The 127,983-nt window shown below is 42.6% G+C and overlaps 1 protein-coding gene across 2 annotated transcripts; it reads right to left on the bottom strand.

Annotated features, from left to right (window-relative positions):
- Positions 1-7,017: 7,017 nt before the first annotated feature.
- Positions 7,018-123,860, bottom strand: FAM124A (family with sequence similarity 124 member A). Of its 2 annotated transcripts, XM_045869386.3 has the most exons (4): positions 123,596-123,859; positions 114,915-114,946; positions 95,995-96,728; positions 7,018-10,417 (listed from the first exon to the last, which is right to left on the bottom strand). In XM_045869386.3, the coding sequence occupies exons 1-4, from the start codon at positions 123,658-123,660 to the stop codon at positions 9,623-9,625; spliced, it is 1,626 nt and encodes a 541-aa protein (XP_045725342.1). In that variant the 5' UTR covers positions 123,661-123,859; the 3' UTR covers positions 7,018-9,622. The 2 variants fall into 2 exon arrangements, with proteins under 2 accessions (XP_045725342.1, XP_064442207.1); XM_064586137.1 differs by lacking the exon at positions 114,915-114,946 and having other exon boundaries at positions 123,596-123,860.
- Positions 123,861-127,983: the final 4,123 nt, after the last annotated feature.

The raw sequence follows: 127,983 nt of genomic DNA, 5'->3' as shown, positions 1-127,983 counted from the left end.
TGGCCTTCCCCTGAAAGGCTCTAATTCTAACCTGACAAACATTAAAGAGAGCAAGTAAGTGCGTTCATGCCATTTCAGTGTTCTTCTTCAAACATGTGGGCTTAAGCCAGTTGGGTTTGAAATCCATTCAGTTCGTGTTTTTGCCAAGAGTTTTGTGGGTGTAAAGTTTAAAAATAACTATGTACACATAGGATGTCTGTAGGGAAATGTGGGTAAATTCTAGGTTGGAAAAAGGTTCTCTGAGCAAGTGCCCTCAGTGTTTAGCCCTCAATGTTTGTAAAGACAAACATATTAGAGGTCAGACTAACAGCTCTTACTCTTGGTCCAAACCAGGGTGTGAATTGGTCCGAATGTGGGTGTGGATAGAGTGACTCAGAAATACGTAATGGGGAGAATGAAGGGCCCAGAAAAAAATAATTAAAATTGAAAAAGAGGTGAGGGGGGAAACAGAGAATTCCATACAACAGATAGAAAAGTCAGGAGTTTTTAGTCTGGAGGCATAAAGGCAGATGGGATTGAAAACAAAAACAAAGTAAATGGCTGAGGTTCTGGTAGATCTGGATTTGTTCAGCATGGCCTCTTCAGTTTTCCTCGCTGCATACAATTTCTCCTTCTTGACCCTCCAGGACATTAGGGTTGAATAGTCATGATCAGGGTCAGGAGCCTTGGCTTGGGAATGCGAGCATGGGGATTTATCATGAAAGGAGCACCTGCTGGGCCGCTGCAGAACTGTGCCAAACGTGAATACGTCACTCACGTGCTCACTGATTTGAACCTTATTTACTGAGGTACTGCTTTGAACCAAAGACTAGTATATAATTTGCCTGGGTAATCAGCTTTGTGCCTAAACAACTGCAAGACTGAGTACCCTGTGATTTGTCCGGAGTTAGGGACAACTGAGTACTTGTACAACATGGCACCAGGCAGTGTGTTCTGACAGATCCAGACAGGCTTCCTGAAGGAGGCGCCGTTTGCACTGGGCTTTGGTGGATGGTAGGATTTGGATGGATGGAGTTGGAGGAATAACCTATTTTGGCATGTGGGTAGGAAAGCACAGGATATATTTAGTGGAGAGTTAAGAGCCTGATTGGTTGGAGCATAGAATAGCGAGCACTAGTATGGAAAAGGTGATGGGAGCTGAGTGGTGAAAGTTTGAGGGTGTATCTGGGGAGCGGGTACTTTTGCTTGGTTGGCAAGAAGGTGCCATGGCAGGGTTTTGAGCAGGAGAATGTGCAAAGCACTTAAAAAAAATTGGCAAGAGTGGGCAGATGTTGGAACCACAGGAACCAGTTGGGAGGCTATGGCCATAGCCTAGGATGGTGATAACACCGTTTATAAAGACACTGGATAGTGGGCATGGCTCTCAGGCAACAAAATCGGGGATGCAGAAATATTACTTTTTCTTTATTTTTTTTTTAAAGATTTTATTTATTTATTCATGAGAGACAGAGAGAGAGAGGCAGAGGGAGAAGCAGGCTCCCAAGGAGCAGGAAGCCCGATGCGGGACTCGATCCCAGGACCCTGAGATCATGACCTGAGCCGAAGCCAGATGCTTAACCATCTGAGCCACCCAGGCGCCCTACTTCTTTTTCTTTAAATCAAACTAATTTGGACTTCAAGCCATCATCCTGTATGTGCTAGGGAAATTCCATTATAGTTATAATTGAGGGCTGCCCTCCCCCAAATGGGGACCTATCAGAGTCCAGGAGGATTATATGGTAGGTGAAATGGGGAAGGGCCTCTAGTCTCTTGTGGTCCTCATGCCAACCTTGCCATCATTGCTGACCCCCCGGGGGGGGGGGTGTTGGTCCATGAAGCTGATTTCTGTATCATACAAATTTCCTGAGAGGTGAAGTATTTGAATGCCCTCACTTTACAGATGAGGCAACGGAGTCACAGAAGATCATAGAACTTGTCCAAGGTTTCACAGCTAGTAAGGAAGGAGCCAGGAGTGGAAGACCCTTGCTCTAATCATGAGTCTACCACCACCTGTGTAGCTGGGGCTGGAGGGAAAGGAACAGAAGTCCGTCAAACCTGGAGAATATGAAGAAGCAGGAATGGGGACAGATTTGATGTGAACATTGAGAACATTCAAAGGTGGCTGGGTTCTTGTTTTATTACCCTTATTTTTAAATTATATAATTGATACATTTTCTATAATAAGCATTTATTAAGTGCAAAAAGGAAAATGAAACAGAAAAAAATACCACCCGTGATTATACTACCTGGAAGCAAAAGCTGTTATATTTTGACCTACTCCCTTATAGTCTGTTTTTCTCTGCACTGTTTTATGTGGTCAAGGGCAATATATACATGTATTCAGGTTGTTTCCTAGTGGTTTACTATTCTAAATTGTACTGCGACAAACAGACCCATAAGGCTTTACCTCTGTTTTGGATAATTTTCTCATCTGTCCAGGGATGGAGTCCTGGAAGTTGAATTACAAGGTGTAAGTATTTGATCTATCGCCACACTTCTCTCTCAAAAGGTGGTGCCAGTGACTGCTGAGAGCCATGTGTGACTTAAACTGAGTGTTATCTTAAGGACCTTTGCTAACTTGAAAGGTGGAAATGACCTCTCGCTGTGCCAGACTTTGCCACTTGATGCCATTTGTTCCTTAGAATGGCCCTATGAAGAAGGCCTCCTTTCTTAAAATATTATTAACCTTGCTGCCTATTTCGGTATCCTCTTCACTTTTGCCCCTGAGGCCACCGCCCTGCACCCAGCTCTGATTTACTCCACTTTGCCAATGAAGAAACCAAGGGTGGGAAATGAGGTATTTTGATGAGGGTCACACAGCCAGGAAGTCTCAGGGATGACATTCAGATCTGGGTTTTTGAGTGTGAGTGATGAGGAGAGAGAAGAAGCCATTAACAGAACTGAAGAACCCCAGGGCGGAAGGAGCTGGTCTTGCCCGGTGTGTCCGTGTGGTGCTCGTTTGGTGTGGGTCATACTGATTTGGGAACCGGCCGCATGCATGTGGGGTATGCAGCAGGCAGCCGAAGGTTCAGGAAAGCGGGTGACGGAATGAGTGAGAGAGCAAGTTTTGGCAGAGCAGGACTGTGGCCAGGCAGGGATCCTGGCGCTGATCACATGTGGTTGGGTCACACTGCCAGGTGCCCCGGGTGCCCGCCTCCATAGCCGCGGCCAGTTCGCTGCATCCAGCAAATGCACAAACGCACAGCTGGACAGGAAATCCCTCCTGGGCCGTCTGGGGCAGGGCTGTGCCCTCGGACGCTGACCAGAGGAGCACAGGGGTCCCTGCACAGCCAGCTCAGGTGATAACACTAGGGCCCAGACTGCCGCTGAGCTTTACGGCCAAGGAGAGTTCCAGAGCCGCCGGTGTGGGGTCATTTACTTGTACTGGGCACAGGAGGCTCATTTTGCAGGAAGTGGAACATAACTCTTGGAGTGGAAATAGGATGAGGACTCTCCCTGCTGTCCAGATCAACTTCCTCTGTCGAGCTGGGTTGTGTTTCCAGTCCGCAGACAACGTCCAAGGGCAGAGGACCTGGCAGTCGATCCATTCTACCTGTTAGTGTCATCTTGTGTCTTCCCTCCTTGGAGTCGGACACATCTTATGTGATAGGGAGGGAGGCTGAGGGGGTGGCGGGCGGTTCTGGTCCTGGCTGGAGGGCGGGGGGCAGTCAGAGCAGGTGTGGACTGTTGGGGCCTGTAAGTTGCATGGAGGTTGGCCAAGCAGTGAGGAAGGTGGAGTGGACGGGGGGAGCCACCACAGAGTGGTCCGGCAGCAAGGGGCTGGGAGGCAGCAACTGCGGGGTGGCTAGGACTGCGGTGAGGGGCGGGGAGCGTGTAGACGCTACACAGTGGTCCGCTGTGGGCCAGCCAGTCTGGAACCCCAAGGAGAGAGGCGGCGGGAAGGCAGAACAGGTTTCACAGGCTTGAGGGGTGGGGTGCGTGTTCGGGAAGGGAGTGGTAAGGCACAAGGTCTGGCTTTGCGGCTGTGGCTTGAAATGGAGGAAAGAGAAGAGCCAGGAGCTGAGCACGGGGCGATGGGAAGACGCCTTCCTGTCGGGTGGAATTCTGTCCAGAGAGACGGTGTCCAGAGACACAAGTAGAACCTGTGTTGTAAGAAGCATTTGGAAGCCAGCCCTTGTCTGTGCTCCCTGCACCAAGGAGTGTGGGGAGCCTGGAACCTGGCAGGCAGGGCAGGTGCCGCTCTGTGGCCCGAGGGAAGGAAGAGAACCTCAGCCTTCGTTCCATCCCAGCTGTGTTGTAGGCAGCACAGGGGCTTTTGTGCAGAGGACGCGATTTATGTCTCCTCATTATTCTCCAAGGTAGGTATTCTTGTCCATCTCTTATAGATGGTCAAATGGGGGCTCAGGAAAGTGAAAACAACTTGCCGTCAGCTCACATAGCGAGTGAACCCGTTCAGCAGCCCTAGGTCCCCAGCACGAGCCTGACACAGAGTGGGACTCAGGAAATGCTTGCTGCATGATAAGCAAATCCACGCAGAGCCATGAAGAAGGAGGTGCGGGGAACCTGAATCCCTATGGATTCTCAGGAAGCTCAGGGAGGGGTGCTAAGGGGATTTATAACTTATCTGGAAGGGCTTCTCAGTGTCAGAAGCCTCTCTCAACAGGGAGAGGTTAGAGAATGGAGAGGACTTTGGAACCACGGGGCAAGGGTGAGGTTGCAGAGGGGGCTCAGTAGATGGGGAGACTCTCTGCATGCAGGCTGAAACTGTGGCTAGTAGCCTCTGGTTTCTCAGGAGGATGTCGGCCTCACCCCCTGCCCTCCACTCGCCAAACTACAGATTGGGTCTCAAGAGCCTGGAGGAAGCCAGCCTTTAGACTTTCTGCTGAGGGCCAAGTTTCCCTCTCCCCACAGTGTGGCCGGAGAGGTCTAGGGAGGCTCAGCTAAAGCCTGTGGCCATGTCTGCCCCTCTAGGTCTTGTACATTCCATCCCTCAATCAAGAAAGCTACCAACTTGGACCAAACCTAGTAACTTTTGAGACAAAATCCCTCACGGAAATCCCCTTCAGAGAAAGTGATTTTAGAAATCTGTGCGAAGAAAAACTTGTTTTTTGTTGAGGAATAACCTTGAGACAACGTAAGTTACAACGAGGATAAGACCGTGTCACTAGATTTTCAAATTCCACATGAGAACTAAGCTATTCATGTTTCCCTTTTTGCTTTGGCTCCTGGGAAATTCATCCACAGCAGTTATGTTTTTCTTTATGGTTGGCACATTTATGGCCTCTTTTACCTTAGCCCTGATTTTCTACTTCTGCCTGCACTGTCTTAAGTCTTGGCGATTTCAGTTGTCCCAATACGTCGTAGAAATAAAATAATGAAATGCAGAGTCATAAATGGAAGAGAAATGCTTCCTTCTTGTTCATCTGGGTGGAGCAAGGGTGGCTGCTTGACCCTCCTGGGTACGGCAGCCACCAGGTGGCACCAAAGCTTTCCCACGGCCAGCTAGCGAGGTGACTTGGCCTGAAAGTATTGCTGTTCATTAGGCCCTTTTTTGGACTGTGCCACAAACATGTGAAGTTGCTCCTGTCCGAGAGGCTCTGGGTTTTGTTCTAGAGATTGGGCAGGGCTGACCTAAGGGAGCCTGGCTGGCTTCTTTCAGATGTGCAACTTACAAGACCAATGTGTCACATGGGGTGGGTGCGAAGATTCTCAACCGGACCAGGCCGGTGGGGGACGTTCCCCATCCGTGGAAACACTTTTTCTATACCATCGTAGGCAACTGGAGGTGGGACCCTCATGACAAATAGAGAGTTTAGGGAGCATGTCGTAGGGGCACAGAGAAGGAGCCTCTTCAGCTTCACCAAATACTCTGGTGACGTTTGTCTTAAATAGATCCATTGATCCTAATTTTGGGCACATAATTGGATAATAGTGATCACATCTCTAAAATAGAAGTTGTTAAAAAGACCCAAGTGTGCCGACATTACCATTAATGTTTGCTTCCGTTATTCAAATTATGGGATTTAAAGACATTTTGTGTTTAGACTTCTGTTCCCAAAGATTAGAGAAAAGCCTTCAGGAAAAGTTGGAAGAGTGTGATTATATAAACTTTAAATTCAGGTTCTTTACCCCTCATGAAGCCATTTTTATAATGTAATGTCAATTTCTCATGTTATTTTCTCAAACCTCTGCTGTATCTGATCAATTGTATTTCCAGAGAATTAAAGAGCAACAGATTCCTATAAATCCTAAGAGACATTTATTTCAGACCAGGAACATGAAGCAATGTGGTGGTGGGGAAGAGGACTATTCGGCTCTTCCCACTGTTCTCCTGAAATGCAGACATGAGATCACTGACCATAACTGCTCATTGATACCATTCTGAGGGTTTGGGAGGGAGAAGCTCTCCAGTTTTATCTGCCCTTAAAAATCTCTTCCAGGAATTTTGAGTCTACTTAGGTGTTTCTTACCTGATGAATAGGAGAATTCATTCATCTACAGAAAGCCCAGGAGGAGGATAGATTTCTCCTGATTTACATGGGGCTGAAGAGATCAGCTAAGGATTCAAAGATCTTCCCAGTGAAAGTAAACATTTGGTCTCACCTGGGACAATGAGACCGTGCAGTCCAACTGACTTCCATGTGATTATTCCCCTGTCCTCGGGTCACAGGGCTCAAGGAACACCCAGTACTATAACCCATTTTGTACAACTACATATCAGCTCTCCCATCACAAAAGTATCTTTTGGTAGCTCACCATTCCAGCCCCGCGGGTGACCCAAGATGATTTCTGCAGGGCTTGGCAGTTCAGTTAGGAACTAAGAAACATTTGGTCTTAATAGTGGATCCTCGGTGGTCGTTAGGTGCCATGGTGGGACTGTGAGCAGTAATTTGGGGAGTCTTTTTAGAAAAGGCACAAGCGTGGGATGGGTTGGTGTAATAGACTAGGACACTTAGTAGCACCCCCACCCCCATCCTGGGCAATGCTGGGGGGAGGTCTGAGGTCAAGCAAATAAGAGACTGGGTTCCATTAAGTGACGACCAAAAAAAAAAATAGGGCTAAAATCTAGATTTCCTATACCTTAGAACCTAATCCAGGAGAGAAATAATTTGAGATAGCCTCATGTTTTTTTTAATTGAACAAATTTATTGAGCATTTACAGTATGCCAGCCTCTATTTTAACAGCAGTAATCCAAGAGTCCGGATCCCCCAGGGGGTGTCAGGAGCCTTCCTGGATGAGGAAAATGCTAGTGCGTGGCTGGAGCTGGGAGCTAGGCTTTTGTCAGTATGTGTCTGTGGCATTCTTCTGCACAGACGGCGGCCACTGCCGACCACAGCCTGGGAGGGAAGTGGGGTGGGGGGAAATGCCTGAATGTGGTCTGTGGTGAGTTTCCCTCCATTCTCCCCTCGTGTTATGGGGGCATCTTGCATTTCCTGCCTTTGAATGGTGTCGCTGACATCCTTTGGGGTCCCTCAGTTTGGTAGACTGGACTGTGCTGGGGGGGGTTACTAAGAAGGGGTGGGACCGGAGAACATCAGCGTTGGGCTCCAAAGCAATCCTAGGGGTGCATGCAAGTATATTAAACTAAACTAAGGGCATGGATGGGGTGAAGCCAGGAGGAGCCATCACCCGACAGGTGGTCCACTTGTTTATGCCTCACTGACCTTTGCTACTCATGAGCTTGCGTCAACACCTCTGAGTTATTTTACTCCTTCCTAACATTAACCTGTTGTTTTTCATCCTCCGCGGCCATGAGTCACATTTCTGGATAGGAGGTGGACGGCTAGTGGCTTTCTAGGAACCATCTCTGCAGAAAGAGGTCCCTCAGGACTCAGAGGGCTGCAGATTTTCTTTATTGCTGACTGTGCCCAAGGTCTTAAATCAACCTCCATCTAGCACAAGGGTTAGGCCTGTTCTTGTAAATAAAGTTTTATTGGAACTCGGCCTCTCCCGTTCCCATACACATCTTCCCTGGCTGTTTCCACGCTCTGATGAGAGTGGAGTAGTCCCAACGGAAACCAGATGGCTGGCAAAACCTACCGTATTTATTATCTAGCCTTTTTTAGAAAATGTTTTCTCCCTCCTGGCCTAGAACTATAAGAGACCATGTCTTTATCAACATGGAGAATATTATCATTTGGATGTTCGGGACAGGATTTAAGGTTCTCATTACAGGGATGGCAAACGCTCCACGGCTGCTTGGGAAAGGACCCTGAGGCTGTGTCCAGACTGGTGTCGGCGCTTTCAGAGACGGGAAAGCTGGGCCAGGAGTCCTGGAGGCAAGGAGCACCAGACTAGGAAATGAGCAAGGCCAGTAAGTCCATGCTCCTCTTTCCCAAAGGTAGGTGGGTAGCCAGGCACGGCTCGGCATCGCCCCCCACGCCAGCGCTTGGCACTGCTGAGGTTGGAATTGTAAACATACCCTCACTGAGTGGGGGAGAGGTGCTGTTTAAATCTCATTCATGCTTCCAAAGAAGCAGACACCGGGCAGAAAAGGTTAAGGTTGGGCTAGAGCTCCAGCTTTAATTAAGGCTTCTAGGCACTCGTGGAAGCCTGGCGATGAAACAGTGTTTGTCCAGGACAGTTTCATATAAAGCTTCCCATTTGGAGAAGATGGGGGCATTTATTACTCTGTGCCATCGAAGTGCCACTTACAAAGCTTACAAATTATTTAAAAATGGGAATATCAGGGTGACAATGCATGTTTACTGGAGAAAGTAGTATAAAGTGTGGCTCCTGTCATTTATATAGATACATATATACATAGCCCTTAGACGGTGGTTTTTATAAAATGGAAGAACCTTAAGACTAGCTACCTCTATGACCAATATCCTATTATTCTGTAACTCCAATGAGCGGTTCTTCAGTGATCCAAATAAATCCCGGGAGTGGAGTGGTCTTCTGTAGACTCCACTTGTTACAGTGAGGTGTTGTTGAAAAGTGGATGCAAATCTGGTTTTTGGAACTCAGATCATATTTTGATTCCACCAAGAGTCTGTTATTCAAGATAAGTCCTTATAAAGTATCTTAGCTACGTTTGCATAAATCCAGATTTTCAGATGTGCATGGCATCACAGCGAGGCATTACTGTAGTCTGATATATGTTTACTGTTTTATCAAGTGGACTTTTTTTCACTCTAAGCACTACCTGGAAATTTTTGGGCCACTGTTGCCTGGTAATGCAAATATGTATGCAGAATCCAGTAAGCCATGTACATTACATTATTGTGCACTAATCTCTCCTACAGGTCACTTAGTATCTTTCCCACATTCAACATTTTGGCTTTAATTGTTTTTCCTTCACAGCACGAAAAATTGCCAAATCAGCTCTGGCTGACTAGGTTTTCTTTTCATTTCAAATAATTATATGAGGCATTTAAATCGTATTAAGTGCACTAAACCATATCTCAAAAGGAATTGGGTATTCAAAAAAAATTTTACAACTTAAGCTGGAGAATTTATTTGCATAAAAATGCAAGTATTTTTCCAGCAAGTCTCTAAAATATGCCACCTCTCAGGTAAGAACGGGTAGTGTGGCAAATGTGCTAACAAACCCATGAGACAGACAGATTCCCGACAGACCTGGGGGAGCGGGCTGAGAGCATGCACGGGTGGTGTTCAGACCCCAGAGGGGCAGTAGGACCTGAGCCTGTGTGTCTGGAATGCCAGAGTAGAGGGTATTCAGATGTAGAATTCCTCCATGTCATTGTCCACAGGACCGGCCAGCACTGGGGGTGGCGGGGCGTCTCTGCCCGCGGTCTGCTCAGCGCTGGGAGCATCCCAGGGAGGCTCTGGGGAGGACCCTGTGAGTGAGGAGGTGCCAGCAGCAGCTGTGGCTGAGGAGCTGGAAGGCCCTTTGGTGAAGAAAGGGAGGGAAGCCCAGGCGGTCTCTGTGGTCACCCCACTCCCAGTGGGCAGCAGTCCTTCTCTGAAACCCTTGGGCTTTGCCCAGTGGCTGCTGCATCTTTCAGGGGGGAGGGTTGCCTCCACGCTGCTGCAGAACCTACTGGGCGCCGAATAGGCAGAGACCACAGAGAGGTCCGAGGAGGACAGCCGGAGGCCCGTGTCCACGTCGGTCTCCTGGGTCCCCTCCAAGTCATCGATGGAGAGGAGGTGGCTGTGCCTCCCCTCCGAAGCCCTGTGCCCTGGGGCATCTGTGCTTGAAAACCACTGTGGTAGAGCTGAGGATCCCGGGGAGGGGTCTCCTGTGGGCAAACAAAACAAGGACTTGCTTCTCTGGAAGGACCAGGGGAGGCTGGGAGGGCTGCTGGCTCGTCTGGCAGATTCCTGCTGGTGCCCAGTCGGCTGGCCTGTCTGGCCGGGCCCTGGATGTGTGCTGTCCAGTAGGGGCTGCTGGCTGCCTCCAAGCATCCAGCTCGGTGCGGTGGTGCTCGGGGAAGGCATGGAAGGAGGTTTGTGCTCTGACGAGTGGTGGCTTCTGCCGGCCTTCGGGAACCTCTTGTGCACTCTTTGCGCCTGTAGGGAGGAGGGCACATCGCATTAGTGTAGGGCTGGGGTCATCTGGGGAGGAGGATGTTAAGTACATCCAGAAACACAGTCACCAATAACTCGAAACTTCCAGCAGGGTTGTGGCCATAAAACATTACCAGACATCTCATTCTCCAAACTCGAAAGCAAAGACAGAGGTAGCAGAGCTTGGGGGAGTGTGGATCAGACTTCTCAGCCTGAGGAGACCTCTCTGAACCTAGAAGGAGATGCAGCCCCTGGTCGCCATAGGGACTACTACTATTTCTAGGACACAGGGAGGGGTGCTTGCTCCATGGATTCGCCACAAGAATGAGGGCCTGGCTGAGCATGACAAGGGAGATAAAGATTACCAGTAAACACAAAAAGAACACTTGAACGGTGTGTTTCTTTCCAACCAAAGCACCACTGTTTGAATGTAACTGATGGGAAGATGGCGGTGGGGTATCAGTCTCAGATCAGATCAAAATGGGACTTGATTCCAGTATTTGTGTGATTGCCAGGATATATCCTAGGGGTGCGGTGGCCCATGGCTCAGGGCGGTAAATCTTTGATGAGTGAGGGGCTATCAGGAAATGAGCATTTACTTACTTGCTATCTGGAACCAGACTCCTCCATACATGCTGCCCTGCAGGGACTGGACAGGAAGGGGGGCTGCTGCCTACTGCCGGACCCCACGGATGCCCCATAGGGCTCAGATAAGCAGTCTTTCCCTCTAACGCCTCACCCTGTTCTGCTATTTCCCCGCCCCCCGCCCCTGTGGTGCATCAGGAGCCTGCTTCTGTTATATGGAACTGGGGACCCCTATACAATGCACTGTCCCACCTGGGGCTGCTCTGAGTCTCCCTCTGGTCTAGCTCAGTGCCCAGGCCTTGAAGCCAACCTTACTATGCAAAGTTTCCATTAAATAATGGATTTGGGGACCGTGGATCTGGCTCTATTTAGTATAGGATCATCCAATTTATGAATCCTTGAAATAAGGGTTCTGAGTGTGGTTTACTATCAGGGATCTTTCCTGGCACCCAACAGGCCCTTCCCTATAAAACAGACACCCTTGCTTCCCTATAAACGGGACCCCGGTTTTCCCACAGCCACTTGGGAGACCTAGATGAATGTAAGATACATTTATTGTGTATCTATTACAGGTGAAGGAGGGGAAACTACAATGAGACTCAGTCTTGGACCACATGAAGCTTACATTTCATTGAAAGGATAGGGGATAGAAAGAAATTGCTCAGACAAGAGCCTGATGACAGGCACAGCAACAGGGCTGTGAAGGAGAGACCACGCATGCCTGCCCAGTGGGAGCAGAGGCGTCTCCAGTGGAGGTGGCCCTACAGGCGAGCCTTTGAGATGGGCAGCTGTCCTCCCGCTGGATGACATGGGTGGAGAGGAGGCTGTGCTGGAGAGAGGCCAACCCAAACAGAGGCTGACTGCTGGCAGGTAGGCAAAGAACATGCGGGAGGTGGGGGTGGGGGTAGTGAGCAGTTGGCTTGATTAGAGTCGAGGTGCATGCATGAAGAAAAGCACTGATGAAGTTGCCATTGGGAATGGAGTCTAGTGCTGTTCTGGCCAAGGAGACCCTGACTAGGTAAGAAATCTGCACACTCACCCTTATGTTGGAGTCTTAATTCTGTTTTTTATGTATGACCATTCCTTTCATTGATTTCTAGGGTTTTTGCCTAATTGCAGATCTCTCCTAATCTTATGAACAGTCTGACTGATTCATCCTTTCAACCAACACTAACTGAGGGTCTTTTTGGCAGAACTTCTCCACGGGTGTGTTTAAATTTTGAATGGGTTATTAAAGATAGTGATCTCTTTTACCAGCAGCCTCTTGCACCACAAAAATACTCTATCATTTTCTAAGTGCTCTTTGATGTGAAGAAGGTCTGGAAGGCCAGGCACAGATAATTTTGAATAAGACATAATCTTAGCCCCTAACAATGAACAATACAGTGTTCAAGTGTAATAAAGTGAGCCGTGATGAGAAAGTGAGTGGCAATATATGGGCCATGTTAGGGCACAAAGGAGGGAGAGGTTGATTTTGCAGAGAGGTGAGGCAGCATGGGGAGAGGGTAGAAAAAGCCTGCCTTGGGCAGTCATACTTGGACAAAATCTTGGAGGTGCAAGAGGTGTTTGCCAACTGGAGGGCAACAGGTTGGCATGGCAGCACACTTAGGCACATAAGCAGCCTGATCAGAGGCTGGAGGCATGAACCAAAGCAGGAGGTGAGCCCTGAGAGATGAGAGGAGTCTCGTCAGGGCAGGGCCCAAATGACGTGTCCATATAAGGGGACATCTTTGGAGCCTTATTCGAGGAGCATGCTCTTGGTGAGCATTTTTGCATTCTGAATCTGCCTGAAAAAGGAAGCCTCTGTGAGTAATGCTTCATGAGAAGCAAAAGGCCAAGGATGCCATGAAAGAAACCGCTAGGGGTCATCTAAATCTTCCCACTCTCAGGGGTAGAGTGGTGTTAAATTTGACTTAAAACCAGGAACGACTGGCAGAGGATGAACACTTGGTGGTTTCACAGAGATGTTCATCACTGTGCTTGTTTAACGGAAACCTACCTGTGCTCTCTTATTTTGACTCCATCATGAAGGCAGGAGTTCAGATAAACCCTAAATTATGCTGCTTTGAATAGAGGGGGCACCCGGGGTTGGTCACCAGAGGGGGGCCAGGTGCACCATGGAAGTGCCAGGTGGGCAGGTGGGGATCCAGCTGGACCAGCGCTGGCTGGTGGTAATGGCAGGGTCTGGGGGCAGGGAGTTGCAGGAGGGTGGCCACGAGCCTCCACCACCCCCCGCCCCAGCTCCCACGTTGAGTGCATGGGGGATGTGTTTGCAGCAGATCTGGTAGTATTCTCCAGCTCTGCACAGAGAAGTCAGCTTCAAAAAGCAGGGTCTGGTCTGTCTTAAAGACAACTCGTGTAGACAATGGATGGAGCTTCTTTCTGTACCCTTCTGCTGGCGGTGGCTCTGTTTCAGGCCTCTCTTGTCTGCTTGTCTAACTTGACCAGCAACATTGCAGGCTGAGAATGAATCATTGTAGATGTTTCAGGAAACTCTTACCCAGGTGACCTTTTACCAGAGTAAAACATCACCCTATGGGCCCTCCTTCCATGGAAGCCTTTCTCCTTCTGTGACAGCAGGCCATGTACCTTGGGGTCACCTTCCTTTCTCTTTGTAGCAGTGCAGGCTTGCTGACTCACTGGAAGCCAGTGGTTCCCCCCTTTGCTATTTATGGAACAGAACAGCATTAGATAAATGAATCTGCTTAAGGCAACTAGCCAGGAAGATCTGATTATGGCTCTGAAATCACCAAAACAGTGAAATGTGGTGATGATTCCCAGAAGCTTCTCCTGCAACTTTGAGCATAGGCAGTTTGCAGTTAGGGAAGTAAAGTCTGAGCTGGAGCATCTTGTTCAATGATCTTGGTGTCAGTAGGCTCATTTGCTGGCACATGGGTAGAATCCCCAGTGAAGGAGACTCTGCCCTGACCCAGTAACCCTTGGGCAATGTCATACTGGAATTCTCTCTCATCCTCACAGCCCCCCTTTCTGAGAAGGGTCATTTCCTGTTGTGTCCTTGGCACAAACACCACCAGTGTGGCACTGTGTAATGAGACAGCAATAGAACTTTTAATCCAGGGACTAATAAAAAAATTAGGGGCAACTCAAGGAAATTGGGCAATGGGCTCACATGAGAAATCAGATTTTTGTTCTAAAGAAAAACACATCTTCTCATTTCACTGTCCTCTGGGAAGGTTTCATATAGCCTATGTTGTCTTTGAAATTATTTTTAAAATTTAAAATTGTTTAAAAACTATTACTTTTAAATTTTATTTTATTATGTTAGTCACCATATATCATTAGTTTTTGATGTAGTGATCCATGATTCATTGTTTTCATATAACATCCAGTGCTCCATGCAGTACGTGCCCTCCTTAATACCCACCACCGAGCTAACACATCCCCCCACCCCCCTCCCCTCTAAGACCTTCACTTTGTTTCTCAGAGTCCATAGTCTCTCATGGTTCATCTCTCCCTTTGATTTCCCCCCCCTTCATTTTTCCCTTTCTTCTCCTGATGTCCTCCATGCTATTCCTTATGTTCCACAAATAAGTGAAACCATATGATAATTGTCTTTCTCTGCTTGACTTATTTCACTTAGCATTATCTCCTCCAGTCCCATCCATGTTGATGTAGAAGTTGGGTATTCATCCTTTCTGATGGCTGAGTAATATTCCATTGTATATATGGACCACATCTTCTTTATCCATTCATCTGTTAAAGGGCATCTCGGCTCTTTCCACAGTTTGGCTATTGTGGACATTGCTGCTATGAATGTCGGGGTGCATAAAGCCCTTCTTTTCACTACATCTGTGCCTTTGGGGTAAATACCCAGGAGTGAGATTGCTGGGTCATAGGGTAGCTCTATTTTTAATTTTTTGAAGCACCCCCAGACTGGTTTCCAAAGTGGCTGTACCAACTTGCATTCCCACCAACAGTGTAAGAGGGTTCCCCTTTCTCCACAACTCTCCAACATTTGTTGTTTCTTGCCTTGTCAATTTTTGCCATTCTAACTGATATAAGGTGATATCTCAATGTGGTTTTGATTTGGATTTCCCTGATGACTAATGATGATGAACATTTTTTCACGTGTCTGTTAGCCATTTGTATGTCTGCTTTGGAGAAGTGTCTGTTCATGTCTTCTGCCCATTTTTTGACTTGATTATTTGTTTTTTGGGTGTTGAGTTTGAGAAGTTCTTTATAGATTTTGGATACCATCCCTTTTTCTGTAGTGTCATTTGCAAATATCTTCTCCCATGCTGTGGGTTGCCTCTTTGTTTTGTTGACTGTTTCCTTTGCTGTGCAGAAGCTTTTTATCTTGATGAAGTCCCAAAAGTTCATTTTTGCTTTTGTTTCACTAGCCTTTGGAGATGTATCTTGAAAGAAGTTGCTGTGGCTGATGTCAAAGAGGTTACTGCCTATGTTCTCCTCTAGGATTTTGATGGATTCCTGTCTCACATTGAGGTCTTTCATCCATTTTGAGTTTATCTTTGTGTATGGTGTTAGAGAATGGTCAAGTTTCATTCTTCTGCATGTGGCTGTCCAATTTTCCCAGCACCATTTATTGAAGAGACCGTCTTTTTTCCATTGCATATTTTTTCCTGCTTTGTCAAAGATTATTTGACCATAGAGTTGAGGGTCCATATCTGGGCTCTCTATTCTGTTCCATTGATCTATATGTCTTTTTGTGCCAGTACCATGCTGTCTTGGTGATCACAGCTTTGTAATATAGCTTGAAATTGGGCAACGTGATGCCCCCAGCTTTTTCTTTTTCAACATTTCCTTGGCGATTTGTGGTCTTTTTTGATTCCATACAAATTTTAGGATTGTTTGTTCCAGCACTTTGAAAAATATCATTGGAATTTTGATCGGGATGGCATTGAAGGTATAGATTGCTCTGGGTAGCATAGACATTTTAACAATGTTTATTCTTCCGATCCGTGAGCATGGAATGTTTTTCCATCTTTTTGTGTCTTCAATTTCTTTCATAAGTGTTCTGGAGTTCGTAGAGTATAGATCCTTTACCTCTTTGGTTAGGTTTATTCCGAGGTATCTTAGATGGTTTTTGGTGCTATTGTAAATGGAATCATTTCTCTAATTTCTCTTTCTACAGTTGCATTGTTAGTGTATAAGAAAGAAACTGATTTCTGTGCATTGATTTTGTATCCTGCCACATTACTGAATTGCTGGATGAGTTCTAGTAATTTGGGGGTGGAGTCTTTTGGGTTTTCCACTTAAAGTATCATGTCCTCTGCAAAACGAGAGAGTTTGACTTCTTCTTTGCCAATGTGAATATGTTTTATTTCTTTTTGTTGTCTGATTGCTGTTGCTAGGACTTCTAGTACTACATTGAACAGTAGTGGCGAGAGTGGACATCCTTGACGTGTTCCTAATCTTAAGGGAAAGGCTCTCAGCTTTTCCCCATTGAGGATGATATTCGCTGTGGGTTTTTCATAGATGGATTTTATGAACTTGAGGAATATTCCCTCTATCCCTATACTCTGAAGAGTTTTAATCAGGAAAGGATGCTGTATTTTGTCAAATGATTTTTCTGTATCAATTGAGAGGACCATATGGTTCTTCTCTCTCCTCTTATTAACGTGTTCTATTACAGTGATTGATTTGCGAATGTTGAACCTCCCTTGCAGCCCAGGCATAAATCCCACTTGGTTGTGGTGGATGATCCTTTTAATGTCTTGTTGGATCCTATTAGCTAGGATTTTGTTGAGGATTTTGGAAGCCATAATCATCAGGGATAGTGGTCTGAAAATCTCCTTTTTGATGGGGTCTTTGCCTGGTTTGGGAATTAAGGTAATGCTGGCCTCATAGAATGAGTCTGGAAGCTTTCCTTTTTCTATTTTTTAAAACAGCTTCAGGAGAATAGGTATTATTTCTTCTTTGAATGTTTGGTAGAATTCCCCAGGGAATCCATCAGGTCCTGGACTCTTGTTTTTTGGGAGGTTTTTGATCACTGCTTCAATCTCGTTACTGGTTATTGGCCTGTTCAGGTTGTCAATTTCTTCCTGTTTCAGTCTTGGGAGTTTATAGGTTTCCAGAAAGGCATCCATTTTATCCAGGTTGCTCAGCTTACTGGTATATAGTTGTTGATAATAATTTCTAATAATTGTTTCTATTTCCTTGGTGTTAGTCATGATCTCTCCCCTTTCATTCATAATTTTATTAATTTGGGTCCTTTTTCTTTTGGATAAGTCTGGCAAGTGGTTTATTGATCTTATTCTTTCAAAGAACCAGTTTCTAGTTTCATTGATCTGATCTACTGTGTTTCTGGTTTCTAATTCATTGATCTCTGCTCTAATCTTAATTATTTCTCTTCTAATGCGTGGCTTAGGCATCATTTGTTGCCTTTTCTCTAGTTCCTTAAAGTGTAGAGTTAGTTGGTGAATTCGGGATTTTTCTTTTCTTTTTTTTTTTTTTGAGTGAGGCTTAGATGGCTATGATGGTCCCTTAGGACCGCCTTTGCAGTATCCCATAGGTTTTGGACTGATGTGTTTTTGTTCTCATTGGTTTCCATGAATTGTTTAAGTTCTTCTTTGATTTCCTGGTTGACCCAAACATTCTTGAGCAGAGTGGTCTTTAGCTTCCAAGTGTTTGAATTTCTGCCAAATTTTTTCTTGTGATTGAGTTCCAGTTTTAAAGCATTATGGTCTGAGAATATGCAGGGCATAATCTCAATCTTTTGGTATCGGTTGAGACCTGATTTGTGACCCAGTATGTGGTCTATTCTGGAGAAAGTTCCATGTGCTCTTGAGAAGAATGAGTATTCTGTTGTTTTAGGGTAGAATGTTCTGTATATATCTATGAGGTCCATATGGTCCAGTGTGTCATTCAAAGCTCTTGTTTCTTTGTTGATTTTCTACTTAGATGATCTGTCCATTGCTGAGGGTGGAGTATTGAGGTCTCCTACAATTAACGTATTGTTATCAATATGACTATATTTTGGTTAACAGTTGGCTTATGTAGATGGCTGCTCCCATGTTGGGGGCATAGATATTTACAATTGTCTCTAACTACAGTCTTTAGTTTAAAATCTAATTTGTCTGATATAAGAATTGCTACCCCAGCTTTCTTTTGAGGTCTGTTGGCATGGAATATGGATCTCCATCCCTTCACTTTCAGTCTGGATGTGTCTTTAGGTTCAAAATGAGTCTCTTGTTGATGGCATATGGATGGGTTCTGTCTTTTTTATCTAATCTGCAACCCTGTGCCATTTTATGGGAGCATTTAGGCCGTTCACGTTGAGAGTGATTATTGAAAGATATGAATTAATTGTCATCATGTTGCCTGTGAAGACGTTGTTTTTATAGATTGTCCTGTAAATTTCTTTTCTATATCACTCTTGGGATCTTTCTCCTTTTATAGAACCCCCCCCCCCCCTTAATATTTCTTGCAGGGCTGGCTTAGTGGTCACATATTCTTTCAGTTTCTGTGGGTCTTGGAAGCTCTGCATCTATCCAGCCATTCTAAATGACAGCCTTGCTGGATAAAGTATTCTTGGCTGCATGTTCTTCTAATTTAGTACCCTGAATATGTCTTGCCAGGCCTTTCTGGCTTGCCAGGTCTCTCTGGATAGGTCTGACGTTATTCTGATGTTCCTCCCTCTGTATGTAAGGAATCTCTTCCCCCCTAACTGCCCTTAAGATGGTTTCCTTGGTTCTAAGATTTGCGAGTTTTACTATTACATGCCGGGTGTTGGCCTGTTTTCCTTGATCTTGGGAGGGGTCCTCTCTGCCTCTAGGACATGCAAGTTTGTTTCAATCCCCAGATTAGGGAAGTTCTCAGCTACGATTTGCTCAAATACATTTTCTAGTCCTCTCTCTCTCTCCATCCCCTTAGGGATTCCAATAATTCTGACATTGGAATGTTCCATGGTGTCACTTATTTCTCTGATTCTATTTTCATGGCTTCTGAGTTGTTTTTCTCTGGCCTCCTCTTTTCCCTTTTTATCTACTAATTGGTTTTGTAGGGTCACTAATTCGTTCTTCTTCCTCGCTTACCCTAGCTGTTAGATTATCTAGATTAGATTGGATCTCATTGATAGCATTTTTAAGGTCTGCCAATTCAGCTTTCGTTTCTGCCCTTAGAGACTCTATGTTGCCATTAATCGATTTCTCCATTCTAGCTATTGTCTTCACAACTGCTAGCCTGAATTCCATCTCTGACATCTTGGTTATATCTGAAGCCATTTGTAAATCTGTGGCATAAGTCATAGTCTCTGAGTCTTTCCTATTTTGGAGGTTCCTCCTCCTAGTCATTCTGTTGAGGGGTGGTTGAGGGAATGTATAGAGTCCAAATTATTGGCCACAACCCAAGCTAGATGCACCTGTTTTCCAGGGACCTTAGGGCTGCTGGCCTCTTGTTTTCCCAGCCTGTCTTCTGGGGGAGGGGCCTGCCACACTGTTACTCAGGCAACACTGTTTGGGCAGAGTTGCCCTGCCCCCTGTGGTGGGGGATGGGCTCAGTGAAAACTGGTTTTGGGGGGCTTTTGTTCTCTGGCGGGTTTCTGCGTCTCTTCCGAGAGTCAGAGCAGAAGAGACAATTTCCAACCCTCTGCCTCAGAGCAGAGAGATCGCAGTCTGTTCTTCAGTGAGCTCTCCAGACCACACATCTCTGTTTCTGTCCATGCTGCTATAAACTGCAGCATCCTGGGTTATTCGCCCCTCCTCAGCGCTCCCAGTCCTTGCCGCCAGGTTGGGGCACGTCTCTGGCCTTTGTGCTTCTAAAACCACCAGCCCCTCCAGTTTGTAGGCATGGCCCCACTACCCCGGTTTCCATTTGGGGGCTGCCCTAAAGCCCTTTGCCTGTCGCTACCAGTCTTCCGAGTCTGTGTCCTGTCCCCAGTGCGGGAGGCTATTGCTCACCAGCGATGTAGGATCCCCATGGCCAGGCTCCCTCCCACTTCCATTTATCCTCAGGTATCTGCCCACGGAATCACGGCTCCCTGCTTCATACCTCAAAACCAACCAAACGCCTGTAATAGTCTGTTTGTAGAGATCCAGATCTATCTTCTTACATCTCAGGCTGATTTTTATGGGTGTTCAGAGTAGTCTGGTAGATATCCAGCTCAATTCTGGGGACCGGTTGGAATAGGTCCCCTACTCCTCCACCATCTTTTCCCCCCAGGAGACCAAAAATTATTTTTAAAGATTTTATTAGCATGGCGGGGGGGTGGGGGCAGGAAAAGGGAGAAGCAGGCTCCCTGCTGAGCAGGGGGCCCAACTCAGGGCTCAATCCCAGGATGCTGAGATCATGACCTGAGCCAAAGGCAGACAGTTAACTGACTGAGCTACCCAGGCACTCCTAAAAATTATTTTAAATAAAAATGTTAAAATAATTCTTATTGAAATATAGTTGATATATAAAAAAGTAGAATAATAATGTACTAATATTATATATTGTGAAATGATCACCATAATAAACCTAGTTAATCAACAGTGCTCAACGTGGGAGCTGGGCGGGGGGTGGTGGAGGCTCGTGGCCACCCTCCTGCAACTCCCTGCCCCCAGACCCTGTCATTACCATCAGCCAGCACTGGTCCAGCTGGAACCCCACCTGCCCACCTGGCACTTCCATGGTGCACCTGGCTCCCCCTCTGGTGACCAACCCCGGGTGCCCCCTCTATTCAAAGCAGCATAATTTAGGGTTTATCTGAACTCCTGCCTTCATGATGGAGTCAAAATAAGAGCACAGGTAGGTTTCCGTTAAACAAGCACAGTGGTGAAAATCTCTGTGAAACCACCAAGTGTTCATCCTCTGCCAGTCATTCCTGGTTTTAAGCTAAAAATTTTTTTTTTTCTTGTAATGCGAACTCTTAATCTGCTCTCTTAGCAGCTTTCAATATACAACCTGGTATTGCTAACCAGTCATTAAGCTGTGTCACAGCCCCAGGGCTTATTTATTTTATAATTGAAAGTACACCTTTTGAACAGCTTCACTCCCCATCCCTCAACTCTGGCAACCACCAATCTGTTCTTTGTATCTGTGAGTTTATTTTAATTCCACATCTAAGTAAGATCATATGGTACCTTTCTCTGACTTGTTTTGCTTAGCATACTGCCTTTGAAGTCTATCTATGTTGTTGCAAATGGTGGGATTTCCTTTTTTATGGCTGAAAAAAAATTTTTTCTTTATACATTCATCCACTGATGGGCACACAGGTGGCTTCCATATCTTGGCTATTGTAAATAATGCTGCAATATACATGGGGGGTGCACATATCTTTTTGGGTTAGTGTTTTCATTTTCTTTGGATGAATACTCAGAAGTAGACTTGCTGGATCGTATGGGAATTCTATTTTTAGTTTTTGAGGAACCTTCATTGTGTTCTCCACAGTGGCTATAGCAATTTCCATACCCGCTACCAGCCTTTACTCCACATCCTTGACAGCATGGTATTTCTTGTCTGTTTGATACTAGCTGCTCTGAAGGGTGTGAGGTGGTATAACATCTGTAGTTTAGATTTGCATTTCCCTGATGATTAGTGATGTTGGGCACCCTTTTATGTACCTGCTGGACATGTGAAGGTCTTCTACAGAAAAATCTCTCCAGATTTCCTGCCCATTTTTTAATCACGTTTTTTGTTATTGAGTTATGTGAATTCTTTATATATTTGGATATTAACCCCTTACCAGATAAATATTTGCAAATATTTTCTCCCACTCAGGTTGCCTTTTCATTTTGTTGGTTTCTTTTGCTGTGCAGAAGCCTTCTAGTTTGATGCAGACCCACTATTTATTTTTGCTTTTGTTGCTTTTCCTTTTGCTGTCAAATTGAAAAAATCATCACCAAGGCCGATGTCACGCAGCTTACCTGTTTTCTTCTAGGGATTTCAACATTTCAGTTCTTATGTTCAAGTGTTTAATCCACTTTAAGTTCGTTTTTGTGTATGGTATAAAACAGTGGTCCAGTTTTATTCTTTTGTATGTGGCTATCCAGTTTTCCCAATACCATTTACTGAAGAAACTGTCCTTTCCACATTGTATATTCTTGGCTCCACTGTTGTAAATTAACCAACCATATATGTGTGAGTTTATTTATGGACTCTCTATTCTGTTCATGGGTCTGTGTATCTGTTTTTATGCCAACATCATTTTTATGGCTAGAGCTTTGTAATGTAGTTTGAAATCAAGAAGTGTGATGCCTCCAGCTTTGTTGTTCTTAATTAAGATTGCTTTGGCTATTCAGAATCTTCTGTGGTTGGATACCAATTTTAGGATTATTTGTTCTAGGTCTATAAAAAATACCATTGAGATGATAAGGATTCCATTGAATATGTAGATTGTTTTAGACTGTATGGACATTTTTATAATATTGATCCTTCCAATCCATCAGCATGGAATACCTTTCCATTATTTGTAACTTCTTGAGTTTCCTTCATCAGTGTCTTACAGTTTTCAATGTACAGGCCTTTCACCTTGGTTAAATTCATTCTTAGGTATTTTATTCTTTTGAGAAAATTATAAATGGGATTGTTTTCTTAATTTCTCTTATGGTTGTTAGTGTATAGAAATGCAACTAATTTTTATATATTGATATTACATCCTGCAACATTACTGAATTCATTTATTAGTTTTGACAGTTTTTTGTTTTAGTATAGGCTTAAGGATTTTCTCTATATAGTATCATGTCATCTGCCAATAGTGACAGTTTTACTTCTTCCTTTCCAATTTGGGTACCTTTTATTTCTCTTTCTTGTCTAATTGCTTTAAGACTTGCAATATTATGTTGAATAAAAGTGGCAAGGGTGGGAATCTTTGTCTTGTTTCTGGTCTTAGAGTAAAAGTTTTCTGCTTTTTCACAATTGGGTATGATGTTAGCTGTGGACCTGTTATATATGCCTTTATTATGTTGAGGTATGTTCCTTCTATACCCAAACTATCCAGAGTTTTAATTGTAAATGTTGAATTTTGTCAAATGATTTTTCTGCATCTATTTAGATGATCATACAATTTTTATCCTTCCTTTGATAATGTGTGTAACACTAATATACGGATGTTGAATCATCCTTGCATCCTGGAATAAATCCCACTTGATCATGGTATCATCCTTTTGAAATTCTCGGGACTTCTTGGATCTGCATGTCTGTTTCCTTCCCCAGGTTAGGAGTGTTTTCATCCATTATTTTGTCAAATAAGTTTTCTACTCCTTTCTCTCTCTCTCCTCCTTCTGGGGACCCTTATAATATGAATGTTAGTCTGCTTGGTGTTGTCCCATAGGTTCCTGAAGCTATATTCACTCTTGTTCTTTTTTCTTTTTGCTGGTCTAATTGGAGGAGTTCTGATGCCTTGTCTTGGAGTTTACTGATCCTTTCTTTTGCTTCATCCAGTCTGTTGTTGAACCCCTCCAGTGCATTTTTTCAGCTCAATTACTGTTTCTTCAGCTCTATGTGGTACTTATATTTTTTTTGTTGAAGTTCACTTTGTTCATCCATTTTCTCCTGAGTTTAGTGAGCATCTTTATCAGGTAAATCACTTACCTCTGTTTCATTAAGGTCTTTTTCCGAGATTTTATCTTGTTCTTTCAGTTTCTGCATTTTCTTTCATTCTCTGTGTTGGTTGCTATGCACAAGAGAAAACAGCCAAATCTCCCAGCCTGAAGGAGTAGGATCATGTGGGAGATGAAACTATTATTCAATCTTGCTCTAGCTCTTCATTGTATCTCAGAACTTTGTGTTTGTCCAAACAGTCTATTTTATTCCAAGTGGCTCCAGACCTGTGAGTGTCCCAAAGGGAGGATCTCAGTCAGCACCTAGATTCAGGCTGATTGAAAGCAAGAACCTCAGGCAGCAGAGTTTAAAATATGCAAATACCCCTCTTTCAGGGGAAGACTGGGAGACAGGTGTTGTCTGCTCCCTCTGCACTGAGCCCTGGGATGACAGCCAATTAAAACCCTTTCTTTGTTTGCTACCATCCCATTGAATTTGTGAACACAGGCCCTACTGGACACCTGGGCCACACTATCAAGGAATGTTTTGTCCGGTGGCAGTCAAAAAAGGTGGGACACCAAAAAAGCATATAAGCAGCTCCTGTCTTGCAATCTGGGGCTAGGAAAAGGAAAAGCGTGAAGATAGCATAAGGATGGTGCCCACCAGCCTTCCCAGTCTCTGGAGAGGATTATAGTCAGCCCTGACACAAGTGTTCAACTAAAAGCATGCCCCATAGGCCACAGCTATAAAGATACGTTAATAAGCGCTTTTATAGAGAGAGTGGGTATTTCAGTCTGCTGCCTCTTTGCTGGGCCCTGTGGTATAGCTGGTTAAGAATTCTTTTTCAGGGGCGCCTGGGTGGCTCAGTTGTTGGGTGTCTGCCTTCGGCTCAGGTCATGATCCCAGGGTCCTGGGATCGAGCCCCACATCGGGCTCTGTGCTCGGCGGGGGGCCTGCTTCTCCCTCTCCCACTCCCCCTGCCTGTGTTCCCTCTCTCGCTGTGTCTCTCTCAGTCAAATAAATAAATAAAAAAGAATTCTTTTTCAATTTGTGATAGTCCTGTGGAGCCTGCAAAACTTAAGGCCTGCTGGCCACCAGAGCCAAGCAGCCTCCCCTGGATGGCAGCTGCAAAAATAAGGCACAAGACAGATGCACAAACCTTTCTTGTAGATACTGGTGACCTGGAATGAGGCAGAGGGAAGAGCACAAAAATCGCACCCCCCTGCATCTGTTCTGTAAAGTATTTCAGTAGGTTCCTGGATGTGTGTGAAATTAGATGCCTGCCCCTCAGGTGAAGTTTTAAGATAGGCAAACAGCCCCCACCCCCGAAAAACTCGGTGCTTTTTAGTTCGCTGTCTCTATGCTGGGCCCTGAGGGTGGATAATTCTGGATAGCCCTTTAAGAACTATTTCTCAGGTCTTGATAGCCTTGTGGGGCTCTTGGACATGAGCCCCATGGGTTTTCAAAGCTAGATGTCTTGGGGACTTCTCTCTCAGGTACAGGCCTTAAACAGTTGCAGGACTACAAGAGGAGTTCAAACCCTTTACTCCCCAGGGAGAGATCCAAGTTGTGAGATCCCTCTTGATGGTGGGTTACTTTGCCAGGGCTGAGATTCATCGTGAGAATGTGTCTCAGCCTCTCCTACCGATTTTTTTAATTGAAGTAGAGTTGACACACAGTGTTACATTAGTTACAGGTGTACAACATAGTGATTCAACAGGTCTAAATGTTACGCTATGCTCACCACAAATGGAGCTACCATCTGTCACCATACAACACTATTACAACCACACTGACTTTATTCCCTATGCTGTACCTTTCATACACATGACTTACTCATTCCATAACAGGAAGCCTGTATCTCCCACTCCCTTTCCCTCTGGCAACCATCAATTTGTTCTATTAATGTGTCTGTTTCTGGTTTTTCTTCCTTTTATTTCACTTAGCATAACACCCCCTAGATCTATCTATGTTGTTGCAAATGAAAATATCTTATCCTTTCTTATGGCTAATATTCCATTGTATATATGTATGTATGTGTGTACACACACCTTTATCCATCCATCTCTCAATGGACACTTGGGTGGCTTCCATATCTTGGCTAATGCTACACTAAACATAGGGGTATGTTTGAATTTGTGTTTTTGTTTTCCTTGGCTAAATACCTAGTAGTGGAATTACTGGATCATATGGTATTTTTTTTTAAATTTTGAGGCACTCCCATACTGTTTTCCACAGTGTCTGTACCAATTTACATTCCCAACAACAGTACAGAAAGGGTTCATTTATTTTTTTGATACTAGCCATTTTGATAGGTGTTAATATCTCCTTGTAGTTTTGATTTACATTTTCCTGATGATGAGTGATGTTGAACATCTTTTCATGTGTCTATTGGCCATCTTTATGTTTTCTTTGGAGAAATGTCTATTCAGATCCTCTGCCCATTTTAAAATTAGAGTATTTGTAAGTTCTTTATGTATTTTGGATATTAATTCCTTATCAGATATATCGTTTGCAAATATCTTCTCTCCTTCAGTACGTTGCCTTTTCGTTTTGTTGATAGTTTCATTTGCTGTGCAAAAGTCTTTATTTTTTGGTGTAGTCCCAATAGTTTATTTTTGCTTTTGTTGCCCTTGCCTTAGGAGACATATCTAGAAAAATGTTGCTAAGGCCCATGTTCAAGAGATTACTATGTTTTCTTCCAGAAGTTTTATGGTTTCAGGTCTCACACAGGCTCCTTTTTAAAAAAAAAATATTTTTTAGAGTTGGGAGGAGAGAGAGAACACGAATGAGCTGGGGCAGAGGGAGAGGGAGAGAATCTCAAGCAGACTCCCTGCTGAGCATGGAGCTCAATATGTGGCTAATCTCATTACCCTGAGATCATGACCTGAGCCAAAATCAAGAGTCAGATGCTCAACCAAATGAACCACCCAGATGCCTCCTTACATTTAGCTTCATAATCCATTTTGAGTTTATTTTTGTGTATGGTCTAAAAAAGTGGTCCAGTTTCATTCTTTTACATGTAGCTGTCCAGTCTCCCTAGCACCATTTGTTGAAGAGACTGTCTTTCCCCTGTTGTATATTCTTGCCTTTCTTGTTGAGATTAATTGACCATATATGCATGGGCTTATTTCTGGGCTCTCTATTCTGTTCCACTGATCTATTTTTTGTTGCCAGTACCATCCTGTTTTGATCACTATAGCTTTGTAGTATATCTTGAAATCAAGGATTGTGAAAGTTTCAGCTTTGTTCTTTATCAAGATTGCTTTGGCTATTGAGGGTCTTTTGTGATTGCATACAAATTTTAGGATCATTTCTTCTGGTTCTGTGAAAAATGCTATTGGTATTGATTGCACTGAATCTGTAGATATGTAGACATTTTAACAACATTGTTCCAATCCAGCAGCATGGAATGTCTTTCCATTTGTTCATGTCATCTTCAACTTCTTTCAGTGTGTTATAGTTTTTAAAATATAGGACTTTCACCTCCTTGGGTAAGTTTATTCCTAGGTATTCTTTTTTTGGTGAAGTTATAAATAAAATTTTTTTTTATTATTATGTTCAGTTAGCCACTGTATAGTACATCATTAGTTTTTGATGTAGTGTTCAAGGATTCATTAGTTATGTATAACACCCAGTGCTCATCACAACATGTGCCCTCCTCAATACCCATCACCCTGTTACCCCCTCCCCCCACCCCTTTCCTCTCTGAAACCGTTTTTTTCCCGTGGTCCATAGTCTCTCATGGTTCATCTCCCTCTCTGATTTCTCCCCCTTCAGATTTCCCTCCCTTCCCCTATGGTTCTCTGTGCTATTGCCTATGTTCCACATAGGAGTGAAACCATATGATAATTGTCTTTCTCTGCTTGACTTACTTCACTTAGCATAATCCTCTCCAGTTCCATCCACGGCTATGCAAATAGTGGATATTCATCCTTTCTGATGGCTGAATAATATTCCCTTTATATATGTACCACATCTTCTTTATCCATTCATCTGTTAAAGGGCATCTCGGCTCCTTCCACAGTTTGGCTATTGTGGACATTGCTGCTATGAACATTGGAGTGCATGTGCCCCTTATTTTCACTACATCTGTATACCAAGTAGTGCAATTGCTGGGTCATAGGGTAGTTCTATTTTTAACATCTTGAGGAACCTCCATACTGTTTTCCAGAGTGGCTGTACCAGCCTGCATTCCCACCAACAGTGTAAGAGGGTTCCCCTTTCTCCACATCCTCGCCAACATCTGTTGTTTCCTGTTTTGTTAATTTTTGCCATTCTAACTGGTGTAAGGTGGTATCTCATTGTGGTTTTGATTTGTATTTCCCTGATGGCTAGTGATGTTGAACACTTTTTTCATGTGTCTGTTAGCCATTTGTATGTCTTCCTTGGAGAAGTGTCTGTTCATGTCTTCTGCCCATTTTTCGACTGGGTTATTTGGAGAACATAGGCAGTAACCTCTTTGACATCGGCCACAGTAACTTCTTTCAAGACATGTCTCCAGAGGCAAGTGAAACAAAAGCAAAGATGAACTTTCGGGACTTCATCAAGATAAAAAGCTTCTGCACAGCAAAGGAAACAGTCAACAAAACTAAGAGGCAGCCCACTGAATGGGAGAAGATATTTGCAAATGACATTACAAACTCAACACTAAAATTTTCCTAATTTCTCTTTCTGCTACTTTGTTATTAGTGTATAGAAACACAACCAGTTTCTGTGTATTTTATATTTCACAACTTCACTGAATTTATTTATTCTAATAGTTTTTTTTGGTGGAGTCTTTAGGGTTTTCTATGTATAGTATCGTGTCATCTGCAAATAGTGACAGTTTAACTTCTTCCTTACTAGTTTGGATGCCCTTTATTTCTTATTGCTGTGGCTAGGACTTCTAGTACTATGATGAGTAAGTGGCAAAAGTGGACATCCTCGTCTCCCCCACCACCAATCTCAGAGGAGAAGCTCTCAGGTTTTCACCATTGAGTATGATGTTAGCTGTGGGTTTGTCATATGTGGCCAGTATTATACTGAGGTATGTTCACTCTAAACCCACTTTGTTGAATTTTTATCATGAATGAATGTTGACTTTTGCCAAAGGCCTTTTCTGCATCTATTGAGATGATCATATGATTTTTATCCTTAGTTTTGTTAATGTGGTGTACCACATTGTTTGATATGTGAATATCAAACCACCCATGCATCCTGGAATGAGTCCTACTTGATTGAGGTGAATGATCCCTTCTAATGTACTACTGAATGCAGTGTGCTGGTATTTTGTTGAGGATTTTTACATCTATGCTTATCAGAGATATTGGCCTGTAGTTTTTTTGTTTTGTTTTGTTTTGTTTTGCAGTGTCTTTGGTTTTGGTACTGGCCTTGTAGAACATATTTGGAAATTTTCTTTCCTCTTCAATTTTTTGGAATAGCTTGAGAATAGGTATTAATGCTTCTTTAAGTGTTTGCTAGATTCACCTGTGAATCCATCTGGTACTAGACTTTTGTTTGTTCGGAGTTTTTTCATCAACACTTTTGTTACTATTAATTGGTTTATTCAGATTTCCTGATTTTCCTAATTCAGTTTTGGAAGATAGTAGGTTTCCAGAAATTTATCCATTTCTCCTGGGTTGTCCAATTTGTTGGCATATAATTTTTTTTGTGGTAGCCTCATAATAACCTTTTGTATTTCTGTGGTGTTGATTTTTACTTCTCTTTTGTTTCTGATTTTATTTGGGACCCCTCACTTTTTTTGAGTCAGGGTAAAGGCTTATCAATTTTATTCATATTTTATTTCTGCTCTGCTCTTTATTATTTCCTTCTGCATTTGTTTCCATGAATTAGGTAGGACAGCTACTTCAATTGAAGGAATGGTCTTGTATACAATCCCCTGTGTAGACTGTGTGGGCCTGGTAACTTTTGCTGGCTGGAGGTGTGGGCTGGGTTCCCAGGGTAGTCTGTGATGGTGCTGCCCTGGTGGAATGGTTGAAGGTGAAGTGGGTGCAAACCTGGGTGTCCTGAGGCTCTCCACATGGAGGGCCCTTGCTCTGGATTTGAGGCATGGTACAGGCTGGGGGATCCTGGGGTGCTCTGGCAGTGTGGCTAGGACTGAGGCAATCATGAGATGTTCCAGAGCACTCTGTGCTGGGGGTACCTTAGCAAGTCATCTGAAGTGGTATGAGTCTGGGGTATTCCAGGTTGCTTGTGTCACCTTCATGCAATGACTGGGGATGTAGTGAGGGCTGAACTGGGGTGTCCTGGTGTGAGCAGTCCTGTGATGACACCACCTTGGGACAGCTGGGTGCAGTGTGGGATAGGGGCCTGGAGGTCACTGAGGAGGTAGGCTGGCTAGGGCACCTGAACCCTGTTTCCATCCACATGGTCAAGCTTGGGGGTGGGGAACTGAAAACATGGTGCTTGCCTCTCCTTGGACCCAGGGAGAGTTCCAGTAGCTCCCCTGCCTTCTGGCTGGGTTCTAGGGCTAGTCCCTTTATATTCTAGTTGCTCTGTTAATCTGTAGTATTTTTTCTTCCTGTGCCCTAGAACAGGAGAATCTGCTCATAGCCTCTTTATGAACTCAAGTGGGAGAGGTAGTACAGTGTCAAGGGTGGGGACTCCCTTCATGCCTCCATCTCTCTTGATGTTCTCTGTCTTTTGTACAGAAGCTGTTCATTCAGTCCTCAGTTGTTCAGAAGGAACTGCTCTATAAATAGGTGCAGATTTGGTGTGCCCATGGAGGATGGTGATTTCAGGGTCTTCCTACATTGCCATCTTGGATCAGACCCCCCTCTCCCACTTTGATGTGGATATTTTTCTCATTTGCCTGATTTGTGGGACTAGCTTAACTAGAGTTTGGGTTTCCTTCAGAAGAAATTGTTTTTTTTGTATGTAGCTGTCGATTCAGTGTGTCCATGGAAGGAAGTGAATTTTAATCCATGTCACCATCTCAAACTGAAACTCTGGTCATTAGAAATGAGGATGATTTAGAGGGAAAAAATGCAAGTTTTGTTGTAAAGGTAAATAAAACCTGTGCACATTTGGTGAAATCAAGGACATTTCTAGATAATGGTTTAAGCAAATCTTTGCTAGATGTGGTATGAACCTGGGGTATTCCAGGTTTGCAAAGATTTGCTTAACCATTCATTTGTTCATTTCTTACAGAATGACACACATGATAATGCAGAATATAAGAAAAGTACTTATTCTCCAGAATTGGCAAAATGGCAGCAAAGTGATAACCATCCATCTGACCTCCTGCTAACAGTTACATAGCCTCCCTAACTTCACTCTAACACACTGATCTGAGTGATCTTGATAAGTACAAATCTGACCATGTCCCTGGGCAGAACAGACTCAGCAGCAAGCTCTACAACACTCTACTCATTCAGCCTTGTATCTTTCTGGAATTGTAATCTATGTGGTGCAGCTGTTTGGAACTAACATTGTTCCCCAACACAACAGGTTGGCTTACATCTCCGTGACTTCATGTTCTTCTAAATGCTTGTCAAGGTGATGCCACCTCCCCTCTTTTGTGAACAATGTGCACTCAAGAGTGGAATTGCTGGGGCACAAGGTTTTTTAAACTTTAGAAGGTTCTGGAAGTCAAATGTCCAAATTGATTGTATCAATGTATAATTCTACCAGGAATTTGTGTTTTTGTTGCTTCACATCCTCACCAACATTTGGTGTTACTGTTCTTTAAAATCATCCTGGTATGAATTGGCATTTCCCAGATGACTGATGATATCAAGTATCTTCTTATATTTTTAATGGCCATTTGTGAAGTGCCTGTTCTTTTTATATATATATATATATACTGGATTCAATTCTCTTCAGATGTATACATTAAGGCTGGTACTTTGCTGTGTTTTAAGAAATTGTTGCCTAAATCACAGGGTGGGGGACCAAACAGAAAAAAAGCTTGGAACCCTGAGGACTGTGGGCTGCCCTATATGAGAGAGAACTAAGCATGTATCTAATAAAGCCACTATTTGTCTTTTCATGAACCTGACCTTACAGATCACCAAAACAGATATTTTGTAGAAATGTACATTAAATAGAAGAATTGGGTTAACTATAAAATCTTTACTTGCTGCTGTAAGGCTTTTAGCACCCTGGTTGAATGATTCTAATACCTGCACAAATATCTGTAAACCACAAATGGCTTTTATAGGAGAAAAATCACAAGGACTCTGGTATTATGAGAAAGTGGCAGCAACATCTATGTTAAAAAGAAAATTTCCAAGTTAAGAAATGCCTTAGGGACCAACTTTAATATCAGTAGCAGCTCTTGGGAAAGTGTGACAAGTATCACAGAAGCTACATAGAAAGGGACTATGAACACCTGGAACTGTTAGTTCTGATTGATGTATATTTAAGAAGAACAGACAAAATCAAGGTCATAGATCTGAGGATGGAGAGCTAAGGCTGATAACTTTAATGACAGAATCTGTAAATCTAAAGGACCATATCATGCCCAAATGTAAATTTTTCTCTGATTATTTTTCAGTATGACTTATGTATTACTGTACCCTTGGCTATAAAAGGACTGTTACAACTTAAGTATCTTCACAAGAAAAATATTCTGTCATAGTTCAATGAACAGACCTTAGAAGTAGCTGGCTAAAATGATTAGTAACAACTTAAGCAAAAATCCCATTTTTGAAATTAAAGAGTGAACTTGAACTACGGAGCATGATAAAAAATCTTTCTGGGACTTCCAAAATAAGGATAAGGGCTGAAACTCCATATGGTCATCCAAGCATAGGACGCTCAAAGATCAGTCTTCACCAGGACACATTATAATCAACCTCTGAAAAATCAAAGACAAACTTGAAACCAGCAAGAGGAAAAAGAATCATTACAAAGAAATCCCAGTAAGGCTTTTAGCAGAAACCTTACAGGTGAGGAGAGAGGGGGGGTGATATATACAAAGTGCTCAAAGGAAAAAAACTCATCAAAGAATACCCAGCAAAGCTGTCATTCAGAAATGAAGGAGAGATAGACATTCTCAAACAAAACTTGAGGGAATTTATCACCCCCAGACCTGCCCCACAAGTAATACTAAATGAGTCTTCAAACTGGAACAAAAGGATGCTAGTTAGTAACATGAAAATATATTAAAGTTTACTGGTAAAGGTGAATATATATAAAAATTCAAAATACTCTAATACAATGGTGGTTTGAAAATCCCTTTGAAATTTAGCATATAGGTTAGAGACAGAAGTGTTAAAAATAACCATAGCTACATTATTGTGTTAATGGACACAATATAAAAAGATAAATTGGAACATCAACATAAACGGGGGGGGGGGCAAGTAAATGGGTAGAACTTTCTCATGCAATTGAAGTTATCAGCTTAAAATAGATGGTTATAACATATTAATGTTTATGGTAACTGTAGAGCAAAAGCCTATAATAGATACACACAAATGATAGCAAGAACTAAAAGACACATCCATAATTATTTTAAATGGACAAAATTCTCCAATTAAGTGACAGACTGGCTGAATGGGGGAAAAAAAGACCCATCTGTGTGCTGTCTACATAGGACTCACTTAAGCAGTAAGGACACTTACAGGCTGAATGTAAAGGGATGGAAAAAGATATTTCAAGCAAATGGAAACCAAAAGAGAGCAGTTATATGAGATAAACATTGTCAAAAATTGTAACAAGACACAATGTCATTATATAATGATAAAGGGGTCAATTCATTAGGAAGATATAACAATTCTAAATGTATATGCACCCAGTATGGGAGCACCTAAAGAACCAAATGTTAACAGATCTGAAGGGAGAAATATACAGCAATGCAATAATAGTAGAGGACTTCATTATGCCACTTTCAACAATGGACAGATCACCCAGACAAAAAATAAGTGGATTATAATAGACATATACAGAACATTCCACCCAACAGCAGTGGAATACACATTCTTAAGGATAGGTCACAAAAAATGTCTTAGCAAATTTAAGGGTGAATGATACCAAGTATCTTTTCTGACCATAAAACTAGAAAACAGTAATAGGAGGGAAGATGGAAAATTCACAATTGTGGAGATTAACATACTCCTGAAAAACCAATTGTTTAAAGAAGATAACTGAAAATGGAACTACAACATATCAAAACTTACAGGATGCAGCAAAAGCAATACTAAAAGTTCAGAGCAATAAATGCCTACATCAAGAAACAAAGATCTCAACCAATCTCCCTTTAACCTCAAGAACTGGAAAAACAAGATAACAAAGTTAGCAGAAGGAAAGATCAATGAAACCAAGAGTAGTTTTGGTAAGATAAAACTGACAAACCTTTGGCTAGACTCACCCCAGAAAAGACTCAAAATCAGAAATGAAAGATGTTAAAATGGATACCGCAGAAATATAGAGTAACGTAAGAGACGACTATGAACGATTATATGCCAACAAACTTGGACAACCTAGAAAAAAATGGATACATTCCTAAAAATATCCAATCTACCAAGATTGAATCACAAATAAAAAAAAAATCTGAAAAGACTGATTACTGATTAAAGTCCAGGACCAGATGGCTTCACTAGTAAATTCTACAGAACATTTAAGGAAGATTTAATATCAAGCTATCTTAAAGTCTTTCAGAAAAGAGGAGAGGCGGGAACACTTTCAAACTCATTTTATGAGGCCAGCATTATCCTGATACCAAACCAGGTAAGGGCACTAGAAGAATCCCTAATGAACATGGATGGAATATTGCTCAAAACTGAATTCAGCAATACATTGAAAGATTCATACACCACGATCAAATGGGATTTATTACAGAATTGCAAGGATGGGTCAACATTCACCAATGACACACCACATTAACAAAATAAGAATAAAATTATATAATCATCTTATTAGATGCAAAAACCATTTAACAAAATACGATATCTATTTGTGATAATAACTCTCAGTAAGGGTGGGTATAGAGGGAACGTACCTTGAAATAATAAAGGCCATATATAAAAAGACCACAGCTAACATTATACTCCATGGTTAAAAGCTGAATATATTTCCTCTAAGACTGGGGACAAGACAAAAATCTACTCTCCCCACTTCTGTTCAACATAGTATTGAAAGTCCTAGCCAGAGCAATTAGGCAAGAAAAAGAAAGAAAGGGCATCCAAATCAGAAAGAAAGAAGCCAAACTGTCACACTATGCAGATATAATGAAAACCCTAAAGACTCTACCAAAAAACTATTAAACAAATTTAGTAAAGTTGCAAGATACAAAAATTGTTTCATTTGAATAACAACCTATTAGAAAAATTAAGGAAACAATCCCATTTGTAAGTGCATCCAAAAGATAAAATACCTACAAATAAATTTAGCCAAGGAGGTGAAAGATCTGTACAATGAAAACTATAAGACATTGATGAAAGATAATGAAAAGATATTCTGTGCTCATGGATTGGAAAAGTATTGTTCAAATGTTCATACTATGCGAAGCAATCTACAGATCCAATGCAATCCCCATCAAACCTCCAATGGCATTTTTCACCAAAATGAACTAATTCTAAAATTAGTATGGAATCCTAGAAGACCCTGAATACTTGAGGAAGAACAAAGCTGGAAGGATATGCTTCCTGATTTCCAACTACATTACAAAGCTACAGTAACCACAACAGTATGAGATGGCATAAAGACATGTAGATCAATGGAAAGGAATAGTCCAGAAATAGACCCATGCATATAAGGTCAATTTATGACAAAGCAGCCAAGAATATACAATGGGGAAAGGACAGTCTCTTCAATAAATAGTGCTGGGAAACTGGATAGCCACATGCAAAGAATTAAACTGGACCACTACCTTACATCATCCATGCACAAAAATAAGCTCAAATGCATTAAAGACTTGTAGAGAAAACACAGGAGGTAAGCTCCTTAATATCGGTCTTGGAGATAATCTTTTGAATTTGACATCAAAAAAATAAACAAGAACACATCAAACCAAAAGGCTTCTACACAGCAAAATATATTTAAAAAAATAAAAGGTGACCTATGAAATGAGAGAAAATATTCATAAATATTTGTAAATCATATATCTGAGAAAGGGTGTTAGAAACCCGGTAGCCCATATTCCTGAAGCCAGTCAGGGAGAGTGTTGGGCTGGTGGTATGGGCTGTTAAGGATACAGAATTGCACTTCTTTTTTCTGGGTTCAGTGTAGCACTCCTACCCTCAACTATGTTTGGTATTCTCACATTGAGGTTTGCTGGTCCAACTTTCCAGACAATAAACTTCAACATTCTGATGGAATGAGGAAGAGGTGGCTGATTTGGGGTTCAAATGCTGTATGTGTGTGTGTTGAAATAAAACTTTATTTACAAAAATAGGCAGCAGGCCAGATTTGGCCTATGGTGCTGCTTTGTTGAATCCTGTCAACAAAGCATTTCATACAAACTTTTAAACCAATTATCCAATCTTACGAGCCCTTCACCAAGGCCAGAAACACTGCATGCACTCTGGTTCATCTCCCTTGGTCATCGTCCTGCCTCCTTCCTCAGGGTCCTGGCAACCCTGGGCCTGAAACATCAAGTCTTGGCCCTTCAGTGGCTCAGAATGATAGACAGGAGACCATGAATAGTCCACTAGGCAGGTAGGGAGTATGGTTTGGGGACCCTTGATCTTGTAGGGAACAGAGGGGATGTGTTGTCCCCTATTGACCTGACATGCCCCCAGTGCTCCTGTATGGCAATGGGGGTGGAAGGAATTCCAGTTCTGCTGAACTGGGCCACCCAGCATGCCTTGAAGAGGGAACTGGCTGGTCTCACAGTTGGAGTTTCTCTGAACTTAAAGTGTGGGGTACTTATCACCTTTGTTTTTGGCCTGGACTCCAATCACTAATTCATTGATAACTGTGTGCTCCTCACCACTTTCTAACATAAATCAATAAGAATGAATTATCAAAACTCAAAGGCAGTGGTATTTCAAGTCTGAGTTAGCTGCCCATATCTGACAAGGAACCACACCTAAAATAAGGCAACATGGAGTCATGTCTACAAACCATCTTCAAAACCTTCCAGTGGATTTGGCCAATATACATTTTTGCCAGACTACTGCTGGTCATGATGGTCCCCTCCTGGCCATTCTCAACGTTGCACCTCCCCACCCCCAACCACCACCATCAGGATCACTGAATACATGCGTTTTCCAGTACAGATTTTTTTTTTTTAATACACTTATTTGCCAGAATAGTTAGCCAGAACGGAGTCCTCAAAACCCAGGCTGTCTTGAAATCATGCTGAGAGCACCAGAAATGTATTACATAGGCCAGTTTATAATCCTGGCTGCACATAAGAATTACCTGGGAAGCTTTAAAAAAAAAATTCCCACTCCAAGAGCAGTTGAAACAATCTCTGGGGTGGGTATCAGTTGAAAAACTTCCTAGGTGATTTTGGTGTGAACTCAGAACAGGGAATACTGTTTTAGGCAAACTTCCAACTTTACTCTTGGGCCTAGCTTTATGTTTCTTATGCTTTGGACCCATACGTATTTTTATGGCTACTGACAGTATATATTTTCAGGATTCTGTACTTTTCAAAACTTTAAAAACATTTTTTCTATTGCTGGACAGTTGGCAGAGTAGGAGGACCCTAAGCTCACCTTGTCCACGTACACAGTTACATAACACATCAGTGTAAGTAATCCAGAAAATGACCTGAAGACTGGCAGAACAAACTCCACAACTAAATGTAGAGAAGAGGTCACATTGAAGAGGGTAGGAGACACACTGGGGAGCTAAATGAACTATACGGTCTATGAGAGGGAGGGTCCCATGGCCTCAAATTGGAGAGAGAAACTGACTATCACACCAGTGAGCCTGTGCCGGGAGGAGGAAGACCCATAACATTTGGCTTTGAAAACCAGAAGGGCTGAATTTCATGAGTTCTTACAATCAGCAAGACTTAAAAACTAGAATTTTCAAAATCTGCGGGCTTAGTTCTGGGAGAGCTGGTAAGGCAAGAGGAAACAGAGCACAAAAAACAGGCTGTGGAGATACGGCTTAGAAGTAGCAGTTTGAAAAACACCTGGGGCCTACGAGAGGGAGAGTAGTTTACTAATTTCAGACCTGTCCTGGGGGGCCAGAGATCACTGGGAGACTCTCCCAAAAAACAAAGGAGCTGGCAGGTGCCATTTTCCTCCTCAGCCCCCCAGCATAAACAAATGGCCACCTGCAGGAACCAACGTGACACTGACACTTGCTACCTAACTTGCTAATACCACACATCCTGCTTTACTCCCTTCACTTCAGCGGATCTGCCCCCTCTAGCCAGGCCTGCTTCAGTCCTAGTGCTTCAGGTTTCCCTCCCCCAGAAGACCAGTGTAAACCTTGCTCACTCTGTGTATCCTGCCCTCGTGCATGTTGAAGATCTGTCCTCTTCCATAGACTCCTGGCCGGAGCCCATCAAAAGCAATGCCACAAGCTTAGCAGTGTGCAAGCAGCCCCGACAGAGGCTAGCACCACTCCCAAGTGACTCCTACCCCAGGGAGAGGGAAAGATTATCACACACACCAGTCAGACTGTGGCCCCAGCAGTGAGTGGAGGGCAGACAGCTGGTCTGACTGTAGGCCCCACTCACCAACAAAAGCTTCTTAAGGGACAACACAAGGAAAGTGCCCTGCAGTTTTGTGCTACTGCATCTCTGGCAAATGCCTGGCCGGACTCAAGCCAAAGGTGGCCCCAGACTTGCCCACTAACAACACAGAGATCAAACCCTACCCCCAACAAGCAAAGAGCCATTACAGATGATTGGACATAAGGCTAAAGTGTCTCAGCCACAACAGCAGGGCACATGCAACACACAGAGGGGACACCCCTGAAGCACCAGGTTCAGGGGAACAGAGGACACTACACCGCAGGGCACTGCAGGACCTCTTCTTCATAAGGCCACTACTTTCAAGAGTAGGAGATGTAGCTGACTTTACTAACACACAGAAACAGACACAGAGTTAGACAAAATGAGGAGACAGAGGATTGTCCCCCAAATGAAAGAATAGGACAAAACCACAGCAAGAGACCTAAATAAAATGAAGATAAGTAATATTCCTGACAGAGAATTTAAAGTAATGATCATAAAGATATTCACTGGACTTGAGAAAAGTGGAGGAGATCAGTGAGACCCTTGACAAAGACATAAAAAACACACTAGATGGGATAAACAGATGAAAGGAAGCAGGAGAATGAATCAGTGACCTGGAGGACAGAGTATCTGAAAGTCACCAAGCTGAGCAGATGAGGAAAAAAAAAATTATGCAAAATGAGAATGGATTTTAGGAACTCAAACCATCAAGTGTAATAACATTCACATTATAGGGATTTCAGAAGGAGAAGAGAGAAAAGGGGGCAGAAAATTTACTTGAAGAAATCATAGCTGAACACTTCCTGAATCTGGGGAAGGAAAGAGAAATCCAGATCCAGGAGGCACAGAGCTCCTCCAACAAAATCAATCCATGGAGGTCTATGCCAAGACAAAAACTAATTAAAATGGCAAAAATTTGTGATAAAGAAGGAATTTTAAAAGCAGCAAAAGAAGACAGTTACACACAAGGGAAACCCCATAGGGCTATCATTGGAGTTTTCAGCAGAAACTATGCAGGCCAGAAGGGAGTGGCATGATATAATCAAAGTGCTAGAAGGAAAAAATCTGTAGCCAAGAATATTCCATTCAGCAAGGCTATAATTCAGAAGGAGAAAGAGTTTCCCAAACAGAAGTTAAAGGAATTCATGACCACCAAACCACTCCTACAAAAAATGTTAAAGGGGACTCTTTGAGCGGAAAGGAAAAACCACAAATAAGAGTAAGAAAAGTAGGAAGCACACAAGCAGTAAAAATAAGTATATCTGTAAAAATAAGTCAAGGGACTCACAAAATAAAAAGATGTAGTATGATACCATATACCTAAAAGGGGGGGTGGGGGAGAGAGATAAAGAATGGGTTGAAATTTAAATAACCATTAACTTCTGCTATATGCAGATGTTATACACAAACCTAATGGTAACCACAAATCAAAAACCAGTAATAGATATGAAAAAAATAAAGAGAAAGGAATCCAAATATGTCACTAAAAAGCCAACTAATCAAGAGAGAGGAAAGGAACAAAGAACTACAAAATCAACCATAAAACAAGTAACAAAATGGTAATAAATACATACCTATCAATAATTACTTTGAATGTAAATGGACTAAACACTCTAATCAAAAGACACAGGGTGACAAAATGGATTAAAAAAAACCAAGACTCATCTGTATGCTGCCTGCAAGAGACTCATTTCAGACCTAAATACTCCTGCAGGTTGAAAGGGAGGGGATGGAGAAGCATTTATCTTGCAAATGGATGTGAAAAGAAAGCCAGGGTATCAATACTTATATTGAACAAAATAGACTGCAAAACAAAGACTGTAACAAGAGACAAAGAAGGATATTATATTATCATAAAGGGAACAATCCAACAAGAAGATATAACAATTGTAAAAATTTATGCACCAACATGAGAACACCCAAAAACATAAAGCAGTTAATAACAAACATAAAGGAAGTAATCCATGGTAATACAATAATAGTAGTGGACTTTAACACCCCCCTTACATCAATGGGCAGATCATCCAAATAGAAAACCAACAAGGAAACAGGGGCACTGAATGACATTGTTGGACCAAATGGATCTAAGAGATATACTCAGAACATTCCATCCTAAAACAGCAAAACACACATTCTTTTCAAGTACATATGGAACATTCTCCAGAACAGATCACATATTAGGCCACAAAGCAAGTCTCAACAAATTAAAAAAGACTGAAGTCATACCATGTATCTTCTCTGACCACAATGCTATGAAACCAGAAATCAACCACAAGAATAAATCTGGAAGGAGCACAAATACATGGAAGTTAAATAACATGCTGTTAAACAATGAATGGATCAACCAAGTATTCAAAGAAGAAATAAAAAAATACATGGAAACAAATGAAAATGAAAACACAATGGTCCTAAATCTTTGGGATGCAGCAAAAGCTATTCTAAGAGGGAAGTTTATAGCAATACAGGCCTACCTCAAGAAGCAAGAAAAATCTCAAATAACCTAAACTTACACGTAAAGGAGCTAGAAAAAGAACAAATAAAACTGCAAACCAGTAGAAAGAAGGAAATAAAAAGAATTAGATATTGGCTGAGACCTGATCTGTGACCCAGTGTGTGGTCTATTTTGTAGAATATTCCATGTGCACTAGAGAAGAATGTGCATTCTGTTGCTTTAAAATGAAATGCTCTGAATATATCTGTGAAGTCCATCTGGTCCAGTGTGTCATTCAAAGCCCCTGTTTCCTTGTTGATCTTCTGCTTAGATGATCTATCCATTACTGTGAGTGGGGTGTTAAAATCCCCTACTATTATTATATTATTATCAGTGTTTCTTTAATTTTGTTATTAATTGGTTTATATAATTGGCTGCTCCCAAGTTAGGGGAAAAAATATTTACAATTGTTGTTAGATCTTCTTGTTGGATACACCCTTTAATTATGATTTGGTGTCCCTCTTCATCTCTTATTACAGTCTTTGGTTTAAAATCTAATTTGTCTAATATAAGGATTGCTACCTCAGCTTTCTTTTGATGTCCATTAGCATGATAAATGGTTTTCGACACCCTCACTTTCAATCTGGAGGTGTCTTTGGGTCTAAAATGAGTCTCTTGTAGACAGCATATTGATGGGTCTTGTTTTATTATCCAATCTGATAACCTGTGTCTTTTGATTGGAGCACTTAGTCCATTTACATTCAGAGTAATTACTGAAATATATGAATTTAGGAACATGGCAGGGATGTCCACTCTCACCAGTATTGTTCAACAAAGTACTAGAAGTCCAAGCCTCAGCAATCTCAGCAACAAAAAGAAATGAAAGGCATCTGAATTGGCAAAAAAAGAAGTCAAACTCTTACCTCTCACTCTTTGGAGATGACATGTTACTCTATGTGGAAAACCCCAAAAGATTCCACCCCAAAATTGCTAGAACCATAATAGGATTTCAGCAAAGTGGCAGGATATAAAATCAATGCACAGAAATCAGTTGCATTTCTATACACTAACAGTGAGACAGAAGAAAAGAGAAATTAAGGAATTGATCCCATTTACAATTGCACCCAAAACCATAAGATACCTAGGAATAAACCTAACCAAAGAGATAAAGGATCTGTACTCTGAAAACTATAGAACACTCATGAAAGAAACTGAGGAAGACACATTGAAATGGAAAAACAGTCCATGCTCATGGATTGGAAGAACAAATATTGTTAAAATGTCTACACTACCCAAGGCAATCTACACATTCAATGCAATCCCTATCAGAATACCATTGACATTTTTCACAGAGCTGGAACAAATAATCCTAAAATTTGTATGAAACCAGAAAAGACCCTGAATAGCCAGAGGAATGTTGAAAAAGAAAACCAAAGCTGGTAGCATCACAATTGCGGATTCAAGCTCTATTACAAAGCTGTAATCAAGACAGTATGGTACTGGTGCAAAAACAGACACATAGATCAATGGAACAGAATAGAGAGCCCAGCAATGGACCCTCAACTCTATGGTCAACTAATCAGGACTAATCCTAACAAAGCAGGAAAGAATATCCAATGGAAAAAAGACAGTCTCTTCAACAAATGGTGTTGGGAAATTTGGACAGCATGTAAAAGAATGAAACTGGACCATTTTCTTACACCATACACAAAAAAACCCCTCAAAATGGATGAAAGACCTAAATGTGAGACATAAATCTATCAAAATCCTAGAGGAGAACACAGGCAACAACCTCTTTGACCTTGGCCACAGCAACTTCTTGCTAGATACGTCTCCAAAGGCAAGGGAAACAAAAGCAAAAATGAACTTTTGGGACTTCATCAAGATAAAAAGCTTTTGCACAGCAAAGGAAACTGACAAAACCAAAAGACTACCTATAGAATGGGGAAGATATTTGCAAATGTTTTATCAGATAAAGGGCTAGTATCCAAGATCTATAAAGAACTTATCAAACTCAACACCCAAAAACCAAATAATCCAGTCAAGAAATAGGCAGAAGACATGAACAGACATTTCTCCAAAGACATAAAAATGGCTCACAGACACATGAAAAAATGCACAACATCACTTGGCAAAACTGATGAATGAAGTCAGTAAGGTCACAGGATACAAAATCAATGTACAGAAATCTGTTGCATTTCTATACACTATAATGCAGCAGCAGAAAGAGAAATCAAGAAAACAATGCCATTTACAATTGCACCAAAACAAAACAAAACAAAAAAACCCTAGGAGTGGGCGCCTGGGTGGCTCAGATGGTTAGGCGTCTGCCTTCGGCTCAGGTCATGATCCCAGGGTCCTGGGATCGAGTCCCGCATAGGGCTCCCTGCTCCTTGGGAGCCTGCTTCTCCCTCTGCCTCTCTCTCTCTGTCTCTCTGTCTCTCATGAATAAATAAATAAAATCTTAAAAAAAAAAAAAAAAACCCTAGGAGTAAACTTAACCAAGGAGGCGAAACACCTGTACTCTGAAAACTTTTATAAAATACCGATGAAAGAAATTGAAGATGACACAAATGGAAAGATATTCCATGCTCATGGATTAAAAGAATAAATATTGTTAAAATGTCCATATTACCCAAATCAATCTACAGATTTAATGCAATCCCTATCAAAATACCAACAGCATTTTTCACAGAACTAGAATAAGCAATCCTAAAATTTGTATGTAACCACAAAAGATCCCGAAGAGCCAAAGCAGTCTTGAAAAAGAAAAACAAAGATGGAGGTATCAAAATTCTCAATTTTAAGATACTACAAAGCTGTAGTAATCAAAACAGTATGGTACTGGCACAAAAATAGATAGATAGATAGATAGATAGATAGATAGATAGATAGATAGATAGATAGATAGATAGATAGATATTAGAACAGAATAGAAAGCCCAGAGCTAAACCCATGATTATATGGTCAATTAATCTTTGACAATGGAGGTAAGAATGTGCAATGGGAAAAAGTCTCTTCAACAAATGATGTTGGGAAAACTGGACAGCTACATGCAAAAGAATGAAACTGGACCACTTTCTTATACTATGCACAAAAAAGAAACTCAAAATGGACTTAGGACCTAAATGTGACACCTGAAACCATAAAAATCCTAGAAGAGAACACAGGCAGTAACTTCTTTGACATCAGCCGAAGCAACTACTTTCTAGATCTGTCTCCTAAGGCAAGAAAACAAAAACAAAAATAAACTATTGGGATTACATCAAATAAAAACTTCTGTACAGTGAAAGAAACTATCAACAAAACTAAAAGACAACCTGCTAAATGGGAGAAGATATCTGCAAATTACATATCTGACAAAGGGTTAGTATTCAAAATATATAAAGAACTTACACAACTCAACACCAAAACCCCAAATAATCCAATTTAAAAAGAAGCAGAAGTGAACAGACATTTCTCCAAAGAAGACATATAGATGGCCAAAAGACACATGAAAAGATGCTCAACATCACTCATCATCAGGGAAATGCAAATCAGAATCACAATGAGATATCACCTTACACCTGTCAGAATGGCTAAAATCAACAACACAAGAAACAGCAAGTGTTGGGAGAATGTAGGGATAAAGGAACCCTCTTGCACTGTTGGTGGGAATGCAAACTGGTGCACCACTGTGGAAAATAATATGGAGTTTTCTCAGAAAGTTAAAAATAGTACAACCGTATGATCCAGTAATCACACTTCTGGGTATTTACCTAAAGAATATGAAAACACTAATTCAAAAGGGTATAAGCACCCTATGTTTATTACAGCATTATTTTCAATAGCCATATTATGGAAGCAGCCCAAATGTCCATCAGAAGATAAATGGACAAAGAGGTGGCATATACATACAATGGAAGATTATTCAGCCATGACAAAGAATGAAATCTTGCCATTTGTAACAACAGTGATGGATCTAGAGGTTATAATGCTAGGAGAAATAACTCAATCAGAGTAAATAAATACCATATGATTTCACATGGGGAATTTAAGAAACATAGCAAGGGAAACAAACAAAGGAAAACAGACAACCCCCCAAACAGACTCTTAACTATAGAGAACAAACTGATGGTTACCAGAGGGGAGGTGCAGAAAATAGGTGAAAGGGATTAAGGGTACACTCATTGTGATGAGCACTGAGGAATGTGTAGAACTGCTGAATCACTATATTGTAAACCTGAAACTAACATCACACTGAATGTTAACTATACTGGAATTTTAAAAAACCCCAAAACTCTCCTTTGTACTCTTACAAACTTCCAGCCCCCCAAATCTATGATTCTAAACAACCATGGAAACCAAGACCCAGAAAATTGGGCCTCGTAGAATTTGCACTGAGAAAGCTAGTGGGAGAGGCAGAGTTAGCAAAAAGGAATAGTCTTTTCTCTTTGTTTTATCCCCCCCATATTAATAATTAGAATAGCATTCACTTTTTCCCCATTTTATACAATTATTTTGGCTAAAGTATACTGAATGTGTCCTCTCAATTAACCTTTGTCTGGAAAATGATATGAATAATGGAAATCCTGAGGAATAACTTTCCACTGTCATGTTCCCCTCTCAATAATTTTTTACTTTGTTATCTTAAAATCTGTTTTAATAACAAAATGTGCTTTGAATCCTCATAAATTCCAATCATTGCTGTGACTCACATAAGTTTCTTCTTTCAGTATTATCTGTTAACTCACTTAAAACAGAACTCTTGAATGCATCTGTAATGCTTACGCCAGAAACACAAGGCTGCCTACATCAGAAGAGATCAACTAACTGCCTCACAGAACAAAGACTGAGGCTGAACAAAAGATCCATCAAGCTTCCCCAGAACACACAGACGTCATTGTCATTGTACATTCTAAAGCACAAAGATGGATCTAATCTTTTCCATAAATCTGCCTTACTGGGGACTGGGGAAAAATGTTGATTTTGAGTACTCTTGTAATTACAATGCTCCCACTTAGCAAACAGAATTTAGGACAGTACCTAAAAGTTTCGTGCATTAGTAATATGTCAAGAACTCACTATTATTTGAAAAGCAGCAGTACTCATTATGTCCTTAGGTACTCTCCTGGCTAGAATGGTGTGTGGGCTTTCCTGGGCGATGAAAAGCAAGTAAAAATATTAACTTAAAAAAAAAAATCCTGTCTTTGAAGAGCTTACTATTCAAGACACAGACGCAGAAACAGAAGGACCTAAAGATGGAACAACTTCATAGATATGTAACAAATACATCAATTAAATAACCATTTTTACTGAAGATAAGATGGGATACAAGTATCTTTGTATGTTGTAAATGATGAGTCATTTCAGGCTTATTTTCAGATATGGCAACAACCTGACATGTATTCAGTTGGCTATTTGCCTGAAGAAGTACCAGCCATTTTAACCTGCTGAAACATCACAGCTGGAGGACAAATATGGGTCTGGGGTCATTGCTCCAGGTTGGGCCCACCCTGGAGCTGAAGAGGATCATCAAGGGGATGGGCCAGATCCCAATTTCCATGGGATCTTGGAGAACCCTAAGTAAACAGAACCTCTCCCAGAATGCCATGATTGGGAGTGGGTCCCCAGAACTGTCTCATTGATCCTAAACTCACCCCGTTCAGTAGCTGGGTCCTTGGATGTTCTACAGTCTTGGGGACCAACCCCAGCTATACATGGACTAGTTCTTGCTGGGATTAAACTAATTTTCCAGTAGTTATTCACTTAAAATTCTGAAATTTCAACAAAGGTTTTCTTATCTGCTTTTGTGTACTGAAAAATAACCAAAAACTACTTTTGAATAATATCCAATTAAAATTACTAATTTCAAGCCCATTTTTTCCTTAAACTTATTGAGTTCAACTCCCAATACATTATTCTAGTCTATCAAATGTTAACAATTAACACTTATTTTTAAAAGGGCTCTTGCAGCTTAATTTCCTTTAACATCTTAAACTGCATTTATACCTTTAACATAATGATTTTCTAAATAGTTCAGTGACTGCTGACTTGATTAACAAAACCTTTAAAATACTTTAAGTTCTTATAAATCTGATCAATTAAACATAGTGAATATTAAATTCTCTTAGGTTTCAATTTTACAGATTCACTAAAACTTCACCCAATACCCCTCAAAACTTAAAACTGCAAATATAAATCAGTTCTAAACTACATTTTATTTTATTTTTTAGAGATTTATTTTAGAGAAAGTGCGCATGGGCATGTGCACATGGTGGGGGAGTGGTAGAGGGGGAAGGAGAAAGAATCCCAAGCAGACTCCCCGCTGAGCATGGAGCCAGACTCTGGGCTTGATCTCAAGACCCTGAGATCATGACCTGAGCCAAAATCAAGACTTGGATGCTTAACCAACTGAGCAACTCAGGCGCCCCTCTAAGCTACATTTTAAATTGGAATCACAAAGTTGATCTCTTCTAATAGACCAAATTCTCTAAAACACAATTAATTCTTAAAATGTCAAACATGAACAAATTATTTCTGAACCTAAAACAGAAATTTTAATATTATAGGTTTTATTATTTCTGTACATAAATCTAATTTTTTTCTGGGATTAAAACATAAGTATCCTCTAAAGGGATAACTATGTTATTCCAAATGATTTGGGGTAGCTTTTCTAGCTGACTGAGGTTACACATGGATAGCTACTTGGCCAGGAGGTGTCCCAACAAGAAGGGACAAGTAGGACCCTCTTTTATGGTTGCAATAACAGGGATTCCAGGACTTAAAGGGCCCATCTCCCAGGCTAAGTCAAATCATTATGTAAATCCTCTCCACTAACAGACTTCTGCAACCTTCTCTCAGATTGTGGCTAACCTCTATCACTACTTCATTAGGTCTGCATGTCTTTGTTTCTCCGAGGATATTTACATGTTATCCCATTGGAGTCTATATTTCTCAAGGCTTTGCTGCCTCTACAATCCTCTGATAACCAAATGTTCTTGGGTTCATGGAGTAGAAGAGCCAGTTGAGCCTGGAAGGCCCAGTTATTCAAAATGTCCCATGTGAATCTGGTATTAAAGGGATGACCCCAAAGCAGCTGGGAACTGAAGAGAGAGGATCAGAAAAGAAAGGTGCTAAGCTGCTCATAACGATCAACATCATAAAAACTTAAGGGGATCATGGAAAGCAATGTGACGCACTGGCTTCCAGGGCCCTAAAACATGGCATCCTCTTGCAGCCATTTGTGGGCCCATAGGCTTCTAGAGTCTGCCTCCTCCCGAGGTCCCACTAGGGCATGTTCGGACCACATGATCCTGTTCCCACTACCTTGGTGACAGAGCCAAGAGTGAACACCTGACCTAAGGGAAAGGAAAACACTGGGTTGAGCAACTGGATTCACTCCTGAACAAAGACACACAGACTAGGATGGTCACACCAATGGCATAGCAGGAGTCTGAAGCTATGTCTAACAGAAAAAGTATTAGTTTTGACCTCACCCCATTTATTCTGGTGAAAAGGAGATTAAAGACCTGCTTATTGTAACACTGGAGAAGGTTATAAAATTGTTTCTTTACTTAACAATGACCAAGCTCTGAAAGCTTCCTCCACGATCCTGTTTACTATTTTTTTATAACAGTTTTCATTGATCCTTTCTACAGCCCTTTCAAAAGAGGGTCATCAAAATTGAATTTTGTCCTCTAAGACTGAATGTATTACTTTTTCAGTTGTCAGGGACAGAAACTCATCTCACAGTTTTTAATAAAGAAAAATTTAAGAATACTGGAGACGCTCAAAGTGCAGAAGTGCAGTGAGTCACAGGAATAAGTGGAGTCACACACAGTAAGGACTATTCTCTTCTCTTCTCTGGCCTTTTCCTGTAGGTCAGTACCATTCTTTTCTCTCATGGCAGTGTGGCTTTCTCTTTGTGGTGGAAAACAGGCTGCTAACTGCGCCCAAGCTTTACATGTTAGAGCTTCACCACCTGGAGGGAGACTAACTTTTCTTTCCCGACCAATACTAGTTCCCAGATGCCAAAATGAGATCAGTGCACAGATAGTCTAAATACACCGACTACAGCTGGGAGGCAGGATTTGGTTATCCTAACATGGTGCTTTGGATGTACCTGTGTGAAGGGGGGAGGAGGCTCTCAACAATGGAGTACTAGGAAGGGAATACCTTACTTGGCCACAATATGGAGATGACTACTGCCAAACACTACTAGAAGGACATCTTAATCCCTTATACTTCATATCATTACTTAGATGGTTCAACATTAGGCTTTCTCTGAAATAAATTACATTTCTCATTTATATTGTTTGAATGTCTTTTGAATCAGAAAGGGAGAACATTAAAAAAAATCTTATTTATATTAAACTTAGGTGACAAACTGCAAAACCTAATTTGCTGGAAATTTCTCGTGAGTGAACAGGTAGTCAATAACCTAATGATTTAGCTGTGATTTCAGCCTTGCAGTATTAGGTACTTTTTTTTACTTCTCTTTTTTAGGAAGATAACCTTCTCTTTTGAGGTCCAAGGGAGAAAAATCTATTTGTAGTTTCTGACAACAAATATTATAGATAAGCAGTACATTGGGATCAGATTAAAATGATATATATTTTGGAATTCAAAGTTATATACATATATTGTCAAGTACACCGGGAAGATTCTCCGGGATAGGTCATATGTTAAGCCACAAGTCTTAATAGATTTAAACAGTTTGAAATCAAACTTCTTACTCTCTCCTTTCACAGATGACATGATACTTTATATGGAAAACCCAAAAGACTCCACCCCCAAATTACTAGAACTCATCCAGCAATTCAGTAATGTGGCAGGATACAAAATCAATGCACAGAAATCAGTTGCTTTCTTATACACTAACAATGCAACTGTAGAAAGAGAAATTAGAGAAATGATTCCATTTACAAAGCACCAAAAACCATCTAAGATACCTCCGAATAAACCTAACCAAAGAGGTAAAGGATCTATACCCTACGAACTCCAGAACACTTATGAAAGAAATTGAAGACGACACAAAAAGATGGAAAAACATTCCATGCTCACGGATCGGAAGAATAAACATTGTTAAAATGTCTATGCTACCCAGAGCAATCTATACCTTCAATGCCATCCTGATCAAAATTCCAATGACATTTTTCAAAGTGCTGGAACAAACAATCCTAAAATTTGTATGGAATCAGAAAAGACCCTGAATCACCAAGGAAATGTTGAAAAAGAAAAACAAAGCTGGAGGCATCACGTTGCCCGGTTTCAAGCTATATTACAAAGCAGTGATCACCAAGACAGCATGGTACTGGCACAAAAACAGACATATAGGCCAATGGAACAGAATAGAGAGCCCAGATATGGACCCTCAACTCTATGGTCAAATAATCTTGGACAAAGCAGGAAAAAATATGCAATGGAAAAAAGACAGTCTCTTCAACAAATGGTGCTGGGAAAATTGGACAGCCACATGCAGAAGAATGAAACTTGACCATTCTCTAACACCATACACAAAGATAAACTCAAAATGGATGAGAGACCTCAATGTGAGACAGGAATCCATCAAAATCCTAGAGGAGAACATAGGCAGTAACCTCTTTGACATCGGCCACAGCAACTTCTTTCAAGATACATCTCCAAAGGCTAGTGAAACAAAAGCAAAAATGAACTTTGGGACTTCATCAAGATAAAAAGCTTCTGCACAGCAAAGGAAACAGTCAACAAAACAAAGAGGCAACCCACAGCATGGGAGAAGATATTTGCAAATGACACTACAGATAAAGGGCTGGTATTCAGATCCATAAAGAACTTCTCAAACTCAACACCCAAAAAACAAATAATCAAGTCAAAAAATGGGCAGAAGACATGAACAGACACTTCTCCAAAGCAGACATACAAATGGCTAACAGACACATGAAAGAACGTTCATCATCATTAGCCATCAGGGAAGTTCAAATCAAAACCACACTGAGATACCATCTTACACCAGTTAGAATGGCAAAAATTGACAAGGCAAGAAACAACAGATGTTGGAGAGTTGTGGAGAAAGGGGAATCCTCTTACACTGTTGGTGGGAATGCAAGCTGGTACAGCCACTTTGGAAAACAGTGTGGAGGTTCCTCAAAAAATTAAAAATAGAGCTACCCTAAGACCCAGCAATTGCACTCCTGGGTATTTACCCCAAAGACACAGATGTAGTGAAAAGAAGGGCCATATGCACCCCAATGTTCATAGCAGCAATGTCCGCAATAGCAAAACTGTGGGAAGAGCTGAGATGCCCTTCAACAGATGAATGGATAAAGAAGATGTGGTCCATATATACAATGGAATATTACTCAGCCATCAGAAAGGATGAATACCCAACTTTTACAACAACATGGATGGGACTGGAGGAGATTATGCTAAGTGAAATAAGTCAAGCAGAGAAAGACAATTATCATATGATCTCACTTAGGAATAACATGGAGGACATTAGGAGAAGGAAGGGAAACATGGCGGGGGGAATTGGAGGGAGAGATGAACCATGAGAGACTATGGACTGTGAGAAACAAACAGGGGAGGGGGGTGGGGGGATGGGTTAACCTGGTGATGGGTATTAAGGAGGGCACGTACTGCATGGAGCACTGGGTGTTATATGAAAACAATGGATCGTGGATCACCACATCAAAAACTAATGATGTATTGTACGGTGACTAACATAACATAATAAAATTAAAAAGGAAAAAGAAGTTTGAAATCATATCAACCATCTTTCTGGCCACAATGATATGAAACTAAAAATCAATTACAAGAAAAAAATTGGCAAATTCACACATATGTGGAGATTAAACATGGTATTGAACAACCAAGGGGTCAAGTAAGAAATCAAAAGAGAATTGAAAAATTACCTTGAGAAAATTGAAAATGTAAAAACAACATAACCAAACTTATGGGATGTAGCAGAAGCCATTCTAAGAGAGAACTTTATAACAATAAATGCCTGTATCAAGAAACAAGAAAGATCTCAAATAAATAGCCTCACTTTATACCTCAGTGAAGTAGGAAAACAACAAACAAAACCCAAAGTTAGTAGAGGAAGAAAATAACAAAGACCAGAGCAGAAATACGTGAAACAGAGACTAAAAAGACAATAAAGAAGATCTGTGAAACTAAGATGTGTTATTTGTTTAAATTTTAATTCCAGTGTAGTTAATATACAATGTTATATTCATTTCAGGTGTACAATATAGCAATTTAACAATTAAGAGGTGGTTTTTTGAAAGAGAAACAAAATCGACAATCTTAGAGAGACCCACCAGTAAAAAAAGAGAGGACTCAAAATCAGAAATGAAAGCAATGTTACAACTGATAGCACAGAAATACAAAGGATCATAGATACTAGGATGAAAAATGATATGGCAATAAATAGAACAGCCTAGAAGAAATGGATAAATTCCTAGAAACATACAACCTACCAAGACTAAATCATGAGGAAACAGAAAATCTGAACAGATCAATGACTAGGAAGGAGATTGAATCAGTAATCAAAACCTCCCAATCAACAAAAAGTCCAGGACCAGATGGCTTCACTGGTGAAATCTACAAAACATTTAAAGAATTTATGCCAATTCCTTCTCACACTCTTCCAAAAAATAGAAGAGGAGGGAACACTTCCAAACATTTTATGAGTTCAGCATTGCCCTGATACCAGAACCAGAGTAGGGTGCCACAAGAAAAAGAAATTACAGGCTAATATCCCTGGTGAACACAGATACAAAAATGCTCAACAATATATTAGCAAACTGAATTCACAAGATATTAAAAAGATCATACTTGGCCGCCCGGGTGGCTCAGTTGGTTAAGCGACTGCCTTCGGCTCAGGTCATGATCCTGGAGTCCCGGGATCGAGTCCCACATCGGGCTCCCTGCTCAGCAGGGAGTCTGCTTCTCCCTCTGACCCTCCTCCCTCTCATGCTGTCTCTCATTCTCTCTCTTGCAATAAAATCTTTAAAAAATAAAAAATAAAAAGATCATACACCATGTTCAAGTGGGATTTATTCCAGGATTACAATGGTTAAACATTAATCAATGCAATATACTACGTCAACAAAATGAGGATAAAAACTCTCAACATACTAGGTATTGAGGGAATGTACCTCAACATAATAAAGGCCGTATGTGAAAAGCCAACAGCTAAATCTTACCCAATGGTGAAAAACTGAAAGCTTTTCCTCTAAGATCAGGAACAAGACAAGAATGGCCTCTCTCACTACTTTAATTCAACATCATATTGGAAGTCTTAGAGTCATTAGACAAGAAAAAGAGATAAAAAGCATCCAAATGAAAAGGAAGAAGTCAAACTGTGCCCTATTTGCAGATGACATATTATATATAAAAAAGCCTGAAGAGTTCACCAAAAAGTTAGAACTAATAACTAAGTTCAGTAAAGCTGCAAGATACAAAATCAATATATAAAAATCTGTTGCATTTATATACACAAATAGCTATCAGAGAAATTAAGAAAAATCCCATTTACTATTGCATCAAAAAAACAGGATTAAATTTAAGCAAGGAGATGACAAACTTGTACACTGAAAATTATGAGACACTGATGAAAGAAACTGAAGATGACATAAATAAATGGAAAAGTATTCCACGCTAATGGATTGGAAGAATTAATATTGTTAAAATGTCCATACTATCCAAGGCAATCTACAGATTCAATACACTCCCTATCAAAACTCCAAAGGTATTTTTCATAGAAATAGAACAATTGTCCTAAAATTTGTATGGAATCACAAAAGACCCCAAATAGCTAAAGCAATCTGGAGAAAGAAGAATAAAGCTAGAGGCACCACACTTCCTGATTTCAAACTATATTTACGAAGCTATAGTAATCAAAACAGTGGTATTGGCATAAAAACAGACATATGGATCAACTGAAACAGAATAGAGGGCCCAGAAATAAAGACACACATACATGGTCAATTTATGACAAAGGAGCAAAAAACCCCCAAAAACAATGGGTGATAGTCTCTTTAATAAATGATGTTGAAAAACAGGACAGCTACATGCAAAAGAATGAAACTGGACCGCTATCTTATACCACTCACAAAAATTAACATGAAATAGAGTAAAGATTTAAATGTAAGATTTGAAGCCATAAAACTCCCAGAAGAAAACATAGGGAGAAAGATCTTTGACATTATCTTAGCGATAATTTCTTGGATAGTCACCATAAAAGTACAGGCAACAAAAGTTAAAATAAACAAATGGACATAAATGAGAATTAACTCAAAATGCATTAAAGACTTGAATGTAAGACCTGAAACTTAAAACTCCTAGAAGAAAACATGGGTGGTAAGCTCTTGACATCAGTCTTGGTGATGACTTTTTGGATTTGATACTAAATACAAAAGTGACAAAGGCAAAAATAAACAAGTAGGACTAAATCAAACGAAAAAGCTTCTGCACAGCAAAGGAAACCATCAACATAATAAAAAGGCAACCTACTGCATGGGAGAAAATACTTGTAAATCATTTATCTGATAAAATATCCAAAATATATAAAGAAATTTACAACTCAACAGCAAAAAAACCAACCTGATCTAAAAGTGAGCAGAGACCTAAATAAACATTTTTTCCAAAGACATATAGGTGTGCCAACAGACATAAGATGCTCAACATCACTCATTGTCAGGGAAAATGCAAATCAAAGCCACAATGAAATATCACCTTATACCAGTCAGAATGGCTATTTTCAAAAAGACAAGAAATAACAAGTGTTGGTGAGAAAGGACATGGAGAAGAGGAAACTCTTTTGCACTGTTGGTGGTAATGTAGACTGGTGCAGCCACTATGGAAAACAGTATAAAGGTTCCTCAAAAAGTTAAAAACAGAATTACCCTACCATCCAGAAATTCCTTCTGGGTATTTATCTGAAGGAAACAAAAATACTAACTCAAAAAAATACCTGCACTCCCATGTTCTTTGCAGCATTATTTATAATAGCCAAGAAATGCACACAACCTAAGTGCCCAGTGATGAATGAACGGATAAAGAAAAGTCACACATACACAGGAATATTACTCAGCCATAAAAAAGAAGAAAATAATTTGCAACAACATGGATGGGCCTTGAGGGCATTATGCTAAGTGAAATTAAGTCAGACAGGGAAAGACAAATGCTGTATGATCTCTCTTCTATGTGGAATCTAATAGATACAGAGATCACACTGGTAATTGCCAGTGGCGGGAAGTTGTGTGTGTGGGGGTGAAATGGGTGAAACTGGTCAAAAGGTATAAACTTCCAGTCAGAAAATAAGTAAGTCATGGGGATATAACGTACAGCATGGTGACTACAGCTACATAAGCCTCTACTGCATATTTGGGGGGCGCCTGGGTGGCTCAGTCAGTGTCTAACTTCAGCTCAGGTCATGATCTTGGGGGTCCTGAGATCGAGCCCTGTGTTGGGCTCCCCATTCAGCAGGGAGTCTGCTTGTCCCTCTCCTTCTGCCCCTCCTCCCACTCGTGCTCTCTCTCTCAAATAAATAAATCTTAAAAAAAACTCTATTGCATATTTGAAAGTTTCTGAGAGTAGATCTTAAAAGTTCTGGTGATGGATGTTAACTAGACATAATTGTGATCATTTTTCAATGTATCAAATCATTATGTTGTACATCTGAAACTAATACAATTTTGTTAATTATATCTCAATTAACAAATACCAAGGAAACAAATCAACATCAAAGTTCCTGAAGTAGGGGTGCCTGGGTGGCTCAGTGAGTTAAGTATCTGCCTTCGGCATAGGTCATGATCCCATAGTCCTGGGATCGAGCCTGATGTTAGACTCTGCCCTGCTGGGAGTCTGCTTGTCCCTCTCCCTCTGCCCTGTTCGTGCATTCTGTCCATCTCTCTCTCTCAAATAATAAATAAAAAATAAATAAAAAATATGAATCAGTAGTCTGGGGGGATATGCATTTTTAATCAAACACTCTAGGTGACCTTGGTGCAGGTGGTTTAGAAAAATAACTTCTATATATATTATGCAAAAGCAGAAAAGGGCATTTGAAAGCTAATATGGTCATTTCTTCAAAGGAAGTTTATCTATGTGTTTCTAGAAGTTTTGGGTCTGTATTACAATGAAACGTAGCATGTGTGAGGACAAGTACTGCTTGACTAAAGTAATTAAAAATTCTTAGGCTTTGAAGGTTTTTAATAAACAGTATTTTGATAAACAGAATCAGCCTTGTGTTACAGGTTTTACAAAGCATAAATCCATTTCTCCCCTCAAAGTACCTCCTAACATACTACATAACTTTTGTTACATTTATTTTTATTTTTTTAAGATTTTATTTATTTATTTGAGAGAGAGAGAAAGAGCGCAAGCGGGGGGAAAGGGCAGAGGGAAAGGGACAAGCAGACTCCCTGTTCAGTGGGGAGTGAGATGCGGGGCTTGATCCCAGGGCCCCAAAATCACAACCTGAGCCAAAGTCATATGCTTAACCAACTGAGCCACCCAGATGCCCCTAATTTTTGTTCCATTTATTATCTGTGTCTTCCTGCTAGTATATAAATTTCACAAGGGCAGGGATCTCTGCATTGTTTACTGCTGTATTCTGAGCTCACAGTGCCTGGCACAGAGTAGGTACTCTGTAAATTAAATAAACTGAATGAGCAACTGGTTAAATTTAGGCATGATGTAAGTTCCCTGTGACCTCAAGATTACAGGTCTGTGTTGATGCCAAAGACTGCCATAAGGGTTAATTATGGTGGCAGATGCTGTTGCAAGACTGTTTCTTATTCCCAAGTGCCAGTATGAGAGCAGCAGGGCCCGGTAGAAGCCAGAGGGCCATGTGTAAGCAGAGATCAAGGAACAGGGCCACACAGGCAGCAGGCCATACTCTTCCTAGGTAGGTGGCCTTGTCTCTTAGTGTGATGATACTCAAGCCGCTGCCCTTGCTAGTTCCATTCCTTATGGACATTTTTACAACGGCTATAACTGTACAATTGTAAATCATTAATCTATGTCACCCATAATAGGCTTCATCACCCTCTTTCTATTTAAGTTGCCAGGTTCTGCCATAAGCAAACTGTAGGTGCTTACTAAGCGTTACTGAGCCCCACGAGCTCAACTGGCTTTGGGGTCAGACAAGAGGATGGTGCTAATGCACATTAAAATGCTGCTTTAGCTATCCAATTCAAGAGGAAAGAAGCACTGTATTTGTATTTTTTTTTTTTATTTTACCTAATACATCATGGCTTTTATGTATTCTAAATACAAATCTTACAATGTCTATGCAGTGGGCTCTAATGAAAGGCCCCCCCAAACTATCCCCTAAAAATGGCTGAAAATATGAGTATTTTTCTCCAATGTTTATTACTTCTTTTTAAATATACAAAAAATTTTGAAGGAATAGTACAAGGGACACCCTACCTACAACAGTTATTTTGTCTTATTTTCTTTACCTACATGTGTACGGATATATTTTATACATCTATATTTTATCCTTCAATTTGTCTATATGTATATACATATTTATGAGAATATGTAGATGTGGTAGAATCTATATATAGCTTTTTGCTGAGCCCCCTGAAAGCAATTTGTGGCTCTCACAACATTTTACTCCTACATATTTCATTCAGCCTGCATCTCCTAAGAATAATTTAGGCATACCCCATTTATGTGGCTGAGATGAGCACACGTTCATATGTACCAGACAAGCATCGTGAATTCTTGTCTCAGGCGGAAAGGTGCTTTGTTATAGTCTGGAGAGAGGCCCCCGAAGTTGGGAGGTCCTGGCAGGCACCAATTCAGCTACTGGCAGAGCCCCCTCTGTGCATGTGAACCCTGAGTGAGTGAGCCGCTTGTTAGCTCTGTGGCCCAGGGCAAGTGGCTTACCAGCTCGGATGATGATAGCACTGGTGGCGATAATGATAATAGTAGCCCAGCAAACACTTACTAGACCTTACCATGTGACAGGACTTATTACTCTAGAGCTTCTTCCTAGGAGGGACGTCACCAAGACGGTGACACCAGTTGTTCCTGCCTTTGTTCCCCTTCGCAACAACAACTAACAACTATTCATGAACAAGACATTACTGAGAAAATACTAGACCTGGGGGGTAAGGCTGAAGCACCCTCTGTACCACAGAAAGCAAGACAGATTCATTAGAAGGGTAAGAGAAACAACTACACCTTCACCGCTTTGCCCCACCCCCAGGAGAGCATAGCGCCATACAGAGAGGTCTCCCCTGGGCCTCCAGTGGGAAAAGAGAGCCTCGGATGGACATCCAGCTCCCACAGCATTGCGGGTTGCTTGTTGGGAGCCCCCACTCCTGTCTCACCTCATGAGGATCATGAAGGACTCTGTAAAGCTTGACTGGAACTATGATTGTGATGGAGAAGTTGGGAGGGGCTTGCAACAACCAGCACTTGGATCTTGGCACACTGAGTTTCTACTTGCAGCACCCAAGCAGTAGTCCCAACCAACTTTGCTTATCTGCAGAGCCAAAATGGTGGCACAATCTGACCAGGGAACTAGAATAAAGGTCTGCCTGATTCAGGACTTCAAATGAAATAAGCCTTCACAGCTCTGGAGCCTGGTCTATCCCCTCACCCAGGCAGGGAGCTGAGTCATAGTCCTGCCTACTACCAAGTATAGCTCCTGGCCCTGCCTAACCAGGAAGCCAGGCTGGAAAACCTGAAAGCTGCATAGCCCAGCAACCCTTAAGTGGAGTTCGAAAGGCAGAACCAAGCCAGTGGCACCATTTAGCCAGGGTACTTGAGGTGTGGGTTGACTTGAGTCAAGACCACAAAGAGCCTTGCCAGGCTTGGAGCCAGTTCTCTGTTCCACCCAGGCAACAGAGTTAATTCATAGTTCCATCCACTGGTGAGTAGAGCTCCCAGCCCCACCCAGCCAAAGAGCTTTCCAGAACACCTGGGAAGTTAGATGAAGTTATCTCTCCTGCTCTGTCTGGAAGGGGAGCTAATTCATAGCTTCACTCACTGCTGAGGGTAGCTTTGGGCCCTGCCTGACAGGGAAGCCTGGCCTGAGCACCTGGGTAATAGTTTGGCCCAGTAGCACTAGAGCAGAAATCCCAGCCAGTAGCTCTGCCTGTCTTCAGAGGCAAGCCGGTGACACAGTGTAGAAAGAGGTGGGTGCACAAATCTGCCTGATTAGCTCTCCAAACAAGAGTCTTGTCAGCCTTGGAGTGTGCTCTGTATGCAACCTACCCCCTTACCCCTCCGGGACAGGGAAGCTTACCTGCAGCCCTGCCCAGTGCTGAATACAGCCTCCAACCATGCTAACCAGGAAACCTAACCAGAGCTCCTGGGAATCTCAGCAGCTCACCCTGCAGCCCTGATTACTGTGATATTTGAACAGAAAATCCAACTAGTGGCTTTGTACCCACAGAGTCAAGATGGTGACCCCATCTGTCCAGGGAGCTTAGCATGTAGGTCTGTGTGATTTGATTCCCAAAGAGCCTTGCCAGACTTGGGGACTGTTCTCCAGCCCCAACCATGCAGGAAGGTAATTTATTGCCACACCCAAAGCAGGAAAGAATCTCCAACCTCACCTGACCTGGAAACCTAACCAGAGCTCCCAGGAATCTGTATGGCCTATTTTGCAATTCCTATTATAGAAGTACTGAATGGAGAACCCAGCCAGTAGACCACCCATCTAAAGAGCTAGGATAGTGCTAGGGAACTTGTCAGGCCAGGGAACGTGGTGCAAGTTTATTCTGACTAATTTGATCCCCAAACAATAGCCTTGCCAGCTTTGGGGTCTGTATGGGGCCATGCCTGGGTAGAGAAACTAATTTGTAGCCCCATCCACTGCTGAATACAGTTTTCAGCCCACCCAACTAGGGGACCTAATGGGAGCACATGAGAAGCTGTATAGTCCACCCTACAGCCCTGCTTACAGTGGCACATGAATGGAGAGCACAGCACAGGGCTTCCCCCATCTGCAGAGCAAAACTGGTAGCCCTCTCTGACCAGGATATTCAGTGCAAAGTCTATCCTGATTCAGTCCTCAAATAATGAGCAGTGCAGGCCTTGAAGCCTATTCTGCTACCCACTAGGACAGGGAAGCTAATTAATAGCCCTGCCTATTGCAGAGTATAGTATCCAGTCACAACTATCTGGGAAGCCTGACCAGAGAACTCAGGCATTCATGGAGCCCATCCTACAACCTTGCTTGAACAGGGAACCAAGAACAGTCCTATCCAGCATTATCAGCCAGTAGCAGCCCTCCCCAACCCCCATCATGACCTCAGAGCCTGGTCAGTGGCCTCATCCAAAAATGGACCCTGGTAGCAAGCTCCACCTGCTCAAGTATGTTATCAGCTGACATGTCCTGAACCCCAAGCTGAGCAGACTGGTGAAGGACTGCCTGCCAAAGTGAACCTACAAAGTCTGGAAAAGGAAATAGCTTACTCAAATGCACAGATACTGATATAAGGAACCAAGGATCATGAAAAATCTGGTAAACATGACAGCACCAAAGGAAATTAATAAAGCTCCAATAACTGATTTAAAGAAATGGAGATCTATGAAATCTATGAACCATCAGAAAAAGCATTCAGAATATTCCTCTTAAAGATGCTTAATGAACTATAGTGCACAGACAACTAAATGAAATTAGGAAAACAATTCATGAACAAAATGAGTTCAATAAAGAAATAGAAGCCATAAAAAAAAATCAACAAAATGAATAGAAATCCTAAAGCTAAAAAAAATACAATGAATGAAATAGAGAGCTTCAAAAGCAAACTCGACCATGCTGAAGAAAGAATCAATGACCTAGCAGATAAACACTGGAAATTATCCAGTCAGAGGAGCAAAAAGAAAAAAGAATGAAAAATAGTGAAGAAAGCCTACAGGATATAAGTGACACAATCAAAAGAAACAATATCCACATTATGGGAATTCCAGAAGATAAAGAGAAAAGGACAGAAAGTAGATTTAGAGCAATAATAGCTGAAAACTTCCCAAACCTGTGGAGAGAAATGGACATCCAGAAACATGAAGCCTAAAGGACCTCAGATAGGTTGGACCTAAATAGGACTCTACCACCATGCATTATAATTAAAATTTCAAAAGTTGAAGACAAAGAATTCTGAAAACAGCAAGAGAGAAGAGACACGTTCTATGCAAAGTCACTCCCATCACACTATTGGTAGGTTTCTCAACAGAAATTTTTCAGGCCAGGAGTGAATGGGACTATATATACAAAATATTAAGAGGAAAAACTCTCAACCAAGAATTGTATACCCAGCAAAGTTGCCCTTCAGAAATGGAGAGAGAGATTTTCACAAACAAACAAAAGCTGAGGGAGTTCATCACCACTAGACCTGTTTTACAAGAAGCTAAAGGGAGTTATTTGAGTGGAGTTAAAGGACACAATTAAACATCATAAAAACATAAGATATATGAAATTCACTGGTAATGGTAAATATATGATCAAAGTTAGAGTCTGTAATATGTTCATGATGGTGTGTAATTCACTTACAACTTTAGTTTAAAAGTTAAAAAAACAAGCATAGTAAAAATAACCACAGATGCAATAATCTGTTATGGGATAAAAGTATAAAAATATATAAAGTGTAACATCAAAAATATAAATGTGAGTGGGAAGAGAAGTAAAAGTGTAAAGTTTAGGAATGCTATGGAAGTTGTTATCAGTTTAAAATAGGGCATCACAGGGGTGTCTGGCTGGCTCAGTTGGTGGAGCATGTAACCTTGATCTCAGGGTCATGGGCTTGAGCCCCTTCATGGGGGTAGAGATTACTTAAAAAAATAAATAAAATAGGGTGTTATAATTGTAAGATATTTTATGTATGCTTCATGGTAATTGTAAGGGAAAAACCTACAGTAATTAAAAGAACATGATACAGAAGTCAAGGCAAATTGATTCTGAAAGATATCAATATATTTAAATACATATATATATATACATATAAAAATATATAAAATAGGTACATAAAACATATATAAAATACATACATAAAATATACATAAAAGCATAAGAAACAAGGAACAATAGGTCTACAAAACAGCCAGAAAACAATGAACAAAATGGAAATATTAAGTACCTATCAGTAATTATTGTAAATGTAAATGGATTAATTTCTCTAATCAAAAGATAGAGAATGGCTGATTGTATTAAGAAAAACACCAAACTCTAATGATATGTTGCCTACAAGAGATTGACTTTAGCCTTAAAGATACATGTAGACTGAGAGTAAAAGAATGGAAGAAGATATTCAAGCACATGTTAATCAAAAAAAAAAAAAAAAAAAAAAGGACATCTATATTTATATCAAACAAGACAGACTTTAAACAAATAATGGAAAGACGATACAAAATGGCCATTATATAATGATAAAGGGGTCAATCTTTCAAGAAAATACATCAATTTTGAATATTTATACCCCAACATTGGTCCACTTAAATATATAAAGCAAAACCTAACAGAAATAAACACCAATAAATAATAGTTGGGGTCTTTGTAAAACACTCTTAACAATGGATTAGTCATCTACACAGAGAATAAGGAAATGGCACTTTTGAGCAATATTATAGACCAAATGAACCTAACAGACATGTACAGAACAACCTATCCAACAAAGCAGAATACATACTCTTCTCAAGCACACATGAAAAATTTTCTAGGATAGACCATAATCTAGGTCACTAAACAAGTCTTAGCAAATTCCAGAAGACTGAAATCCTACCAATATCTTCTCTGAACACAATGGTATGAAACTAAAAAATCAATAATGAGGAAAACTATTAAACTCACTAATACATGGAAATCACACAATGCTCTCTTGAACAACCAATGGATCAAAGAATAAATTAGAGAAGAAATTTATAAGTATCTTTAGACAAATGAAAATGAAGACATACCAAAACTTATGGGATGAAAATGAAAAAGTACCAAAACTTATGGGATGCAACCAAAGCAGTTGTAAGAGTGAAGTTCATAGCAATAAATACCTACATAAGCAACAAGAAAGATATCAAGTAAACTTAACTTTGTCTCAAAGAAGAGCAAACTAAGCCCTTTAGCTGAAGGAAGGCAATATTAAAGACTAGAACAGAAATATATGAAATAGAAGGAAAGCAATAGGAATGATTTTAAAAATTAGTGTTGGTTCTTTAAAAACACAAAACAGACAAAAATTTAGCTAGACACACCAAGAAAAAAAGAGCAAGGATCCAAATAAACAAAATTATAAATGAAAGAGGAGACATTACAACTGATATTATAGAAATTTAAAGATAAGAAGCTACTATGAACACTACAAACTGGACAATCTAGAAGAAACAAAAATAAACTTAGAAACATCCAACCTACTGCATCATTAAGAAATAGAAAATCTAAAAAGACCAATTACTACTAAGGATACCGAATCAGTAACCAAAAATCTCCCAACAAAGAAAACCCAAGGACCATATGGTTTCACAGGTGAATCTTACCAAATATTTACAGAATAATTAACATGAATCCTTAATGCTTCCAAAACATCGAAGAGAAAGGAATACTCCCAAACTCATTTTACAAGGACAGTATTACCCAGATACAAAGCCAGAAAAGGACACTACAAAAAAACTACAGGCCCATCCGTGATAAATATAGATGCAAAAATTCTCAATAAAATAGTAGCAAACCAAATTCAGTGGCACATTAAAAGGATCATTTGCCATGATCAAGTGAGATTTAGCCTTGGGGTGCAAGATGTTTCAATATATGCAAATCAATAAATGTGATAAATTAATAGAATGAAAGAAAAATCATATGATCATCTCAATAGATGCAGAAGCATATGACAAAACTCAACGTCCTTTCATGATAAAAATTCTTAAATTAGGTACAGAGGGACCATATCTCAACATGATAAAGGCCTTCTATGACAAGCCCATAGTGAACATCACACTCAATGGTGAAAAATTGAAAGCTTTTCCTCTAAAATCAGGAACAAGACCATGGTGCCCACTCTCATTACTCCTATTCAACATTGTACTGGAAGTCTGAGCCAGAATAATCAGGCAAAAAATAAATAAATAAAATAAATAATTTTTTAAAAAACTTAAAAAAGATAGGGAGGAGCAAGATGGCGGAGGAGTAGGAGACCTAAATTTCGTCTGGTCCCAGGAATTCAGCTAGATAGGGATCAAACCATACTGAACACCTACGAACTCAACAAGAGATCAAAGAAAAGAATAGCAGCAACTCTCTGAACAGAAAAGCAACCACTTTCTGGAAGGTAGGGTGTGTGGAGAAGTGAATCCGAGGTGACATTTGGGAGGATAGATGGCGGGGGAGGGGGCCTCCGTCGGCCACTTCTGGCAAGTGATAGAGCAGCAAAATCAGAACTTTTAGAAGTTGGCTACGCCGAGGGACATCGCTCCAGTGGCTAAGCAGGGGGTGGAACCCTCATGGGACAGTGTGGTCTCAGGACTGTCGGGGTCACAGAAAGACCAGGGGTGCCCGAGTGCAGCAGAGCTCCCAGGTGTCGGAGCGGGGAAGCCGGCTGCAGAGACGGAGCCGAGGAGTGGGCTCTCACCTCGGGGTTGCCATAAACCATGATCCACGGCACAGTCGGGCCACTGCTCTTCCAGCAGGGACCCAACAAGCAGTAGATCCGGGGAGACTCCACACAAGGTCGGGTGCCAGAGACAGAAAAGCTTCGTCACAGGCCGGGTGAGCATGGAGTGTGGCCGGAGACCGGGGAGATGGGAGTGATTGACTGCTTTTCTCTGGGGGCTCACTGAGGAGTGGGGGCCCGAGCTCTCAGCTCCTCCAGGGCGGAGATTCGGAGGCCGCCATTTTCACTCTCGGCCTCCAAAACTGTACGGAAAGCTTGCAGAGAACAAAAGCTACCGAGAGCAAACCCGAGCAGATTACTTAGCCTGGACCAGGCAGGGGAGGGGCAATTCCTCCACTGGCAAAGACATTTGGGAACCACGGCAACAGGCCCCTCCCCCAGAAGGTCAGCAAGAACAGCCAGCCAAGACCAAGTTTACCAATCAATGAGAATGGCAGAACTCCAGTGCTAGGGGAATACAGCACATAGAATTCATGGCTTTTTTCCCATGATTCTTTAATCTTTCAAAGTTAATTTTTTAACTTTTTTTTTTGAATTTTTCTTTTTCCCTTTCTCAACCAACATCTTATCAATCCCTTTTTTAAAAACTGTTTTTACTTTTCATTTTTAGAGTCATATTCTATCCCTTCATAGTAGTTACCCTTATTTTTGGTGTGTGTGTATATATATATATATATATATATATATATATGTTGTTCTCTCTTTAAAATTTTGGGATACAGTTTCTTCTAACAGACCAAAATATACCCTAAATCTCTAGTGTATGGCTTTGTTCTAGTCTCCTGCCTGATCACATTCTCTCCCTTTTTTTTTTTAAATCCTCTTCTTTCTTTTTTCAACCAACTTCTTATCTTATCAATTCCTTTTATAAAATCTTTTATAATTTTCATCTTTACAGTCATATTCCATCCCTTCATCGTATTTACCCTTATTTTTGTACATATATAAGTTTTTCTTTCTTTAAAATTTTGGGAAGCACTTTCTTCTAACAGACCAAAATACGCCCAAAATCTAGTGCGTGGCACTGATCTATGCACCAGCCTGATCACATTTGATCATATTCTGTTTTTTGTTTGTTTGTTTTGTTTTATTTTTTCTTTTTTCTTTCTTTCCCTTTCTTTTCTTCCGGTTTCAGGTCTCCTCTGATTTGTTTAGTGTATATTTTTCTGGGGTCGTTGTTACCCTGTTAGCATTTTGTTCTCTCATTCTTCTAGTCCCCTTTGGACAAAATGACAAGACGGAAAAAGTCACCTCAAGAAAAAGCACAAGAGACAGTACCGACTGCCAGGGACCTAATCAATATGGACATTAGTAAGATGTCAGAACTAGAGTTCAGAATGACGATTTTAAAGATACTAGCTGGGCTTGAAAAAAGCATGGAAGATATCAGAGAAACCCTCTCTGGAGAAATAAAAGAACTAAAATCTAACCAAGTCAAAATAAAAAAGGCTATTAATGAGGTGTAATCCAACATGGAGGCTCTAACTGCTGGGATAAATGAGGCAGAAGAGAGAATCAGTGATATAGAAGACCAAATGATGGAAAATGAAGAAGCTGAGAAAAAGAGAGATAAACAACTTCTGGACCACGAGAACAGAATTCGAGAGATAAGTGATACCATAAGATGAAACATTAGAATAATCGGGATCCCAGAAGAAGAAGAAAGAGAGAGGGGCAGAAGGTATATTGGAGCAAATTATAGCAGAGAACTTCCCTAATTTGGGGAAGGAAACAGGCATCAAAATCCAGGAGGCACAGAGAACCCCCCCAGAAAATCAATAAAAATAGGTCAACACCCCGACGTCTAATAGTAAAACTTACAAGTCTCAGAGACAAAGAGAAAATCCTGAAAGCAGCTCAGGAGAAGAGATCTTTAACCTACAATGGTAAAAACATTAGATTGGCAACAGACGACCTGGCAGGCCAGAAAGGACTGGCAATGATATATTCAGAGCACTAAATGAGAAAAATGTGCAGCCAAGAATACTATATCCAGCTAGGCTGTCACTGAAAATAGAAGGAGCGATAAAAAGCTTCCAGGATAAACAAAAACTGAAGGAATTTGCAAACACGAAACCAGCCCTACAAGAAATATTGAAAGGGGTCCACTAAGCAAAGAGAGAGCCCAAAAGTAACATAGACCAGAAAGGAACACAGACAATATACAGTAACAGTGACCTTACAGGCAATACAATGGCACTAAATTCATGTCTTTCAATAGTTACCCTGAATGTAAATGGGCTAAATGCCCCAATCAAAAGGCACAGGCTATCAGATTGGATAAAAAAACAAGACCCATCAATATGCTGTCTGCAAGAGACTCATTTTAGATCCAAAGACACCCCCAGATTGAAAGTGAGGGGGTGGAAAACCATTTACCATGCTAATGGACACCAAAAGAAAGCTGGAGTGGCAATCCTTATATCAGACAAATTAGATTTTAAACCAAAGACTACAATAAGAGATGAGGAAGGACACTATGTCATACTTAAAGGATCTATCCAATAAGAAGATCTAACAACTGTAAATATCTATGCCCCTAACATGGGAGCAGCCAATTATATAAGCCAATTAATAACAAAAGCAAAGAAACACATGGACAACAATACAATAATAGTGGGGGACTTTAACAGCCCCCTTGCTGAAATGGACAGATCATCTAAGCAAAAGATCAACAAGGAAATAAAGACTTTAAATGACACACTGGACCAAATGGACTTCACAGATATATTCAGAACATTCCATCCCAAAGCAATAGAATACACATTCTTCTCTAGTGCCCATGGAAGATTCTTCAGAATAGATCACATCCTAGGTCACAAATCAGGTCTCAACCAGTACCAAAAGACTGGGATCATTCCCTGCATATTTTCAGACCACAATGCTTTGAAACTAGAACTCAATCACAAGAGGAAAGTCGGAAAGAACTCAAATACATGGAGGCTAAAGAGCATCCTACTAAAGAATGAATGGGTCAACCCGGAAATTAAAGAAGAATTGAAAATATTCATGGAAACAAATGAAAATGAAAACACAACTGTTCAAAATCTTTGGGATGCAGCAAAGGCGGATCTAAGAGGAAAGCATATAGCAATACAAGCCTTTCTCAAGAAACAAGAAAGGTCTCAAATACACAACCTAATCCTACACCTAAAGGAGCTGGAGAAAGAACAGCAAATAAAGCCTAAACCCAGCAGGAGAAGAGAAATAATAAAGATCAGAGCAGAAATCAATGAAATAGAAACCAAAAGAACAGAACAGATCAACGAAACTAGGAGCTGGTTCTTTGAAAATTAATAAGATTGACAAACCCCTGGCCAGACTTATCAAAAAGAAAAGAGAAAGGACCCAAATAAATAAAATCATGAATGAAAGAGGAGAGATCACAACCAACACCAAAGAAATAGAAACAATTCTAAGAACATATTATGAGCCGCGATATGCCAGCAAATTAGATAATCTGGAAGAAATGGATACATTCCTAGAGATGTATCAACCAGCAAAACTGAACCAAGAAGAAATAGAAAACCTGAACAGAACTATAACCATTAAGGACACTGAAGCAGTAATCAAAAATCTCCTAACAAACAAAAGCCCAGGGCCAGATGGCTTCCCAGGGGAATTCTACCAAACATTTAAAGAAGAATTAATACCTATTCTTCTGAAACTGTTCCAAAAAATAGAAATGGAAGGAAAACTTCCAAACTTGTTTTATGAGGCCGCCATTACCTTGATCCCCAAACCAGAAAAAGACCCCATCAAAAAGGAGAATTACAGACCAATATCCTTGATGAAAATGGATGCAAAAATTCTCACCAAAATACTAGCCAATAGGATCCAACAGTACATTAAAAGGATTATTCACCATGACCAAGTGGGATTTATCCCTGGGCTGCAAGGTTGGTTCAATATCCGCAAATCAATCAATGTGAAACAATACATTAATAAAAGAAAGAACAAGAACCATATGATCCTCTCAACAGATGCAGAAAAAGCATCTGACAAAGTACAGCATCCTTTCTTGATAAAAACTCTTCAGAGTATAGGGACAGAGGGTACATACCTCAATATCATAAAAGCCATCTATGAAAAACCCACAGCGAATATCATTCTCAATGGGGAAAAACTGAGAGCTTTCCCCCTAAGGTCAGGAACACGGCAGGGATGTCCACTATCACCACTGCTATTCAACATAGTACTAGAAGTCCTAGCCATAGCAATCAGACAACAAAAAGAAATCAAAGGCATCCGAATCAGCAAAGAAGAAGTCAAACTCTCACTCTTTGCAGATGATATGATACTTTATGTGGGAAACTCAAAAGACTCCACCCCAAAACTCCTAGAACTCATAGAGGAATTCAGTAAAGTGGCAGGATATAAAATCAGTGCACAGAAATCAGTGGCATTCCTATACACCAACAACAAGACAAAAGAAAGAGAAATTAAGGAGTCGATCCCATTTACAATTGCACCCAAAACCATAAGATGCCTAGGAATAAATCTAACCAGAGGCAAAGAATCTGTACTCAGAAAACTATAAAATACTCATGAAAGAAATTGAGGAAGACACGACACAAAGAAATGGAAAAACGTTCCATGCTCATGGATTGGAAGAACAAATATTGTGAAGATGTCAATGCTACCTAGAGCAATTCAATGCAATCCCTATCAAAATACCATCAACTTTTTTCAAAGCAATGGAACACACAATCCTAAAATTTGTATGGAATCAGAAAAGACCCCGAATAGCCAGAGGAATGTTGAAGAAGAAAACCAAAGCTGGTAGCATCACAATTCCGACTTAAAGCTCTATTACAAAGCTGTAATCATCAAGACAGTATGGTACTGGCACAAAAACAGACGCATAGATCAATGGAACAGAATAGAGTGCCCAGAAATGGACCCTCAACTCCATGGTCAACTAATCTTCGACAAAGCAGGAGAGAATGTCCAGTGGAAAAAAGACAGTCTCTTCAACCAATGGTGTTGGGATAATTGGACAGCCACATACAGAAGAATGAAACTGGACCATTTCCTTACACCACACACAAAAACAAACTCAAAATGGTTGAAAGACCTAAATGTGAGACAGAAGTCCATCAAAATCCTAATGGAGAACACAGGTAGCAACCTCTTCGACCTCAGCCGCAGCAACTTCTTCCTAGAAACATCGCCAAAGGCAAGGGAAGCAAAGGCAAAAATGAACTATTGGGTCTTCATCAAGATAAAAAGCTTTTGCACATCAAAAGAAATAGTCAACAAAACCAAAAGACAACCGACAGAATGGGAGAAGATATTTGCAAATGACATATCAGATAAAGGGCTAGTATCCAAAATCTATTAAGAACTTATTAAACTCAACACCCAAGGAACAAATGATCCAATCAAGAAATGGGCAGAAGACAGGAACAGACGTTTTTTCAAAGAAGACATCCAAATGGCCAATAGACCACTAAAAAGTGCTCAACATTGCTCGGCATCAGGGAAGTCCAAATCAAAACCTTAATGAGATACCATCTCACACCAGTCAGAATGGCTAAAATTAACAAGTCAGGAAATGACAGATGTTGGCGGGGATGCGGAAAAAGGGCAACCCTCCTACACTGTTGGTGGGAATGCAAGCTGGTGCAGCCACTCTGGAAAACAGTATGGAGGTTCCTCAAAAAGTTGAAAATAGAGCTACTCTACAACCCAGCAATGGCAGTACTGGGTATTTACCCCAAAGATACAAATGTAGGGATCCAAAGGGGTACGTGTGCCCCGATGTTTATAGCAGCAATGTCCACAATAGCAAAACTATGGAAAGATCCAAGATGTCCATCAACAGATGAATGGATAAAGAAGATGTGGTATATATATATATAATGGAATATTATGCAGCCATCAAAAGGAATAAAATCTTGCCATTTGCAACAACTTGGATGGAACTGGAGGGTATTATGCTGAGCGAAATAAGTCAATCAGAGAAAGACAGGTATCATATGATCTCACTGATATGAGGAATTCTTAATTTCTGGAAACAAACTGAGGGTTGCTGGAGTGGTGGGGGGTGGGAGGGATGGGGTGGCTAGGTGATAGACATTGGGGAGGGTATGTGCTATGGTGAGTGCTGTGTATTGTGTAAGACTGTTGAATCACAGACCTGTACCTCTGAAACAAATAATACATTATATGTTAAAAAAAAAAAAAAAAGAAGATAGCAGGAAGGGAAAAATGAAGGGGGGAAATCAGATGGGGAGACGAACCATGAGAGACCCTGGACTCTGAGAAACAAACTGAGGGTTCTAGTGGGGAGAGTGGTGTGGGGATGTGTTAGTCTGGTGATGGGTATTAAGGAGGGCACGTATTGAATGGAGCAATGGGTGTTATATGCACACAATGAATCATGGAACACTACATCAAAAACTAATGATGTCATGTATGGTGATCAAGATAACACAATAAAAAAAATTTTTTTAAGATAAAAAGCATCAGCACTGTAAAGGAAGAAGTAAAATGGCCTCTATTCTCAGACGACACGATTTTATATATAAAAATCCTCAAAACACCACCAAAACCTGTTAGATCTAATCAATGAATTCAGTAAAGTTGCAGGATACAAAATTAATACACAAAAATCAGTATCATTTCTGTAATAGCAAATTACCTGAAAAAGACATAAAGAAAACAATGCCATTTTACAATAGCATCAAAACCAGTGAAATAATTAGGAATAAATTTAACCAAAGAAGTTAAAGTTCTCTACACTGAAAAGTATAAGACAATGATGAAAGAATCTGATGAAGACACTAATAGAGAGGAGTTCACTGTGCATGGATGACAAGAACTAATATTAAAATGTCCACAGCACTCAAAGACTTGTGCAGATTTAATGCAATCCCTATGAAGATTCTGATGGCATTTATTACAGAAGTAGGAAAAACAATCCTAAAGTTTACATGGAACTACGAAAGACCCCGAATATCCAAAGCAATCTTGAAAAAGAGGAACAAAGTTACAGACATCACACTTCTAGATATGAAGCTATTTTATAAAGTGTGATAATCAAAACAGTATGATACTGGCATAAAAACAGACACACAGACCAACAGAACACACCTGAGAGATCAGAAATAAACCCATACATGGTCAATTAGTTTACAAGGGGGCCAAGAATACTCAATGGAGAAAAGACAGTTTCTTCAATTAATGCTGCTTGAGAAACTGGATATTCACATGTTAAAAGAAAGACATTAGACCCTTATCTTACCACTCACAAAAGTAACTCAAAATGGATCAAAGACTTAAATGTAAAATTAGAAACCATAAAACTCCTAGATGAAAACATAGGAAAACAAAACTCCTTGACATGGGTTTTGGCCCTGAACTTTTGGATATGATCCCTAAAGCCAAGCAACAAAATAAAAAATAAGCAAATGGGATTATATCAAACTAAAAAGCTTCTTTGCAAAAAGAAAACCAACAAAATGAAAAGAACACCTATGGAGTAGAAAAAAAATTGAAAACCATATATCTGACTACTTATATATTACGTATACTATGTTTATGTTTATTTTTATTTTTTAAAAATACTTTATTTATTTATTTGACAGAGAGACAGAGCACAAGCAAGGGGAACAGCAGGCAGAGGGAGAGGGAGAGGGAGAAGTAGGCTCCCCGCTGAGCGGGAAACCTGATGCGGGGCTCGATCTCAGGAGCCTGGAATCACAAAGGCAGAATCACCGACTGAGCCACCCAGGCACCCCTATGTATACTGTTTTTATATAGAATATAAAGTATTTATACATTATATAAAATATTGCATAGATATATAAAGAACTCATTACTAAATAGCAAAAAAACAAATAATCCAATTTAAAAATGGGTAAAGGGGGCGCCTGGGTGGCTCAAACAGTTAAGCATCTGACTTTTGATTTCGGCTTAGCTCATGACCTCAGGGTTGTGCGATCGAGCCCCCTGTGGGGTTCTATGCTCAGTGAGGAGTCTGTTTGCCTCCCTCTACTCCTCCTCCTGCTTGTGCTCCCCCTCTCTCAAATAAATAAGTAAAATCTTTAAAAAATCTTTAAAAAAATGCATAAAGGATCTGAACAGTAATTTTTCCAAGAAGGTATACAAATGGCTAATAGGTACATGAAAAGGTACTCAATATCACTAATCAATGGGGAAATGCAAATCAAAACCACAATGAGGTATTGTCTTATACCTGTGAGAATGCCCATCATCAAAAAGACAAGAGATAACAAATGCTGGCAAGGATGTGGAGAAAAGGAAACCTTATGCACTGTTGGCAGGATTGTGAATTGGTGCAGCCACTATGGAAAATAGTCTGGTGGTTCCCCCAAAAATTAAGAATAGAATTACCATATGATCCAACAACTCCACTTCTGGATATATATCCAAAGGAAACAAAAAAATTTCTATGTCAAAGAGGTATGTGAACCCCCATGTTCATAGCTGTATTATTTACAACAGCTGAGACATGGAAACAACCTAAGTGTCCACCAGTGTTTGAGTAAAGAACCTGTGGTATACGTACACAGTGGAATATTACTGAGTCATTAACAAGAAGGAAATCCTGCCATTTGCAATGACATTGATAAATCTTGAGGGCACTATGCTATGTGAAGTGAATCAGACAGAGAAAGACAAATACCATGTGATCTCACCTATATGTGGAATCTACGAAAAAGCAAGCTCATAGAGAACAAGATCAGATTTGTGGTTACCAGAGGTTGGGTGGGAGGTGTGGGAATTCAATGAAACTGGTCAAAAAGTACTAACCTGCAGTTATAAGATAAATAAGTACTAAGGATATAACATACAACATGATGACTATAGTTAACATTGCTATATGGTATGTTTGAAAGTCGCTAAGTGTAAATCCAAAGAATTCTCATCATAAGGAAAAACTTTTTTTATTTTTGGTAACTATATGAAATGACTGGTGGTCACTAAACTTCCTGTGGCAATCATTTCACAATACATGTAGGTCGGATATTTATGCAACTGTGCATACACCTTAACTTTAAGGTGTAATTAAAGTTACGCAGGGCTGTCAATTATATCAATAAAACTAGAAAAAAAATTAAAAACAAATCCTTTCCCCATATTTTATTGACATCATCCCATAATCAACCATCAGGGCTTTGCATTGTGTCAACTTAGCTACACCGAAACTACGTTTCCCAGAATTCCCTTCTTGGTATGACTCTGTTTAAGGTTGGTCACAAGAGAAATGTGCTTGGGATGTGAAGTGGAAAGGAAGGAGCGGCCATTTCTCATGCTCTCCAGCTTGGAGCAGGGTGCCAGGCGCTGTGGCAGTGGGCACGTGCAGCGCCCAGCTGCTGGCTCACCTGGTGGGCATGCTGCTGCCCCCAGGCCCGCAGCCTCCGGCTCCCACTGGTTCTCCATTTTCAGCTGCTGCTGGCCCTGGTCAGGTGCATCTTAGGTCCATCCTGCCACACCCTTGATCTCCTTGACTTCCCATCAGCTTCTCCTCCTAACTACTGATCAGATCTGGGATCTCAGGTCCCACACTGGGGGCACAGCCTTCTCTCCCAGCTCCCATGATGATGTACAGTCCTTACTCTAGATCACGCATAAGCCCCCGTGAGCCCTGGCTGATACAGCAGTCCTATGAAGTACTTATTTTTATTACCCTCCTTTGACAGAGAAACTGAGGCACAGAGAGGGGACATAACTTGCCCAGGGTCATAGAGCTAAGTATCTGGAAGAGACGGAATACAAATGCAAACCCTGGCTCAGAGGCCAAACTTGTGATCATCATTTTTGTAATATGCAAAATGGTAAAAAATGATTCTCAGCTTTTGGGGATTAAAGGTTATATATATATATAAAATGTCTGGACCATGAGAGACACAGATACATGCTTAAGAAGTGGAAGCGATTGATATGGAAGATGACATGGTATATGTAATTCTCAAGCTCTATTCAGTTGCAGTTGAGAGACATCTCAAAGCATGAGCCACCAAGCCCAGTGACACAGGGGTACTGATATGCAGGAGCCGGGGGTGCTGGGTGCTGGGTAGGAGTGAAGATTGAGTCCCTAAGGATACAGCAGCAGGAGTCGGCTTGGCTCTTAAGGGACCCTATGAGAACAGGAGCGAGGCCAATTGGCAGGGGGAGAAGGTGCTTCATGGGTCCCCCAAGTGGTTGCTCCCCTCCTGCCACTATAAGGTTTTATTTATGCCATTTCTAATTTATTTCCTCTTCCTAAGTCTTTGACAAATAACAATCACAGGCATTAGAATGTTGTTCCAGAGCAAACAGGACAGCATCTCTCGCTTAAATACATTAGTGGTTATAGCTATTAAAGTCATCAGTCACCCGTAACTTTATCCATGGCTGCACAAAAACATTTCTGCGTCTTCCAAAAGTCATAGTTGAAGGCCATCCACTGTTACCTGGAGTGATTCTTATAAAAGGAACCTACTGAGATTTAGCACCCAGAAACATCTGTGGTTTTGGATCTGGATTATTTCTTTAATATAACAATGAAAATTGTGTTTCTCTTCCTGTTTTGGCTTCAAGGAAGCTCAACACTCAATACTTAATTCCCAACTCCTTGTCGGTCCTTCACTATCTCTATCCTTTCTGTCTCTACTCAAGACAACTATTCTGCGATTTTATACACACACATATACATATACATACATTTACACATATAAAATATATATATACACACATACATATATTTTACTTAAACTATTTCTAGAAGGCAGTACATAATTTAAAAATGCCAAATATGGACATTAAGCAGTATTGAAGAAATAAAAAATAAAACTAAACAGCATTATACAACATTCTCAATAAGCAGAAGTGAAATGAGGGATACTGTTGACTTGCCTCCTTCCCAAAGAGGATTGGAGAGATTTGTGTGCCCTGGCTTTAACCAGGTTCCCCCCAACCTACATGGACTTACAAGTCACTGAGCCTGAAGCCCATTTAGAAAAGGCTCACTTGGCTGAGCAAGAGCCTTACCGCGAGACCCTGTGGAGATGTGGCTCTATCACTTGTTAGTCACAGTGATTCTGCAGCCAGGGGATGCGTGATGCTCTCATATTTGGCAGGGCAAGGGCTCGGGGAAGAGGCCTCTTCAGGGATACACTGAGATCCAGAGGGCAGGGAGGTGGGCAAAGAGGCCGGGAAACATTCAGATTCCGTTTGGGCAGAGCAGGACTGTCCAACGCAGGCATTCCCTTCCTGCACTGCAGAGAAAGCACTCTACCCCATCTGGAGTCACATTCGGTCTCCTGGGAGCAGGGTTGGCATTGTGGCACACAGGCTAGAAGCTTTCAGCAGCAGATGGACAGAGAGCCTCGCGGCCAGGACTGGAGGTTGTCCAGGTTCTGGGCCTCCCACTGCCACTGCCCCTCCCCATGACCAAAACCCTTTGCCCCTTCCTGCCTCCCTTCACGGCCTACTGTTTACCCTGCCCCGCCCCCCCCACCTTGGTCCACACAGTAGAGGGAGAGGTCACTCAGTGGGAAAGGTGAGGGCTCCCGTCTGAGGGCCTACAGACTGACAACAGCAGGGGCTCCGGTGGGTCTGGGAGCCCTCTCTACCTTCCCGTGGCCTGGGTGGGTGATTCTAGACTTCAGAGGCCAGCTGGTGCTGGTGATGTGGGACTATTTTTTAAAAGCAGGTGTTGACTGAGAGCCTGCTGTAAGTGGAGCTGTAACAGCTCAACTGGTCCCTCCCAGAATCCCCTTCCAGAGCACCCCAGGAAGGAAGGGACGCCTCTGAGGTGACAAATAGCCAAACTAGTGGAATCAAGACATCTTGGGTGGCAGAGCTGCATATGAGTACAAAGACAGGGACAGAATTCCCCGCGCATAAAGCTTCAGAGGGCCCAGGGGCTCATTCTCTTGGCTGAGGCCAAGAATCAGGGAGAAAGTTCCTAAACGTAATGTTTGAAATTTCCATTTTGTGGATAAAAGGCTGGAGGTGAGAAAGAGGAAACTAACCAAAAGGTCTGAAGCCTTTTAGCAAAAGGTTCCTTTCTGACATTTTTTGGGGGATAGGTGAGAAAGAAAAAGTAAACAGAACATGTTTTTAAAGAAAACTGACATATACTGCTTACATGACCAAAGAACAAAACAAAACAGAAACCAAAAACTGAAAGAAAATGTACTAAAATGCTCTGTTATGGTAGCATTAACAGGGTTGTTAAAAAAAATTCTCACTTCTGTATCCAAAATCTATAAAGAACTTATCAAACTCAACACCCAAAAAACCCCAAATGATCCAGTTAAGAAATGGGCAGAAGACATGAATAGACACTTTTCCAAAGACATCCAGATGGCTGACAGACACATGAAAAGATGCTCAACATCACCCATCCTCAGGGAAATGCAAATCAAAACCACAGTGAGATATCACCTCACACCTGTGAGAGTGGTTAAAATTAACAGCAAAGAAATAACAGGTGTTGGTGAGGATGCAGAGAAAGGGGAACCCTCTTAGACTGCTGGTGGGAATGCAAGCTGGTGCAGCCACTCTGGAAAACAGTATGGAGATTCCTCAAAAAGTTAAAAATAGAACTACCCTATGGTCCAGCAACTGCACTAGTAGGTATTTACCCAAAGAATACAAATGTATAGATTTGAAGGGGTACATGCACCCTGATGTTTATGGCAGCATTATCTACAATAGCCAAACTATGGAGAGAGCCCAAATGTTCATCAACAGATGAATGGATAAAGATGTGGTATATATACACAATGGATTATTACTCAGCCATCAAAAAGAATGAAATCTTGCCATTTGCAATGATGTGGATGGAACTAGAGTGTATTATGCTAAGTGAACTAAGTCAGTCAGAGAAAGACAAATACCATATGATCTCACTCATATGTGGAATTTAAGAAACAAAACAGATGAACATATGGGAAGGGGAAAAGAAAAAAAGAGAGGATACAAGCCATAAGAGACTCTTAACAACAGAGAACAAACTGAGGGTTGATGGAGGGAGGTGGGTGGGGGAGGCGCTAGATGGGGGATGGGCATTAAGGAGGGCATTTGTTGTGATGAGCACTGGGTGTTGTATGTAAGTGATGAATTACTGAACTGTACTCCAAAAACCAATATTGCACCGCATGTTCACTAACTAAAATTTAAATTAAAAATTCTAATTTCCAAAACAAAATTTGGGTAATTTGGTTTCATTGCTTTCCAATAAAAATTACAAAATATGAAAACATCAAAGAACGGCTAATTGGAAGGTAACAAGAAGTATATTAACACAGGAGGAAAATTCAGTGGAGACTAAAGTAGGTGTTTTAAGGTTAGGCCAACCCAGCAGAGCTGTCAGATCACCAGGCAAACAGGATTTGCTCTAGATCTGTGAGATCTACAGCTCAGACGCCTAGCTGCTGGCTCCCAGAAGGCATTGGCTAGGGTCCTGTTGTGCCTGGCCCCGGAGGGAGGTGCTGCTCTGGAGCACACCCACCACACCCCACTTGGCTGCACCATGCTTGCACACATCATACTCCATGGAATGGTCTGGACCAGCTGTGAACTTGGGGCACAGGGACTCTCCTGGTCATCTTGCCCATCTCCAGTATCGTATGTAGTTGAGAGGAGACATTCAAAGCGTTTGCTAACTCAAACAGCTCCTGAGAGTGAGGGACTGTCCACTTCTCTTGCAGTTTACTTCCAGACACAATGTGGTTGACCTGCAGGGGACCAGCCCTGCCTACCGGGAGCTGTTTGTCACATGTGGAAACAGCAGCACTTTCTTGCATATCTACCACCAAACCCGACTCCTTTGGTAGCAGAGCCCTGGGCAGACCATTACATAAATTGAGTGAGACAGGGAGGCCAAGGGGAAAGCTGCTCTGAGATTAAGAGCAGAAAACATTCTTAAGATTCCTCATTTTCCTTCCTCTGCCTCCGAGATCTGCTTCTAAGTCTTGCCAAGGCCTATAATCACAGTTTGCTTCCCCCGCCCCCCCCCCCCCCCAAAAAATTACTCTTCCTTCCAGGCCTGAAAGAGCTATGATGTCACTTACACATTCTGCAGGAATGCCAAACCCAGACGATGCTCTGGGAAAGGATTTTCTGGGGAGACTTTCAACCACTCTGGGTAGTCTGTACAGATAAGATAATCCAGGATAGGCACTGTGGTTGTTGGAAAACAGCAATTTTCTTCAGAGCCCGGACTAGGAGCCACAAACCTTGCAAGTATAGCAAATTGGCAAGCCCAATGGCCTCCTGTTTACATGGTGTCTTCCCACTTCCATAAGTGGAAGCCTTGCCCCCTGGGTCACTGCTCCTCTACCCTGAAAATATTAGAGACCAAGGGGGAGGAGGGACAAACTAATGTCTACTGAGTAGGTGCTGTGCAATGGACATCAGGCTTAGCGCTCGGAACAGGATAAAAAGTTTTAGGTTTTGCACAGTGGAGGAAACCCATCCACAAAACGAAAAGGCAACCTACTAAATGGGAGATGATCTTTCAAATCATAGGTCTGACAAAGGATTAATACCCCAAATATATAAATAACTCATACAACTCAGCATCAAAACAACAAACAATCCAATTTAAAAAATGGGCAAAGGACCCGAATAAACACTTCTCCAAAGGCGGCGTCCAGATGGCCAACAGACACATGAAAAGATGCTCGACATCACTCATCATCAGGGAAATGCAAATCAAAACCACAATTAGAGATCACCTCATACCTGTCAGAATGGCTATTTTCAAAAAGACAAGAAATAACAAGTGTTAATGAGGATGTGGAGAAAGGGAAACCCTTGTGCACTCTTGGTGGGAATGCAAACTGGTGCAGCCACCACAGAAAACAGGATGAAGATTCCTCAAATAATTAAAAATAGAACTACCCTATGATCTAGCAATTCCACTTCTGGGTGTTCATCTGAAGAAAGCAAAAACACTAATTCCAAAAGATATATTCATGGCTATATTTATAGCAACAGTTTTTACAGTAGCCAAGATATGGAAGCAGCCCACGTGTTCATCAATAGATGAATGGATATAGATGTGATGTGTACGTACACACACACACACACATTGAAATATTACCCAGCCATAGATAAATAATGCAGTCTTGCCATTTGCAACAACACGGATGGACATAGAGGGTATTATGGTAAATAAGTCAAACAAAGAAAGACAAGTACTGTATGATTTCACTTAGATGTGGAATCTAATAAAACAAAACAGAAATGGACTCATAGATGCAGAAAACAATCTGGTGGTTGCCAGAGGGAAGGAAAGTAGGGAATGGATGAAATCGCAGAAGAGGATTCAAAGGCACAAGCTTCCAATTATAAAATAAATAAAACATGGACATGCACAGGGAATATAGTTAATAATATTATAACAACTCTGTATGGTGATAGATTGTAGCTAGATATATCATGGGGATCACTCCATAATACGTATAAATGTTGAATCATTATGTTGTACACCTGAAACTAATATGTCAACTGTATTTCAATAAAACAAAATAAAAAAGGAAATACCTTCAACAAACAAATGGACTCCAGTGGGTTTCTGGTCACTGGTGGGGAGTAAAAAAATCACTTTTCTTTAAAGAGGCAAAAAGTGAGGGGGAGGAGCAAGATGGTGGAGGAGTAGGAGACCTAAATTTCGTCTGGTCCCAGGAATTCAGCTGGATAGGGATCAAACCATTCTGAACACCTACGCACTCAACAGGAAATCGTAGAAAAGAATAGCAGCAACTCTCTGAACAGAAAAGCGACCACTTTCTGGAAGGTAGAATGTGCAGAGAAGGGAATCTGAGGCAATATTCGGGAAGATAGACGGTGGGGAGGGGGCCTCCGTTGGCTGCTACTGGCAAGTGATAGAACCGCGGAGCACAAAATCGAACTTTTAGAAGTCGGCTCCGCCAAGGGACGTCGCTCCAGTGGCTAAGCTGGGGGGTGGAACCCTTGCTGGGACAGTGTGGTCTCAGGACCGTTGGGGCACAGAAAGACCGGGGGTGCCTGAGTGCGGCAGAGCTCCAGGTATCAGAGCGGGGAAGCTAGCTGCAGAGACGGAGCCGAGGAGCGGGCTCTCTGCTCGGGGTTGCCATAAACCGTGATCCAGGGCACAGTTGGGCCACTGCTCCTCCAGCAGGGACCCAACAAGCAGCAGATCCGGGGAGACTCCCCTTCCTCCTCCTGGGAGGAGCGGCGTGGGAGTGCACCGCAGGGATCTGTTGGGTTTGGAGATTCCACACGGGGTCGGGTACCAGACATAGAAATGCTCAGTCACAGGCCAGGTGAGCATGGAGTGCGGCTGGAGAACAGGGAGACGGGAGTGATTGACTGCTTTTCTCTGGGGGTGCACTGAGGAGCTGGGCCCCGCGTTCTCTGCTTCTCCGGGATGGAGATAGGGAGGCCGCCATTTTCACTCTCGGCCTCCAAAGCTGTAGGGAAAGCTTGCAGGGAACAAAAGCTCCCGAGAGCAAACCCGAACAGATTACTTAGCCCAGACGGCAAGGGTGGGGCAATTCTGCCTCCCGCAAAGACATTTGGGGGCACCTGGGTGGCTCAGTTGGTTAAGCGACTACCTTCGGCTCAGGTCATGATGCTGGAGTCCCAGGATCGAGTCCCAAATCAGGATCCCTGCTCGAAGGGGAGTCTGCTTCTCCCTCTGACCCTCCCCCTCTTGCACTCTCTCATTCTCTCTCTCTCTCTTAAATAAATCTTAAAAAAAAAAAAAAAAAAAAGACATTTGGGAACCACGGCAACAGGCCCCTCCCCCAGAAGATCAGCAAGAACAGCCAGCCAAGACCAAGTTTACTGATCAGTGAGAACAGCAGAACTCTAGCACTAGGGGAATACTGCACATAGAATCCATGGCTTTTTTACCATGATTCTTTAGTCTTTCAAAGTTAATTTTTTTAATTTTCCTTTTTTTGAATTTTTCTTTTTCCCTTTTTCAACCAACATCTTATCAATCCCCTTTTTAAAAAATCTTTTTTATTTTTCATTTTTAGAATCATAATCTATCCTTTCATAGTAGTTAACCTCATAAAACACATAACCTCATTTATGGTATATATATATATATAAGTTGTTCTCTCTTTAAAATTTTGGTTTACAGTTTCTTCTAATAGACCAAAATATACCCTAAATCTCTAGTGTATGGCTTTGTTCTAGTCTCCTGCCTGATCACATTCTCTCCCTTTTTTTTTTTAAATCCTCTTTCTTCTTTCAACCAACTTATCAATTCCTTTTATAAAATCTTTTATAATTTTCATCTTTACAGTCATATTCCATCCCTTCATCGTATTTACCCTTATTGTACATATATAAGTTTTTCTTTCTTTAAAATTTTGGGAAGCACTTTCTTCTAACAGACCAAAATATGCCCAAACCTAGTGTGTGGCACTGATCTATGCACCAGCCTGATCATATTTGAACATACTGTTTTTTGTTTGTTTTTGTTTTTTTTTATCTTTTTTCTTTCTTTCCCGTTCTTTTCCCCCGGTTTCAGGTCTCCTCTGATTTGTTTAGTGTATATTTTTCTGGGGTCGTTGTTACCCTGTTAGCATTTTGTTCTCTCATTCTTCTAGTCCCCTCTGGACAAAATGACAAGACGGAAAAAATCACCTCAAAAAAAAAGCACAAGAGACAGTACCGACTGCCAGGGACCTAATCAATACGGACATTAGTAAGATGTCGGAACTGGAGTTCAAAATGACGATTTTAAAGATACTACCTGGGCTTGAAAAAAGCATGGAAGATATCAGAGAAACCCTCTCTGGAGAAATAAAAGAACTAAAATCTAACCAAGTCAAAATAAAAAAGGCTATTAATGAGGTGCAATCCAACATGGAGGCTCTAACTGCTGGGATAAATGAGGCAGAAGAGAGAATCAGTGATATAGAAGACCAAATGATGGAAAATAAAGAAGCTGAGAAAAAGAGAGATAAACAACTACTGGATCACGAGGGCAGAATTCGAGAGGTAAGTGATACCATTAGATGAAACAGCATTAGAATAATTAGGATCCAAGAAGAAGAAGAAAGAGAGAGGGACAGAAGGTATATTGGAGCAAATTATAGCAGACAACTTCCCTAATTTGGGGAAGGAAACAGGCATCAAAATCCAGGAGGCACAGAGAACCCCCCCAGAAAATCAATAAAAATAGATTAACACCCCAACATCTAATAGTAAAACTTACAAGTCTCAGAGACAAAGAGAAAATCCTGAAAGCAGCTCAGGAGAAGAGATCTGTAACCTACAATGGTAGAAACATTAGATTGGCAACAGACCTATCCACAGAGACCTGGCAGACCAGAAAGGACTGGCGTGATATATTCAGAGCACTAAATGAGAAAAATATGCAGCCAAGAATACTATATCCAGCTAGGCTGTCACTGAAAATAGAAGGAGCGATAAAAAGCTTCCAGGACAAACAAAAACTAAAGGAATCTGTAAACACGAAACCAGCCCCACAAGAAATATTGAAAAGGGTCCACTAAGCAAAGAGAGAGCCTAAAAGTAACATAGACCAGAAAGGAACACAGACAATATACAGTAACAGTGACCTTACAGGCAATACAATGGCACTAAATTCATGTCTTTCAATAGTTACCCTGAATGTAAATGGGCTAAATGCCCCAATCAAAAGGCACAGGCTATCAGATTGGATAAAAAAACAAGACCCATCAATATGCTGTCTGCAAGAGACTCATTTTAGATCCAAAGACACCCCCAGATTGAAAGTGAGGGGGTGGAAAACCATTTACCATGCTAATGGACACCAAAAGAAAGCTGGGGTGGAAATCCTTATATCAGACAAATTAGATTTTAAACCAAAGACTATAATAAGAGATGAGGAAGGACACTATGTCATACTTAAAGGGTCTATCCAACAAGAAGATCTAACAACTGTAAATATCTATGCCCCTAACATGGGAGCAGCCAATTATATAAGCCAATTAATAACAAAAGCAAAGAAACACATGGACAACAATACAATAATAGTGGGGGACTTTAACAGCCCCCTTGCTGAAATGGACAGATCATCTAAGCAAAAGATCAACAAGGAAATAAAGACTTTAAATGACACACTGGACCAAATGGACTTCACAGATATATTCAGAACATTCCATCCCAAAGCAACAGAATACACATTCTTCTCTAGTGCCCATGGAACATTCTCCAGAATAGATCACATCCTAGGTCACAAATCAGGTCTCAACCGGTACCAAAAGATTGGGATCATTCCCTGCATATTTTCAGACCACAATGCTTTGAGACTAGAACTCAATCACAAGAGGAAAGTCGGAAAGAACTCAAATACATGGAGGCTAAAGAGCATCCTACTAAAGAATGAATGGGTCAACCCGGAAATTAAAGAAGAATTGAAAAAATTCATGGAAACAAATGAAAATGAAAACACAACTGTTCAAAATCTTTGGGATGCAGTAAAGGCAGTTCTAAGAGGACAGTATATAGCAATACAAGCCTTTCTCAAGAAACAAGAAAGGTTCTCAAGTACACAACCTAACCCTACACCTAAAGGAGCTGGAGAAAGAACAGCAAATAAAGCCTAAATCCAGCAGGAGAAGAGAAATAATAAAGATCAGAGCAGAAATCAATGAAATAGAAACCAAAAGAACAGTAGAACAGATCAATGAAACTAGGAGCTGGTTCTTTGAAAGAATTAACAAGATTGATAAACCCCTGGTCAGACTTACCAAAAAGAAAAGAGAAAGGACCCAAATAAATAAAATCATGAATGAAAGAGATCACAACCAACACCAAAGAAATAGAAACAATTCTAAGAACATATTATGAGCAGCGATATGCCAGCAAATTAGATAATCTGGAAGAAATGGATACATTCCTAGAGATGTATAAACTACCAAAACTGAACCAGGAAGAAACAGAAAAGCTGAACAGACCTATAACCACTAAGGAAATTGAAGCAGTAATCAAAAGTCTCCCAACAAACAAGAGCCCAGGGCCAGATGGCTTCCCAGGGGAATTCAACCAAACATTTAAAGAAGAATTAATACCTATTCTTCTGAAACTGTTCCAAAAAACAGAAACGGAATGAAAACTTCCAAAGTCGTTTTATGAGGCCACCATTACCTTGATCAAAACCAGAAAAAGACCCCATCAAAAAGGAGAATTACAGACCAATATCCTTGATGAACATGGATGCAAAAATTCTCACCAAAATACTAGCCAAGAGGATACAACAGTACATTAAAATGATTATTCACCACAACCAAGTGGGATTTATCCCTGGGCTGCAAGTTTGTTTCAACATCTGCAAATCAATTAATAAATAAAATTAATAAAAGAAAGAACAAGAACCATATGATCCTCTCAATAGATGCAGAAAAAGCATTTGACAAAGTATAGCATCCTTTCTTGATCAAAACTCCTCAGAGTATAGGGATAGAGGGTACATACCTCAATATCATAAAAGCCATCTATGAAAAACCTACAGCGAATATTATTCTCAATGGGGAAAAACTGAGAGCTTTCCCCCTAAGGTCAGGAACATGGCAGGGATGTCCACTATCACCACTGCTATTCAACATAGTACTAGAAGTCCTAGCCATAGCAATCAGACAACAAAAAGAAATCAAAGGCATCCGAATCGGCAAAGAAGAAGTCAAACTCTCACTCTTTGCAGATGATATGATACTTTATGTGGAAAACTCAAAAGACTCCACCCCAAAACTCCTAGAACTCATAGAGGAATTCAGTAAAGTGGCAGGATATAAAATCAATGCACAGAAATCAGTGGCATTCCTATACACCAACAAGACAGAAGAAAGAGAAATTAAGGAGTCGATCCCATTTACAATTGCACCCAAAACCATAAGATATCTAGGAATAAATCTAACCAAAGAGGCAAAGAATCTGTACTCAGAAAACTGTAAAATACTCATGAAAGAAATTGAGGAAGACACAATGAAATGGAAATGGAAATTGGAAATGGAAAAACGTTCCATGCTCATGGATTGGAAGAACAAATATTGTGAAGATGTCAATGTTACCTAGAGAATCTACACATTCAATGCAATCCCTATCAAAATACCATCAACTTTTTTCAAAGCAATGGAAGAAATAATCCTAAAATTTGTATGGAATCAGAAAAGACCCCGAATAGCCAGAGGAATGTTGAAAAAGAAAACCAAAGCTGGTGGCATCACAATTCCGGACTTCAAGCTCTATTACAAAGCTGTAATCATCAAGACAGTACGATACTGGTGCAAAAACAGACACATAGATCAATGGAACAGAATAGAGTGCCCAGAAATGGACCCTCAACTCTATGGTCAACTAATCTTTGACAAATCAGGAAAGAATGTCCAGTGGAAAAAAGACAGTCTCTTCAACAAATGGTGTTGGGAAAATTGGACAGCCACATGCAGAAGAATGAAACTGGACCATTTCCTTACACCACACACAAAAATAGACTCAAAATGGTTGAAAGACCTCAATGTGAGACAGGAGTCCATCAAAATCCTAATGGAGAACAAAGGCAGCAACCTCTTCGACCTCAGCCGCAGCAACTTCTTCCTAGAAACATCGCCAAAGGCAAGGGAAGCAAAGGCAAAAATGAACTATTGGGTCTCATCAAGATAAAAAGCTTTTGCACATCAAAAGAAATAGTCAACAAAACCAAAAGACAACCGACAGAATGGGAGAAGATATTTGCAAATGATATATCAGATAAAGGGCTAGTATCCAAAATCTATTAAGAACTTATTAAACTCAACACCCAAGGAACAAATGATCCAATCAAGAAATGGGCAGAAGACATGAACAGACGTTTTTTCAAAGAAGACATCCAAATGGCCAATAGACACACTAAAAAGTGCTCAACATCGCTCAGCATCAGGGAAATCCAAATCAAAACCTCAATGAGATACCACCTCACACCAGTCAGAATGGCTAAAATTAACAAGTCAGGAAATGACAGATGTTGGTGGGGATGCGGAAAAAGGGCAACCCTCCTACACTGTTGGTGGGAATGTAAGCTGGTGCAGCCATTCTGGAAAACAGTATGGAGGTTCCTCAAAAAGTTGAAAATAGAGCTACCCTACGACCCAGCAATTACACTACTGGGTATTTACCCCAAGGATACAAATGTAGGGATCCAAAGGGGTACGTGTGCCCCGATGTTTATAGCAGCAATGTCCACAATAGCAAAACTATGGAAAGATCCAAGATGTCCATCAACAGATGAATGGATAAAGAAGATGTGGTATATATATACAATGGAATATTATGCAGCCATCAAAAGGAATAAAATCTTGCCATTTGCAACAACTTGGATGGAACTGGAGGGTATTATGCTGAGCGAAATAAGTCAATCAGAGAAAGACATGTGTCATATGATCTCACTGATATGAGGAATTCTTAATTTCAGGAAACAAACTGAGGGTTGCTGGAGTGGTGGGGGGGTGGGAGGGATGGGGTGGCTGGGTGATTGACACTGGGGAGGGTATGTGCTATGGTGAGCACTGTGTATTGTGTAAGACTGTTGAATCACAGACCTGTACCTCTGAAACAAATAATACATTATATGTTAAAAAAAAAAAAAAGAAGATAGCAGGAAGGGAAAAATGAAGGGGGGAAATTGGATGGGGAGACGAACCATGAGAGACTATGGACTCTGAGAAACAAACTTAGGGTTCTAGGGGGGAGGGGGGGAGGATGGGTTAGCCTGGTGATGGGTATTAAAGAGGGCACATACTGAATGGCGCACTGGGTGTTATACGCAAACAATGAATCATGGAACACCACATCAAAAACTAATCATGTAATGTATGGTGATTAACATAACAATAAAATTTAAAAAAAAATAAAGAGGCAAAAAGTACAATAGCAATTCCATTCAGATGAATACAAAACAAAACAAAAACAGTTTTAGGAAGCTCTGTTCACCTTCTAGACACTTCCTGTAACTTGACTTTTTTCCCCTTTTTTAAAAAAATTGATATATAGCTGACATGTAATGTTATATTAATTTCAGTTGTACGACATAATGAATGATTCAATACATGTATACTGGGAAATGATCACCACCAACTTGTAACTTGTGCTCTTGATGTTCTATCCCAAGCCTGCTCTTAAGTATAATTATAATACACTTTAAAAGGTGAACGTGCCCCGGGCAGCGGTAATCAAATGTGAAGCAACAACTGGGTAGTCCCACCTGAGAATATACTGTGCCTGGTGAAGGTGCAGAGAGAGTGACCGGCAGCAGCACTGGGAGCTGGCCAGAAATGCAGGATCCAGGCCCCGCCCTGCACCTCCTGGACCAGCATCTCTGCAGGCGGGCCCCAGAAATCTGCGATTTTCATGCCTGCTGAAGTTTGAGAAGCACTGGCAGAGGGAATGTCTAGGCCCCTACCGGGTCCCTCAGAAAAGGACAGGGGACAGCACAACCAACATGCACTCATGAGTGAGATGTGTCTAGGATCATTGCCAGCCCCTGACCCAACTCCCACCCCCCCATCTGTTGCTGGTAATAACTGGGAGTGGCAGTTACCAGATCTAAATCTCAGGTGTGCATCTGCAGCGTCAGGATACATATGGTCCCCTTTGGTAGAGATGCCAAGAGGGTAAAGTAAGGTACTGGAGTGCAGTTAGCCCCAGTAGCACCTTCTAAGCGAGCAATTAATATTTATGATCACATCATGATTACTTCTTGGCTAAATTCTTCCCTGTCAGCTCATACCCAGGCAAAAAGCTGACCAACTGGAGATGGTCTGCCCATTTCTGGGAGCTAGGAGCAGAGGCACCATACTACTGCTGTGTGTGTCTTTGGCTTTCCCAGAGACGTTGGCTGGCCCCTCCCTTCCTCTTCCAGGCTCCCCTCAGAGAAGGCCGCTCCCATGGCCTGATGGAGGGGCAGCGGGGCTCCTGTCAGCATGACTGCTGTTCTCTGTATGGAAGAGAAACGGGCCCTGGCATGAGGGGCAGGGAGAGGCCAGGGGAGGCCATCCACACTTCCTCTTTGCCCTCTGCCCAGTGTTCCATGGCTCAAGTCCCACTGGAGTAGGCCGGCATATACCACGGCCCAGCGAGTGCTCCCCTCTGCGCCTCCCGGCCCAATCTCCTCCTCTGGGTCCTGTTCACTCTGCATCCCTCCTTGTCCTCCGTCTCCTCCTAGCAGCCGTGCCCAGGCTTTCTGCTGTTCAGTCTGCCTCCACTGGGCAGGCCCGAAACCATCCCAAGTCTCCCCCTTCTCCCCCCTTCCGTCTTTCCTTCTTTTATGCATTCGAACACCAAGTGTTGGATCTATGCCAGACACTATTCGGGGCATGAGGGATACACCAGTGGGCAAATCAGATAGAGTTTCTGCCCTCAAGGTGCTTACGTTGAGTCAACATAGAGCATTCTAAAAGGAGGAAGAGCAAGCAGGGCCGGGAGCAGGGCTGCTGGTGCGTCTGCGCTTGAGAGCACAGGGGACAGGGTGGCCGGGCAGGCTTGCTCGTGAGGGCACATGGAGTGGAGACCCGAGGGGCCTGCGGGGGCAGCCACGTGGCCACTGGGGTCGGGGTGGGGAAGGGCGGTGGTGGCCCAGGCAGAGGGGACAGAGAAGCCCAGGGCATTCTGAAGGGTGGACAGCGAGGCAGGGGGCTGGGCAGAGTGAGGCGGGAGAGGCGAGAACAGCGCAGCACTGGGCCTGCTGGCCACCCGGGGAAGCAGCTCATATTGCACGTGGGACGGGACGGGCAGCCCCCCAGGCTCTGGGCTGAGGAGGTGCAGGTCTCACTTATGCTTTGAAGGGCCCTCCAGCTGTGCAGTGGAGAATGGGCTGCAGAAATAAAGAGCCGCTCAGGGGCTCCTGGGGCAACGCCAGTGGCCAGTGGCGGAGGCGGCGGTGGCGAGAAGCGTGCAGATTCTGTGTGCATTCTGCAAGTGGAATAAACACAGGAAAACCTCAAAATGACTCTGGCATTTTTGTCCTAAGCATCCGAAGAATGGTCTTTCTTTTTTTTTTCTTTTTTTTTATGATTTTATCTATTTATTTGAGAGAGAGCAAGAGTGAGAGAGAGAGACAGCACAAGTGTGGTGAAGGGGAGAGGGAGAAGCAGGCTTCCCGCTGAACAGGGAGCCCAATGTGGGGCTCGATCCCGGGACCCTGGGATCATGACCTGAGCCGAAGGCAGACGCTTAACCAACTGAGCTACCCAGGCGCCCCTAGTTTGCCTTTTCTTGTGTTGGTTTCTCCCCAGATGCCCCCCTGCCCTCTGATGACAGCGCAGAACCCTGACCGCTGCCCCAGGGTCCAGCAGCTCTGCCTGGGCCTTTGTGCCTGTTGCTGTCCTGGGGCTCCCCTGGATATCCCAGACCCATGGCCACCCTCAGCTCAGCTCAGGCATCTGTTCTGCTAAGAAGCCTCTCGTGACCCTGTGGCCCCTGGCCAGCATCAACCAACCCACCCTTTGTGTAACGACAGCTACCGTTCCCTGGTTCATGGGTGCTGGGTGGCACCTCAAAGGCATTCTTTCTATGTGTCTGAGTAACTCTGCAAGGCAAGAATTAGCATCCTAACTGTTCAGATTAGAAAACAGTCTCAGCAATGTAATGTCACATGCCTGGTGACACTCAGCTAGTAAGTAAGAGAGTTAGGGTCCAACCCCAATACATCTGACTGCAAAGCCTGTGCCACGCACTGCCCTGTAGGAGTACTTTAAATCACAGCACCTGGAACATTCTGCTGGATTTTTTGGTTTGCATGACTGCTGCCTCCACTGGATGGTGAGCTGCTGAAGGGAGTAGGGAGGGACAGTGTTGGTACAGAGGGGTTGTCCAGTAAATGTTGGCCAAAGTTTCTTCCTTCAACATGGGATCACAACCCAGACATAAGAGGTTATAGGGTGGTTATGCACCCATTTGAGATTCAAAGAGGGCTCTAGGCCCTCTTCCCTAACCTCAAATTCATTCATTCATTCATTTGACAATCTAGTAGTAGAGACAGATAATATACAAGAAAACAGATACATGTACAAAATAATTTTGGATAGTAGTAAGTGAAAAAAAAAAAAGATAATACAATAGGGAGTGCCGGGTCAGAGAAAGGGAGCTACTTTAAGTGGGGCAGACAGAGAAGGCGTCTGTGAAACCTGAATGATGAGAAGGAACTTGCCATGTGACGATCTTGGAGGAGATCATTCCAGGTGGACAGAACAGTAGGTGCAAAGGTCCTGAGGCAGGAGTGAGCTTGCTACATCTGAGGAACAGAAAGTAGGCCAATGTGGAAGGCATAAGGAGCAAGACGGGAGGGAAGTGGGAGATAAAGGTTGAGAGGTTAAGTAGTGGCCAGCTAATATAAAGCCTTAGGCCTTGGTGAAGATCTGGAAGGAACTGCAAGAGCCACGAGAAGCCTCTGGAGAGTCTTAATCTTGAAAGAGATCTGATGCACATAAACACATGCACACAAACTGTGCTTGGGGTCCAAGGACGGCAGGTTCAAAATTTCTGCTGTAGAGTCTAGTTCTGGAGTGCATGGGGTGAATCATAATAAAACAAGCCTCACTTCAACGTTTGCTCTGTTCTTTCCAACCTCATAGAGTAGAAGAATGATGTGCCATAGCCTCACAAAGAGCAAGCCTTTCTCTGCTTTCTTAAAAAATGAGTCTCACCCTGTGCATTGTTGGCAGAAGGAGAAAACGGTACAGTCGCTACGGAAAACAGTATGGTAGTTCCTCCCCACAAAAAATCAAACACAAAATTACCATCGGACCTGGCAATTGCACTTCTGGGTACATGCCTGAAAGAAATAAAAGCAGGAACTCCAACAGATATTTGTACACCCATATTCATAGCAGCATTATTCACAATAGCCCAAAGGGGGACGCAACTCCAGTGTCCATCAACAGATGAGTGGATAAACCTAATGCGGTATATTCTTAAATGGAATATTAGATTTAGGAAGGAAGGAAATCCTGACCTGTGCTAACACATGGATGAACCTTGAGGACATTATGCTGAGTGAAATAAGACAGTTATGGAAAGACAAATACTGTATGATTCCACTTATGTGAGCTACCTAGAGCAGTCAAATTCATTTGAGACAAAAAGCGGAGTGCTGGTTGCCAGGGGCTGGGGGTGGGAGAAGTGGGGGTTGTTTAACGGGTAGAGTTTCAGTTTTGCAAGATGGAAAGAGTGCTGGAGCTTGGAGATGGTGGTGGTGATGTTTGCCCAAGAGTGTGAATGTACTTAACTGAACTGCACACTTAAAGATGGTTAGGATGGTTAAGTTTTATTGTTATGTGTATTTTACCCCAGTGGAACATTTTTACGAAGTCTCTGGAGCCCACTCAGTCCCTCAATTGCATCCCCATCAGCATCTGTCTCCCTGCCCTCAACAGCGTTGGTGTTCCGGGTATCCCGAGATGGACTGTCTAGTCAAGCCCCTCGCGCTATGTGAAGAAGACAAACTAGTTGGTGTGGATGAGACCTTAAAATCTCTCCAGCGAAGAAAGTCCCAGATGTTGAGCCTGGCAACCCTTAACAATTCTGTGTCAGATTTCTTGCCTTTTAAATCTTACTTAAATCTGTTTGTTTTAAACTAATTTCCTCTTTTGCCTTATGCAGACACAAAGAACAGCTGGTGACCATCCTCTATGGAAAGAGACGTCCAAAGACTTAGACGCCATTGTTAAATTACCTTGTTTCTCTGACGATGCAGAGCCACCCGCTTTCAACATCTCCCAGCCTACAGCTGCAGTCACATTCTCGTTGTGGGACTGAGCTTTGGGCCCTCAGCTGTGCTTTTGTCTGTGTGTCTGGGGGGACCCCGAATCATTTCTTAAGGAAAGCTTTGGCCCGGCCCACGGCATTCCCGTGGCAGGCCTCCAAAGGAGGCAGGTAGCCTTCCACTGAGGCCTGGGCCCTTATCAGGTTCCTGGGAACTCTCTAAGATGATGTCAGCACACGACTCCGATTGGCTGAGGTGCAGGACCTGTGACTCGCTTGACCAGCTCCAGGGCACAGGTGGATTACAGGCACTTGGCAGGGAACAAGAAAGCCGAGCTCACCGTTCCTCACTAGGTACCAAAAGCCTGCCTAAGAGAAAGCAGATCTGGGGAGATTCTCTGAGGATGTATCCCTCCCTCTGGGATGAAGCCCAGTCCTTGGGAGCGGTGGGGACCGCTTTGTTTTGCCCACCCTTCCTCTGTGCAGTGGTTTTGCTGCACCACGCTTGGCCAGGCAGCCCGGCCCACTCAGCAGGCACCATATAAGAAAGAGGCTGAGAGGCCTTGGTGCAGTTATTCTAGAGGGACTGTTGAAGGTGGGCTGTTGACTCCACTGTGGACACGGGAAAGTGGGGGCACTGCTCCCAGGACTCAGAACCAGGAGTACTTGTGCATCTTAAACATGGTGTATTTTTACCTCATGGACCCTAAATCCTATCGCTGATGATTTTACACTTTGTTTCTGCTGCTAGAGAACTTCAAGTCAAATATGGGGACTATTGCTGGGAAGAATGTTGTCCAACAGAACTTTCTGTAATGGAAATTTTCTATATCTGTGCTACCCATTATGGTAGCCACTAGCCACATGTGGTTTAGTAGGACAGAGAAAATGTCTTAGAAATGGATTTAGTAAGACAGGGCAACTGAATTTTCCATTTTAATTAATTCAAATTTTAAATTTAAATGGCCACACGTGGCTAGTGGCTACCAATTAGCTCTAGACACCATATAGGAAATGCATGTGTTTTGGATGTCACTTTTGGTTCATCCGACTTTCCTATCAATATATTCCATCTACTTCAAGTCCCTTTGCTGTCTAATTATTTTTATTAAACTTTTTGTCAGCTATTTTCAATCTTTTTAAAATGTGAGATCTACTTATAAGTACAAAAAAAAGATAACATACACACATTCCCAATTTCTTTGACTAGGTACTTCTTCCCCCTTTTGTGCAAAATAGAGTAATTAATATGTTCGTTTAAGTGAAGGGTGTCATTTACAGGAAGGGCGTCCCCAACAGAAGTTGGGGAGAGGCCTTCTCTTCTGTTTCTTTAGCTGGGTGCTTACACAAATGTTCAATTTGTATAAATTCATTGAGCTGTGTATTTATGATGTATGCACTTTTCCATATATTATTTATACTATTCTTCAATAAAAAGTAAAGGGAAACATATAAAGAGAACCTGTTGGGTCCAAGGCACAATGTTAGTTTAGCTCTACGGGATATGGAAAGATTCACAGAACATGGACCATGACTCCAAAAAGCTGCACTTTAGCATCATCGAGCATTAATGCAAATTTCTGGGATGCATTTTTCCAGAGGGATCTTGGGCAACTTCTGATGCTAGCAACTCCCCACCCTCCTCTTCCTTGCTTTCCTCCCCGGATCAGACAGTGCCAAGAAAGAGTTTTAGGAGGAGGAAGTCTTTCTTTCCATCTTAACAGATCTTAGTCAAAAACATTCCAAATTCTTATAAAAGGCTGAGTAGCCCCCAGAAAAAACCTTTAATCTTTATTGTCTTCCAGAGGAATTAAATCAGAGGAGGAGGTGGCTGGAATATGGAATGTTCATGGGGCAGGATGAGGAAATAAAATTCAATCTATATTTTAAGCAAGCAACTAAAAACTACCAACCAAGATGTGTTCCAGTGTATAACTCTGCTCAACTGAACAAAAACATTTATATTAAAAATTATAATTGAAAATATAACTCGGGAAACATACACTGCTAAGGACGATGTGGTTAAAAGGCATTCTCTCAATGGGGTCCCTCTCCATGACTTAAATATCTTAATTTTTTTTTAAAAGATTTTATTTATTTATTCATGAGAGACAGAGAGAGAGACAGAGGCAGAGCGAGAAGCAGGCTCCCTGCGGAGCAGGGAGCCTGATGCGGGACTCGATCCAAGGACCCTGGGATCATGACCTGAGCCGAAGGCAGACGCTTAACCGACTGAGCCACCCAGGCGTCCCTTAAATATCTTAATTTTGCTAAAGACTGAGACATAAGTTTTTATACTTAAAAGTAAGTTAAAGAGCCAGGCAGGTGCATATTTCATGCTAGAGCAGAAGGTTGCTCTCTGCAGTGATTCAGTCCCAGTAACCTGTATAAATGGCCATCATCAAGAATTACGGGGGGGCTATTAGTCATTTCTGTCTACATTAATTTACCTCCTCGACATATTACTATATTGAACAAAGGCCTGCATTCTTGAGACCCAAGATACAAATCTTTTTTCTTACTCTTTTCACACTTTAATGCTCGAACTTCAAAAGCCTCCACCTGTACAGATTTTATAACCATTTAAATGTGTGAATCTTCTTTGAAATATTCTTTCACTGGTTCCTTTGAGCACAGCCCAGGCCAAGCTTTTATACTTTGTTCTTTCACTTACATTATTACAGGCATCGAGCGAAAAAGTATTCTAATTACTGCCAAAAAAGAAGAAGTGCCTTCAAAACAATCACATTCATTTTGGTCTTTTAGTATAAACAAAATCCTTCCATTTACTTTTACTTATTCAACTGCATTATATTTTGCGTACGGCATTGGGAGTCTTCAAACACAGAAGAATTTTGTTATCACATTTCAAAACAGACTATAGAGCAAATGCAAGCTAGCATTCAGTTCACTGAATAAACTGATATTTAGTTTCTTATCCTTATAGCTCAAAGGAAAATCAGAAAATTATCTGTGTCCTATAAACAGTAAATGTCTCAGAGGAGATCTTTCTGACTTGAGCAAAGTGGCCCGGCTGTAGTTTTAACCAGTTTTTTGACATGTGCCAAGTTCTCACTTCATTTTGTGATGTGTGGATTACAGTTCTGATGTTTGATGCCAAAATCAAGAAAAATTACGAAGCTGTGGTTTGAGTGATTTGAGTAACTACCTGTGATTTCAGTAACAACGATCAGCACCTTTCAAGATAATGGCCCTTAATGCACTATCAACCTTCTCCTTCCAGGTAGCCAAATGGGAAAACGGAGATGCCCAAGCCAGATGTTTAAAAAAAACAAAAAAAACAAAAAACCCGAAGTCCTATATGCTTGGAACTGTTTTACATGCTAATTCCAGAAAGCCTGGGTTTAGAAAGCATTTATTAGGTCGGGCCAGGTGTGGGACATTCTTAAGTCTATGTGCTGAATTTTGAATTCTCGAATATGGTAATTAATGATCCTGAAAGAGTGTGAGGCAACCACTGGAAGGATGGGAGGAGAAAGGGGTCCAGGAACTGAGTGAAGGATTAACCACAGAGTAACAGGGCAGTCTACTACATCCATTCCCTTAAAATGTGCTCATTCACCTCTTCCCAAGCTTACTGAAACCAAAAACTCCAAAGGCATCGCTTACTTCTTAGAATATTTATGAGAAAGTAATTTTTTAAGTGATCACTGGATTTTAACAACCTACTTACTGCCTAGCAGTAGAAGGGTGGACGGGTGGATGGTGGGGAGGCACGAGAGGGAAGAAGGAGACATCTATCTTCTCTCAATATATTCTACAGTTTTCTAAGAGCTGGGTTTTCCTGAAGGTCCTTTGTGGAAGTGAAGAATACACTGGTAAAAACTCCCTAAGTGTGAGGGAGTAGATTCAGGAATCTTAAATAACAAGGTCCCTGGGTTACAAGCTCATCTGCAGTCCCCGGGGGGGCACAAGCATTCATGGCGGCTCAAACAGCAGGTGAAGAGGCGCGCAGAGGACCTGGCAGTTGCTTGCTGAGGCATACAGCCAAGGCAGCAAAGTGAAAACAACCAACGCAAAGAGCCCTTGATGCCTCTTCTGTTTAGGCAGCGTTGGGACACCTTGACTTTGTCTAAGAGCCAGACAGGGGGCAACGGATCCCTCCTTTTTCTTAACTCATTGCTCTTTACCAGGTACTGGGGTAACTGGGGTTTCTGGCACAGCCAACCCGCTTGTTTCTCTGTTCCCCAACCCCCAAGAGACAGGGAGGTAGACACAGACAGACAGACAGACTTCCCCCAGGTACCTGCAGGAGGATCTTGTTCCCATCGAGGTCCTCCGTCTGCCATCGGCCCTCACTGATGGGGCTGCAGGGGTTGGGCAAGAGAGGCACGAGCTCACCGATGTCCTTGACCCGGAACTCCAGCACCGAGGAATCGGTGGGGACGGGGTTCTGGTCACAGGGCAGCCTTTTCAGGGAGAACTGGATGTCCACATCCAGACTGGAGAAGATGGGGAAGATGCAGAAGTCCGTCTTCCTCTGGCTGGGGCTGCGCCGGAGGATCAGCTCGTAGAACTTGAGGATGTCGGCGTAGTTGTCGTGGCGACAGTAGATGGTGAAGCGCACGATTTCCTTGCCGTAGTGCACGGGCCGGATGGCCCACAGCGGGGTCCCGGGGGCCAGCGTGAAGAAGTCCTGGCTGCAGGGCAGGTAGGGCAGGAACCTGCCAGGCACGCGCTCCGTGTGGTGGTGGCGCCAGGGCGGCCGCTGCAGCGTGCGGTGCAGTTGCAGGATCTGCTCCTCACCGTACTCCTCCTGAAGGAAAAGAACCACGGCCAGCGCCGGCTGCGCCACCTTCCAGGGCTTCCGCCGCCGCCGGGATGCCCGCCTTTCCGAGACCCGGAACAGCTGCAGGTCTGGGTGGATCCAAGCCAAGACCTTGTCGATGGCCTCCTGCAGGGGTTGGGATTCCCCCGGGTCTGCAATGATGTGGATGCTAACCAGGAAAGGGTCCTGCGCCTCCTCCACCGAAAGCTCACCTGGGGGCACAACAAGAAAAACAAACAAATGGTGACTGTCATTAAAAATGTCCTGTGATGACAAGCAAGGCGGTGACAGGAAGAGAAGCTAAGGGCTAACTGAACTGACTCCGCGATCATTAGGATTTTCGGATCCCAAGTTTGCCCACAAAAACGCTGGCAGCCCAAACACGAGAGAAGTATTATTGCTAGGAATAGTCCCCAAACTGGGCAGGGCTAGGAGAACCCCCCGTACTGCACCAGGTTGAGTGCACTTCCTGTTATGCAGCAGAAAGTCAAATCTCCACTGATCTGGAAGGGATAACACGGCCAATAGAGAAGATGCTGTCGCATTCAGGGTATACCATTTAATATTTCCCAAAGCAACTGCCGTGCCTTACCCCCCAAATGGTCCCTCTACCACTGCATTCCTCGGATTTGCTTATTGCATTGGTTTTTCTTGTTCATTCACTTCACAAACATTTATGGAATCCTTTCTTCACGCCTCATCCTAGGTGCCGTGCGGACAGATAAAGCCCTGGCTGGGGAGGCATACGGCCAACGGGGGACTGATGCTGGGGTGATCTGGTCGTGACCATCTTGCTGCTGGAAAGAACGACACGGAGGAACATGGGGCTGAGGCGGGGCGGGAGGCCCAGTGTTTTTGCTGAGGCCGCTTACTGGGGCTGTGGTTAGGGCTGGGGGAGCATGGTGGGACCACTGCTGCCTGTGGAATGCTGTCTTTGGGCTTCTCCTCAGGCCACGTCCACTCAGAAGCCCACACATCTTGAGTGGGTTGTTTACCCTCCCAATGTCTCTGGCAGAAAGAACATCTGGAAGCACTGAATTCCAAGGGTGAAGTTGACCATTTAACTTGGCAACACTATCCCACAGGGTGAACGGTCTGCTGGCCACACTGGCGTATTTCTAATTCAGAAATATTCAGCCTATTTTCTCAGATAACATGATCAGAGGCTTGTTCTTTTAAAAGATGGCTCTATTTGCATCTTTACAGGCTTTACGACTCATCCAAGCGAAATCAAGAAATCTTTAAGTCTACTGTGACTTGGGGGGCTAGATTCACCTAGAATGTAGATCTGCCATCACACACATGCCTCACAATGTCCACTAGGGTATCAGGTAGAAGTCACTCACGCAGTCAATAATGTTTGAGAAGTGTGATGTGCTTTTAGGAACAATAACCTCAATCAATTTACAGGATAAATAATTTCTTTTTCTAGCTTTGCAAGACATGCCAAATGAGCTTGCAGGTATATTTCATCATATTCATCTGTGATAACATAGTTTCAATTTTGTTGGATCAAAACCTGTCTGAATTGTCATCTCAACTCTGTTAAATTATTTCACTTGGGAATAGTTAATTCAGTTTGTTGTTGCCTTTCTTATGTACTCATTTATTTACACATTTGTTGAGCAATCAATATGTATCAGGCACTGGAGAGACAAGGCAGCTCGTATCATTGAGTCTTATGGGAGTCTGTTTACATAGACTCTGGTGTGAATCGTGCTGCTCCCTTAGAGTTGTGCAGTGTACAACCTGCACACCCACAGCAGTAGCCCTCTGAAGAACCATAAGCCACAAATAACTTCATAAACACAGTCATAAAAAATTAAAATTCAATCTGATATGTGCCTATAGGAAATACAGTAGAGTAGCATTTTAGGCAGGGGTTGGATTCTAAAGTCACCCTGAAGTAAAAATTACCTAGAGACAATATTACCCCTGAAAGTCCCTTGAATTTCCAATATAGTATTGAAGGTCCTACTTGCAGCAAGACAATGCAGCCAGATAGGTGTTCCTCTGGCTGAACACCAGATGAAACAGCAGGCTTGCTGCATGGCTTGTGTTATAAAAGAACAGTCTTGCATCAGTAAGCACTAGACCCCCACTCAGCAGGCTGTGCCTTTCACCCTACAAGAGGCTTCCGAAACATAAGGATGACCAAGGTAACAGCAAAGTCAAATCTCAGTACTTCCATGATCATGGACTAGAATGGTAGGTGGCATTGTTCAACCCCTGCCCCCTCTGGCTGAGCATGTAGTCTTGAATTTGTACGAGTTAAATATGAGCATGATGTAATTCCAATTTACTACCATGGGACAAAGGAAGGAGCAACGTTTCCTCCAGAGTGCTTCTGGGGAGGTTTTTCTGGAGGAGGCACCACGTGAACTGGGCCTGGAAGGGTAAACAACATCTCACTCATAATAACCTTCAAACGTGGGGGAGACCACTGCAGGAAGAGGGAAGATGGTTTACGAAGGCACAGAACTGTGCAAAAAAACAAGCACATTTGGAAGGGGGTGGTGAGTAATTCTGAAACATGGCAACAGATGCAGTGGGAAAAATGGACTAGCACCAAGTTATACGGGGCTTCAGCTCAATTTGGTAGTGATAAGGGGCAGTGGAAAGTTTCAATAAAGGGACGTGGGGCGCTAGTCGGGGGAGCAAAGGAAGAAGTCAGAAGATGAGTAAACAGTCTAGACAAGAGATCACCAGGACTTGGCAGTGGAGGAGATTGCATTATTGGCCCTCATTCTTTATCTTGCCCTGTCTCCTTGCTCTCTGCCATGGGACTTTATAGTTCCTCCCATTACTGGGTGAAGTGCATTTCCCCACCCTTTGACTTCGGACACCGTCGACCATATGCCTAACTGTGGCCAACAGAAAGACACAGTGGTGACGTGTGTTTGGGCCTGCCTTCTTGTGCTTTTGACATGTCCATGAGGAGCTAGCCCATTGGTGCCAGAAAGCAGGAGGAGATATACATGGATCACAGCCGCCCGAGCTGAGCCCAGCCTGGATCAGCCAATCTCAGACACCCACAGAAACGTGGTAAGAGCCACCTAGCTGTGCCTGGTCTAGAGCAGCTGACCCAAGACATGTGAGGAATAAGAAATGACTGTTGTTTAAGCCACTGTTTGGGGGTGGCTGTTATACAGCAATACTCACAGGTACAGGAGGAGTCGGTGGGTGTACAGAAAAGGCACAGATTCACAGGCTAATTAGGTGGCACAGGTGACTTGGCTTGGAGCCCACAGTCCTGGGGTGGGGAGCAGGAAAAGCAGGAGAGGAGCATACCTTGATGTTTCTGGTTGGATCCTGATGCGTAAGTAAGAGATACAGAAGAGAGGAAGCAGGGCAGATTTGTGGGTAAAGATAAGGAGTTCCACTTTGGCCATGTTGGCATGAGATGCCGGAACGACTTCCAGGAGGGATGTCCTGTTAGCAGTGGGACCTGTGCACTGCTGAGCTCGTGGGCTGAATTTTAAGGATGCATCAGTTACTTTAGACTGTATTCTTACTTTTATGTGGTTATCTAATACATGTGTGCCCCCATATAAATCTTAATCAATGAAAATTCGTTGTGATGGTTTAAAAAACAATCAGAATTCCTGGACTCTTGTGGTCCTTCTCTTTGTTTGCTCTTCTGCTCACCTGACTACTTCCTGTTTCATTGAACATTAGCACCATTATCAGCAGGAGGTGCGGTTGAAACAAAAATAGTGACAAGGCAAACCAATGCGATTTTCCACCAGTCAGTAACTCCAGGAAAGGTAAGAAAAAGTACCACAATCAAATGAAATGCATATTTTGCTTTTTCATGGTGGCCTGATCTCCCAACAGTGGGGACATGTGATTTTGCTAAACATTAATGAAAGCTCAGTTCAAATGGAAAGAGGTGGAAAGGCTCTGAAGGATTTGGGGGATGAAGAAATTTATTTGAGAAAATTGGAGATGATTTCTGTGAGAGGAAAAAAGGACATACGGAGTCGAAAGAATGTTTGGGAAAAGACATTGTCAGAGCAGTGAGGCAGCCCCATTAAGACCTTGCGCCCGTTCTCAGGGTGTGCGCGTGGCCACGTACACGGAGAGACGTTAGCTTAACACATGCATGATGTTCACTGTGGTCCAGCACTTTCTCCATGTTCTACATATATGAACTCATTGAATCCTTAGAACAACCCTGGGGGGGGTGCTATTATTGTTCCCATTTTAGAGAGCAGAAAATCGAGGCACAGAGAGGTGAAGTAATCTGCCAAGGTCACACGGCATCTGAGGTCTGCGTGCACAATCACAACGGTTCTGTAGAGAAGTGTGCTTACCCTCTCATCTGTATTTATTTCATAGCAGAATGAGCAGCTGCCCCTCCCCATCATTTCTGGCCACGTTGCTACGGCCTCACCCCTCTCTACTGCACTCCTGCCTCCTCCTGCCTGGCTGGCTTCTCAGCCACCAGCCAATAGCTTCCTGTCTTGGACACCCATTTACATCTCTTTCGTCTGGCCCTGGGTGTCTAAGGAAGCATAACCCGGAAACTGCCTCCCCAGTGGTACACACCCAGGTCTTTTTATGAGCACTGCCCTCTCAGGCTCGCAGACAAGCGTGAGAAGCCTGCGTGTGGAGAGGCCCCGGGTGAGGTAGCTTCTGAGTCTCCAAGACAGAGTTGTCGGGGTGCTCGGTGTCAGGACACCTCTATCAGCCACACAGAGGTTTCCCAGAGAGCAGTAACAAAGGCCATGCTGAAGCCTGTGTGGATCAGTGAATGTTGACAGCTTTGCAGAAAGGCAAGATGCCCAGCCTCGGGGCAGGGTGGGGACACGGAGAAAGGCGTCTGACCAAGCACCAGCTCGCCTGGGCAGCTTGGGATGCATCCAAGAACAAGCAAGGAAGGAAGGGAGATGAAGACCTGACCCCTGAGCTCCGTTTGCACTGCATGAACCAGGGTGATCAAAGTGGCTAAAATCCTACCCCAAGAAGAATAAAGAGAATGAGTGGTGGCATTAATATACTCCAGCCATCACCAGCATGTGCCCACTGCACGAGGCCCTAAAATAAACAGGCTCAAAGAGCCCTCGTGCAGCTCCAAACCGTCACTGGGTGCTAGGGTTATATACACCCCAAAGAAAACGTGCCTCCTGGAGCTAGATAGGAAAGCAAGTATTTGAGGGGAAGGAGAGAAAATGTGAATAATTAATTGTCATGGAAAGCCTCTCCGCCTCCCTGGAGAAGCAGAGACACTGTGACAGTGGGATATGCTCTGCCTTTATCATATCTATTACACGTCTTCTTGAAGGACCTCAGAGAGCACCTGTTCACTTAGGGCAAGACACAGACCAAAAATGAACCAGGCAACAGACTTCCCCAGGGCTGGTTAGAAGAGGGGAGCTGTTCACAAATTTGCAAGTATTAACAAAGCTTTCGAGATTACTTTGTGCTTCCTGAGCAGAGAAGGAAGATTCTTTCCCATGGGATTAGAGACAATTAGATTTTTCCTTTGATAATGTGAAACAAAAACCAACTTAAAGTAAAGTAGCTGCATGAGTCAGGCCTTCAATGAGACAGGTATACTGTGAACCTGAATATTTGTTACATTTCTCCCCAATGTGTCACATCTCCTGTATATCCCTTTTGTGGTCTCTTAAGCTTAAAAGAAAACAATTTAAACAATAATAATCATGTGTTAAATTCTTATTATTTGCCAGATGCTGTCCTAAAGGCTTGACAGATATTACCTCATTTAATTTAAAGCAACACTGTGTTTTCGCCCCATGTTGCAGGGGAAATACTAACAGATCCGACAAGGGCCATCCAGCTAGAGGAGAGTGGGGTCTCCGCAGTCTGCCTGTGTGCCTTCTCTGCTCTCTGGCCTGCCATCCTTGGTTTGTGTGGCTGGGCTCTGAAACCGTGGCTTAGCTCCTTCAGGCCATGTGGACAGGAGAGTCTACGGTGAGTGGATGACCATTATGCGGGGGCAGTTTCTGGCAACCCCTGAGCTGCAGGGACATCCTAAGCTCCCGTCTGGTAAAGGTGTGGGTGGGGACTGAGGTGCTTCCGCCTGTGGACAGACATCCCGATGCCAGACCTCCCACTCGACTGCCTAAGCCAGGACTCCTCACCATCATTCTCCGCACCCCCGGGCTTCACACCAGCCTTCCCATGCGGTCTCCCACTGCTTGGTGCCTGCCAGGTTGGCCCTCCTCCCGGAACTGGCAAACTAGCGCGTGTCCCCAGAGCACTTGCTTCTGAGCAGCAGGTATGTCTGCTTGAAAGTCCAGATCTCTCATTCCAAATGGAATGCCTGGCCAACTCTTAGGATACAACAAGTTCAGAGACCTCTTTCTAGAAGTTCTGGGCAATGGTTGATGTCTCTGCCATCTTATCCACGATGTATCACGGTCAATTTGCAATTCAACTGCAATCATTTTTTTGATCAAGCAGTGTTTATTGAACACCTACTATGTGCTGGGCCCTGTAGGATACAGTGGGGAATAAAAGAATCTCTGCCTTCCTAGAACTTATAATCTAGTGGGGTGGGGGGGAGTCAGAGGATAAGCAAATACATAAGATGAAGTCAGGTAGCTCAGTGCAAGATACTTCATTGAACAAACCTGTAATGAATATGGTATATTGTAAGAGATTTCCAAGGTGGCAGCCATAACCATTTACCATCAGCTGAATAAACTGCCAGCACCAGTGCCCCATAAGCCCCCAGGAGGCTAAGGGAGTCAGACCAAGGGCACCTCCAGCTGCCGTAGGTGCTTGGTTTAGGGAATTTGGCCCTGGAGCTTGGCTCGAGATTCTCTAACTGCACATGCATGAGGCTGAATAAACTCCTTATTTGCATTTCTAAAGCCCCGCTCAATGGCACTGAACAATTCAGGGGCTTGGATACTTGGTCTGGTTGAGCAGACCCTCACGACCAAGGGGCAGAACACCCAGGTGAGGTAGTGGAATGGGTATGCCACAAAGACATGCCAGGCAGGGGCTGCCGCTGTGAAGAAAAATTAGGTCAGCAAGCAGGAGGCAGAGAGGTTCCAGAGTGGTGAATACAAACCCCACTGCATTGTGAGGTGCCACAAAAGGGCCAACCTCCCCCCATTAAGTTGCCTGGTCTTCCCAGAATGCCTGAACTAAATGCTCTCAGAGAGGGGCTTCCAAATTCCTTCTCCAGAGAGTCTATTCATCCAGAATGTAATGAATAACCTGCCTTCATCTTTCTTTTTTTTTTATACAGTCTTTTTTTTTTAAAGCTAGTTTTTTGAACCTCTGAACTAATGAAAAAATTGAAGCAATTCCCTTTGCCCCTGCCCACACCTAAGATAAGATCTCAGACTTTCTCAATTCCTAGTAATTTTATGATTTTGACAAGGCTTTCGGTTGACCCGCAACTCTGGGCTGTGGAAGTGGCAAGGCTGGCCCCAGCACCAGCCCCAGCTCAAGTCAAAAGTAGATGCAGGGTGGGCATAGTGAGACCCTGATGGTAACATGGTGACAGGCAGATTTTTTAACGCAGGGGATCCAAACTGCACTCATGATATGGATAAAAAGCTTCTCTTCTCTTTGGCCTGCATCCACAGCACTGTCTTGTAATTGAAGAATTATAAGGCTGACACGGTTAAGCCAAAACCTCTATTTTCACTTGTCAGAGGAAAACAGTGTGGAGTCTTTCCGATCCTTAGGCCTTTTATAGCTCTAACTATAGTTATCGGACTGCTCGTTCCATTCGCACCATCTGTTGCAGAAACAATGTCAGGGATCTGGATGTGTGATATACACTCTTGAGCTCGTTCGAAACCAGGACACTATTGAGAAAGAAATAATAGAGAAAGGAAGGCAGATTCTTGAGATACCCTGCATTTTTCCCCCCCACTTGAAAATGGGACATCCATTTTATTTTGTGTGACTTTCTAAATTTCGTTCTGAAACAAACCTCCGGGTGGGAAGAGGAGTGGGGAAGCCAAGGCCAGCCACTAGCCAGAGAGTCATGACAAAGACACTTCGAACTCCAACACAGCTTGACATAAATTCTGGAAGGGGACCAGAAGGTTGATATGTAATTAGAAGGTAGAAAAGCAGCTAGCAACACTTAACATATCTAGGAGTTATCTAAGTCCTTAGGACTGTAATGATTTTGAAAGTTTATGAGAAGGTAACATAGGTCTGATGAACACCAAAGTCCAATGCTTAATACTGTAAGAATAATAACTTTTATAAAGGTAAAGGGCTCAAAATGACAGAAGAGATGCTAACATTTCACACAGAATCCTTTCTTCTACTCAGTAATTTCCATGTGTTCTCAACCACTTCATATATATCTTGTCATTTTCACCAGTAGCAAAGCCATGCCAGGACTTCAATAAAATTCTACAGATTTGGAGATGAGGCAGCAGGGCTTGCAAACAACAGGATTAGAATATTCCTCTTGTTTTGAGATGTAAAATATATTGATCAAAACAAAACAGACAAAAGAGGAGGATGGTAACCAAAAGCTATCCCAAGGATTTGTTCATCAATGGACCCCAGACCTCTAACACCACTAGGGCTGGGGGAAGGAATCCTCTCAATTACAGTAATTAAGATTTGTTTTACAAAGGGATTTATTCTGGCAGGATGCTGAGAAATCAAACAATAATTAGCTATTACAACTGTTCCAGGAAAAAGCACTACATATGTGCTTATAAAATATATCCTGACTGCCACAGTAGAAAAACCAATGCTGAGATCTGGTGCTGGCTTTGCTCATGATCAAACTAGCAATGTAGGAAATGGAGCCTAGGGACTCTTTTTTTGGCTTAAAATTCAATAAAATATTCAAATGCTTGACCAATCTGAATAGGACACTGACATGCTCCTGGTCCTTGTTTCTGTTTCCTTAGAAATTATGTACTTTACAGCCCTTTGAAGAGCAAGCTTACTGGACATGACTAGAAAATTAGAGATGGCTGAGGCATTTAGTCCAGCCTCCTCATGTCACAGAAGTCTAGCAACTTGACTTGCAATTCAGTGGCAGATCTTGGAAGAGAACAAACATCTCCCAAATTCCCCATTTGGGGCTTTCCCTTACCTCTGAAGTGCCTCCTCTTGCTAATAGCCCCAAGGACTGCAAAGCAGGAGACATGGTCCCTTCTAGAGCTCACAACCTAACTGAGGGAGCAAGGTGTTCACACATGAGAAACATAAGAAAAACATGAAGTGGGAGATATGTTCTAAATGACATACCAGATGAATTTCAGAGAGGATAGCCAAAGTTCCCCTTTCCCACAATTTTCTTCCTGGCTTGTGGCCCTTCACCTGCAGAGTCTGGGCTGTTCATTGCTTCTGGGAGGGTGTGGGCAGATAGATCGATTAATCAAGTTTCTGAATTCATATATATTTTTCAGATCCAACAGAGAAAAGAGTCTTGAAGGGTAAGGCTCTCTATTGCAAGGGCTGGGGTTTTGGAGACAGAAAAGGCTTTCTGAGCTAAGAAAAGCTAAAAACTTAAAGCAGAGGGCTTGCCCCATGAATCAGCACAGAAGAGCGTGTAATGCTACGGTGGCCTTTCCAGCTCAGATGACACCAAGCTGGGGCTTCTGGTGGAAGGAAGAAGACTGGAAGGGACCTGACCAAAGTCTGAATTCCAGAAGGTTTCCAAGAAAGGATCATGTTCCAACACTTCTGGGCTCAGCACCGCAGGGACTGGGGTCCCAGAGCAGAACACACCTGCGCCTTCACTTGCTAGGTGTGAGGGCGACTCAGGAGTGACGTTCAACTTGATTATAAATACAGCAATTCTACTGTTACGCTTGAGCATGTGACTGTGAAAATTCCCTCCCTAACAGGAGGTTCATAGAGAGTTCTCCGTAGATAGTAGAAAGTGTTAGAATGTGACTCCGTAAGCATGCCAATTCATGGAAAGATGCGTCCAGCTTCTGAGTCCAGGTTGTCTGTGACACACACACATTTTAGCCTCACTGTGCTCCAGCCTGAGGCCATGAGACAGTAAAAATGAGTCACAGAGGAAGCCCAGCTCTCCCTGTAATGGACACAGGGAAGACTTCTCACAAGGACAGAAGAGTCTTCTGCACAACTCAGTGGCACTACCCTTTTGTGCTAACAACAATGTCAGAAGATGCCAGGTGCCATAAAAACGCAAGGGGGAGTCAGAGCAGATGGAATGTTCCTTCCCTTCCATAACCAGTATGTTGTACAAAAGAGAAGTCTGATCAACATGGAGGAAGGAGAGAAGGTTTACAAAGAAGGGAAGAAGGAAGGAAGACTGGTGGGATCCTCTTTGCTTTCCTAATCAATTCTGAATATTGTAAACTTTAGTGGGTATGACCTGACTTTTGCGCAATATTCCCCAAATACGTCCAACTTGTAACGTCATCAGAAGTTAATGCCAACGGTACTGATGTTGAATAAAGATAGAGATCGTCCACTGGAGTGGGAAATACGTTCCATAAAGCCTATGCAGAGTACTGATGGTACCACTGCCTAATGTCACAGTAAATGATACCGTTCTTTTCATGAGAAATACAGACAAGACTTCAAGTTGCGGGTCTCCAAAACCCAAGAGTCTCCCTGTCTATCACCTACTCTTCAGAGCACTTTTGCCCATTGTTACTGTGTGTGTGTGTGTGTGTGTGTGTATCCATCCGTATTGTTTTTCATTCACAAAAATCACCATTTTTATGAGACCCTGGTGCTCTCATCCATGCCACTGGGAGAGTGACCTGGCAGGAAGCATCAGAAGCTTGAAAAAGTAAACAACCCGTTTTACCTCAGCAATTCCACTTGAAGGAGTTTATCCTAAGGAAATAATGAAGGATATACACATAAAGACTTGTATAAAAATAATCCTGGCAATGCTGTTTATAATAATAAAAAAGTAAATATAACCTATAGTACCAACAACAGGGCACTGGTGACTATACAGAAATATAATGGAATACCATATATTCAAACTATTGTAGAAGTTTACTGATATCAAAGAAGTTCATATACGCTTAATTAGAAAATGAGACTATAAAACTATACAATACTATTTTTGCTAATAATACATATCTATAGTAATACAGGTGCTCAGAAAAAAATCGATAAAAGCAGACACCAAATTATGACTATTGATTGTTTCTAGACGGCAGGAATCTGAGTTTTTCTCTTTCTGCTAATTTGTATTTTCTGATTTTTTGACAATGCCTATATATTATTTGAATAATAATAATTATTTTAAAATTGGGGAAAAGCACCAAGCATGTTAGGAATGTGGGATGGAAGCTATTCACTTGTGTTCTCTCCCTTGGTGGTTGGGGGGGTGGGGGGGAGTGTCCCAATGCTTCCCCTATGCTTTGATTTGTTTTATGTCAACTGTGGGGGTGGGGGGGGGAGTGTCCCAATGACCCTGGTAGACCCGCTGTCCCTGACGTGTCACACATCAGCTTCTCAGGGAAAATGTGGTTGTGAGAAGTCTTCCTTCATTTTTCTTTCATATCCTGGACAGAAATTGACAATCTCAATGTAGTTGAAATCACACAATGAAAACTTATCTTTAGAGCGAGTAGGACTACACCGTATTTTTTGGGGAATGGATGCCCGTGTAACAGCATCAAAGGAGTTGTCTGTATGGTGTATTTTCTTCACCCTTTGATTTCCTGTGTGTATCTTTGGTTATTGCTTTTTTCTTATCAACTGCCAAATACCAATATTGTTTAGCCTTTCAGGTTCCTGTGCAGAGAATTTTGGCCATACAGAACCCACACTGTCAAATAACTGTCTAAATACACTAGCTTTCAGCTCATTCATCTCAGGCTTCATTTACTACTCTGTGATCTTACAGATAAGGTTGCTGCCTGTTTCTCAAAAAAAAAAAAAAAAAAAAAAATTCCCAAACCCACACCTCTAGCTTGCCTGATAAAGGACAAATTCTATGTTTTCAAATAAACCACTCAGTAGAGGAACACAATTTTCTTCTTTTAAATGATCAATAATTCATAATTTAAATGTTTGTCAAGTGAAATTTTTTCTCACCTAGACATTATACAAATCTTAGGGCCTATAGATTATGCCCTTAAAAATTAGAATCTAGGGGCGCCTGGGTGGCTCAGTTGGTTAAGCGACTGCCTTCGGCTCAGGTCGTGATCCCGGAGTCCCTGGATCGAGTCCCACATCGGGCTCCCTGCTCGGCAGGGAGTCTGCTTCTCCCTCTGGCCCTCCCCCCTCTCATGTGCTCTCTCTCTCTCTCTCTCTCTCTCTCTCTCTCTCTCTCAAATAAATAAATAAAATTAAAAAAAAATTAGAATCTAAAAGAAATTTGGATAGACCATATCTATCAGGGATTTAAGAGCAATCTTGCTGATTGGGGACATGAGCTAGATTAGTGCTCCTCAAAATTTCAGTACAAACAACTCACATGACTCAGGAGGTTGGGGGTGGGGCCTGGAATTCTACATTTCTAATAAGCTCCAGCCAGGGTGATGCTGATACAGGGGTCTGTGGACCATACTCTGAGCAGCAAGTTTTCCAGCATGGTGACTTACCTGCTCTGCCAGGCCCAGAATACCTTCCCGGGGCAGCTGACAAAATGCAGAGTAAGTGGACCCCAAGCTGCACCTGCTAGCATTCTGTGGCTCTCAGGCTGTGGTTAAGCCTCTACCCGAGTGGCTTCAAGATCCAGACTCGCCAAAACATGACACACCCACAACTGTGGCCTTTTTATTAGAGTTACCTACAGGCTGCATGCTAAGTGGCTCCAGCTCTAAGAAGAAAGTCCAGGAACATAATGAGTGTCTCAAACCTGAAGCCATGCTCGCCACAGAAAGCCTAAATGCTTGGGGGCATGGGTAGAGCCTCCACCACCAAGGCCCTCTCTCCAACGGTCAGGGCAAGCTGGAGTGAGACCAATGCATTCCTAGGAGGAGGGAAGAAGCCTTGGGGGAGGCAATGGCAGCGGCTGTACCAGTGAGTAGGTATACCAGATGCCTATTGCCAGGGAATATGATAGGGACTTCTGAGTGAAAGCTTTAATCCTACAGTGTCGGTGGAAGGCAGAGCCACAGGACACAATGGACAAGGAAATCAGACTGGTCTTTCCACATGCAAAACATCTTAATGATTTCTGGTTGGTCTCTGCAGCCATGGCCACATACGGAGGAGGGCTGTGTTATCAGGGACACCGTGGTCCAACACAAGGCCACTCATGAAGAGCCTGCCTAGGGCTGCAGATTCATTCTGTGCAGTAGGTCACCCTGAATCTCCTTTGAGAGCAGTTCTACACAGGAACATGACCGTTGTGCCAGAACATGCTCTTAAACGTACTGAAAAGAGGAATCGTTCTTATTTGGGGTTCACTTGCTGGACGCTGCAAAATTAAGTGTTCCTGGCTCAATTAAGTGACCAAGTAGAGATTCAAAACCGTGATTTCCCTCCACTCTGAAATTAGTGCTTCCCCTATGCTTTGATTTGTTTTATGTCAACTGTTGGGTTTATGAAAGTATATCAAACATCCTTAGTATCACTAATGAGCCCTCTGGAAACCGAGGAAGTAGGATATGGGCGTCGCAGTGACAGGCCTAAAATGAGTTACTTAAGATTTGTCCGATCCACCTCACAGACCATATTACCATCCATAACTTTGCCTAAAAGGCTATATGCTAAGTTAGAGAAAACTGGGGACTTTTCTTGTGATGTTTTAACTGCAACAGGAGTGTGAGGCTGGGGACGGATGGGTGGGTGTTTTGGTTTTTTTGCAAACCTGTGTCCATTGCCAACTACATACTGGTCACAGAATTATATACATGCAATGGCTAAAATTGTTCTTCATAAGGGTTAATGAATAGATCATGGTTTTGCCTAGATCTTATGAAATAAGACCCTAAAAGAACATTTACTGAAAATCATAATGGGGAAAGTATTGTACACAGAAGAAAAAAAAAATGAAAACTATGAAATTTACAAACAGACCAAAGTTCAGTTGGCTACTACCACCTCTTCCAAGATGCTGACCCTCCTTATTTGGACAACTGGCCTTAAAACGTCAGTCTGCCAATAAGTTATCTCCTCTCAAGAAAACAGGAAGAAAATAATGAATATTTCCTTATCCCGTCTGAATTTAGCTCTTGCATACACAGACACGGGTCATTTTTACTTAAACATTCCCCATCAGCGATGAGTTGCACAGAATGCAGTCATGTCTTTTCAACAGGTTGCTTCCAGAGCTCCTTGCCTTTGTTTATTAATTAAATCACAAGGAGCTTATCTTTCCCTCCACACTGAGGGGAGGCACAGATGTGGCCAAAGACAAAATTAAAAACGTACGATGCTTCGATATCCTAAAACTTCAAGGAAATGATGAGACCGTGGAGAAATGAAGGGGAGGCAATGGTATTTATGTGGAAAGATGCACCCATGAGACAAGGCAGCCTTGGGGAGGGATGAGAGGTCCTCCCACACAGCGGTGAGGCAGGACCCACAAGCCCCTGGGGTGGCTCGAGACCAGCCACAAGGCCTTGCAATTAACTAAGACACTTGACTTTCCTTATTTGAAAAACACCTGCAATCCACTGGACCCTTCTTCCTCAAGAAGAGAGCGTGTCCAGGGGCCCACAGCATCAGCTGGGCCTGTTCGGGGCTGCCCTCAAGGGCAGGTCACAGACATGGCGGCCCCAGGACAGCTGAGGGGACAGAACTCCACTGGCCCTACAGCCTGGGGGAGCTCGTGGCCAGCAAGGAGAATGCAGGCAGGACACGGGGAAGCTACCTGAGTCCCTGGAAGGACAGAGCAGGAAGCTAGGAAAAGCAAGCCAGGGAAACAAGAGGAGGGCAGGAATCGGAGGTCTGGGTGGGTGGAAGAACAGATCCCATGACTCCCGCCCACCTATGAGGTGTCCCTGTTTTGCACAGCTTGGTACGTAGTCCTGGGCTTGAATCAGCAGAACACACCATTCATGGCCATTTCTCCGTAATTTCAGATATGGGGAATTCCTCAGGGCATTGCCAAGGGCCCCTGTATCACTTCGACTCATCTTTTACCATTTGTGTTTTTGAAAAGTACGAAGGGGCACAAAATTGTGAAGCATTCCCACTGTCACGGGCCATCTGTAAGGGCCAGGTAAAGAGTTACTGACTATACCTGAGTTTCGAGAAGGCGCAGTTTTAAGGCACAAATTAGGAGGGCTAATAGAGGAATAGTATCCAATAAAGAGAACTAGTGAACTCTTTGACCCCTTCCTATTGGCATTATCCTGGGGCTAGAGATTCTCAAGAAATGTGACACTGTCCTAAAAATATCATTTTTCAGCTCCCAGCATCTTCTAAGAGAAATTCTCCAAATATGATTATAATATTTATTTGAATGAAAATATTCAATCATACATGATGGGAATTTCATTATCATTACGTGGCACAGTTGATTTTCTTCCCCCTGGCATAATTATTGTTTTTCTTTTATCCTATTTATAAAATTTCCCTTTTTTATTTAAATCACTTAAGAATGCAAATTGTACATAGTGCTTTGATGATCTTCTACCCAGGTTTCTGGAAAAACCACCTAAGATTCCGAGAGTATAAATTAAATTCATCTTTCTTAGGAAGTAATTATGATTTATTGAGATCTGAGGGTTAACAGTGTATTTAGCTTTGCAGAAAACATAAGGGAAAAGCTTGTCAGCCCTGTCAGTCTCAAAAAGGCAAATGGACCCATGGTAAGTAGAAAAAAAATTTACCCAATTTATAGAACACAACCATCCATTAAAGAAGCCCCCTCAGCCACTTCCACCAGAGTTGAAAGTGACATCAGTCACGATTGATGGGAATGTGATTCTGGGACCCAGGAGGTCAAGGAAAAACAGAAGGCCCAATGGCCCCCATGCCCGCCCGGGCTCCATATCAGGACTAGGACCTAGGAGACCTCACTCTCACACCACTGCTCTTGTACTTTCTCTTGGTGAGGACCTTCCTTCTTCTTCCGTCAGGGGCAGGCAGCCTGAGGAAGCAGCCCCTGTGTTCTGAGGGAAAAGATACCTGAATAGCCACTCTTGCTTGGGGAGAAAGCTTTCCTGTCAGCTCTAGCAGTGACGAACTCCAGCTCTGGAGAGACTCCAACCCTAGCTCAACTCAAGGAGGTGCTCATGCCCCCATGAACTCAGGCACAAACAGGTAAAAGAGCATCATGGGAACGCTGAACAGGAATCACCAGTAGACAGAAAAATCCATCTCCTAACAGCGAGTGGTTAGAACCAGTGCTCAAATCCCCACCAGGAAGTGCTCAGAAACAAGCCATTCAGAGAGGCTGCCCAAGGGTGGGGGGGTGGGGGACGACAAAATGAGATGCAGGAGCCACTCTCAGGACCCACAAGGGGAAGACTGACAAGTCAGCTCTGTGGGTCCTGCTGGTCACATAGAGGGTGCTGGCAAGGAGAGTGACCCTGGAACTACATCATTCAGGATGGAGAGTAAGCTTATCAACCTTCTCTCTACTCAGTCCTCTGAGTGTGATTGTCTAGTTTGTGGGGAAAAGCTGTTTTTAAAATGTACTTGGAAAATAGTTTCTATGATTGTAGCACTGTCAAACCTATGTTTTAAAGGATAGATTTAAGACTTTAGACTTAATTTTTTTTTGTTTTTCAGAAATGGTCCACTCTGTTACCTTTACTGACTGCTAAAGGGGCCTTCTCCTGCATCTGGGTGTAGTCAGGGTTTATGCTCCTGGTTGGGAGAAGAGGCAGGCCAGGCAAACACTAGACAAAGACAGCCAGGGGCCCAGCAGTACCCACTCACCCCTTCTTCCTGCCCAGAACAAGGATGTGATGCCTGTGGTCGAGGCAGCCATTTTGTAACTCTGAGGCAACTCTAAGGACAGAAGCCAAAATCCAAGCAGAACGATGAAAGGAGCTTCCACATCAGACCTGCATGGTCTTCTCTGAGCTTTTTTTTTTTTTTTATGTTAGAGGAAAACAAACGCCGACTTATGTCATTATTTTCTCCTCTATTATTTATAGCCAAATACATTTCCTAACTCAAATATGAAACACATATACATCTGCACCAAGAGGTCCCAACACTGAAGACTGATGCAGGAATCACCAAATATTTAAAGAGAAAAGGAAGAGCAATAAAAGGCTATTGATCCCAGTTGCACTAAGAGAAATTCCAACTCTGAGATCGCAATTAAAATAAGAGAGGAAAGCCTCCCAAACAAAATTACCAGTTTCACTGACAAGAGAGGTGCTTTGTTGTGACCCAGAGGACTGATTTGAGAGGTACAAATTGAGCAAAGGCTTTGGGCAAGTATTTCATAAAAATAATTCTTAAAGAAATGTAGCTTCTGGGCAAAACTGAGTGGAATGAAAATGGCAGCATAGAGAGAGAGAGTTCAAGAGAGCTTTCCCTGATTTTTAGGAATGCAGAAGCTTCAGGGAGGGAATGTAAATCACTGGAGCATTATTCTCATTATTACTAATGATTCTTAATAACTAAGGGGCAATGTTGGGTCTCCAGTTGGCTGAAATGATCAGATAACTCGTTGCAGTTATACTAATAACTAAATATAATTTGACACTAAATTACAATTCCAGAAATACAGCTTTCTGCACAGTCTCTTATTGCAAAGGAAAACTAAACCAGAACATCAATAAATAGAATAATCCAATTAAGTGTATTTCCATTTGGGTACTATTTAGAATTGAGATGTTAACAGGGAAGATAGGGAAAAAAAAAAACAATTCAGTATTTACTGATTCAAATAGTCAGGGCTTTTATTGTAAGAAATTTTTTTATTTTAAAATAGGTATTTAATTAATCTGAATGGCTCTGGTCATTTACGTAGTGATCTTAATCACTGCAAATTGTTCCTAGATAGAAGGCCTAATTTCCCATGAATAGATTTACCTGTCAATTAGTATTTAATACAGACATCTTTTTCTTTGCTTATAGTATGTTTATAAACATATTCCCAATGACCTTTTTTAAACCATATCTGATAATCACCTATGATATCTGCCTGCAGATGCAGAAATACAAGGCAGGACATTGGCCCAACAGATGAACTGGGGCCACCCAGGGGTCTAATGCATGTGCTCTGGGCTGTTAGCCTGTGGGCAGCAGGTATTTGATAAATGTTTGGTGAATGAATGAGTTACTTCTGATTATTCGATTATTTGGAGAAGCTGTTTTAGAAGCATCTACCCTAACAAAGCCCGGGCTGGTTGCTCTAGGCTCAATTTCCATAGGGAAAGGAGCTGCATAGCTAGTTCTGAAATCAAGGAGCAGTTAAATGCTCCAGGAAGAGCCCCAACTTTTAGAGTCAGAGGATTCTGTATCACACACTTTGGCAAGTATCCCTTGGGTGATTCTTCCGTGAAAGCATGGGTGACACAGATAGACAGGATTGAGAAGCCAGTGCTGAAGGACATTTAAACCATACTTACTGCTGGTGGAGGACATGTGGCTGTAGTCAGACCTGAAACACAAAACCTTAGCATTAGTAGGATTAGACACTATTTTTCTGTACCCAAATGAGTTCTTCAAGCTAGAATTTTAAAAACAGTCAGTGGTAAGTAGCATTTACATGGTAAGGATATGCTGCAAACTAAAAACCGTATTGCTGAGGGCTTTCGTGCAAAAAAAAAAGTTATGTCTGACTTTGAAGGCAACACGTTCAAAGCACTTTAGAAATCAGGGGTCCTTCAGATGGACTCTGTGAATCTCCAAGAAGGGAAACCAGCTGAGTCCCGAACTATCTAAATCCATTGGCAAATTCTCAAATGGAAGCTTATTCTTCTGGGGAGAAGGCTCGAAGTTTTCAACAGATTCTCAAAGGGGTTCATGACGCCCCAAAGGTAAAATCACTGCAAATGAGCACCCTTCGAGTTAGCACAGCATTGTGGGGAAATGTTTCTTTGCTGACATAAGCAGAGCGGTGATGGACCTTGGTGGCAGTGTGAGGGGACCCTGGCTTGTGAGGGCTTGCTTCCACATGCAGGGTCTGGCTGGCCATCAGGAAACACAAAGGCACAATGATGTTTGACTGATCTCAGTTCCAGCTCAGAAGAAATCCTGCTGCATGACAGTAACAGGATGTGGGCTGTGATAGGGAAAAGGAAAAGGCAGGGTTAGGGCCAGGGTGAAATTACCCATCAGTTTCTAGGCTGAAAAACCAGCCCCTGGCACTCAGCCTCTGTGAGAATGGGCATCTGGCCAAGGATCTGCCTGCCTAATCTCTTCTAAGTTTCTGCTCTACTTGTGTGGCTGGGAAGCCTTCCCTCTCTGGCAACATATTTGGTATAGAAGCTCTTGGTTTTCTCCCCCCAGTGTCCCAAAGTCATTCTCAGTAGGGAATTAATCTCTCAGGCACATAGGGATTTATTCTTCAAGGTGGTAGTCAGGGGACATGGTTATGCATATAAAGTAGTTAATTATGTTTAATTTTCCACAGATACACCCCTTTTATTTACTTAGCCTCATGTCCCCCCCTTTTTTTTGATACTAGAAGTTTTTCCTATATTTATTTATTTATTTATTTAACATATATTATTTGTTTCAGGGGTACAGGTCATGTTGCCTTTCTTAAGTCATCCAATATTTCCTCCATTGACTTTGTTACCACACCAAAAAAGTATATACAAAACTTCAAGAAAAAATCATAAAAAGCATACCTCTCACTAGTTAAAATAACCTACATTGCTCACGTAAAATGATGCACTTATTGGTAGGGGAACAAAATGGAAGAAAAATGACATGTAGTTTTCTCTTTTCAAATGAAATGCTTTAGTAGTTACAGAATCACTGAATCTTAAGGCTGAAAAGAATAGCAACTATTAACATTTGCATATCCCTTTATGTATTACAAACTGCATCTGCCTATATCTCATCCACTACTTTATGTTATTGGTTAGGAAACTAAAGTGACACTATTGGCGAGGAGCCCAGGAGGTGAACAGTGGACCTGAAGTAGGAGTGCAGGGTGATGGCAAGGCAGGAACCAGAAGGTAGAAGGACTGGCTAGAGCATGGCGACATGCTGGCTAACAGAGATGCAAGAGAGGATGGTCAGGATCAGTCACCCCCAGCGTTGGTGCATTCCGTTCTTTCTGGAACCAGGCAGGACATAAATTAACTTTAGGACAAAACTTAGAAATGTAACTGTGTGTGAATGCAACAAATGCTCAACAAGCATCTACTGTGGTAGAAACGACAACAAAACAATCCCATTCCAATATGATCATCTTAAGATGGTCAGGCTTTAAAGAAATTTCATGACAATTCAAATAAAATGTTCAATGGGAATGTGTGATTGGACTATTCATTTTTTAAAAAGATTTTATTTATTTGACGAGAGAGAGAAAGAGAGAGAGAGAGAAAGGGCACCAGCAGGGGGAGCGGCAGGCAGAGGGAGATGCAGGCTCCCCGCTGAGCAGAGAGCCCAATGTGGGACTCGATGCCAGGACCTTGAGATCATGACCTGAGCTGTAGGCAGACGCTCAACCGACCGAGCCACCCAGGCACTCCTATTCATTTTATTATTAGAAATTTGTCAGTATTTTCAGCTAGGATTTTCCAAATATTCCTGAGGCAGATGGGTTTCACAAATGCGTATATTTTAAAGATCCGCATACAGATGGAGATGTAGAATGAAATTTACATGTGAAACCTATTTTGAGAATCTTAAGGTATAATGGTAGTATTTTAGGACAGGTGCTAGCAAAGCAAATGTCCCTGCCATGCTTCTCTCCGCATATATTTCTTGTAACTAAAGGCACTGCCTGGGTCAAGCCTGCCAGCTGGTCAGTCTCCTGTCACTCTTGCTCCACTCCAGTTCCTTCCCCAAACAGCAGCCAATCTTTGCAAAGCACAAATCAGGTCATGTCACTCTCTGGATGAAGTTCAAGCATGACATAAACCCCTCTTTTCATGAATGATGGTCTCTGCCCAGCTCTGCAGTCTCATCCATCACCCCAATTTCCACCCCTGTCCACCATCAAAATGGAAATCAAACAGGAAGAAAAGTCCCCTAAAACCTCACGTTGCTTTTCAGCCTCTGATCCTGTTTATGTAATTTGTACACAGTTGCCATAATGATGGGAGATACAATTTTAAACTGCTCTTTTTACTACACACCACCACAACATGCTGCTACATAGTTCCTGTAATTATAATTTTAGATAAAGTGATGTACCATAATTTATTCAACCATTTGCCTTTTGTTTGCTATATGATTGTTTTTGATTGTTCACTTTTGCAAAGCACACAATGATGAGATACTTATATATATATATATATGTGTGTAGTTTGATATTTACTTTCTTTTCCTTAGAAAAATGATCATGAGGGGAAACAGGAACTGAGTCAAGGTACAAACACTTTTATAGCCCATAAAGTACATTCCAAATAACTCCAAAAGACTATTTACTGGAAATATTACTGGTGAAAGACAAACTGTAAAGCTTAAAACAATTTTGTGCTTAAACAGGTTCAAACGATTTCAAATACTGACTGTAGTTCTCTGGAGGGGTACGTTATCCCCAGCTTTTTTAGGATAGGAGGGAACAGCAATAAGGTACCTGTCTTGTGAATCCTGTTTACTGGTCTTACATCCTGAGAATTTACCCACCTAGCTCTGAACAAGACATTCAACTCTGAGGGAATGAAGCATGAGAGGTGAATCCATGAATTTTAGGAAGAAAAATGTATGGGCACATGATACAGATAAGCAGAATGATGCAAGGATTATATATTTTCACACACCTGATACATATATAGACACATTTACAAATATTACATTTATTTGGTATCTCTGCCAATAATGACCAGAAAGTTAGTCTCTTGACTGTATTTTAATTACAATTATACATATAAGGGTTAAGTATAAAGGGGTCTGCACTTAGGACAGTTTATCACTGTCAGCAGCCTACTTGCCTATATATATAGGTGTATGTATATATATACACGATACCTTCTTAAATTCTCTTTTCCAGGAAAATCTTGGCATAAGAATTGATCTTGGCATTTCAGTAATATTGATCTTGACGTTTCTGTAAAACATCAGCTCAATGCATCACGGACCTCATCTGTTAACTCTCAGTCCATTGAATTAGATGCCATGGCAATTTGGAGCTAACTAGCTCCACCTTGAACACAAAGATAATAGAGTACCTAATAGATCATCCTGTCTTCTCTGCCAAGATTTCCCCTTTTACTGTTCCCTAAACCTGTCCCATCTTCAAATTTATTCCCCCGATTCTTTCCCATTCACCTGCTTATACACTCTAGACCTGTGAACTGTTTGCTATCTCTAAATCAGAGTGAAGTATCAATTGGAGGTCAGCCACAGGGGAGGGTATGAGTAGGTTTTCAGAAGCTCAGTGACAGGTGACAGGGAGGTGGAGGTTCATTAGCGCCAAACTTCTGAATTAAAATAATGCATTAGATGTGGTCATATTTGAAAGAGTGGCTCAGACACCATATCTGGGAGACATCACGAACGAAACACCCATTAAAAAGCATTCGTCTTACTTTTTTTTTTTTTAAAGTTTTTTTTTTTTGACAGAGAGAGACACAGCGAGAGAGGGAACACAAGCAGGGGGAGTGGGAGAGGGAGAAGCAGGCTTCCCGCGGAGCAGAGAGCCCGATATGGGACTCGATCCCAGGACCCTGGGATAATGACCTGAGCGGAAGGCAGACGCTTAACGACTGAGCCACCCAGGCGCCCCTCGTCTTACTTTTTGTCTTTTATTTCAGTTTTCAAAAACACTGCCTGTCCCTCTGCTAAGGGATTCTGTTTCTTAAGATAGTTTACCATGGTCAATAGCTGGCTTGCCAGTTTTTTCTAGTGAAAAATCCACAGAAGCACAAAGCTTGTCTTCGAGTGCATGTGGAAGAGAGTAGCTTCAAAATGACATCAGTCGCCACAGAACTATACCAGCTGACTTTTAGCTTGGCCTCTCCTAGGTGGGTCAGAGGCAAAGATAGCATTTCAAGCAGAAGAAAAGGTCTGAGCAGGAATCAGGAATTAATTGCCGATCAATGGCTTTTTGAGAGGCAACTTCGCTAGGTGGGAAGCATGCCGGAAATCCAGGCTTCAATTTAGGCCACGAACTAGTCATGCACCCTCTGAACCTCCATTTGCTCATCTGTAAAATAATAATATTGGGATGTGTCCTATCGTCTCGCAGATGATCTGAATGGGATGATCAAATTGCTTAGGGCATTTAAAAACATCGGAGCACCTACTGTGATGAGTAGAAAGAACACAGGATCTTGAGTGCACCTGGAAATATACATTTTTATTATATAAAACTCTAAGTTCATCATTTGGAATGTTCTTCATAACAATATTAATAGTATGATGAGAAATAATTTTCTGAGGGTTCACTTATGCCAGGCACTGTTCTAGAGGCTTTAATATACAGACTAATTTAGTTCTCACAACTACCCTGTGAGAGACTGTCACCCCATTTTACAGAAGAAAAAACTCAGGGCACGGAGTTGAACCCCAGCAGCCTGCTCTCTTGACTGTCACTTTCAAAGCAATCAGTACCATCTGCCCATTGGCAGTGGGACCCAAAAGGTTCTTGGAACCTTCTCTTTGATCACCTCGCCAAGAAAGGATCCACAGTCAGTTCCACCCATACCCCCAAATCCCTTGCTCCTGTGTTTTGTTCACACCTGCCTGGCAACAGTCCCTCTCTCCCAAACCTTGATGATCTCAACCACTCACTGTCTGTCTCCCTCTGCCTGCCCCAAAGGTGGTTGAGCACTGCTGCAGGAAAAGAGATAGCAAGCTAGACTGGGACCTTCTTATATTTATAATCATTAATCTCAGTTGGGTTCTCACTCAACATGGTCCAAGCAACTATTTCAAATCTCCATTTTCCTGGGGGAGGGGGCTGCATTTGCCCAGAACGGAAACCCATCTTCCTTGCTAAGTTGTAAGAAGAGAGATGTCCCTCCTTCTATCCAAAGCCCATCTAACTGAGAGGTCTGAAGTCCATCTGCCTCCACCTTTTCAGAAAGCGGACATTACAGACCATCAGTTTTTCTCCTATATCTTTATCCTTTCCCTTTTTTTATAGAGTCTTTTCTATTAGCACCTCTTTACAGGAACCTAACTATTGCCTATGCTTCGGAAATCCTTCCTGCACCCCATTCTCCCCTCCAGCTACTGCCTCTCCTCACCCCTCCCTTTCTCAGACAAAGTGCTCTAGCTACCTCCTCTTCCACACCGTCCACTCCCTCCTGGAGCTACACGGAGCTGGCTTCTGGCTCCACCCTGCCACTGTCCACGGATCCACCTTTTCCTTCATTATTTCCATTTGCAAAAAAAGGCACTTCACATTCCTTCATCTTAGTGAGTTTCTCAGTGGCACAGCTGATGCCTTTCCCTTCCTCCCCTTGGCTTCTAGGACACCACATTCTTCCTCTTGGCATCCGTGTCTCCTTTTTCTCACGCCCCTTTATCAGCTCCTCCGCCTTCACCTGGCCTTGAAGTGCTGTCATTTCTCAAGGCTGGTCTTAAACACTACCTGCTTCACAGTTGTTGAAATATTAAATGAGTTAATGAAATATGTAAAGGCTCAGGATAGTCCCTGGCACAGAGTAAAATGCTAGGTGTTTGCTATTTACTGTCTTTAGTTGATTTAATCTACTCCTAGGGCTGCATTTTTAGCCTGACCATTCCCAAATGCAGTGTCATCATGCCGACCTTCTCTCTAGATAGACTCAACCGCTGGCTCATCATCCTTCGTTGGCTGTCTCCCAATACGTCAGACACAACATGTTGAAAATGAAACTTCTCCTACCCTGCCCAAACTTGGTTGGGAGGGAAATCACAGGCTACTTCAAGAATCTGATGAAAAATAAGTCTCTTCTCACAAAAATTCACAAAGAACATCATCTTGCATATGACTGGAAGCCATTCATGGACCTCAAATCGAGGATCCCTGCCTTAGCAGATGTGTCACCTGAGCCGAGTCTTGAAAGAAGATAGTTTCACCTGGTGGACAGGCATGCCAGGTGGAGAAGGGCAGAGCTGGCGAAAGGGGCAGGTTGACAAAGGCAAAGAATCAGAAACACCTTGCTGATGTGGCTTGATGCAGGGTACAAAGGCAGACGTGCCGAGAAACAAAGCCAGAGAGAGAGAAGTGGACCCTATCACAATGGGACCTGTAGGCCACTCTAAGCTCTTTGTATGTTAGAGAGGACAGAGCCACTAAACGTTTGGGAGAGAGACCTGATCAGGTTTGTATTTTAAAAATAACAATGATAGTACACACGTGTTAAGTCTCCCCACGTGGCTATATGAAAGCCGGGGGCGAGTTCTGGAAAAGCAAGGAAACAATGAACAGCTTTTTGATAACCAAACCAAACTTCAGGAGATATAGGAATATGTGGCAAATACAAGATTAGTAACTATACATTGAAACTCTTTAAGTGCATGCCATTTTTACCTTCATGTTTAGCTTAAGGATGCCACTGAGGCAATAAGAATTCTTTAAACAATTCTATTCTGTCACAACTATACACTTTAGTACAGGGGCAGTGAAGAGCAGTTCTGGTGTATGTTCAGCAAGCCCCTCCCAGCAACCCTGGCAGCTGTCATGCTTTTCACTGGGATCCCAGGGTATAATCGCTCCTCGGTCAGGGCTTCCCCTCCACTTCTCCGAGAGAGAACCCTTGGGAAAAAAAACCTGTTTTAGGTGAGCTCTGTAAATTGAAAATGAATGGACCAGTTGGTGCCTTATTTAACTCAGCTGAAAAGGAGCTGGTTAATTTCGCTGTTTCTTCTATTCATGGCCTAGCTAACTAGAGGCAGGGAAAAAAAGTCAAGGATCTTCAGTTGATAAATGCCACATACACAAAGTGTGGGGAAAAAAACAAGTGAGTTCCCTATTTGGAATCAAGTTACCCCTCCAGAATGTAATTGGGTTCTACAGTGAACCATAAATGATCACAAGTTTGGATAACAGGGAGAACCCATTGCAGAGTACATGCTGTAGGGTGTAAAGTCCCAGATTTGGGCTAGGAATGGGTGGAGGCTGCAAGGAAGAGTGGGGCTGGGCAGGCAGGAGTGACTGTGTAGGGACCCTTTCTCGTGCCCATTCTGGCCTTGGACTCCCTTCCTGTCCTCACAAGGCTGCCAGGCCCTGAGATTAGTCTAAATCTCCCCAACTTTCCAAGGATGAGGCTTTCTGTAGTCTGGGCAGCTCCAGCCCAACACCAGGGTTCTCTCCAGAGAGGAAAGGACACCCCTTCCTCCTGGATCAGTACCCGCATCCTGGACGTTTGCTGACTCTGCACAGGAAAATCCTCTAGAGATAGGAGCCGGGTGGATCTCCTAAAAGATACTCCATCTTTTGTCCCACTCAGGAAAATGGTGTCGTTGGGAGAAGGGTAATTAGTCTCCAGAGGTAAAGGTTTGGGCCAATTGTTTGAGTCCGTTGAAGCGATGAGGACATTTCTTTAAGCAGGGCTAGATCATAGCACCAACTTCATCCCACCTGTACCCAAGGCTGAGACAGGTGCGCAGAGAAGTTCGGCGGGGAAAATAGGAGTTGAGGAGGGGGTCTCAGCAAGCACAATAAAGCCATGAAATGAAAAATGTCATCCTCTTCTAGGATTTCTGAAAGACTTAGGTGCCAAGGTGTCCTATCCTCTTCTCATCCCCAACCCCTCATCCCGCACTCCAGGGAGCGGCGGGGTTAGAAGAATAAAGTCCTCGCGGAAGGTTGAAATAAGTGCAAGAGCATCTCTTGTCTCTCTAGGGATGATCTCAGGGGGACACTGCATTCGCCTGGCACTCCACATCATCTCAGTGATAACGGGGGGCAAGAAGGGGTGGTGTGGGGGGGGGTTTACTCTGAACCTTGAGTCCTTCCACTCCCCCCCCCGCCGGGGATGGGGCCCGCGCCACCCGGGGCAGCTACGGACCACGCTGCTCTGCCCCTCCAGCCCGCCACAGCCCCTCCGCCGGCAGGAGGGAGAGCCCCCGCGGCCCCATCCGGCCACAGCTGCTCCGGCTCCGCCGCGGGGTCCAGGAAGGTCCCGGCCGGGGCGCATCCGCAGCGCACCTCGGAGAACGCCCCCCGCCCACCGCCCGGCCCGGCGCGGCTCACCCTCCGGTCTCGGCGCCCGAGTCCACGCAGTCATCCTCCTCCGCACCGCCCGTTTTGGGGTCCATGGCGCGCTCCCCGCCGCGCTCGGCTCGCGGGCGCCGGCGTGACCCGGGGGCGTGCTCCCTCCGGGCCGCCCCGCCCAGCCCAGCCCAGCCCAGCCCGAGCTGGCTGGGCTCCCTCGGAGCGTCTCGCGGCCGGGGCTCCGGGAAACAACTCCCGCTCCGGCCGCGCTCCCTCGCGCCGCGCCCTCTCCTGGCCGCGCCCGGCCGGGCACTGGGGCCGCTCCCGCCCCGCCCCGCCCCTCGCCGCTCGGCGGGGTGAGCGTGTGCGTGTGCGCGCGGGGTGCGCCCGTGAGCTAGGGCACGTGCGCGCGCGTGTGTGTGCCGGTGAGCGAGGCCGTGGGCGCGCGCAAGAGGGTGTGTGCACTGGGCGTGAGCGGGGGCGCGCGGGTGTGTGCCGGTGAGTCAGGGCTTGGGCGCGCGCAAGAGGGTGTGTGCACGGGGTGTGAGCCCGTGCGCGAGCATGTGCTAGCTCGCGTGTTGCGCGCCAGTGTGTGGCGTGAGTGCGTGAGCGGGCGAGGTGTGTGAGGTCGCGTGCGCCTGTGTTGTGGTGGTGATGTAGGTGGATGGGTGATTTAGATGTTTGTAGGTGCGCGCTTCTGTGCGGGTGCTGAGCGTGTGAGCCCGGCTGGGCTTTGTGACCACGTGTGGTGTGTGAGTGAATGTGTGTTTGTGCATAGGAGCCGCCCCGCTCCCCTGGGCCCACAGCCCCAGAATTCTGCGTCCCAGGGATTGCCCCGAGGTTCCTGAGCCCCAGGGCTGGGAGCAGCACCGAGAAATACCCGACTGCACTGTGAAAGCAAGGAAGGATCTGGTTCATTACTGGGACCAATTGGAACCTCTAGGTGTTTTCTTATAGTTCCCTCAGAATTGGCAACACTGAATTCATGATCACCTTTCTTAGCGCAGGTCTGAGTGGCTTCCCACCACCCAACTTGCTAGTTTACAATCAGTGTCATGCATTCTTTTGCTATTTTTTTTTTTTAAAGCCTTTAAAGATAAAGAGCATTGGATGTACCTGCATTCAGGGGTTGTTGCAGTTAAGGGATTGTCTGTAAAGGACCCTCATCAGCGCCTTGGGGTGAGGTTATGATCACTGTTGGAGGGGCGCACCTCTCCTTAGTAGGGTGAGGAATGGAAGCTTGAGGGGAGGCAGGATCACAACAACTCACATTTAATTCTGACAGCCCTGTCCAAGCCATTGGAAGGCACTCATTTCTACTTTCTTCTGTTTTCAGGACAAGTTATTTAACTTCTATGAGTTATTAACTTCCTTAATTTACTTATCTGTAAGATGGGGCTATTGATATCTACTCTATAACCTGTTGTGAATTTAATGAGAACATGCATGTAAAAATACTTAGCATTGGTCCTGATAATGTCAAGCACTAGTCATAGCTGTCATAACATTTAAAGCATGAGCTAGCTATGTTTCCAATTTCAACTTGCAAAGTAGTGACAAGATATATCTTAAAGAGGAAATATTTTTTTTTCTCTCTCCTTCTCCCCCCTTCTGTTCTTCCTTCTTTACCTACCTAATTATCACTCCTTTTTTATTCATATCTTAATTACACAAAAAGAGAAATCTAATAAAAGAAGAATACAAGCACAATCTTGTCATTAAGAAAAAAACACAGGTGAGTGTGCCGACCCCAAATCTTAACGGAATTATCCTTACTGAGCATAAAATCCTTGCATGCAAACCAGAAATGGATGTATTATACTCAATTTCTGCTCATTAGCTGAAAGAAAGAAGTGTGACAATTCTTTAGGGGAGACTCCCCTCCTCCCACCTTATGTACTAATTTCTAAAAGGAAATTCTCACATGAGGCAAAATCACTGCACATTGCCATTAATGACCATTTAAAATTGATTGATTCATTCAATAACTATTTAAATACCAGACAGGAGGGTGAATGCTGGATACACAAATAAGGGACAATGGGAACAGATATGATGCCTGCCTTCATGGAGCTTATAATCCAGAGGGGGAGATTAATTAAATTACATATGTTAATATATAAAACATAAATGGAGATTAAACACTCCAAAAAGAATGGCGTGCCCTGAGACAGAGAACATAATTTAAATAGGGGTGTCAAGGAATGCTCTCTCGGGAAGGGATGTTTTAGTCCTGCTCTGCCTCAGGGACTTTGCACTTGCTGTTCCTTCTTCCTAGAATACTTTCTTCCAGACTTTCTGTGAGATTCCTGCCACATGTCCTTCAGGACTGTGTTCAAACAGTCCTTTCCTCAGAGAACGCTTCCCCACTAAACCTAAATCCCAGTATCCCCCTATCCTGCTCTACTCTTTGTTATAACTCTACCAGCCCCTGGCATATGAGAGATTTATTTAGTAATTACCTGCTTGTCCCTCCCCATGCCTACCTGTAGAATGCCAACTCCATGACAGCAGGGACTGTTTGGTTCACTGCTACATCCCCAACACCTGGAGCAATAAATATGTTCGTGAATGAAAAGGAAGCAGCCCCAGGGTGGAGGCAGGAGTGAAGAGAGGTTTCCAGATGCAGAGACCAGGAACATGAGGCAGGATAGGGCACTAAGCATTCCATTAGAGTGGAAGAAGGCTGGATGATGAGAAGAAAACAAAATGGCAAAGATAGTGAGGGATTTCTACATAAATGTGACCTCTCCGGGAAATGAATAGACCCCCTAGAGCCTATCTGGAGAGAAGGACAAATAATGTGGGTGCAACCAGATGGAAGAAATTGATAAAGTGTAACAAATATTCTACCATGTTAGTGTCCTTATCGCCATGAGGAAACCTACTTTCTCAATCCTGGGTAGGGACGATTCATATTTGTCACCTCATTGAATACTCAGGAAAGGTCGGTGAAGTAGGTTTATCTTTTCATTTTACAGTTGAGGAAACTAAACCTCAGTGAGTCCAAGTGCCTTGTCCCAGGCCACCCAATGCACCAGCCAAGGAGCCCAGTGGCCCATTTAACATGCATGGAATCTCTCTCACCTACCTATAAGGCTAATGTGTGGGCTAGTCACATCCTCAGGAGGATGGCACAAGAAAAAGGGCGGAGAAAAAATGGTAAACTAAGTACAGCCCTTGGAGGGAGGGCCGGGGAAAATGGATGCTACTTAAATTATTTCAGTTTTTTCTCAAAAATCCAGAAAAAGGTCAGGCCAGACAAAAAAAAAAAAACAAAAAAAAACCCTGGCCTGCACCTCAAAATGATGCATTGATTCCAGCCCCCTCAACCACAGGGGGCATGAGTATTATATTTCTCATCGGTGCAATGTCTGATGGTAACTCAGTGATGCGTGTGTTACGGGGAAGAGAAGTTTGGACGGTAATCATGGTCCCTCCGAGCAACGGATCTCGGTTATCTGAGGGCTCCTGCTTCAGTCACTGGGGCTTAGGAGCCTCACTTTATTTGTGATTTATTTGGTGAAAGAACTGCCAGCAGGTAATCAGCATGAGGACCTTGCAGCAATCACCAGAAGGTATATTGTCCATAACGTTTGCATGGTTCCCAGGCTTGACTTCCAGCCATTTAGCGCTGATCACCATAATCACAGGGTGCAATGCCCCCTCCCTTTCCCCGGCAAGATGGGGGCAGAGGAGTATCAGTGGTCTTCTTAAGGTGCCATGCCTGTTGCCTTCAAGATGTTCCTATCAGTCTGAGGACAGCGTGGGAAGAACACTGAGGATGCTGTCATAAGCCAGGAAACGCACACCCTGGGTTCTGGACCTGAATCTGTCATGTCACTAGCGAAGAAGGGTGCCTCTTAACTGTTTCTAAAGCTCTTACTGCATTTCGGGCATTGTGGGAGCAGCTTCACATACATGATCTCTTGAATCCTCGCAGAAACCTGGTGAGGCTTCCTTCGTCCTTCAAATACACTTGGTGATACAAATCTCGCAGGAGACTAGAAGCCCTCCAGAAACTAGGAAGCATACCAACACAAGATATCACTGATTTTTTAATCACTTTTTCTCAGACGCACTGAATAACATTCTCATGTTCTGTCTCACCTAGCATGCCCGTTTCAGTCTCTGTTGATGTTGTTGCATGTGTTGGTGTATTAGAAAATAAGGCCATTCATCCATTTATTTATTGAGTGCTCGCCATGCGCCAGGCAGTGGCTGGGTGCCAGGGCCACAATGGGGAACGAGCCAGAGGCAGTGGCTGGCCTAATGGAGATGTCGAGGTCAGGAGAGGACAGTTTATCATGTTCCAGGCCCCAAGAGCAGGGCTGGCTTTCCCACCAAGCCTTGCTTTCCTTAGATGGCTCCTCAAAGCTCCTGACGGGTGCTCGGTGCACCGTGGCCCATTAGAGTAGGACTGGAGT

The sequence above is a fragment of the Mirounga angustirostris genome, unplaced genomic scaffold (assembly GCF_029215605.1).
Source record: "Mirounga angustirostris isolate CCGP_5_RB_7025 unplaced genomic scaffold, mMirAng1.0.hap1 SCAF_3, whole genome shotgun sequence".
In the NCBI taxonomy this organism is placed as follows: Eukaryota; Metazoa; Chordata; class Mammalia; order Carnivora; family Phocidae; genus Mirounga; species Mirounga angustirostris.
The sequence above is the reverse complement of the archived record's forward strand: the minus strand, read 5'-3'. Positions and strand labels throughout refer to the sequence as shown.

Excerpts from the sequence above, each read along its gene's own strand:
- FAM124A (XM_045869386.3), bottom strand. The coding sequence starts at position 123,660 with ATGGACCCCAAAACGGGCGGTGCGGAGGAGGATGACTGCGTGGACTCG. Across the intron at positions 96,729-114,914 it reads CCACATGTCCTCCACCAGCA|GTGAGCTTTCGGTGGAGGAG; the intron begins GTAAGTATGGTT and ends TTGTGCCCCCAG. Across the intron at positions 10,418-95,994 it reads GGAACAAGATCCTCCTGCAG|GCGCAAAGAGTGCACAAGAG; the intron begins GTACCTGGGGGA and ends TCCTCCCTACAG.